The sequence below is a fragment of the Pinus tabuliformis genome, chromosome 1_2 (genome assembly GCF_031772625.1).
Source record: "Pinus tabuliformis cultivar Carrire ecotype Pingquan chromosome 1_2, CPIR1, whole genome shotgun sequence".
Lineage (NCBI taxonomy): Eukaryota > Viridiplantae > Streptophyta > Pinopsida > Pinales > Pinaceae > Pinus > Pinus tabuliformis.
Genome location: NC_142298.1, coordinates 18,822,171 through 18,966,349, shown reverse-complemented (window position 1 = coordinate 18,966,349; position 144,179 = coordinate 18,822,171). Strand labels below are relative to the sequence as shown.

At 39.5% G+C, this 144,179-nt stretch overlaps 1 protein-coding gene across 1 annotated transcript; it reads right to left on the bottom strand.

Annotated features, from left to right (window-relative positions):
- Positions 1-66,367: 66,367 nt before the first annotated feature.
- On the bottom strand, positions 66,368-139,842 carry LOC149204106 (monothiol glutaredoxin-S10-like). The gene is made up of 3 exons (XM_089397043.1): positions 139,166-139,842; positions 139,009-139,082; positions 66,368-66,468 (listed from the first exon to the last, which is right to left on the bottom strand). The coding sequence occupies exons 1-3, from the start codon at positions 139,423-139,425 to the stop codon at positions 66,368-66,370; spliced, it is 435 nt and encodes a 144-aa protein (XP_089253169.1). The 5' UTR covers positions 139,426-139,842.
- Between the last annotated feature and the right edge of the window lie 4,337 nt (positions 139,843-144,179).

The window sequence follows — 144,179 nt, the reverse complement described above, 5'->3', positions numbered from 1 at the left end:
TTGAGGAACGAAGTGTGGTAGGGTAGCAGCACTATACCTTCTTTTGTAGGGCCCGGGCTTAACCCATAGATTCTTTATTTCTATTTTTACAGCACCTTATTTGATTTGCACAACCCCAGCTTTTAGAAGAAGTGCAGAATCCAACTACTTTCACACATGCCCAGATTGCCTTTTAGGGAGGACCTGCTTATTCCTATTTGATCAATTTGAGTTTGACAGACGCTACTAACTGTTGTGGATTGGATCCTCACAACTGCCTGAAGAGAGAGATAAGAGGGAGGTAGACACTTAGACGACCATTTGCTTTCGCACCTTTATAAGCCTACATAATGAATGAATTAATGAATTGTTACTCACAACCTGTTGTGTTCACCATCCTTTCTATACCGGCTCAAAGACCTCAACTTAGAGCTTTGCTATTCACCGCTACGCCCCAGCTGCCTCACGAAACTTAGTTATTGAACCGAACGAACCGGCTGGGCTGCTTGCTTAGGCACTTTGAAAAGTCTTATTTACTTGATCAGCCTACCTTACCCTTTGACTTATGAGCATGCTCCTGTTCTGTTTACCAGACTCACCACGGATACCTACTTAGAAAATGGAGGGAGGAACAGACTTGTCTGAATAAACCTTCTTTAGACATAATTTGTCCCCCACTAAACGCTCATATGGGATCTTCTTGAGAAACTTACCGCTCCGCCTCTTCGATCCTCACCGCTGCGCGCTTCTTCTCTTATGTTGCCCCCTTAGTTTTTGGAATACTCTACCAACAGATGTGCCTTCCTATCAGTCGATATCTCCATGAGTGAGCATGCTGCGGGCTTTCTCGAAAGGGCATCGGCGGGTTATCAAATAACTTGAGTAATCCATATGCAGCAAGATGACCACGGACCGCCCCACCTCAAACTATGTTATCAATCGATGAATCAAATCCTTCTCTGTCGTCCGTTGGACCGCCTCACCCCCAATATGTGGGCTTTCATCCGTCCGTTGGACCGCCTCACCTCAAACTATGTGTTCTATCAATCTCATCAATGAATGAGTATCAAGCCGATCAATGAGTATCAAGCATCATCACAAAGCCTTCGAACCATTCCACTATCATACTGGCACGTAATCGAAGCTAAGTAAACTAGGTGCATCGTAAGTCAAGCATCAGTAATGCAAGTGTAAGACGAGAATGAGCCGTATCGTTAAGTGACTACGAAGTTTAGACTTAGGAAATATTTAAAAGTCGGTTAGTAATCTAATTGAGACACTTCTAGGCGGAATTTCCAGAAACGATTTTTGGGTTTTGGAGATCTCATGTATTCTAGCCTCTCCACCAAATTTCGTGGCTAGAACAAATCCAATGCTACAAAAACTAGCACTCCCTCTTAGCAAGGAATGTGTTCTAGTGTTACTACACACCCTGTCTCTACATCATCTTCTGTCGTGTTGTTGATGTATGGCCAAACTACCCGCCAACCACTGTGCAACTCTAATATACTCTGCATTTGTGCTGCTGCTAACCCTGCTGAACTGCTGCCAACACTGCATCAGCACTGCAACTCCCTTTCATCTGTTGTTATTGCAACTGCAACATCTGCAACTGAAAAACATCCAAATAGTTTGTCCCTGCTACTAAACGAGTTCTCCACCATACCCTTATATTCTCAAAAATAGACAAACTTAGCTCTCCCTAGAGCTTTCGTGAGTATATCTGCAACCTACTCTTCTGTGGGAACATATTGTAGCTGGACTGCTCCATGATGTACACAATCTCTGATGAAGTGACACTGAATATCGATGTACTTCAACCTGTCATGAAACATCGAATTATCATAGAGCTTTATGCAACTCTGATTATCACAATAGACATTGGTCACCTCCATCCTCTACCTGAACAAGCTTACCAGCATCTTCCAAAGCCATATAGCTTTGCACGTAGTTGTGTTGGTTGTCATATACTCTACTTTTGCAGAGCTCAGTGCTACTGACTTCTGCTTCCTACTACACCAAGAAACCATACCTGATCCAACACTAAAGCAGTACACGGAGGCACTTTTCATGTCCACTGAACTGCATGCCCAATCTGCATTTGTGTACCCACAAAGTCTGACATCATCCCCTCGAGTATATCTCCACCCATGCTCGACTGTGCCGCGAACATACCTTAGAATATGCCTCGCTGCTGCCCAATGTACCCTCTTCATTTCTACCATGAACTAACTAAGGGTATTGACGGCAAAGCAAATATCTAGCCTAGTGTTGACCAAATACATGAGAGACCCAATAAGTTGTCTATACAAGGTGGGGTCGACATCCTTGTCATCTGATGCATTTATCTTCTTCCAGTTGGTGATCATGGGCATAGACATGGGCTAGCAATCCTGCATTTTGAACCTCTTTAGAATATTTGTAACATATCTTCCTTGCCCAAGGAAGATCTCACCATCCTTCTACCACACTTCCAATCCTAGAAAATAGTGCATCAACCCCAAATCCTTCATGTCAAATTTTGCTGCCAGGTTCCTTTTGCAATCATCTATGAGCCCTGACAATCATGTCAAAAAAGAGATCATCCACAAACAAAACTAGAATGAGTGGCTCACCCTATACCATCAAGTAGTAAAGGTTGGGATCTGTGTCACTCTTGACGAATCCCGTCTGCTGCAAGTAACTGTCAATCCTACCATACCATGCCCTGGGAGCCTACTTGAGTCCGTATAGAGCTTTCTTCAATCTGCACACACGATTGTGCCTCTCATGAGCCTCAAAGTCCTTTGGCTATTCTATGTACACTTCTTCCTCTATCACCCCGTTCAAGAAGGTTGTCTTGACATCCATCTAGTGAATCTGTCATCCCATCTGAGCTGCTAGAGATATAATCAGTGTTGCGAAAATCGCGATTTAATCACGATTTTTTGACTCAATCGATATTATCGCCCAATTTTTACAAAGTTTTTTTTTGAAACAATCGCAACCCTCCGAGATAGCGCGTTTTATAAGAAAATTGATGAGTTTTATTTCTCATTTTTAGCAGACATCAGACTTGTTTGAGAGCTAAGGAGGAGAGGAAGGCGTCTACTAGGGCAGAGGAGGAGAAAAAAAGGAGATTTTAGCATCCCAAGCAAGAAAACTTCGTGTTTGGACCAAATTTCTTCGACAAACCGTGGTTTCCAAGTATGGGCACCAAATTTGGCCATTTTGTTTTGGTTTTTTTCTTGTTTTTGCTTGGGTTTCTATAACCCATTGATTATCAATGATTTTTTAGTGGATTTGAAAGTGTTTTTTTTTCCATTTTTGTTGCATAGAGTGGAGAGGGTTCATTTTGGTCAAAAATGCAAAAACTTGATTGTTAGATTTATTAGTTTAATTTTTTCTTGTGCTCTATTTTTTGCATCATTTTTTATTGGGTTTGAATGTGCATTTTTCTATTATTGTTGGATTGAGTTGAGGTTTTTTTTTTTTTTTGTCAAAAATTCAATGTGTTGTGTCACATATGTAATTTTTATTTTTGTTTTTTTAACTTGCAATTCTTATTGTGCCATAGGTTCAACTTCGAACTTCATCTTACAGTAAAACTCAAGAATTCAACCAAGTTACAAACATGCCAAGGAAATTGGGCCCTCTGTGGGAATTTGATGAACCTCATGGAGGGTTTGATAGAATAAACTTGTCTTGCAAGTTGTGTGGGCAACATATGTCAGGGGGAGTTTACAGATTGAATTATCACCTTGCACAAATCCTTGGACGTGAAGTAGGGCCTTGCACCAATACAAATGTGCAAATCATTCGAAGAGCCATGAGATCATTGGAAGAATTAGAGCAAGACAAAGTGACCAAAGCAGATCTGAAGAAACAACTAGCAGGGAGTGTGTTAGGATGTGAATATGGAAGTGGCATTGGTTCTACTTCAGCATCAATGTCTACAACCAACCCTGTAGCTACCTCATCATTTTTTGTTCCTAGAACCATGGCTGGTTCACAACCATCTATCACTTCAATGCTTTAAAAAAATGAGAAAGAACAAACTGACAAGTTGTTGGGCAAGTTTCTCCTTTGGAGTGATATTCCTTTCAGCGTTGCAAGGAATAATCCATTTTTCTAGCCTGTTGTTGATGTTATTGCAATTGTTGGCCCAGGGTACAAAATCCCTTCTTATGATGACTTTAGAGGCCGCATTCTTCAAGATGAAAAGGTTGACTGCACCAAAAGATTGGAGGAGTTTAGGGCATCATGGGCACAAACAGGATGCACTGTGATGCCAGATGGTTGGACCGACCAAAAGAAGAGAACCCTTATAAACTTCTTGGTTAATTGCTCCAATGGGACAATATTTATGAAATCTGTTGATGCATCTTCACATATCAAAGATGCATAATTATTATGGATTTGTTGGATGTGTTTATTTTGGATGTGGGTGCAGAACATGTTTTCCAAGTCATAACGGACAATGCTGCAAATTATGTTGTTGCTGGCAAAATGCTTATGGAAAGGCATGCTACTTTATTTTGAACACCTTGTGCTGCACATTGTATTGATTTGATGTTGGAGGACATAGGAAAAATTTCCTTTATCAAAGATATTGTTGACTCATCAAAAAGCATTACAAAATTTATATATAATCATGCATCTGTGCTTAGCTTGATGAGAAAATTCACCAACAACAAGAAGTTGGTGCGCCCTGCCATTACATGGCTTGCCACCAGTTTTATATCTTTTCAATCCCTCTTGAATTCTATTTGGGATGTGAAGAGAATGTTTTTTTTCAGATGAGTAGCGTGCTTTGACATTTAGCCGCAAACCAGAGGGAGAGGCCATATGCAGATTAGTTTCATATCAGGAAAACTTTTGGGCGGGAGTGCAGGAGGTGTGTAGCGTTACTGAACCTTTGGTAAAGATTCTTCGATTAGTTGATGATGAGAAGCCCACAATGGGCTATTTGTATGAGGCCATGGACAGGGCCAAAGAATCCATTCGGGCCTACTATGATGATAAGGGGGATGAGGGGTTTCAAAAACAACTCTTCCTATGGGAAGCGATTAATGAACGATGGAACAACACACTCCATCATCTCATTCATGCTGCATGGATCTATCTGAACCCCACATTTTCTTACCCATGTGGGTCCTTATTTTATGCTAAGATCATGGATGGATTCTTAACCTGTGTCAGAGGATGGTGCGATCTCCAGCAGAACGTGTAGAAATCTCCAAAGAAATGGAGATATACAAGATGGCAGGTGGCACATTTAGCTTTGAGATGGCTGTGGTTGATAGGAAGACTAAAATGGCAGGTATTTTTTTAGTTTGTTTCAAATTTCATTGTCTCTTCAAATTCATAACTTCATACTTTGCTTCAACTTTCAAATTTCATTTTTTTCTTATGTTTATCTTATTTGTAATTTTATTATAGATGCATGGTGAACTCGCTACAGTGTCAGAGTACCCCATCTGTGAAAGCTTGCCATTCGAATCCTCAGCCAAACATGTAGCTCCTCAAGATGTGAGCGCAATTGGAGTGTATTTGAAAAAATACACAACAAGAAGCACAATAGGTTAAACTTAAAACTTAAAATATTCCAAATTTCCAATTAATTTTTTGAATTCATTAAATAATATTTTTTTTATAATTATTATTTTATGATCTTTGTACAGGTTGGAGTCTCAGCGACTCAATGACATGGTCTACATCTACTACAATCTTCGATTGTGGGTGAGGCAAATTGAGAGGGTACCTGATGTGGAGGCCATCTCATTGGATGGGATTGACACCACTGCTGCATGGAGGGTTGAGGCCGAGAGGCCTCTCATGGAGTCTGTCGATGATTGGTTAGAGCAGGAGGTAGTGGAAGGCGTAGAGGGGGGGGGAGGAGGAGGAGGAGCAACAAGAAGAGGAGGTGACACCACCTACCCAGGCTACCCCTGCCACCAGTAGAGGATGTGGTCTACCTCTTGTAGCTCCTAGTTCTTCAGCTTCTAGAGCACAACAAAGTCCACTACCAACTCCATCGGCATCTCTACATCTAGAAGGAAAGAGAAAGCTATTGCATTTTCTTGCAAGAGGGGCAGAGGAAATTAGTAGTATTAGTTATTTGGTTCATTTCATTGTATATGACATTATGAATTATGATATGAGATACATCATTATATTAATTATTGATATTTTGAGGCTGAGTTGGGACTCAGGAGTCGGGACTTACTATTTAGGACATGATTCATTGTTATGTGTGATGTAGCACTAGAAATGATATTACACATCTTATATATTAGTTCTTTTATCATATTTATGTGTCAATGTATTTATTTTATGTTGTAGATGCTTTAGATATTACAAAAAATTGAAAAAAAAATGAATATTTTTGTATTTTATGATTTTTTCCCGATTTTTACAATTTTTTCCCTTCGCAGATTTAATCCCAATCATGATTTTCGCAACATTGGATATAATTGACCAGATAGAAATGTATTTGGAAACTAGGGCGAAGGTTTCCTCATAATCTATCATTTATTTTTGTGCATACCCCTTTGCTACGAACCTAGCCTTGTACTTTTCCACACTGTCGTCCGCTACATATTTGATCTTATAGATCAATCTAGAACTGACAATTGATCTGTCTTCCGACCTTGGCACTACCTCCCAAACATCATTCGTCATGATAGAGCTATACTCTTCTACCATGGCATCTACCCACCTCTGATGTTGTGCGGCCTCCTTAAAGCTGGAAGATTTTGTAACCTGAACCACCAATGCTTGGTACATGTCAAGTTGTCTTTGTTGTCTTTTTCTTGTCCTAGGAGTTCCAATAAACTCCTCTGCATCCCTCAATGTCTGATGAACCTCTCTGCTGGCTCAACCTAGTCGTGGGAGTTTCTGCCAGGTCCTCCTCATCCTGTCTCTGCTGCTCCATCTACTGAGAACTCCCTGGATTTCCTGCACCTAAGGAAATATTGGTACTGGTCACAGTACTTGATCCTTGTGACTGTCCTCATGCCTGTCCCACTGGCTTCCCTTGTGGCTGCCCCTATTGCTAGACCAAAGGAGCTTTTGTCAACTGATTCTGATCACCTGTAGGCATCTCACAAGATCCCCTGAAAGCTCGATCCTCCATGAACTTCACGTCTCACCTTACTACAATCTTCCTATTGCTAGGAATGTAGATTTTGTATGCCTTTGAGGTTTTGTTGTACCCAACGAAGAACCCCTTCTCTGCAATCTGATCCAGATTGGTCTGTTTATCATCTGGCACATGGCAATAAGCAATGCTGCTAAAAATTCTTAAGTGGCTAACTTCTAGCTTCTTCCCTATGAAGACTCCTGGCATTTTCTTCCCAAATGCTCTATGAGGAGTCCTGTTTAGAATGTATATTGTCGTGTTGCATGCTTTTGCCCATAGAAATCTAGGTAGATCCTGGTCATATAACATAGCCTTTGCAGCTCCAACAATAGTTCTGTTTTTCCGCTCCACTACACCATTTTGTTGTGGATTATATGGAGTTGTCCATTCTCTCTTAATGCCTTCCTTCGCATAGAAATTTGTGAAGTCCTTATCAATATATTCCCCACCATTATCTGAGCAAAGCACCTTGATCTTCTTCCTTGTTGCATTCTCTAATTTGTCTTACCTTTTTCTAGCTCGGGTGTTTGACATACACTTTCTTCCATACAAAGTGAATATCATACCCCTTATCCTATAATTGGGATAGTAAAATCAGGTTCATACCCAATCCTGGCACATGCAACACATTTGTAGCGTTGGTGCTTGCTCCTAACTCCCTTTGAAAATGTATGGTACCTCTCCCTACTGGAGTACATTTCATTATGTTTCCCATAGTAATCTTGAAGTCCATCTACTCCTCTTTGTAGCTAGAGAAATATTCTCTAACCCCTGTCATGTGAGTTGATGATCCACTGTCTATATACCAGACTCCCTATGAAGTTGATCATGCTAAACAAGCAAATTTGTCCTCCAATCTAGAAGACAAATCTGAAGTCTTTTGAATGTTACTTCTGTCCATGGCTATGTTGAAGAATTTATAGTGTTATTATTTTGAGGCTTCTGTGATTTGTATTTTAAGTAGAGTTATCTTCCAGAGTCATCGCATCCATAATTGTTTGAATCGACGTTTCGAACCATCCACCTATTCCGCTTTTCCACCCTGACATTGGCCCTGCTCTAGCGAAATGCTGCAAAAACCCTCTGCGTCTAGCTAGATCTGCTCAACAAGAAAATTTGAGTTGCTGAATTGAATTTTTCTGCCCCTCTTAGAAAAATCAGTCTTCCTCAAGCAATTCGGCCTCCTGGAAAAAAGACTGCGCTGCCCCTTGGGAATTTCAACCTGCTGCCCACACTGAGCAGCGAAATTCCTTCTTTTCTCTTCTAAGCTCTCCAACTGATCAATTGTGCTCTGATACCATGTGAAATTTTATCTATTGCAGCTACTAGAAATTATTCTTCTAACTGAAAATTTAATTATGCAATTTATTTGCTATGGCAAACAACAAATAAAATCACAGCTGCAATTTTCACCATGAAAATACTGCAGAAAATAAAATATTGGAAACTGAGAAATTTTAGCACACAAAACAATTTTGACACTGTTATTTTTGGACAATTGTCCCAGGAAAAACCCAACTTGGGAAAACCGGTGCAGCAAATGAGGGTTTTTATTATTAATCTTCAGCAGCATTTTTTAGTACAATAATTTAGATACCCAGTTGGTAATCAAATATGAGGAAAATACTCGCAAAATTATAATGAGAATTTTCTCACCCCACAACTATTTTCTGCCTCTGAAATTGCCTCCCTAGCCTCTGCGCTAAGCTCCCTATGTCACCTTCAATGTAGAGCTTACGTTGACCCTCTGCAACTTTTGGCCTTCCTTCCTTTGCCTCTTCTGGGGACTGGAAATCTTCCTCCCAGAATGTTGTTGCCCCCTCTTCCACCTACTACTCACCCTCTGGCTCTATCCTCTTTGCTGAGCTACTGCTACTGAGAAAATCAAACTCCCTGGGCAACTGAGTATCTGCACTGGATATCTTCTCCATCACCACATCGACTTCCTCCTATAATCCAATGTTGGAGCACCAACAACCAAGATTAAAACTTAATCAATGGCTAGGATCATCTCTAGATCGATCCATGTGAATTTCTATATGATTCTCACCTTATCTCAATTAATATTGATTAATTAACTATATTCCCTAAGTTTAGACTTAGGAAATATTTAAAAATCGGTTAATAATCTAATTGAGACACTTCTAGGCGAAATTTCCAAAAACAATTTACGGGTTTTGGAGATCTCACGTATTCTAGCCTCTCCACCAAATTTCGTGGCTAGAACACATCCGATGCTACAAACACTAACTTGGAATGTAGCTTTGGAGAGGGCCATAGCCCTAATTTCTTGTGCAAAGGGGGGCTAAAGGTCTGAAATAAGGCTGGAATTGGGGCAGAGTTACCTCAAAGTCTAGAACAGGACCTAGGCAAAGATATGGTGTCCACTAGCTTATTTATGGTATGAATTAGAGGTGGTCACAGGCTAAGTATAGGCCGAACCTGAGATGGTTGCAATGGGTTGGTTCAGGGCCGAGATTCCTGAGTGAAGTGTGCATAGGACCGAATTTCCTGAGGCCTGAGCAAAGGCCAGCAAGGGATGTATAGAGGCTATGTCTTGCGAAGATAATTGAAGAGGTATTTTGTTGATTCTCTGTCCTTGAATGTGGGATAGGATAGAGTGTTAGGGTTGATATATAGTGGTTTGAGGGTTGTCATACACGTGAGAAGTTTGAGGTAGAAAGGTTGGGTTGTACAATGAATTCAAGGGTAAATTCATGGTGTGAGCAAGCCTTGTTTGAAGCCAAGTGAACAGTAATTTGAAGAAGAAAATCCAATATGAGAAAGCAAATTGTTGAGGCTAAATTGTGCAAGTGTTTTTGGAGCAGCAGAACTCTTGTAAGCAGCTAGGCTTGCAGAGGTATTGGAGCAGCAGTAACTCTGTGAGTAGAGGTGGCAAAGGACCTACCAGATGTTCAAGACAAGTGGACTGAAATGGTTGTGGTCAAATGCTCCTTTAGCATGTAAGTCAAGTTTGTTCTTGTTCTTGGCCAGATTGAGAGTCAAACGTTGTTGACCTCAAGCCCTAGTTTTCCTTGTATCAGGGCTAATTGTAAGGTCATGATCCCTAGTACATGAGCCCTATGTTTGTCGTATTAAAGTTGTAATATAAACAAGCTTTAGATCTGCAAAATTATTGTGTACTTTGTTGATTCATTGTTTTTAGATTTCTGTTGTGCAAAGTTCTTAAATTTGTGTGTATTTCAATATGTTTGTGATCATGTTCTACATATAAACCTGATTCTGAAGTACAAGGAAAAATCAACAGTCTCATGTCTTATGAGAAAAATACTTGACCTTAGTCAAGTTCTTCTTCTACTACTATAAGGCTAACTCCTCATTCTTGCTCGAACCTTTTCCTTTGCTCTTCATTGTCTTACAAATAAGAGCTAGGTCCTTGTCACCTTCATGCTTGTTGGCCTTCGCTTTTACTGCACCCTCATCTCCTCCTGGATGCAGTTATCCCATAACCTATCAAATGAAGGATGGTTCTCCCGATCACAAATTTGTTTGACGAATAGATCCCAAGTCTCTAGGAAGTCGTTCAACACCATGTTCACTAACTCTGCATCGTCAAATATTTCCCCCATTGTTGCAAGCAAATCAAAAAATCTAAGTGATCTCCATCAGGTAACTCGTCACTAAGTCAAATCTAGTCATCTGCATAGACCAGAGTTGTTCCTCAACACCATTTTCCTGTTAACGGTCTTGCTCTGGTATAGACCCACCAAAGCATCAAACATTTCCTTGCCTGAATTCTTCTCAGACAAGTGAGGGATCAAATGGTTCTTTACAGGATCCAAGAGTATCTTCTATGCCTTTATCTCCCTCTTTGCTAGGGTGGCCTTCTCCTTGGCATCTATCGGCTCTGAGATAACTTTCTCAACAATCTCCTAGAGATCATTTTCCTTGAAAACCAAGGTGACCCTAGCCTTCCAAGGCAAGAAATTTGAGGCTCCATCCATCTTGTCTTCAAATCGAAGACCCACTATAGTCATCTCATCAAAACATGTCGAAGATGTTTTTTAAGTCCCATCAAGCATACTTAACTAAAAAAATTGTCTGGTCCTTTAGGTACCCAAATCTGCTCTCAATCCCCCAATTGGTACAGTCTCCCTCTCTCCCTCTAAGGGTTGACCTCTAACATCCTAGTGGCTGCACTAAGCTATTGTCTCTACAACACTTCTTCTAGCAGTGTCCTTCCCATGTCGCTGCGGCTACTGGTTGTGTTTTTACATCGTTTTTGATGCCTATATGTTGGCCTCGTCCAGCCAACCACCAATCCTTGTAACCAACCTACCAACATTGTGTCCCTGCATGCTTTTTTCTTTGCCAGCAACAGTGTCTCGTGTGGATGCAGCTTGCACCTGGTGTCTATGTCTCAGTCCAAACCCATAGCCCTGTCTTTTATGCGATCTCCCCATGCATTGCCATCCCATTCCTCCCAACAGTGAAAATTTTCTTGTCACTCAACTCAATCGATATGATATGGACCTTGCCTAAGGCCCTGGTGGCTACCTACATGCAATTTCTTGTAGATTGTGGCTCGAAACCTATCAAGCCTTGTCCCCTATCTACCTATTGTCTACGCCTCCCGTGCTACCTCACACCACTTAACGATTAGGGCTCTTGATCCAACATCCAACATTGAGCTCCACAAGTTGACAATTGCTGCTAAAACTTTTGTATGTTGTATGTGGTTGGCTCCTGCAGCTATGTATGGCATCTCCACTATCGACAACCATCACACCTGCCTTTACAACAGTCGTATGGCCAACTACTGGCCTTGTTCACCTATGCTCTGACCCTGTTGCATCCACCGTCATGAAGTTCCTTGATAGTTGTGGTGGTTCCTTTTGGCCCTGTTGCACACATTTTGTCAAAGTTCCAAGGAAGCAGTGGTACCATATTTTCTTCAAAGATCGAGATCATCGGCCATCAGCTTTGGAGTCATTGTAAACCCATTCTACAAATTTTGTAATGTAAATGATGCTAGTAAGACCGTGTATGTATGTAACAACCTAGGTAAGCTTATTATTTTGGTGATAAATTTCATTCTAGGAGGTTTTTCGTCTCATTGATTCATTTGTGTTTCTAAACACGGATGATCGGCAAAGTTTTTCCCTCCAACCTCACCCCAAAGCTAGGGTGGAATTTATCGTCAAAGTCTTAGGTGAGTCCTAGTGTTTTAGTCAAGTCTATTGTAAAAGTGATTTGGGAATAATTTAAGCTCATTGACTAAATTATTTTATTACAGATAACTTGGTCTACTAGATCATATTGTGTCACGAAATTGGGTAAGTATTTTGAGGGTCTATAACGAACGGGTATTCTTCCTTTGAGGGTTGAATTATGTAAAATCATATGTAAAAAATATTTTAGTGTATGGTCCCTCGCAATTAGACACCATGGCTAAAGTATATGAAGGTGGGAAAAATAATTAATCCCCTCAAGTGTCAATTAGTTAATTTTTCCGGCAAAAATAAAATTAATCCTAAGCCAAAAAACTAATTAATTAGTTAAAAATTAAATTCTCCAAGTAGAAAAATTCATGGGTCTCAAAGAAATTAATTTTTGGAAGTCCCCCACCAAGGGAATATTGGAATTTCAAGAAAAATTGGACCCTTCGGCTTTGATGATTAAGTCAAAGTCAAATTTTTTAGGAAATTAACTCAAAATAGTTATTTTTGAGCTAATAAAAAATGGGACTAATGATAAATTCGAAAATTCCTCAAAAAGAATTATTTCAACGACAGAGATTAAAAGATGATCAAGGATTTACCAATGGTTGAGATTGTTTTGACAGGGATCAAGCCAACTAGCCGTTATTTTCCACTTGGAGGATTTATTTAAAGATTAGAGGTCATTTGTGTCTCAAGCAATCTAATGTTTGGCTAATGTAATTCTGCAAAAAAAACTGATGTAAAGCTATTGTCTCACTGGGAACGTTTTGATTAATCATAATAAAGACTTTGGGGTGCAGTTCATGGTGTCTTTGTTCCACTAATTTGTGGTATGTGCTGGGTACGAATGTTTTTATCTTGTGTTTCAAATTTTTAAATTAAATCATTATTTCATTGTAAATGATAGGAACATTCTATTGATAAGTTTTGGGCTTATCTTAGGTGATCTGATTCATTGTTCTTCTAACGGTTTATGGTTGAGGAATTATATATTGTTTGCGGGTTCCCCAACCCTTGGGTGAAGCGAACAAACTTCCTTCTACAAATTAATTACTCCAGAAGACTTGGAATATGAAATTATCCATTGAGGATATAAATATTATATTAACTATGTGAATAATAATAAGAATGAGAATGAATTACAATGAGAATGAGAGGCTTGCTTATATACCAAGCAAGTGTCTCTTCATGAAGAGTCATGTCTCATTTAGACATGCCTCTTCAACCTAATTACTAGTTAACTAATCATTATTACAATTTATCTTTATTATTTATATTTATATTATTTATATATATTTTATTCGTTATTTTGCCTCCTTCCTCAAAGAGTTTTGTCCTCAAAGCTTGTCGATGAAAAAAGGCTTGATCTCTTTTTCGGCTTCGAACGTCTTTCTCTCTTGGAATAGTCATCCTCGTTGATACAAGTTGATATGATCTTCTTAGTGACAAACAAAATTGTCGCACTAAGAAGGGATCAGACCATCCCAGATTAATCTTCTGTATAGTATTCTGATCAGTGGAATTTTGTAACGACTTGTTAGCATAAGACTGGATTGAGTTTACATTACTCTTCTCTGAAACATCAGTTTGTTGTTTCTGGTCTGAATGGTTCAGATATGTAGCATGGTTGATTCGGATGCCAATATGGGACTTTACTTTCCCTTATTAAGTGTGTGGAAATTTTTTGATTTACTTCAAGGGATGATGTTGTTGAGTTCGTTACCACACCTTCATTTGGGGTGTTTATCATCTGAACTGCAACATCGAAGTGTGTCTTTTCTTAAACTTGCTTGTCTTCTTCCTGAGTTGTCACATTCACTGGATCAGTATTTGTTATTTTATCATCAACTTGAATTCCTACATTTGATGCTTCCTTCTTGATAAGTTGTTGTACCTGATTTTCTAATGACTTCTTATCCTTCTTAAGTTTCTTAATTTGCGTCAACAATTTTTCACTATGGTTTTTAAGTCGGGAAACTTCTTCATTTTTGTCAACAGTGATTTTGTCAATTTCTTTTTGCATATTTTGTAATACTTTTTTACCTTCTTGAGAAATTGCTTTTGAAATATCTGAGATATCTTCTAGTGTTACTGAATTTGGTTTTAGTGTAAAATCTTGGAGCGTTATTTTCTTCTTCTTGTAAGAAAATGTTAAAAACTTCTTCTTTGTATTTAGAATAAAGGAACCTAGAGTTTCCATCCAAGGTAAACCCAAAACAATGTCACTATCGTTAAACCATAAGGTTTTCACGGTGAATTGTGAGGTAAAAGTATAATCTCCAATATTTAGGTGTAGATTGCTTATGTCGTATTGTTTATCACATATGCCAGAACCATTTGTTTCAATTATATTTGATTCAGGAATCACCAATTGGTTAGCACATTTATGACTAACATAATTATTTTCTTCAGCAAGACTGATAGAGATTATGATATCTCTTCCTGCGAGCGATCCTTTGATTTTAAATAATGTATCAACACTTTTACTAAAGGTTTCAGGAAACCTTTCATTACTAGTCTCCATTTTTGCCTTGATGTTTTTACGTAAACAATATGTCAACTGGAGCTATTTTTATTATAAAATATCACTTATTTCTTCTATATATATTTTTCAAATATTCTCCTTTAATGTGGATTGTTAAAACTTGAATACCCTTTTTATTAAAAAAAAAATACTCCTTTATATTGTTGCCCTCTATATATGTATGCATTTCTTTATATTAAGACCCCTTTTCAAAATAACTTTATTATCTTATAATAATAATAGTTTCACTTCTTCTTTTTTAATAATAAATGGTCCCCTTTTTTATATACTTAATTACTCTCTTGATAACTTTTTAATGTCACCCCACTTAATAAAAAGTCACACTTAATATAAACTTTTATGATGTCACCACACTTAATAAATATAAAGGTCACGTCTTTTCATATGACACGGTCACGATGTTCACAATACTTTTTAAGTAAAAAGTAATATTTACCTTTCACGTAAGAGCTTTTGTATCCCTGTTTTTTCTTTAACTTTTAAAATACCATGGGCTATTACCATGGGTTGTTTTTAAAACCATGGGCTATTACCATGGGTTGTTTTTAAAACCATGGGCTTCTCCACGTAAAAGGTTTTAAATATACTTGGTATGAGATTTTGTATCCGTTTTGTTTTTTCTTTTACTTTTTTTTTTCTAGAAAAAAGGAGAACCCCAAATATTTAGCGAAACGCTTGAACTGCAACAGAAATAAATTTGACGAAGAGTCGATAGCCAAAGACTTGGATCGAAGAACGAGCTTTGTGCACTGGTTAAACAACCTAGAGGACTGAACTGCTCTGATACCAAATGAAGCGAAGAAAGTCCCTTCTACAAATTAATTACTCCAGAAGACTTGGAATATGAGATTATCCATTAAGGATATAAATATTATATTAAATATGTGAATAATAATAAGAATGAGAATAAATTACAATGAGAACGAGAGGCTTGCTTATATACCAAGCGTCTCTTCATGAAGAGTCATGTCTCATTTAGACATGCCTCTTCAACATAATTACTAGTTAACTAATCATTATTGCAATTTATCTTTGTTATTTATATTTATATTATTTATATATATTTTATTCGTTACATTGGGCTCCAAGTTCACAAACTGTGGGCATAGGCCTACCTTGTTTAGACTTTGAATATTTTTATGGTTTTTCTAACTTCACTAAGATTGTAATTTGCATTTATTTTTCAAAGTACATCTAGCCATTATCAAAAAATCTTCAAAAAAAAATTCTCAAAATTTCTCTAAGCATTGTATATTTGTACATTTTGTAAATAGAATTTGTATGATATATTTTGTAAATTACTTTTATTTTAACTCTTGTTTTGTAGCTAGGGTTTTAGGGGTTTTGAGATTTTTGAATTTTTTTATATATTATGGGGTTTTGGGTATTTGTAAATTCATTTGTGCAGGTGAGATCAAAGGCAAATAATTGGATTAGAGCTAGATCTAGGCCCTTGAGGGTAAGATCTAGCCTCTACAAATTCTTGCAGGGCCAACTATTGAAGATTTTGCAGTGAATCTAAAGATCTGAAGCAAAATAAAAAAAATTGGAGCAAGGGTTTCAAGTTTTAGGGCTCCTAAAGCCAGGATTTCCCCTCCAAACCCTTAGTGTCAGACTCTTAGGCCCCTGCGTCATCCTTTTCAGCCTCTTAGAGGTTTGCCGTAAGCCCTTAAGGGCCTCGACCTCCTCTCTAGCCCTTGACGTGGGCTCCTAGGTCCATTTAGGGCCTGAACGTAAGCCCTAGAGGCTTCAACCTTCCCTCCTCAGCCTAGATGGCAACCCTAGGGGTTTGTCGCGGGCCTTTCTAGGCCTTTTCCTAGCCTCAGCCCCCCTCTTCCTCCTCTGCAGTCCCTCGCTCTCCCTCTCGGCCTCTTCTTTGAGCCTTTAAGCCTTTCTTTTGGCCTTTTCCCGTAGCCGCTAGGCCTCTAAGGTCTTTCTCTCCTCAACGCAAGCCTTATTAGGCCTAGTTTTAGCCTTTTTTGGCCCTAGTTTGTCTCTCCTCCATCCCTGGTTGGTATGAACTTTTTGGACTGAATATTGGTGGGTTTTGTAGGAGAAATTGGCTCAAGTTTGGTGCTTTCAAGTGCCAAGTCCATTGGAAAAATTTTGGCAACTTGGGCAAGCAATCTTCAAGGCCTTGGGCCTAGGGTTTGATCTCTAAACCCTCCATTTTCCTCATTGTTTGCTACAGCTCTCTGAATCATTCATAACAGTGATAAAATTCATGTTTAAGTGCCCTAAAAATCACATCTAAGTGGCCTAAATACATTAATAAATTCATGGTAAAAATCTACTAGTCACTTGGTGAATTTTGAATTGTTTTTTGGGCATAAATCTAAGTAATTTCATGACTGATATCTCTGCATAAAAGTGTGATCAGATCTGATATAATCTGAATACTACATCTTAAGAGGGCTAAAAAACTCATAATTTCATATTGGCAAACTTGTTTTGGCATTTGGTAATTTTTGGGCACATTTTGGCACACACTATCACATTGATAGCTCATTGTTTAAATATTTTTCTTACTGCTGTCATAAGTGCTTTTGAATCTGATATACACCGAATATATTCCATCATAAGAAGGTGAGCTAGATCAAGTTTCCATTTGGCAAATTACTAAGTAATTCTTTGATCACATTTGGTTCTTGCATGTTTGTTATATCATAAGTTTTGAAGTGATTCACTTGTTGCTGTCCTAAATAAGTGCTGAACTTTCTAAATGCTATTATGAAGAGACTTGTCTAAACATTGGTTATTGGAAAGCTAACATTTGTTTGTTTCTTGTAAGCCTCTAAGAATCATTAATTTTGCACTAGATAACACTCACACTTCTAAGCTCTAATCTTGTTGAATGATTTATGTTACTGTGAGCATTGAAGTTTCAATGGAGTAGCTCTTTCCTTCTTAAATGTCTTGCAATCTAATTGGCATTATTGTGTTAAGCATCTAATTGAACATTGCCAAGGAATCATTGGATAATTGCTAAACACGTTGTATTGTCTATCTTAAGCATTAGCATCTTGAGAGTTATTGATTCTAAGTGAGCATCTCTCAATATTGGCATAAGATCATCATTGGCATTTACTTTGTTTGAAGAATTTTTTTATTAATGCAAGTAATTGTCATCATTGGATAAGTGTTCTAATCTTGTTATCATTGATTAAGCATCTTGTGGAAGATAGGTTCATTTTGGGATTGTTTAATATTGACACTTAATAATTGGCACATTCTTGGTAATAAGATTGTCTTTTCATTTATTGATAAGTACTCTTGTCATTGAAGATTAATCATAACTTAAAGTACTTAAACATTAAGCCAATCTTAAACTAAGAAGTCACTCATCTGCCTTGAATAAGCATTCTAAGTCTAGTTGCATTAATAACTTACCTCCAAGCATAAGCTTGGTTGATAGACTTCTAGAGCCACTCTTTCTCAAATTAACTTGAGGGATTCAACACCTTTCTAGTAGTTAACACGGTGACCTTGCAGTTGTTAGAGCCACAATCTCTACAGCGCCGGAGGCATTGGGTGGTTGGAACATGGGGGGAGGTATCGTTAATCAAGCCTTTGTTTGCTTCCCATTGGCTTCCATCCCACAACCTACTCTAAAGACTGGTTCCAAAACAGTTAAGAGGAAGGTCTTACTTAGAATAGACATATAACTAAAAGTAACCAAGATTCTTGCATCACACCTAAGTCTTAGGATTTGCATATCATATAGGTTAGTGAAGTAGCTAAGCAACGATTGTCCATCTGATTACTAGGTCTCTAATTAATAATAAGAAATAAGTTGACTCCATTAGGCACTAGCCTCACATTTGAATTAAATCTAATCCCTAAATCTTGCTAAAGTTAACCAAGTAGCTAGGCCACTCAATTGTGTCTCCCGGACTCGTTGGTTGCCAACTTGTCTTTCGTCTTCACATTTCCATAGGATCTACCCCCAATAGTGTGTTGTTGGGAGACAGCTAGAACGGAGAGGTCGGGGATCAAAGTGACAGCCCCTGACCTGAGTCGTTGTCGCAGTGCATGTACAATCTGAGTGACAACATTTTCTAGCGTCGTTTTCGGGGACCAATTTATTTTGTTTTTGGTGCTTCAACGACATTCTTCCTAATCTTCATAATCTTCTAATCCATTTATCTTAGCTAACAACGTTCTGGAACCTATCTTTCATCGTTCTTCACCATTTCATCACCTTACCCTTTTTCCTTTCACTAATCCTTTCATCTTGTTTATCTTCACCTTTAGCACCTGGGCATTTAGGTTGGTTTCTTGTTTGGGTGGCGGCTCCACTTATTTATCCATCTACAGAGCTTACTCTAGAAGGAATCTCAGTAGCTTGGTTAACCCTGCTCCCGATCCTGAAAAGGCTTTAACAGCTCGGTTAAACAAATTACATTCTAAGAATAATTTAATAATTCTCGGACAGGAAGCTCTCCCTGATCTCCATTTGTTTTTCATTAATCCTCCCAATCAAGACTTCATGGATGATTATTACAGGCCTTGCAACTTCACCAACATCCAAGGATATCCCCATGATCTGCCAGATGACTCAACTATGAACAAGATCCTAATCTTCCAAGGGAATAATGCCATCAATGTTGAAGCTCACATAAGAAGTTCAACACCTTTCTACAAAGATTTGCTCATGCAGCCGCATACAACCATGAAGATGTCAGAATGAGGTTGTTTGTCTTATCATTAAAAGATGGTGCATTAGAATGGTTTCATAATAAAGCAGATAATGCCTTTGATTCTTTAAGAGCCCTTACCGATGCATTCAAGGATAAATTTGGGGATAAAAGAGAAGTGAAAAGCTTGGTCAAAGAATTAAACACTATTAAGAAAAGAGAAAATGAGACGGTTGAAGAATTTAATCAAAGGTTTAATGGTCTTCTAAAAGACATGACTCAAGATTATAAGCCACCTGACAAGACAGTGTTAGAGTAATACTTGGAGGCATTTTGTGTTGATACTCAATATGAGATAAGACATGCCCACCCTGCCACTCTAGCTACTGCCCAAAGTACAGTTGAAGAATTGGAAAAGGATAAGAAAGCTTCAGGTAAGTCAGAAATTCCTGGTTTTGACAGAGGTTCGGTCAGGCTTAAAGGAAAAGAAGTTAAGAAAGAAGAAAGTGACTCGATTAAGGAATTAACTTGAATGATTAAGGAAATGAAAATTGAGCATGATAGGACGATAAGTGATATGCAAAAACAGCTAATTCGGAGGGAACGAAATCAAATGCAGCATATGCAAAACCCAAAAATAACAATAACAACAGAGAAAACAATAATCCATGGCCAAGAAGGAACCCTCGAAATGATCAAAGGCCTTCTACTCCACTTGAGTTTGCTAATGTTGTTGAGTGAAAGTTTCCATGAGGAATATTCATGTGCTTTTGCTAGAAAGATCTTAGAAGAGGGAAGAAATCAACAAATAAATAATCCAAGTCAAGATTCTTCCCAGTAAATTCATTGTGTAGACAAGATTTCTTCATCCTTTGCCATTAATAACTTCAGTGACGAGAAAGACCCCATCACGCAAGCATAGGGTGAGAAGCCATCACAAGAACAAATTCTGGAAATTGCTAGAAATAAGGGTTACACTTATTAGAGGAAGGGTAAAGAGCAGAATCAGAACAAACAAGTTGCCTCCGAAAGATATAAGTCAGGATTAAAGGTGGATTGTGCTGCATGGATTAATAGTATTAAGATGTCAGTCCTAGTTATAGAACTTTTGAAGATCCCATCACAAAGAGCTTCATTTTTCAAAGCTTTAGGCGTGGCTCAATAGGAAAAGATTGACACAGCCTAAAGATGAAGAAATCAAATTAAAAGATTTAAACTACTACATGACTAATGAGGATCATCAGCGTTTTTTCTTGACCTTAGATGTCAATGACCGCCTACTTCATAATTGCATGCTTGATTTCGGTGCCTCAACAAATATTATGACAAACGGTTATGGATCAGTTAAATCTTAGAATCTCAAGACCTTATCATAACATATGTTCTATTGATTCGAAGAGGATTGAAGTCCTTGGTGTGGTTAAAGATTTACAAGTATCATTAGCAAATTATCCATATAAAATCATCACCATGAATATAGCAATTATTGATGTGCCAGATGTGTGTGGAATGCTCTTATCCAAAAAGTTTGCAGTTGACTTAGGAAGATCTATCGAAATCAATTTGCCATATGCCACTATCCCTACAGCAACAAGTGGTATGGTCAAATTATACAGAGAAGTAGAAAGAAGATACCACATTGAAGTTCCAAAAAGGCTTGAAAATGGTGAACAGATTAAACTGCAGGAGCATTCGCCATAATATGAAACGAAGTTCATTCAACCAATTTATCACTTTTTTCTTTCCACCACCCATCGCCTCCTCCACGCAAAAAGAGAAGCAGATGTCAGTTTGCCAGAGATATGCAGCACAGTGATAAACAATTATGCCAACCAAAGACAGTCAAGTTTCAACAAGGGACATCTGATAAGCAACCGATTGATTTACCAATCAGCAAACAGATGTTCCAGATTGTGCCACACCGATGACATCTGATGCCATAGGGCATTCTTTGTATAGTGTCTCTAACCCTACTCCTTTTCATTCATGTCATTAAGTAGTTATATTTTATGCATTTATGTTTCGTATCTTTATATTTTAGTTTGTTAGACTTTTTCTATTCCAGTGAATTTACTATTTATGCATGATGATTTGAATTTTGAATGGATATCTATTTGATGGATTTTTGTTGGCTTGGATGCAGGATTCTGGGATTCTCACGTTACTTCATGGAAGCAACGTGTCCCCATATGGAACCAAATATTGCACACATTTTGTCAAAGTTCCAAGGAAGCAGGGGTACCATATTTTTCTTCAAAGATTAGGATCATCAGCCATCAGCTCGAGTCATTGTAAACCCATTCTGCAAATTTTGTAATGTAAATGCTGCTAGTAAGATGGTGTATGTGTGTAACAACCTAGGTAAGCATATTATTTTGGCGACGAATTTCATCCTAGGAGATTTTTTGTCTCACTGATTCATTTGTGTTTCTAAACACGGTTGATCAACAGAGTTTTTCCCTCCAACCTCACCCCAAAGCTAGGGTGGAATTTATCATCATAGTCTTAGGTGAGTTCTACTGTTTTAGTTGAGTCTATTGTAAAAGTGAGTTGGGAATAATTTAAGCTAATTGGCTAAATTATTTTATTACGGATCACTTGGTCTACTAGATCATATTGTGTCGCAGAATTGGGTAAATATTTTGAGGGCCTATAAAGAATGGGTATTACCCCTTTGAGGGTTGAATTATGTAAAATCTTGTGTAAAAAATATTTTAGTGCATGGTCCCTCGCAATCAAACACCATGGCTAAAGTATTTGAGGGTGGAAAAATAATTAATCCCCTCAAGTGTCAATTAATTAATTTTTCTGGCAAAAATAAAATTAATCCTAAGCCTATCCACATGGGGTAGCTCAAGCGGCAAGGGCCGTGGAAATGAAGTCTCACTGAACCGGAAGTCTTGGGTTCAAATCTTGGGCTACCCCTCCCCCGTAGAGGGGTACATAATGGACATGTAAATCGGAGAGTCCCGCCACAGCTTACAAAAATAAATAAAATTAATCCTAAGCCAAAAAATTAATTAATTAGAGTTAAAAATTAAATTGCTAGAGAAATTAAATTTTCCAAGTGGAAAATTTTGTGGGTCTCAAATAAATCAATTTTTGGAGGTCCCACACCAAGGGAATATTGGAAATTTCAAGAAAAATTGAACCGTTGGTGGTTAAGTCAAAGTCAATTTTTTGAGGAAATTGACTCAAAATAATTATTTTTGAGCTAATAAAAAATGGATTTAATGAGAAATTTGAAAAATCCTCAAAAATAATTATGTCGATGGCAGAGATTAAAAGATGATCAAGGATTTATCAACGACCGAGATTATTTTGATGGGGATCAAGCCAACTAGCCATTATTTTCCACTTGGAGGATTTTTTCTATGAATTAGAGATCATTTGTGTCTCAAGCCATCTGATGTTTGGCTAAATGTAATTCTGCAGAAAAGCTGATGTAAAGCTATTGTCTTGCTGGGAACGTTTTGTTTAATCATAATAATGACTTAAGGTGCAGTTCATGGTGTCTTTGTTCCACTGATTTGTGGTATGTGTTGGGTGCGACCATTCCTATATTGTGTTTTAAATTGTTAAATTAAATAGTTATTTCATTGTAGATGATAGGGACATTCTATTGGTAAGTTCTAGGCTTATCTTAGGTGATTTGATTCATTGTTGTTCTAACAATTTATGCTTCAGGAATTATATAGTGTTTGATGGTTCCCCAACTCTTGGGCTACAAGTTCACAAACTGTGGGCACAGGCTGACCTTGTTTGGACTTCAAATATTTTTATGGTTTTTCTAACTTCGCTAAGGTTGTAGTTTTCTTTTATTTTTCGAAGTACAACTAGCCATTATCAAAAAATCGTCAAAATTTATCTCTTACAATTTTTCTAAGCATTGTATATTTGTACATTTTGTAGATAGAATTTGTATAATATATTTTGTAAATTATTTTTATTCTAACTCTTGTTTTGCAGCTAGGGTTTTAGGGGTTTTGAGATTTTTGAATTTTTGGATATATTGGGGTTTCGGGTATTTGTAGATTCATTTGTGCAGGTGAGATCAAAGACAAATAGTTGGATTAGAGCTAGATCTAGGCCCTTGAGGGTAAGATCTAGCCTCTACAAATTCTTGCAGGGCCAGCTATTGAAGATTTTGCAGTGAAAATGAAGATCTGAAGCAAAATAAAAATAAAAATGGAGCAAGGGTTTCAAGTTCTAGGGCTCCTAAAGCTAGGATTTCCCCTCCAAACCCTCAGCGTCAGCCTCTTAGGCCCTGCGTCATCCTTTTCAACCTCTTAGAGGTTGGTTGTAAGCCCTTAAGGGCCTCGGCCTCCTCTCTAGCCCTTGTTGTGGGCCCCTAAGGCCATTTAGGGCTTGGTCGTAAGCCCTACAGGCTTCAACCTTCCCTCCTCAGCCTAGACGACAGCCCTAAGGTTTTGTCGCATGCCTCTCTAGGCCTTTTCCTAGCCTCGGCCCCCCTCTTCCTCTTCTGCAATCCCTCGCTCTCCCTCTCGGCCTCTTCTTTGAGCCTTTAAGCCTTTCTTTTGGCCTTTTCCCTCAACCGCTAGGCTTCTAAGGCCTTTATCTCCTCAACGCTAGCCTTACTAGGCCTAGCGTTAGCCTTTTTTGGCCCTAGTTTGTCTCTCCTCCATCCCTGTTTGGTCTCTGAATTTTTGGACTGAATATTGGTGGGTTTTGCAGGAGAAATTGGCTCAAGTTTGGTGTTTTCAGGTGCCAAGTCCATTGGAAAATTTTGGCAGCTTGGGCAAGCAATCTTCAAGGCCTTGGACCTGGGCTCCAAGTGACAGCGCTATAGTACCCGTGACAGTTCTGTCGGTGGCTAGGTTGTGGCCACCCTTTAAATTTATTTTTCTTAACTTTACACGGCCGTGATTTTACCTTTTTTTAATCTTCTTTTCTTCAACTCGTCCTATGCATATGGCCTGATGTATTGTCGTCGTACACCTCAACCAAAGATTAATTTGCTACAACTCTATAAAATAAAACTAATGCCTCATATGATCACTAGCCAAACCCAGTCTCTTGACGCCTATACAAATCTGGCACCATGATTCTGAGATCGATTTCAAAGTTTTAGCTCTAATACCATGTTAAATTCTGAACCCAACACCTGGCAATTAATTCCTAGCAGATTATCTCAAATCTACTGAATAAAACCACAACTAGGTTAACAAAATATTCAGTGGAAGCACAATTACACAACCAATCTCAATCACATCTGACACACAAATCAACAGATCTTCATTATATTAATAATATGAACCTACTTGGTCCATTGTCCTAGGATAATGGCACAATTGAGAAAAAAGCATATACAACATACCCTGGATTTGATTCAACTGATCAAGCTCTAGATCTATCCTTGATCTGCTTAGATGATTTGCATCTCTTATGTTGCAACCTTGCACCTTCTTCGGACTCGTCACGCTTAAGTATCTCGCTCCTCACTTGATAAAATATCTTTGACAATGTTTTGTGTCGTTGTATGGTGTCTTTCTCCTGCCATTAGCCTTGCTTTTATAACTTTTCATTGAGCTAAATCCCTAACCCTAATCTCCAAAGTGATGTATGGCCGAAATTAGATCTCACCTCACTTGAGATTAATGGTTGGGATTAAAACATAATCACTAAAGTAGATAGTGTACTTTTCCTTATTTTCTTTAGCTTAATAGTGAACATAATTAATTATGTGTTTTTCCTAAGTTAGACTTAGGCTAAGTTACAAAAGCAACTTACTCAATACTTGAGAAAGTATCCTAAAGGGACTTTTGGAAATTGTGGCACGCCTAGACACTTAGGCCTCTGCAGTACCAGCCCAAGCTACAAACATCAACAAAAAGAAAGGGGCCATGGATGTTGTTGAAATGACTTGACCTCTATGGAAGGCTTTGAGCTTGTTTTCAGACTTTATAATTGTTGAGAAATCTAGGGCATAACAATTAAGTGATTTCTCTTCTATTAGTAATTGCTTGTGAGTGCTTTTTACTTCTTCAAATTAGAATCTTCTTTTACTTAGGTTATTAGTGTTCTTCTTCATCAAATAACTACCAATGCATAAACCATAAAGAGACGAGACACAGAAATAGGCTATCAACCAGAGCCAAAACCTTTCGTGATTGAGACGAAAACCCAGACAACTTCTTCTTCTTATAGAGATTCCAATTGATGAATACCAAGACCAAGACCCTTGACCTATTTGCCACTCCAAGACCAAGGCACAAGTTTCCTTGATGAGATAATTAGACAATGATAGTCAACTTTTTGCTCCTTCTCTTTTCTCGACTCCTCTTCCACTTTGACTTCCTTCTGCTTCAAACCTTCAGCCTCCTTGAATTAGGTTTGTAATCCTAATTCAGAACCCTAGCTTATGCACAAGACCTTATCTTATGCCTTCACTTTCTTTGCTTTGTATAGGGTCTTCTTCTAGCTTGACTCAGCTCCCTTCTTGTCTTGAACTTCTTCCAACTCGGCTACCCAATGAGGATTGTTATTCTTCTCGGTTCTCTCTGCAGCAAGTGTCATCTTCCTTCTTAGCACGTGTGTCCTAAAACAGGCCCAAAACAGATCCAAATGATACCTAAGGAAACTTCGCTCTTTCTTCTTTCTTCACACTGGCTAGGAGGCTTCCTTTTGCTGACCTTCGCACCACTTTTCAACTGCAGACTCTTGACCAAAAATCTCTGAAATTATGTCACTGAAATAAGGTCAATCTACCCTATTTATAGTTGTTGCCCATGCTAATTAACCGACTTGACAGGAGGATAAGTCGACATGTCCTTTGAAGAGATATCATTATCCCTTTTGAAGACGACTTGAAGGGAGATACTTGTGCTTGGCTTGGAGGGCTATTTATACTTATCTAATGACTCATATAAAATGTAACATGCCCAAGAAGGGTCCTTCATACATGACATAGACTCAAATTGACTTTTATGACTAGTTGACAAATCCTAAAGGCTCACAATGGGAGCCGTCACTAAAAATAAAATTCCTTGCTCGTGAAACCCATGAGACAAGCATTACAATAATAATTTTATTTTTCTTTTTTATCAATTACATAAAATCACAATTACACGTCATTATGAAGACCGTGTTGAAAAATGTGTAACTAGGTTCAGTTTTCATAAGTATGAAATGTATTCTTGTAAATATAAAATGAAAAAGAAATTATTATTATTATTGGAGCATGGGTTTCATGCTCAAGTTCTTTTATTTTATAGGTCAAGCACCCATTGAGTGCTTCTAGGGTTTGTCCTAGATATGAGAGTTATTGTCATATATTGAAGACCATATGGGCACATTGTAAATTGTAAAGAAAAAATTATTTTATCTTTAAAGTGTTAAAATATCTCCAAGATCAAGTCGGCCTACATGAAGAGCCGCGCCCACCCTTGAAGAAGCCTATATATAGAGAGGAACTTGTCCTCCATTTAGATAATCTCACTCATCTCTTAATGCGAAGAAGCAGAAGAAGGAGAATTCGAAGAATGAAGTGCGAAGAAGAAGTCGAAGATGTTGAAGTGTTTTGGGTCTTATCTATCTCCCTGAGGAAGATCGAAGTTAGGATTTCTACGTTGGGATCTTCTATGGTTCGATCTTGGAAGCAGAAGAGAAGGGAAGGCAAGCGAAGGTCTCTTAGGGCATCTTACTAGCCCTGGGACTCAAGTCAAGGCAAGTGAAGTCAAGAGGAAGGCTATTAGAAGGAGATCGAAGTCTCCAAGAGAAGCAGCAACAGTTGCAGCAGTTACTGGGGAGCAGACGAAGATATTGCAGTAGAAGGTCATCGTAAACTTGATCTTGGAGGGTATTTGTTCTTGTCTCTAGGTCATGGTATTCGTCAATTGAAATATCTAAAAGATAAGAAGATATTTACGAGTTTTCCCCTCAAGAGGAGGGGTTTTGGCCCTGGCTTGCAGTGTATATACTATGTCACTGTTCTTATTGTTCTAGTAGTTGTTTGATGTATTGCACATTGGAATAATAACAAACAAAGATAATAAGTGAAAAGGTAAGACAAGCAATTATCAAGTTAAGAGAATTAACATATTCATTGCCCTATTGAATTCTCAACATGGTATCAGGAGTTTGGTTCTATAAGGGCATCATGAAGATCTCCTCTACAATGAAGAAGGTTATCAAGAAAATTGCAAACTATCTCAAGAAAGGTATCAAGGAAGCATGGAGTTTCTTATTCTCTTTAAAGAAGGCATCAATCAATAAAAGGGATGAAAATCCCTTCTTGGCTCTCTCTGGTACATTCCAAGACGAAGACATCTGGGTAATTGATAGTGGTGCATCAAGGCACATGACTGGCCACTCCAATTGATTAAAGACCTTATCAAAAGGAAAATCTGCTTACTCTGTGGAACTTGGAGACAACAAAAGCTATCATGTGAAAGGCATTGGATCAACTTCCATAAAACTCCAAGATGGAACCAACATCCACCTCAACAACATTCTATTTGTTCCAGGTTTGCACAAAAATTTACTTTCTATTTCAAGTTTAGAAGACAAAGGAGATAAAGTAGCCTTCATTTATGGAAAATTAGTTGTTTGGGAAAAAGACTCAAGCATAGATCAAGCTAAAGTTATTGGTATCCGAGAAGAAATGCTTTACAAATTAATATCTCCTTTAAACCAAACCCTAGTTCACTTTGAGATTAGTCCATGTGAACTTTGGCATCGAAGGTTTGGTCATCTACATTTCAAAATACTTCCAACTTTAAGTTCCATGGTAGATGGAATCCTAAATCTGAAGGAGGATCATGAAGGTGTCTGCAAGGGATGTGCATTGGGCAAGAATACCAAGAGACCATTTGGAAGCAGTGCTTCACGGTCGAAAGAAATCTTGGATCTCATTCAATCTGATGTGTGCGGCCCTATGACTCAAAAATCACTTGGAGGCCATCTATACTATGTCACATTCATAGATGATCATTCAAGAAAGGCCTAGGTTTACTTAATGAAAACCAAGGATGATGTATTTACAAAATTTCAAGAATTCAAGGTTGAAGTGGAGAACCTTATAGAAAGAAGAATCAAGATACTAAGATCTAATAATGGAGGAGAATATACATCCAAAGAGATTATAGCATTTTGTAAGGAGTCTGGGATTAAGAAAAAGTTGATAGTCCCATACAATCCTGAACAAAATGGAGTTGCAAAAAGAAAGAATAGATTCATTGAAGAAAGTGTAAAAGCAACGTTACACGATCAAGATCTACCTAAGTTTCTATGGGGAGAGGCAACAAAGATAGTGGTCTACATTCAAAATCGATGTCCTCATAGATCTCTAGATAACAAGACTCCAAAAGAAGTGTTCACTGAGAAAAAGCCATTTGTAGATCATCTCCAGATCTTTGGGTGTCCTGTGTATATTCATATACCAAAGGACAAAAGAAAGAAGTTGGATCCTTTCGATATGAAGGGTATATTTGTTGGGTATAGTAACTCATCAAAAGCTTATAGAATCTATATGAAAGATGGACATCACATTGAAGTTAGTCGTGATGTCATATTTGATGAGAGTATAGCACTCAAGAAGTCAAAAGAACTTTCTATAGATTTTAATGACGAAGAACTTCTGATATTTGAGGAAGTTGACAAGGAAGGAGAAGAATCACACCATGGAGAAGAAGGGCCTAGTGAACCTGTTCAACCTGTGGTCATTCCAGAAACAAGGAAAAGACCTAATTGGTTGAAGTCCACACTACTTGATGTAGAAGCGCATGGGGCAGCACAAGGATCATTTAGAGAAAGTAAGAGACCCAAGAAATATTCTGGGTATGCTGCATACATGATAAAATTAATAAAAGAAGAACCATTTACCTTTGAAGAAGTTGTAGAACATCGAGAATGGAAATATGCCATGAATGAAGAGTATCAATCTATAATGAAGAACGGAGTCTGGGAGATCGTACCTAGGCCCAAAGACAAATATGTGGTTACTTCCAAGTGGATCTATAAGATCAAGCATGCAGCTGATGAAAGTATAGATAAGTATAAAGCAATATTTGTGGCTAGAAGTTTCTCTCAACTTGAAGGCATCGACTATGAAGAGACATTTGCTCCAACAACAATATATACAACGATTTGATCATTAGTCTCTCTGGCAGCATTGATGGGATGGAACATCCACCAAATGGATGTCAAGATTGTGTTTCTGAATGGCACTATAGATGAAGAAATCTATATAGAACATCCCTTGGGATTTGAAGTCTAAGATAGGAAGGCATATGTTTGCAGACTAAAGAAAGCATTATATGGCCTCAAGCAAGCACCAAGGGCATGGTATTTTAGAATGGATGCATACCTACAGAGAATAGGCTTCACAAAAAGTTCTGTTGACTCGAACCTTTATATTAAGGTTGTAAATAATGAACCTGTAATTATTCTTCTGTATGTAGATGATCTTCTCTTGACAGGTGTAGAAGGTCGAATTGAAGAATGTAAGAAGCAACTAGCAGCAAAATTTGACATGAAGGATCTTGGGCTGATGCATTACTATTTGGGACTAGAAGTCTAGCAAGGACCAAATGAAGCCTATTTGGGTCAAGGAAAGTATGTGATCGAGATACTGAAGAGGTTTGACATGATGGACTGCAAACCTATGACCACTCCGATGATCACAAACTTGAAAGACTAAAGTTCTGAATCAAGCCCTGTGGATACTTTCAAGTATAGACAACTCGTTGGCTCATTGATGTACTTGGTGAATACTCGACCAGACATATGTTTTGCAGTAAATGTACTTATTCAATTCCAAGGGAAGCCAAAGCATGATCATTGGATGGCAGCAAAACATATTCTGAGATATCTACAAGGTACCATCAATTATTGTTTGAAATACAATAGAAGGAATAATGTCCAATAGATTAGATACACAGATTTCGACTGGGGAGGTAGCAAACAAGATGGTAGGAGCACTACGGGAGGATGTTTCAGTTTAGGATCCTCCATGGTCTCATGGATAAGCAGAAAGCAAGACATCGTTGCTTTGAGTGGTGTTGAGGCTGAATATGTTGCAGCATGTGAAGCAAGCGGAGAAGAAGTATGGTTAAGGAAGTTGTTATCTGACTTCTTTGAAGGATCAATGAACCCTACAGTGATACTTTGTGATAACACCAGTTGCATTTGTTTGTCTGAGGATCCAGTGTTTCATGGAAAGACAAAGCACATCAACAAATATCACTATATTCAAGAGCTAGTACAAAATAGTGTGTAGCAACTACGGTATATCTCCACTAATGAACATGTAGCTGACATATTGACGAAATCACTTCCGAACAAGAAGCTTGTATACTTGAGGGAAAAGCTTGGTTTGGTTGATTTGTCCTCCCTAATTGAGAGGGGGAGATAGACACTACATTCTTGTCTTCACCTAGGAAGAAAGAATGGAGGATTGGGTAACCATCTGGCATTCGATACTTTTTGGGAATGTGGTAGGGCATTCAAGATAAGAGTAGTCGTGGACCGACATTCTTTAAGGATTAGCTACCCAAGATAAGAATAGTCCAATGGAAGGTCATACTCTGTGAACACCCGGGTGGAGTATGTACCTTGGGAGACAATGATAATGGTGTCTATACATCATTTGTCTTGCCAACATTGTGCTATAATCTTGTGGAGAGATACAATTGTTAGTCAAGGCCTTGTAATGTGACAATGATGGTTAATATGATGCTACACAAATGGGTTACCAATCCGACTCTTCTTATGAGATCTCTTCAGATTGAGAATGACCATGTATTTCTTATGAATACCTCCCTAGTTAAGAGGGAGTGTTGAAAAATGTGTAACTAGGTTGGGTCTTCATAAGTATGAAATGTATTCTTGTAAATATAAAATGAAAAAGAAACTATTATTATTATTGGAGCATGGGTTGCATGCTCAAGTTCTTTTATTTTATAGGTCAAGCACCCATTGAGTGCTTCTAGGTTTGTCCTAGGTATGAGAGTCATTGTCATATATTGAAGACCCTATGGGCACATTGTAAATTGTAAAGAAAATTTTATTTTATCTTTAAAGTGTCAAAATACCTCAAGATCAAGTCTGCCTAAAGAGTTGTCAAGTCGACCTACATGAAGAGCCACACCCACCCTTGAAGAAGCTTATATATAGAGAGGAACTTGTCCTCCATTTGGATAATCTCACTCATCCCTTAATGCAAAGAAGGAGAAGTCAAAGAAGGAAGTGCGAAGAAGAGGAAGTCGAAGAAGTCGAAGTGTTTTGGGTCTTATCTATCTCTCTAGGGAAGATCGAAGTTAGAGTTTCTACACTGGGATCTTCTGTGGTTCGATTTTGGAAGCATAAGAGAAGGGAAGGCAAGCGAAGGTTTCTTCAGGCATCTTACTAGCCCTAGGACTCAAGTCAAGGCAAGCGGAGTCAAGAGGAAGGCTATTAGAAGGAGATCGAAGTCTCCAAGAGAAGCAGCAGTAGTTGTAGCAGTTACTGGGGAGCAGAATTTCGGATCTACTGGGAGGTCGAAGATATTACAACAGAAGGTCACAGTAAACTTGATCTTGGAGGGTATTTGTCTGAGTCTCTAGGTCATGGTATTCGTCAATTGAAAGATCTAAAATATAAGAAAAGATTTGCGAGTTTTCCCCTCAAGAGGATGGGTTTTGGCCTTGGCTTGCAGCCTATATACTGTGTCACTGTTCTTATTGTTCTGGTAGTTTTTTGATGTATTGCACATTGGAATAATAACAAGCAAAGCTAATAAGTGAAAAGGTAACACAAACAGTTATCAAGTTAAGAGAATTAACATATCCATTGCCCTATTGAATTCTCAACAGACCGAACCTAGTTACACTTTTCAACAATAATAGCAGTGAAAGCAGATAGTCCACTAAATCGTGGAAGTTGTGAGGAGTAGATAAATGGTAAATTCATCTAGGAGAATGTGTAAGAATGAAACAAATTCAATCCAAATGACAAAATATAAATTTCGGTTCAAAATAAAATGAAGCCACAAATAGCAAATATCACACAAAAGCCAGAATAAACACCCCTGTAATGAGGAACAGAATGCATCACTAGTATGAAATGGACAATGAAACCTCAACCAAGTATCCATGTTGAATCGATCAACTACAAGGTAGTCCTCCAAGGTCTTGGCCTAAAGTATCCCAAGGATGGTGATGGATGGTTGTGTAGGGACACCAAAATGGGATAAGCAGCAAAGGGTGTAGATGTGGTCGACCTCAGTGGAATGACATTACCATGCTTCAATTTATACCAACAAGGGACCCTCACATGAACATATCATTGATGGTTTTGAGAATCTCTCAAACCAGCCAAGGAAAATATACAGCCTAAAATATGCATATTCACTCTTCACTCTTTTTGTTGTCTTTGGTGGAAATTATGGAGCTCTCATTTATAAGGAGCAGAACCAAACATGCATGACTGCAAGCGAATGTGCATCAACGCACAGGGAACATAGGGCACTGCCAAAAGTGGCTTTCTAGAGTAGCAGTTATGATGTGGGAATGTAGAACAAAGGTCTTGTCAAACAGTTTGGAACCTCTAGGAGGCAAGAGATTGTCGAGAAGGTCAACAAGTTTATGGAAGATTCCTTCTCCAAAGGCATACGTGGGAACAATCTCAACATATGTAAGGTGGAAATCCTCCACGGGACTATAGAGATCTCGCTAATTTGGTGGTTTGGGATCCCTCATTAGTTGGACAATGGGAGAAGCTATGCAAGAGCATGATTCAGTCTCTAAAGACTCAATCAACTAGATATTTTGAGACCTAGAAAGCGTTATACAAGGACCGGTATATGTGAATATGTTCAATGGGTTAAGTATCCAAAATTCCAAATTAACCAGCTCTAAGGATTTCATGACCAAAGCTTACCAGGCAAGGCCTCAACCTAGTGCTTGTGGACAAAGAGTCAAGTGACTTAGCTTGTATGCTAAGGAATCTGTAGGACATCGTACCACTAAGAATATGTGTAAATCAACAGGGTAAAGGAGGTAATGCACCCTGTATAAATCATCTCTTATGAAAATGAGCACAAGTCCAAGGGAATGCACACTACAAAATTCAACCTTTTGGATGTGGACAAACATGTCCGATTACAAAGAGTTTGGATATTCAAAAACATTGTTGAACGCGTAATAATTCAATGTCCAACACCTTAATATGTCCCTATTGAACAATTTTAATGTGTAGGGTGCAAGTTCTGATTTTTTTGAATGGTAATAAAGAATGAGGAATGATACAAACCACCTTTTGCAAAATGAAGCTATGATAATTTCTTAAAATAAATGTTCAAGCGGAAACAAAATCCTCTTCTCATGGAAAAGATCTCTTAAAGGTGCAAACCGAAGTTACAGGCCATCTTCGAGCACGTGCGTTGGACAAAAGATAAAGAAACAATTTGGCTTTCAATTAGGGTGGCATTGTCTTTTCTAAATCCATTTTATTAAATTAACCAAAAAGAAACATTATTTAAATGTTTTAACTCTCTTTCCTGCATCCATCATGTAAGGGTCATATTCCATTCAAAATGAGTGGTTTCCATATCTGCACTAAATGAGGAAGTTATGGTCATTTGAAGCAGTCGGTCAATTGTCAAACAATTTCAATTATTAAAATTGGAAACACTCGAGCTGCATAAAATATTATCAATTTGGGAAACACGCAATCCCCCCTTTCAGATCATGTGGAAGCCTTGGTTAAATTTATGAAAAGAGCATGATTAGGAGAAAAAGTATATGAGGCCTCTTTAGCAACATATCAATTAACATTCACTATGCCCTTCATAAATCACATCAAAGTTCTCTCCTAATTATCACCAAGAAAAGATGTTATTAAGCTTGGAATAGTTTTCAACATCGTAGTCATCTTGAAGGGGATTTCTTGAGGATGAGATGACAGATCTACAAAATATCTAATGCTGCACTATATTATTTCTTTAGGGTTATTTAACATGAACTCATTTATATAAGTGGGCTCCAAATGGTTGTATTGTGCAGACCGTGTATGTAATTTATGTTAGGGTTTGATTCCCATAACTCTTGTTGAATTTATTTCATTGCAAAATATTTTTTTAGAATTAGTAGATTCCAAGGTGGAATATATTACAACCATTGAATAGATTCCATGTTGAATGATAGATGAAAAATTTCTTCTAGGATTGTTATATTGTCCTTAAGGTTAAAAATGATGTTATGGTGGCTTGCATGGTGTGTGTTCTTTGTGACTAAAAATAACACTACAGTGTGATATCATCTTGTATATGACTTTGACTAACAATTCTGTTACATTGTAAATAATTTAAATACTGCCTTCTTAAGATTTCCCTTTTAACATAACAAAGTACACGAATCTGTTAGAATTCCATGCACCACAGGTTTGGTCTATGTTTTGGCAGTTTCACAAAACAGAAAACATAAACACACTGAAATACCTAACTTTAAAAACAACTTGGAGGAAAACACACCAGCAATTAGATCATGCACAATATACATAATTTAATGCCCTAAACTGATATTCCTTTAACAAGAAATACAAGGGCTCCCATACCAGGTAAAATGACCCTTTACAATCCCCGTACAATACCAAAAATGTAAGAACAAACACACCTATGTTTTCCTGGGCTGAGGCTGAGTTCTTTCAGCCCTCAACTGCCCTACAAAATGCTTCCTTTTAGTTGTTGTCCTTCCTTGAATGGCCACCATAGGCCAGCGGTACCTTTTGTAGCTTGTTGCGGTCAACCTAGGACTTTCTTAGCCTCTCAAACCTTTGGTACACCTAGAATTATTATGCTCCCAAAATGATGTTCACGGCCCTTGGAAATAATACTAATTTTGGCTTCGTCCTTTACAAGGATGCCCTCGATCTTGTAGATTGGTTAGGCTCAAAAATTAAATCGACTTGCAACATCGTAATTCTTTTCCCAAAGGTTGGTCCTCGTAATATTTATGGCCTCCAAAGATAAAATCTCACAACTCCTCTTAATAATGATTTGGCTTTCACCAATAAAAGTCGGCTCCTCCCTTTAAAATTTTAAATACATTCGTTCCCTTCATAAAAAAAATGAAAACATACGGCTCCAAGGTGATATCAAACCCTTTTAATTAATTTGGTCCACACAGATTGTAGAACGATTATTAGACAGAGGACAAACCCACAAAAAAAATTTCTGGAATTTTGCAACAAAGATTTTGTAGAATAGCTAACGCCCAAGACAAGTTTCTCTAGCAAATAGAAGAATTCATTCTTGCTTTCTCCCGAAATAATTTTCTTTCGACACCTCCAAAATAAACCCTCGAACAATCCGCAATTAAAATCCTCAGGCTGGCAAGAAGACCAGCTATGATAACACTGTAATATCCCGAATGGGGAGATTAGGGGTATTTTCCTTAAATGCCTTTTTAAACAAAATCTTCACAACCTCATAAATTTAACAAAACATTGCCATGTAAAATAAGCAATCAACATGCAGCAAACAAGTACACAATAAATTGGAAAAAATCTCATCTTTATTATTATACGAAACAGGGTAACATGCAGATAAACTGAGAATAGTGAAACTTGAAGCTAGCCTCCAAGATAATCTGTTGCACTATACAGGCCCTCCAAACTAAGATGAACTGCATTGCTAAGCTCTCGTGTGAATTCTGGATGAATTCACCAAGGGGAGATGGGTACTCGTCCAATCTCACTGAATCACCCAAGGGTTTCCGTCCTGGGGCTACAAATGAAGTAGAGAAGTGGATTCGCAAACCTCTTATACAAGAAAAAAGATCAAATCCAAGATGTCCTGTGATGGCTTCTTCCTCCTCTTTTTAAAGATCGGATGGCCCCTCTAGAGCCTCCTATTTAATTATTATTTTAATCATTCAGCACATTTCCCTCTTTTTACTTCAATTAAATATCTTTTTAATGTGGGAAAATGTTAAATTGGCCACCATGCCTCCTCGAGCCACTGAAAATCACTTCTAACCATCCCACCCTGTAGATCTTCTCGTTCCGGTTCCAATGAGCTATTACGCTAAAGTGTCCCGTCAAGTATTCCTCTCGGAATGTGATGTAAAAGAGAAAATTGGGGGTTAACCAAAATCCCTTTCCTTTACAAAAATCGATCTTGAGGCCTGTGGGTTATGGCTCACAAAGCCTATCGGAAGCGTTCATAAGGCTTTAAGCCTTTAAAATCATGGACCACAACACTTATCAGGGTTCACAAGTCTATCGAAATTCCCTTTAGAAAACCCTGGTCTTCAAACTATTAGAATACATTGAAACAACGGGAAATACATATCCGAATCGTATGAGTCGGACTTCGAATTCCTTAAACCCACATTCATAACTATTGGCGGGTCCGCCTATCCTTTGCGCTATTCCTCCGTCCTCTGATCAGCCCGATCGCCGATTGGTACTTCGCGCAGTCGCATATTGGCTATCGGCATTCCATTGTGATATCCGCTCTAAAGCCCTTGACCTCCCCGAAATGCGATTAGCGATCCCATCGGGACCGTCGATCTCGCTTCTGATCCGACGGTTGCGATTAAATCGCATATCGCTATCGCTATATTTAAAAGGCCGATTCCGATATCGCCAAGGGACTTTAGCCGATGCGCTATAAAGTTTCTGCCCCATGCGACTTGATTTGGACCGTTGATCCATATGATCTAACGGTTCCTATGCACCCGCGCCGCTTTCTCCTTAACTCTGTTCTCGATTGATTTTGATGGATTTTCGTTAAAATCCACAGTTCTGCCACATTCTAAAAACACACGACATTCATATAATTGACATCGTTGGATCACCATCGATCCTACAGTGATCGATGGTCAATCAACACACTCTATAACACTAGATTAAGCCATTAACGCACATATACATCACAGAATTGAAAAGGCACAATGACATAACACAAAGGCACAATTACATAACACATAGGCGCACACTTAAACACACACTTTCCACTATACACGCATAATTACATTCTAAGGCATTTCAGCCTTAGTAACAGGTTCTCCTCTCGACTACATTGTGATCATTCTCTATTACACGATTTCTACCTATATCACTCTGTATCTCCCTATCTGTCTTATTACATATATTTATAGAACACGCAGGTTCATCAATCTCTAAGATACATTGGATCGGATCACTGAAAGGATCCGATCAATCTTCTAACAAAAGCCCTAAAGCTCGCTATATGCATACATATGTGGCAGATAAAGTCTTCTAGAAACTTATCGCTTCCATCAATTAAGCTCTGTTTTAAAACAGATTTTTCCCTGTTTTGCTCCCTGGTCCATGTCCTCCTCCTTCGCTTTGGATTCCTCCTTTTGAGTAAGGGTGTTGGATGCTCCTGCATCAGAATGCCACTTTAAGCATAATTAATTAAGTTATGCACAATAGTGACCTCGTTTTACATGAATTATCAAAATGCAATGGAACGAGATGCAAGTTGTGTGGAATCAATCCTGATGATGGAATATGGCAAGTGAACTCCTTCAGACCCCATAAAACATCTCCAAAATCCCCTGGGCCCGTTGATGAAGTAAACCTGCACCTGTGACCTGTCTGCCTCCAACCTTGAAAGCCCATCCTAACCATGCCATAAGGAACACCAGAAAAAAGAACATCACAAATCTTCCTGCCCCAAGATTGCTTTCCCTCAAGCAATCCAAACCTTTGGACCAGTTTGGTGACCCAATGCAACTGAGACCCAATGCCCAGATCCCATACAAATCATTGGGTGATGCTATGCCTCTGTGTCAACTTACCATGAATAGACCCCTCAATGCTCGGATGCACACCAATCTCTGACTGAACCTGTCATCAACAAATCCTCCTGCATCCCAATGCCACCAAGAACAAGCATCAATGCTCCATGGCTCTTGTTGTGCTATAGCTCCAACTATGAATGTTGCTCCATTAACCGTGTACCAACTCATTACCTCTCTCCAATCCAACCCTTGGCATAGGCTAAGGTCAGTCCCACTATGTAGATGCAAGCCTGAAGTGTTGGAAAGTTGTTGGCTTGCCTCCCACCGCCAACTAGAGCATGTCATACTCCTCATGTATAAGGGAACTTGCTGCACTATGCTCCCAACTGAGAATATCGTGCCACCAACAGAATACTAACTCATGATCTCCCACCAATCCATCCCGTGGGAAGGATCAGATGCATGTGCACCTGTATATGGTATGAGTCCATTGTGTTGCACATCAACCAAATATGTCTAGGAATCCCTGCGTCTCTCCCTATAAGTGGGAAACCCATGCTGCACGTCATGTCTATGTACTCCTGGAGTGGGTTGTTGCCTAGAAATATTGCAGCTTTGCTAGTTTCCACTACACCTACCTGCACATTGTCAATCGATAAACCCAAAGATGGATGCACCATTATTTCCAAAAGAGCCTCCCTCATCTGACCGGAAACTCCATGCTCCATCGATCCACTCGTCACCTACAAAATTGTCTTGTCGGGTCCCAACGCCTCCTAATGACCAATGTGTGCAAATACTACCTCCCTCCTGGCAGCCTACACATTGGTGTGCCCCTCATCAATGGTCAGCCCCAGGGATTGTTGCTCATCAAACCTATCCACCAGATAGTTATGCATATCACAGTTGTTGCCATCATCCCCACATGCCCGTTGATGCTCTTCAGAAGAATCCTCATTTGGAAGGTCAAAATGAGTCTCCCCCTGATCTACCTCTGTCATCCCCTCTGTGTCACTCAAGCATGAGTGGTCAAGTCCCCAAGGTTCCTTGCAGATGAAGCAAAGACCCTTTCTCCTTAACTCGTTCCTATTGCATGTCCCATCAACTCTCAGTTGCTCCTCCCTGGTCAACTACCTCCTAAGAAGATTTATGTTCTGCTCAACCAACCTTTCGGCTAGCTCATAAGCAGCAGGTGAGACCAATTGTTCTCTCCTCCAAATGGACAACAATCGAGACTGCAACTCCCAGCAAATGGCATCACGACCTCCCATACATGATGACAAGATGGATTGCATGTGTGTTTTGACTGAGTCAGGATGATGTCTCCTAATGCTAAAAAAGCATTGGAACATTTGCAGGATCAAGTCATCACACTCTAGATCAAACATGATTTCATAAGTCTTAGTCATGGCCATAATTTCCAAAACTTGAAGATTCTTCTCAAATGTAGGACCCACGGAGTTATCCAAGTCTCGCAAGGTTTCTACCACCAGCTTAAAGGCTCTCCTCATAACATCATTATTGTAAGGAGTTATAGGTGTGGTTAGTCTCATAATGTTACTAGGACAAGATGCAATTGGAAGTCTAACCCCTTCACAAGGTTTCTCCAAGAACTTATGTTGTATGAGAGCAAGCATAGTTGGTTTTAGAGCCCAAATTAGTTTCTTCCCTTCTAACGAGTTCACTTCGGAAAGGAGTGCATCCAGTTCATCTAATTTGAAAAGGACTTTCCCTGTGACCCTCATGTGTTTCAAATATGTCCCAAGTGCGAGGATTTTGCATCCAATCTCCAGCTCTTTCTACAGATCCTTTGGCAGTTCTTTTTGAAGAATGGCATAGACCCCTCTTGATAAAGGTCTGTTGTCTTCTTTTGATCTTTGGTCCAGAGAAGAACTAAATAATGTCTTAAACTGATGTTGCTCCCATCTTCTCTCTAAGTTATTAAGGGCATTTTTGAGGTCTTCTAGGGTCATTTCAATACCCATTCTTCCTGTAAATCTCCAATGACAAATGCTCTTGGCAACTCATGACTCACAGGCACTCAACAACAACTATGTAGTCTCAAAAAACTACAAGACTGATACTCAGCTTACAATGATTTTATATCAACAGAAGGCATGTTTATAAGTCTCTAGAGAAATCATGTTAGCAGCTCAACCCTTGCAACAAATATTGTTAGCTCACACATATTTTGTCACTGCTGCGGGTATAATTTGGGCATCAAATTACACTCTCCTCTCTATCATTTTCACTAGTAATTGTACGTTGGTTCTACCCTTAGCTCTATCTACAAACCCCCTACTATGACTATGCAACAACCCATACTTCAACTTCAATACATTTCATCAACACTGTAATTTAGCCATACAATCAGTGTCTTGACAAAAATTATGTCTCAAAATTTCTGAGTTTGGATAAGTTTTTCGGTGAGACCTTTCTTCAAACAGTTTGTGTGAACACTGTTGTAGGTGTTTTTTAACGAACTCCCTTCACAAGATATACACAGTGGAGGAATAGTGTCCAAGTGAAGCCTCTAAAGAGTCAATGTGATATATTCATTACTCAGAAAATTGCTTACAGTTGTTATATATAATTTTTTTGACCGCGATATCACAAGGAAAAAAGATTATGGAAGCACACAGTTCTTTTATAATTAATGGCAACAAGATATAGAAGGAAAGAACCTGATAATACGCTTAGTCTATCAATTTCCCTCGTTTCCCCTTGATATCAGTTTTTGCACACCAACAATATCGCTCGAGGTTGGCCTCTATAATAGCACGGAAACCCAGAGAAGAAGTTACAGCAGCATGAGTACGCACAGTGAGGGTTCTAACTTCTTATATGTCTCTCCTGCACTCGTGGTCAACACAGGAGCTAATCTAGGCACGTTCAATTCAGAAACCACCCTCTGCACCCCACAGTATACTTAGTTTTCCCCCAACTGTCACCATGATTTGAAACAGTGATACCAGACGCAACTCGTCCTTCTAGTAGCAAAAATACGACCCAGTGAAAGAGGCTCTTCCAGCAACAAACAAGTGATTCCATTCCCACTGTTCTCAAAGAATCTCGGCCCAGCTAAGAGACTGCCCAGCATAAGGAAAGGAACTCAAGCTACTTGAATACCTCAGAAATCTGACCACTGGCACCAAACAAATCATCCCACTGGCAACTAGAACTCGTCTCCAGCTCAATAATAAGCTACAACAAATAATGGAGTTGTCCCCACCGAAACAAGACTCCCATTGTGCCCACGCTCCACGTAATGAAATCCCGGCCAACAGGTAATATTGGCCTCCTGTAGAGAGACAATGCGCTCAGCTAGCAAATGATGAGATTACAGTGCCACTGGAGCAAGCTCTAGCAAAGAACTTGACTTGAAATACCCCCGCTACAGGCACAAATAATGTGTCTTCTAAGCAGAACTTCGATCTCAGACAACCAGTGATGGACTCGATCCCTTAAGAAACCAAGAGAAACAAACTGCTACAGTATTGAAGTGACAGGTTTGCTAAACACGGTATTGTGTCCCAATAAGTCTTTAATTCTGGGACAAATTACAAGCAAATGGCTCTTCAATCCTTGTGCTCCACCTTTCTCAACCCTTTTCAGAAATTCCTCCTTGGCTCAAGCATTTGCTTTGTTGAAGGATAATAACTTGACCAGAATTATTATGCTCCCAAAATGATGTTCACGGCTCTTGGAAATTATACTGATTTTGGCTTCAGCCTTTACAAGGATGCCCTCGATCTTTCCGATTGGTTAGGCTCGAAAATTAAATCGGCTTGCAACATAGTAATTCTTTGCCCAAAGGTTCATCCTCGTAATATTTATGGCCTTCAAAGATAATATCTCACAGATCCTCTTAATAATGATTTGGCTTTCATCAAATAAAAGTGGGCTTCTCCCTTTAAATACTTTATGCAATTTGACGAGGAAATAAATTGAGCCAAACAATACATTTGTTCCCTTCATAAAAGAAAATGAAAACATATGGCTCCAAGGTGATATTAGACCTGTTACCGCTCAAACTAGCAGGGGTCCTAAAAGGGGATCCTTGAAGGGCTACCACTAGGTCAAGGGAAACAATGGAGCAATAGCCCACTGTCACCTTGGTTAAGGCTCCCTACTCTTTACGGCCTTTCACCGATGGGAGGAGACCCATTATAATAAGGATCACAAAATTGAATGGATCAATGATAGGATGAGAGGTGATCCTAAAAGCCTATTCACAAGAGAGGCTCAAATATATGGCTTGCTTGCCTTGAAAGCAAGATGAAAGGCTCTCTAGGAAGGGCTTAGGGGAATTCTAAGAGCTAGGGTTTGAGTATATGACTTGTCAAGAAGATTCTTAGCTCCTAAAATCCTTGTGGAAACTTGGCTTCCAAGTGGTCTTTGTGAAATTGGCTTCAATAAGTTGTGGGACCACACAGGACCAAGTGGACCCAGGTTAGGTCAAGGGGGTAGGGTTTAGCAACCAATGATATACTTGACCTAATCAGGGGGGAGAAGGGGATCAAGGAAGGAATTTTCAATGAAAGATAATGCAATGATCCCAGTGAGGTTTCTAGCCTAAGGAAACCAGGGGCAAGAATCGTTCTTCAAGCTAGGGCTTGCAATATCTCAAGATCCCATCATTGGAAGCTCATGAAATTTGGGGGGCTTCCTGAGAACACACCAGCGCAGTTGTGGACCAAAAATTGAAGTGTTTGGATGGCTATATTGTGAGATAATTGATGCCCTAGGTGACCTATGTAGGCTAGGCCTAGAAAAGAGGGGAAGGTGAAAGAAATAAGCTTTGAGGTGATCACCTATGGAGGACCAGTGCCTAATCCTTTTGGGGAGATTGGAGTCAAGTAGAATTATGACTATGGACTTTGGATTTTCTATGTCAAGGAGGCCTCGAAGACAACGTCGCTTATCATTAGGGCAACAACAAAAATAGCTTCAAGATCTTTATACTTTGTTTTGCAAAATAGATGGCTTATCAAGATGAAAATCAATTATGAAGCATCTCTAGGAACATTCATTCACAATACATGGCTCATACATGAAGCATCACAATCTAGAAACAAAATTTCCACAACTTTGCATAAATGGATGCAGTAAATTAGCCCTAGTATAGCGAAATCCCAACAACAATGTATGTGACAAAATGGAAAGAACGAATAGCATTAAATTGCACTTACATGTATTAATAGTATATCCAACCATCAAAACTTTGCTAATCAATAAGCTCCAAGACAAGAGAAAAGGATCAAACATCAAAATTCATTCCATGCTTCAAAAATTCGTCCTCCAAGAAAGATAGTGAAAATCTCTAAAGAGATACAAGTCCAATCCAAGTGATGATGCTAAAATGAATTCACATCACTTGTATTTATACACTTCTAATGAGTACGAATTAGCTAATTAGGCCTACATTAGCCCCTATAATAAAATAACGTGCAAAATAACTAACTTTTGGTGACAAACCCACCAAACTAGCTCATAAACAAAATGATAAGCCTCTTAAGAGGTCGGATGATCAATAGTACATGTTTTTGGGCCTTATAAGAGCCTTGATGAATTCTATAGGTACCATGATGATGAATAGGTCTCCCAAAAGTAGTGGACAAGGGGTTGGCCCCTTGTTCTCCAAATAATAAACTGTGGTGCTCCCAATGGGTGTGGGGCAAACAAGTAACCTCATGGATATCCAAGTAGATCAAAGATGCCTGTAGACCGTTTGTAAGGGCTCAGATGATGGTGTAAGTGATGCCACATCAGCATACAAGTCTTGGGTCATCTGCCAAGTGCATGGTACAACTATGGGGCCAGCTGGGCATGGTGAACCAAGTGCATCTTTCTCGTCCAATAGGTGAATCTCGAGCAATCTCTGAACATCTTTGGGGATCCATGGAGTGTTGTCTACTACTGTGGAAGCCCATGGCTCTTTACACACACCCTACATGTGCCAATATAACCCTCTGGAGGGTTAGGACCCCGTATAGGGAGACCAAACCCAAAATGGAAACCATTTGCAATCTTGCATAAGATCCAATGTGTCCCCTAGCCTTCTAGTACAACAAGTCATTTAAGGAAATCAAGTTAAAGAGCTTACAAACCATGGAAAACAGGTGGGCACTTCATAATGGCATTCCCTTCCATAGTGGGCTTTGGCATGTGATAATGTCCCCAAGCTCCAAAGGAGTTTAACCAAGCACCCTATTAGGTGGTTTTTGCCTTTAAAGGAGGCAGTATATCCAAGGTACATCCTTCAAATGGTGGTGGCATGTGATAAAGAGATGAATAGAGTAGGGAATGAGAGGGGCAACCCTGGGCCACACGTTGAGGTACAAGGGTAGCTAGTAAAGGGAAGCCCACACTTGGGTATATAATGTATAGGAGGAAGCAATCATGGTGCATGAGGTGCCCCGACCTTGATTTTTCCACCATTCATTTATGCCTTTTGCCTTTTATGATTTTTCTTTGATTAAATGCTCGGGGCTCAAAGGATAAGAGTATGATGTGTAAGGTATAGCAGTGGATACCCCCTTTAAGGTAGGGCAGTTAATTGCCCACCAGGGGTTGGGATAATCATGGGTTTCTAAATGATAAAGGAGGCTCATCTAGGGCCTATAAGAACCAGGGTGATGGCCATGGGAATGGGGTAGAGCTCATGCATTTGCTTTTGCCCATGTGCTTAATATGTTTGTCTCGACCATCTTTTGCATCTTGTGGTACATTTTCCTGTTGAATGTGGCCAATTATGCTTTTACGTTTCTTTTCAGCGACATCAACCTTCGGGGCATTGTTCCAAGCCTGACCCAAGGTGTGGGAAAGGGGAAGGGGAGGCTAACCCTATGTGGACCCAGTGGAGAAATGTGGACCCAGGTGGGAAAGATGATGGATGGGGTTATAATAAATGGAAGGGGAGTGATATATGTGGATGGGGAAGTGGGACCACGCAACCAAAATCAGGGTTTCCTATGTAATACCTCCCTAAAACCCAATGGTCAGTAAAGGAAATCCCACAAGACTAAGATCCAAGGGTAACATCCAAAAGAGGTCTAGAGGACAAAAGCAAAGACCTAGCCCACTCTTTCTGCTAAATCCCCCCATTAATCCATGCCCAGAAGTATCCATGATAAACAAACTACAATACTCAATTACCAAGTGATAAGGCATACCTTTAGGTTCGAGAGGCCCACCTTCAAACATACGATCATGACAGATGAGTGAGGGACCACATGGCTAGCTCAGGTGGCAGAGAAATGGCACAAGGAGGTAGTTGGTGACTGCAAGGGGTTGTTGGCTACCAGCTGAGGACCATCTTGGAGAAAAAAATTCTCCTAGGGATATCACCGACAAAATGGTGGGTAACATCTCGCTCCAACTGGGATGTGATGTCTCAAAAAGTGGGCAAAGTTACTCAAACAAGAGGTCACGAGAACACCAACAATCTCTTGGTTACCGTAGACCCATTATCTGTTCATATCAAAGACTAAACCCATGGGGCAACATGTTTGTACGGTGTCTTATGATCACCCATGCTTAATGTTAGGCCATAAAATCAACAAATAATAAAACATGCAAATTTTAATCTAAGTGTAGCTAATCTATCATGAGAAATATCATATGACAATAGTTCTATTGCAAAAATCAGCGTGCAATGCATCCTATCCTAACATGCATATGGTACAATGCTTATACTAAGTGTAATCATAAAGCCAGTGCAACCCACATATCATCAAATCAATATGAATATGTCGACCTATATGACTACTCATGTAGCAAATACCAAAGCGAATGTAGACAGAATCAGACGGATGATAAGACTGGTGGGAGGCAGGAAAATAGAATGCCCACACATGGATGATCATGTGAGAAGAGGTAAGAAAAGGATGTAATCTAGTCCATGAGATCCTCTCTTCTAACCAAAATATAGAGATGTCAACGATTAGGCTTATAAACTTTTGATGGATGGCAACTTCAGACATATTATTTCCATGATGGTCCTCATCATTTATGTCATATTTTATGGCCTCTACAAGGCTATGATTCATAGGAAAGAGAAACTGATGAGAAGGAGAAACATAAGTAGGTTTCCCATGATGATCACACTGAAAAGGGGAGATTATAGATTGATCATGATCCTAAGGGGGTGCCCAAGGAGATAAATAATTCTCAATGAGGGGGTCTTCCTTGACCCTATACTCAGAAAGGGGAGAGGGATCAAGGTCACTTGAGATCATATGAGAACAGGCACAGGAAACACTCTCAAAATGATGACCAAGAGAAGAAGGCAAAGGGGAGGGCAAAGTGTTATATCCAATAGGTTTCTCCTCCCCAAAATCATAATTCGAAGGCTCAGGTGATTTGAATATAGACTCATAAGGAGGATAGGTCGGAGCCTTATCGATCTCCTTAGTATCGACGATTGGGTCTCTGCTAAAAGGAGAATCGATTACTTCCAACTTCCCCTCTTCATGCAAGGGAAAATAATAACTCTCCTTCCCAAGGGTATCGATGGATACATCATCACAAACAATGCTCGGGAGAAAGGGAAAGCCAATCTCAGTCTCATCCTCCTTGGTCAATATCATAAATGGGAGCACAAACAAATTGAGGACCAATTATTTCCCTCTTCTCCTTTTCAATGTGGAAGTAATCTCCAATGTCATCTTCCAAGGGGCTAATAGGATCAACTTCCTCAAGGTTCTTAAAATAAGATTCATCATGAGTAATATCCTTGAGAAAGGCAAGGTTTGTCTCAATTTCACTTTCCATAACCTCATCCTTCCCAACACGTGTTTTCACAATTACCTTGTTCATCATTTGGACCTAATGAGGACTCGTCTTCCTGCTCATCACTAAGATCCTCGGGGTTATCTCCAACTTCTTCATCTTGACTAATGAGACCTTCTCTTCGAAGGGCTTCCTCTAGGCTTTCACAAGAAACTTTATTAGATTGGAATTTGGGTCCCTTATACTCTACGAATTTGTTGAGCAACTTGATAAATGATGAAATGCTTTCAAGCTCACGCTAGTCGAGCCAACCTCGATGCTTGTATTCAATAGAACACCAATAAATAACCCCGTGAGGTTGTCTAGATAAATGACATTAACTTCAGAATTCTTTATAGGTTTTGCTATGTGGTCCATTGTTGTGGATGGATCACCCTTGAAATGTGGCATATTTTGCATAACCTTCCACACCAGGCCATTTGGGTATCCTGGAACCCATGTGATATCCAAAGCAAGAAACCACTCATGAAGCTTTTTAGAAGCCATTGATCTTTATATATTGATATCATGGGAGTCACCAGGGTGAACTAAAATTGCCCTTAATAAATGGTTCCTTCATCCTACAAGCATTGACTTTGAAGTTCAATGAAGAACCAGGGCTTCGTTCTTCCAATGGAGTGGCCAAAAATGATAGGTCAATATGTCATATGGGGAACAAAACACACATCTCGTGTCCTCGGCAACGGTGCCAAAATTGTTACTTCTCAAACTAGCAGGGGTCCTAAAAGGGGATCTTTGAAGGGCTACCACTAGGTCAAGGGAAACAATGGAGCAATAGCCCACTCTCACCTCGGCTAAGGCTCCCTACTCTTTACGACCTTTCACCGATGGGAGGAAACCCATTATAATAAGGATCACAAAATTGAATGGATCAATGATAGGATGAGAGGTGATCCTAAAAGCCTATTCACAAGAGAGGCTCAAATTGTTGATTTGTGGTAGCATCGGATGTGCTCTAGCCACGAAATTAGGTGGAGAGGTTGGGGCAGATGAGATCTCCAATACCCATAAAGGGTTTGGGCAGATTCTAAACAGTTTAGGAGATATTAAAATAATTAATATTTTTAATGGAATCCCTAAGTCTAAACTTAGGGAAATTAAAATATTAATGTGGATTAATATAAAACTGTGTTAGAATGGTCCAAAAGACATGGATCAAGCCAGATCTAATCTTAGCCATCGATTAGGGACTTAATCTCGGTCGTTGATATGTCAACGAGCAAAGTATAAGAGGAGGCTTGAGGGTCACTTGAGAACACACCAGATGATCAGTCATTCTATTCTCTAGAGCGAGGTTTTCTAAGAGAGATAGAATTAGTGATCGAAGTTGCAGCTGAGGGGCAGTGAGTATAGAGAGACAGAGAGGCAGAGATAGTGATGGGAGATCAGCGCAGGAGCCAAAGAGAGTGATGCAGAACTAGCCATGGCTCACGCAGGGCCACGCAGAGGAAGCCAGGAGTTGCGCAATGCTTCAGAGAGGCCAACGTTGCTGACGCAGAGAGCCAGAAGGCTGATGCAGGCCCATTCACGGTGACGCAAGGCCAACGTTGGGCAGAGAGAGGCTGACGCAGTCCAGAAAGGTAGATGTTGGGGTTTTTGGGGCAGATTGGAGCTGAGGAGCTGCTGGAGGGTTTATCCGGGGTTTTAGCCGGGACATTTGTCTCAGACTGAGAGGTACTACTGCCAAGGGCATTCTCTGTTGGGTAAGTCGGATTTGGCACCCAGATTGTACTCTGAAATTGCTTAATAAGAAAACCCTCAAATAGTTGCACTGGTTTTCCCGCATTGGGTTTTTCCGAGCACATTGGTCCAAAAACAACGGTGTCACTTGTGTGCTTGTTTTGTTTCCTTCAGTTGATGATTTGTAATCTGTTCAGCATATACTTGTATTTATTTCCAGCATTTACATGGTAAATAACTTGTTAAGTAACAAAACAAGTAGGTAGGAATAAATCAGTAAAGTGCATGGAGGGTTTCTAACTGGTAGACTTAGAAACTTCAACACAAATATATGGTTTGCTTGGCTTGAAATCAAGATGAAAGGCTCCCTAGGAAGGGCTTAGGGGAATTCTAAGAACTAGGGTTTGAGTATATGACTTGTCAAGAAGATTCTTAGCTCCTAAAATCCTTGTGGAAACTTGGCTTCCAAGTGGTCTTTGTGAAATTGACTTCAATAAGTTGTGGGACCACACGGGAATAAGTGGACCTGGGTTAGGTCAAGGGGGTAGGGTTTAGCAACCAATGATATCCTTGTCCTAATCAGGGAGGGGAAGGGGATCAAGGAAGGAATTTTCAGTGAAAAATAATGCAATGATCCCAGTGAGGTTTCTATCCTAAGAAAACCAGGTGCAAGAATCGATCTTCAAGCTAGGGCTTGCGATATCTCATGATCCCACTGTTGGAATCTCATGAAATTTGGACGGCTTCTTGAGGATGGACCAGCGCAGTTGTGGACCAAAAATCGAAGTGTTTGGATGGCTAGATTGTGAGATAATTGATGCTTTAGGTGATCTATGTAGGCTAGGTCTAGAAAAGACGGGAAGGTGAAAGAAATAAGCTTTGAGGTGATCACCTATGGAGGACCAGTGTCTAATCCTTTTGGGGGATTTGGAGTCCAGTAGAATTATGATTATAGACTTTGGATGTTTTATGTCAATGAGGACTCGACGACAACTTCGCTTATCATTAAGGCAGTAGCAAGAGCAACTTCAAGAGCTTTATACTTTGTTTTGCAAAATAGATGGCTTATCAAGATGATTTTCAATGATGGAGCATCTCTAGGAACATTCACCCATAATACATGGCCCACACATGAAGCATCACTATCTAGAAACAAAATTTCCACAACTTCGCATAAATGGATGCAATAAATTAGCCCTAGTATAGCGAAATCCTAGCAACAATGTATGTGATAAAATAGAAAGAAAGAATAGCATTAAATTGCACTTATATGTATTAAGAGTATATCCAACCATCAAAACTTTGCCAATCAAGAAGCTCCAAGACAAGAGAAAATGATCCAAACATCAAAATTCATTCCATGATCCAAAAATTTGTCCTCCAAGAAGGATAGCAAAAATATCTAAAGGAATACAAGTCCAATCCAAGTGATGATGCTAAAATGAATTCACATCACTTGTATTTATACACTTCTAATGAGTTCAATTTAGCTAATTAGGCCTACATTAGCCCCTATAATAAAATAATGTGCAAAATAACTAACTTTTGGTGACAAACCCACCAAACTAGCTCATAAACAAAATGATAAGCCTCTCAAGAGGTCGGATGATCAATAGTACATGTCGTTGAGCCTTATAAGAGGCTTGATGAAGTCTATAGGTGCCATGATGATGAATAGGTCTCCCAAAAGTAGTGGACAAGGGTTTGGCCCCTTGTTCTCCAAATAATAAACATGTGGTGCTCCCAATGGGTGTGGGGGAAAACAAGTAACCTCATGGGTCTCCAAGTAGATCGAAGATGCATGTAGACTGTCTGTAAGGGCCCAGATAATGGTGTACGTGATGCCACATCAGCATACAAGTCCTAGGTCATCTGCCAAGTGCATGGTACAACTGTGGGGTTGGCTGGGCATGGTGAACCAGGTGCATCTTCTTCATCCAATTAGTGAATCTCGAGCAATCTCTGAACATCCCTAGGGATCCATGGAATGTTGTCTACTGCTGTGGAGGCCCATGACTCTCTACACATACGCTACATGTGCCAAGGTAGCCCTCTGGAGGGTTAGGACCCTGTATAGGGAGACCAAACCCAAAATGGAGACCATCTGGAATCCTGCATAAGATCCAATGCGTCCCCTAGCCTTCCCGTACAAAAATCATTTAAGGAAATCGAGTTAAAGAGCTTACAAACCATGGACAATAGGTGGGCACTTGATAATGGCATGCCCTTCCATAGTAAGCTTTGGCATGTGATAATGTCCCCAAGCTCCAAAGGGGTTTAACCAAGCACCCTGTTGACCACTACGTGTCAACTTCCCATAGCAAGTACACCCCCTTTTCTTTGCAAAAGGGATAGCGTTTGATTGACATGTCCGTGCCATTCGATAGTCATCGTCGACTTGATCATATTATGTTGTAAACCCAGTCTGCATGTGTGAATTGTAAATAATCTTAGCAGATATGAGTCATGTATGTAAATTGCCTAGGTGGACCTAATTTTCTAGTGATAATCTACGTTCCGGAAGGTTTTTTGTCTCACCGATCCATGATCGGCAGAGTTTTCCTTCAGCCTAACCCCAAAGCCGAAACGAATTGTCAGTAGAATCTTAGGAGAATCCTAGTGCGTTGATCTGCTAGATTATGGTTGTGTCGCAGAACTGGGTGGTCTATGAGGGTCTATGTCAAATGGGTTCCCCCCCTTTAGATGTAAAATTGTAAAAGTCATGATGTAAAGTGTCTTGGAGGGTTAGAGTTTTAATCCCCTCATAAGTCCTAAGTCCTAGGTCCTAGGTGATTTTTCCAAAGGCTAAGTTCGAGGATCCATTTAAAAAATAATAATAATAATAATAATAAAATAAAATAAAAACTTAAAAATAATAAAATAATAATATTTTTGAGTAAGTAAATGCAGAATTTCAATTTTTTAATGCATTAAAAATTCGACGGATGAGATTAAGAGATATCTTGATCCTCATCGACGGTCGAGATCATTTTGACATGGATCACTCGAACTAGCCGTTGGGAATTTTTCCTTTAAATAGGGTGCTAGGGGTCATTTGAGATCATTCGATCTATGAGTCTTGTGCTGAAAAAAGCTCTCTTGTAAACTTTTTCTAGTGCTAATAAAGAAAGACTTTGGGGTTGAAATCTTGCTGGTGTTACTCTCCTGAAGTGCTATGAGCTGTTTTATTTTCTGCATATTTTTATTTTTCAGCCATTAGTAATAGCTTGATGTAGAGTATTGTTGAACACAGGTATCTTGTTCACTTACTAGGATTTGAATGGTAATAATATTTCTGAAATAATGGCAGGTATCTCCATTGTATCTGGAATCTAGTATTGTTTTTTCCCTCTTTATTGATGGTTGAAGTGAGCTGTGCGGGAAACCCTTATTGAGAAGATCAGTGGGCGTTTGGGGAAGTTCTCGGCTGAACTAGCCAACTCCTGCAAAGCACTCTCTTGTAGAGCCCAGCCAGTTTTGATTCTAGGTTTATCATTTAGAGTTTATTTTTGAGTTGCATGAGAGTTTTTTCTAAAGCATCTTATAGTAAATTTGAAATTCTGAAGTATTTTTGTGGATCATTGACAAATCTGGCTTTTGTAGAGTCACGAAGCTGTAAATAATTTAGCTGGTTCTTAGGGTTTATAGGGTTTCACTTATTTTTTACGCTTTCAGATGCTGGTTGCTTGTTTTCATTGATTTCAAGTTGCAGGTATAGGTTTTCAATCTATCTAAAGAGAGTCAGCTATCTGCCTACTGGGGTTTCATTATTTGCAGGAAGTTTATTTGAATTTTTTTTTTTGTGCTAACCTAGGCCTGCAACAGGCTCCCCATCAATTTCCAACGCAGCCTGTACGCTGCCAGCTGCCTGTACGCTACCATAGCTGCCAAAACAAGTTGTTGCCGTCCTTCAACATCGCCCTCAACTCCTTCCACGCTGTGTATTCACCTTCCCTTTGCCGTCAGCTCCCTGTCCGCAAGCCTTCCCTGCAGCAAATTTATCGCCCTTCAAACATTGTTTTCTATATATCTCCACGCTCGTCCAAAGCTGCAGCTGCAAAAAAAAAAGGGTACATATATATAAAACCTGCAACTAAGACGTGCCCCCTACTTGCAGCGCATCCATTTGGCCTCCATATCCATCATGTAGTCGCCAGTCACCTGCATATCCATCTCTCTGCCCACACATGCAGCCCTCTTTTTGTCTTCACACAGCGTAAAACCCGTGAGAATCTGCAAATAAAACGGGGAAATCACGCATTCTTTCAGTCGGCTCTCCTGCTGCAGCCATCAAACGCTTCGACATACATGCGCTAAACAAAGGTTTCGATTTTGGTTTACTGCGTCTTTTTTGTTTTGATTCACCTGCGTTTTAATGAAACTAGATTTCAAACAGACGTATTATAATTTCCATTTTATTTCTTTTGGCTAGCTTAGAGTTAGATTCATATTATTGAGTTTAGAATTTTATAATTTTTGTTAAATCAAGATTTAATTAGAGTTTGATTTTACTAAGTTAGACTTTAGCTTTTTAATTTTAGTATTTTAAAAAAATAAATAAATAAAAGGTCCGTTTTAGTTTTAGTTTAAGCTTAGATTAGGACTTTAATTTTGTTTTATTTCAAATTTAAATTAAAATATATATAGATATATATATATATATATATATATATATTAATTTTCATTTTCTTATATAGATTAGGTGTTAGATTAGAGTTAAGTTTTAGGATTTAGATTTAATTTATATTTTTTATAGTTTGATTAAGTTTTATTTTACTTAAAAAAAAAAATTATAAAAAGCATAAAGAGTTTCTTTTCTTTTAGTTTAGATTTTAATATTTAGATTTTTAATTTAAAGTTTCATTTAGTCTTTAGTTTTGTTTTATTTGAAAAATACAAAAATATTTTGGAAATTTTTTGCCAGTTTCAGTCTTGGCTCAGGGATTTATTATGTTTTATCTTTTCTGCTGAGGCTAAAAATTTTGATGTGGGAATAATATTTATCATCTCTTTATATGGTTAAACATGCTTAAATGTTCATTTACTACATGAATGTGATCTCTAGTTAGCATTTTACGTGGTTGTTTAAAGCACTTTATCTTTCGAAATTTTAACTGTTGGAGTATCATTAAGCCATTAAGCATTTATTGATTATCTCGCATTTGGTAAAAAGTTAAGCTTTGTTTGATGGTAAATGATTGTTAATGAGCTCATATTTCTGCAGCATTTGATAAATAATCGTTTCATCATTCATTTCATAAGGCACTGGTCTATTAACTCGGTAAAATCAATTTAGTGCTTGTTTCCCTTCGTGTCTCCCAACCCAACTGGCTCGCAATTGGTCATCCATTATCCTATAGGGTCTACCCCCCTTAGCCGCGGGAGACAGGCTTAAACGGAGAGATCGGGGATCAGGGTGACAGCCCCCGGTCTGAGCGTTGTCGTGACAATTTGTGCGACAACACACCCTATTAGGTGGTTTTTGCCTTTAAAAGGGGACACTATATCCAAGGTACATCCTTCAAATGGTGGTGGCATGTGATAAAGATATGAATGGAATAGGGAATGTGATGGACAACCCTGGGCCACATGTCGGGGTACAAGGGTAGCTAGTAAAGGGAATGTTAGGATATTCCGACACATAGGAAATAGTTAAATATAACTTGGTCTAGTGTAGAGTTAGGTAATGTGTGTTTCTTTACTATGTACTTTTGTAAATTACAATCCGACGATCATGATATGTTCTATACATTAAGTGATCCGACGGTTCATTCTCTCCTCGATATTACCGACACTTGATCTGTGACTTAACACCCAATTGGTCCACAATCTCTATTTAAAGAGCATGGAAGGTCATTTGTAGGGTGACCGTTCATGAGAGAAACTTATGTAAATTTTCTTTATTTTATTAATAAATTGTTTGAAGTGGCCGCGTTGGCTCAGGTCGTGGATTGTTTCCCTCTTTGAGGGTTTTAACCACATCAAGAATATTGGTGTATTGATCTATGATCTGTTTGTGAGCAGTGTCCTTTGGTGTTCTATCTGAGGAACTTACCCTGTAAATTCCTACATGGTATCAGAGCTATTTGAGGGTCGCATCCATTGGTGATCCAAATCTGAAGCCGATACAACTACATTCGACTGTTGTTTCCTAGATCTACTGTTTCTGACTGCTTTCGAGCCAAGAGGATTGCTCTATTGTGTTAGGAGCATTTGTTCCAGTGAGGAACCCCTTTCGTTTCACGCAAAAAGGTTTCTGGTAGCCCTAGCTACGTCATTTTTAAGATCTGGAGGTATACAATCTTTATTTGCAGTTTTAGTTATTCATCTCTCTGTTTATTTCGGTTTATTTAGCTCTCTGTTTTTTATTACCGGATCTATACCTTTCATTTTTACATATGCTCTTTTCCCTGCGACTCTATGTGATCTGGGCAAATCATAAACAGAAAATAAGGATTTTTCTCATGCGTATGCTCTTTTCTGTCGCACCTTAGTGTGATCTCGGAAAATCAGAAACATTGAGGAAAATATTTAGTTTCCGACGAAAGCTAACTTCAAGCCATAAGGTTTGGTTTTTTTGCATGTCCGTGTTGGGTTGTGTGGTTTTTTGTTTTGTAGGCAAAAAGAGATTTTTCAAGTAAGCACGCACCCCAAAGCTTCAGTGACTAAAAAAAAAACCCCTCTTCCTCTTTTCCAAAAATTACTAACCTTTTAAACTAGCTCACTTGGTCCAAAGTTAATTTATGAGAATAGAAGTCTTGGGTTCAGGTCTTTCTTTTTGTTGAGTTATTTTTTCAAAAAGCACATGTAAGTTATGTTTTAATGTTACTTTATGTAAAAGTGTTCTCACCCATTACAAAAAGTGAGTCACTTATAATTCTAAAGTCTATTTATCTTTTATTTAAGTTACAATTTAGTGAGTAGCTCATAAAGTACCATTGTAAAAGTGACTTTCACTTATTTATAAAAGTGGGTCACATAAAATCTTTTTTTAAAGTGAGCTAATTAGATTAAGTTTGGAAAGGGGGGTTTAAATATAACATTATCATTCACTTCCGCACATTCACGCACTTCGTTGGCATCTTCAACAACTTTTCTTCAAAAAGCCATAACTTCTTCATCCGGAAGCCGTTTTCAGAGCCGTTTTTTTTAATCAGCCTAATTTTTCGAGATCTTTCCATTGGAACACTTAGTTTTAACATCTACAGCTTCAGTTTCTGTTAAAATGGAAAGTCCATGCCAAGTTATTCTTGACAGCACCAACTACTTCCAATGGTGGTCCTACATTGTGGATTTACTTAGAAGTAAAGGTCTTTATAGAATAGCCTCAGGCCAAGAAACTAAACCTAAAGATGAAGATAAGGCAGCCAAATGGGAAAATAGGCAAGATCAAGCAAGTGGGTTAATAGGGATGTCTATTTCTCCAGACCTTAGATTCCATATCGCAAAACATGATACACCTAATGAAGCAATGAAACAACTCAGTAAAGTTTTTGGAATTAAAAATAAATTAAAGCCCATCAGCTCGAAAATGAGTTGCTTACGTTGGACCCCAATAATTTTTCTTCCATTGAAATTTTTTTGTCCAAGTTCAAGACCCTTAGACTTCTCTTGGAAGGTGTTAAGGTTAAGAAAGAAGATGGTAGTCTTATCTATTCCATCCTTACTAAGTTGGGACCAACCTACTCTATGTTTGTTTCCACCTTCCATTCTACTAGAGAAGCCTTCATTTCTCAAGGACAAGACTACAAGTACCCCTCTTTTGATGCCTTTTGTGATTCTTTAATAAGAGAACAAGAAAAACTCTTACATCTTGGTGTTTTTAATCTTGGAAACTCTGCTAAGAAAGCCTTAACTGCCCAGCGACAACCAAATTCAAAGAATCCTAAGAAGCAGTATCCTAAAAAGAATGGTCCTAACCAACCAAGGGTCCTAAGCAATTTCAATCTCAAAATGAAAAATCAATTCAACAAAATGATAAGGAAAATAAAAACAAAGAGAAGAAGACTGATAGACATTGCAACTTTTGTAATCGAGATGGCCACTTAGAATCCAAATGCTTTAAGAAGATGGAAGCCTTGGAAACAGCAATGAAGAAGCATAACATCCATTTGGAGCATTCTTCAACTTCAACTTCATCTTCAAGAATAGCACTTTCTGCCTGTGGTTGTCAAGCATCTCAGTCTAGTTATGCACTAAATCTATCTTCTTCTTCTCATTCTCATGAGTGGCTCATTGATTCTGGAGCTTCTTATCACATGGCCAAAAACAAAGCCATGTTTTCTTCTTTAAATGATTGTAACACCAAAAATATATATGTTGGTGATGATAGATCTCTTAGTGTTGTAGGGACTGGAACTATTCATCTAGACAATGGTCAATTTAATGATGTATTATGTGTTCCAACCTTATCCTGCAACCTTCTATCTGTATATCAAATAAGTCATTCAGGTGAAGGTAAAATCATTGAATTTTCACCTCATGGTGTTGTAATTAAGTACCTAAGAGATCCTAGACATATTTTAGCTACTGGCATTGCTGATGATTCTACAAGGTTGTATAAGTTTAACAACTTTGGGTCATCAACTCTTCCCTCGGTATTTGTTGCTCATAATGATGAAGTGAGCAAACTTTGGCATGAGTGATTTGGTCACTTAAACTATCGCTCCCTTCAAAATCTATGTAAAGAAAATATGGTGACAAGTCTTCCTATGGTATCTTGCAGAGATGGTGTTTGTTCCGGATGTATACTCGGAAAAAATCATCGTGATAGTTTTGAACATGCCTCTTGGCATGCCTCATCCCCTTCACAGCTTGTGCATAGTGATTTATGTGGTCCACTTCCAGTTGTTTCATTCTCTAGCTACAAGTATTTCTTAACTTTCATTGATGATTTCTCCAGACACACTTGGGTATACTTCTTAAAATTCAAGAGTGAAGTATTTAACATGTTCTTGGCCTTAAGGCCTTTGTTGAGAAACAATTTGGACATCAAATTCTTAAGCTAAGATCTGATAATGGCGGAGAATATGTTAACAACAAATTCATCAACTTTTGCACTAAGCATGGAATTCAAATGCAGCATATTGTTCCATATACTCCACAACAAAATGGTGTAGCTGAAAGGAAAAATCGTACCTTAAAGGAAATGGCCAATTGAATGCTTCAACCTAAAGGACTTAGTCTTAATTTTTGGGCATAAGCAATTAACTGTGAAAATTACGTAGTAAATCACACTCCTGCTAAGGTTTTGAAGAATATCACTCCAGAAGAAGCATGGAGCTCAATTAAACTAGATGTAAATCACTTTTGTGTTTTTGGAAGTGAAGCATGGGCCCATATTCCAGATGAGAAACATAACGCTTTAGAACCTAAGAGTGAAAAATGTATTTTTGTTGGATACTCTGAAGATGTCAAAGGATATAGACTTATTCCACTTAAGTCCAAAAATGTTATCATTAGAAGAGATGTAAAGTTTGTTGAAAATATATTGGCTTACGAGCCTAGTTCGGCGGATGTGCCACCTCTCCCTATCCCTTCTACTTCTGAAAAGATTTCTTCTTCAAATGATGACAGCGAGGATGACAATCCTCCCCCACATTCTCAGGATCCTCCTTCAGCTCCTTAGCTTCCAAAGTGGGTTCGTGCTACTCGGGATGCAGCAGGTGCTCTTGCAGGCGATCCTACAGATCAGCGACGAACACGTTCTCAATTCGATAGAGCCTCTTCTTTACTGGCTCAAGCTTCAGCGAATTATGATCCTAACACCTTTGCAGAAGCTTCAAGCCATCCAGATTGGGACGCAACTATGAATGAAAAATATCGTTCATTATTGGCAAATGATACATGGGATCTTGTTCCTCTTCCAAAGGGACAAAAACTTGTTAGATGCAAATGGGTTTACAGAACCAAGTTTGGACCAGATGGAAAAGTTGATAAACATAAAGCTCATCTTGTTGCTAAGGGTTTTTCACAAGTTGAAGGCACTGACTATACTGAAACCTTCTCCCCTGTTGCCAAAATGAACTCTATCCGCCTTGTTCTTTCCCTTGCTGCCTCTTTCAAATGGGAATTCCATCAGATGGATGTTAAATCCGCCTTCTTGCATGGGGACTTGCATGAAGAAATCTATATGGAACAACCTCTTGGATTTATACAAACAGAGTCCAGCCTTGTATGTCAGCTTAAGAAATCCCTTTATGGTCTCAAGCAAGCCCCTCAAGCTTGGTATGCCAAAATGGATAGCTTTCTTTTAGATACTGGCTTTTCTAGGTGTCATTCTGACAATATTGTCTACACTAAGAAAGTGGTTAAGTCTCTTATCATTCTTGTTCTTTATGTTGATGATCTTATCCTTACTGATAGTGATCCCAACCTTATAAACCATGTGAAGTCCAGCCTTAAAAAGTAGTTTGAAATGACAAACTTAGGACACTTGCATTATTTTCTTGGTCTTCAAGTCTTGCAATCCAAGGAATGTATTTACCATTCTCAGTCCAAGTATGCCTCTGATCTTCTACGCCACTTTCACATGAAAGACTGTAAACCAGCCCCTTCTCCCTTTCAGTTTGGAGTTAAACTTTCAGTCACTTGTACTTCCCCTGAAGCTGATGCTACCTTACACCGTCAACTTGTCGGAAAACTTTTGTATTTGACCCATACCCGTCCTGACCTTTTTTGTTGTTGGCCTTATTGCTCAGTTTATGCAAAACCCACATGAAAGTCATTGGAAATCAGCTAAAAGAATACTCGTTATCTTCGAAGTACAATTCAGTTTGGGATTCATTACAGTGCAGAAGCATCTCCTCTATTGGCTAGTTTCACTGGTTTTGATTGGGCTGGTGACCTTGATGATCGGAAGTCTACTGTAGGTTATGTGTTCACTCTTGGTTTTGGACCTATTACATGGGCTTGTAAGAAACAAAGTGCCATTTCTCTTTCTTCAGCAGAAGCAGAGTATCGTGGCCGCGTAGAAGCTAGTAAGGAAGCCTTATGGCTTCGTCAAATCTTGTAAGGGTTTGGCTTTCAGCAGCAGCATCCGACTACACTTTGGTGTGATAATCAAAGTGTCATTCAACTATGCAAAGATCCAGTCCAACATCGATGCAGCAAACACATTGAACTACACATGCACTTCATCAGAAAGCTCATTCATGACCATGTTCTTGAAGTGCAATATTGTTCAACCAATGATCAAGTTGCAGACATCTTTACAAAGGCTCTCAGAGAGGTGAAGTTTACTAAACTTCGATTTATGGTTGGAGTTCAGGAAGTTGTCACTAAGGGGGGATTGGCTCTAATGCCTCCTTCCTTCTCCTATTGTGTCATATTTGTACATCCTTCAATCCTATCCCAAGTTGTCCTTAAGGGGGGATGTTAGGATATTCCAACACATAGGAAATAGTTAAGTATAACTTGGTCTAGTGTAGAGTTAGGTAAAGTGTGTTTCTTTACTATGTACTTTTGTAACTTACAATCCAACGGTCACGATATGTTCTAGACATTAAGTGATCCGACGGTTCATTCTCCCCTCAGTATTACCGACACTTGATCCATGGCTTAAGGCCCAATTAGTCCATGATCTCTATTTAAAGAGCATGGAGAGTCATTTGTAGGGTGACCGTTGATGAGAGAAGCTTATGTAAATTTTCTTTCTTTTATTAATAAATTGCCTAAAGTGGCCACGTTGGCTCAGACTGTGGACTGTTTCCCTCTTTGAGGGTTTTAACCACGTCAAGAATACTGGTGTATTGATCTGTGATCTGTTTGTGAGCGGTGTCCTTTGGTGTTCTATCTGAGGAACTTACCCTGTAAATTCCTACAGGGAAGCCCACACTTGGGTATATAATATATAGGAGGGGAAATTATGGTGCATGAGGTGCCCCGGCCTTGATTTTTCCACCCTTCTTTTATGCCTTTTGTCTTCTATGATTTTTCTTTAATTAACTGCTACGGGCTCAAAGGATAAGAGCATGATGTGTAAGGTATAACAGTGGATACCCCCTTAAGGTAGGGCGGTTCATTACCCACCAGGGGTTGGGATAATCATGGGTTCCTAAATGATAAAGGAGTCTCATTAAGGGCATATAGGAACCAGGGTGATGGCTATGGGAATGGGGTAGAGCTCATGCATTTGTTTTTGCCCATGTGCTAAATATGTTTGTCCCGACTATCTTTTGCATCTTGTGGTACATTTTCCTATTGAAGGTGGCCAATTATGCTTTTACTTTTCTTTTCAGCTACATCAACCTCCGAGGCATCGTTCCAAACCTGACCCAAGGTGTGGGAAAGGGGAAGGGGAGGCTAACCCTATGCGGACCCAGTGGAGAAATGTGGACCAAGATGGGAAAGATGATGGATGAGCTTATAATAAATGGAAGGGGAGTGATATATGCGGATGGGGAAACGAGACCACACAACCAAAATCGGGGTTTCCCATGTAGTACCACCCTAAAACCCAAATGTTAGTAAAGGAGATCCCACGAGACTAAGATCCAAGGGTAACATCCAAAAGAGGTCTAAGGGACAAAAGCATAAACCTAGCCCACTCTTTCTGTCGAATCCCCCCATTAATCCATGCCCAGAAGTGTCCATGATAAACAAACCACAATACTCAATTACCAAATGACAAGGCATACCTTTAAGTTCGGGAGGCCCACCTTCAAACATACGATCATGAAAGATGGGTGAGGGACCACATGGTTGGCTCAAGTGGCAGAGAAATGGCACAATGTGCTAGTTGGTGGTTGCAAGGGGCTGCTAGCTGTGAGGACCATCTTGGAGAAAAAAATTCTCTTAGGGATATCACCCACAAAATGATGGGTAACAAGACCATTTCAATTAATTTGGTTTGCACAGATTGTAGAACGATTATTAAACAGACGACAAACCCACAGAAAATTTGTTGTCCATTTTGCAACAGAGATTTTTTAAAATAGTTAACACCTAAGTCACATGACACGAGGACACGAGACACGTAGGACACGTAAATACGAGTATTCAATACGAAACACAGCAACCTGGAAACAGGACACGGGGGACACGTTTTATATATATTTAATATATATATATATATATATATATATATACATACATACTGAAATATAGTTTTTTATCCATATTAAATTGCAGGTTGCAGCTTATCTAATCAAATTAAAATATGTAAGAAGACTGCAACACTGATAGACTGCAACACTGATCCCCTAGAAGACAAATAAGAGCACTAGTGGCAACTCTGCATGATATTTTAAGATTGATTTTGAGACAGACCTTTGGGGATACATTTTGATGGTAGCTATGGTGATATTTGTTAGGATACCTCTACCCTCACACAAACGAATGATGGATCTGTTGCTCCAGGGGCAGACTTGTGCATACAAATTGAGCAAAACAACTCAAATTGCCCCAGAGATGAAGCTGTTGATGTCAAACATGCAGATGAGGGCATTTCAGAAGTGAAACAACAGCTCCCTATCCTTGCTAAAAATTGCCTACAAGGAGCAGACTGCAGTCAATATTTTGAGAGACCATTTGGAAACCCTTGGTGATGAAAGCACATAAGGAAGTGCACGCTGATAACAATGTAGATATTAATGAAGGAGCAGGTCAGTTTAATGACAAACATAATAAAAACATCCTTAACCTACAGAATGGATCAAACAAGGGGATATTTACGGCACATGGACATGGCTGCAAAGCTGGTAGACATACTAGCATTTCCATCTTAGATCCCCAATTACGACCTGCTAATTATTTGGAACTGCAAATAATTTCGCTCCTCTTCCATTAATCACAACCAACTGAGTAATTCCAACCAGATGGTTTTAGCCTAACAAAGCAATATGTTTTTCTGTATACAACGAGTGCCCAACATAAAATATGTTTTTCTGTATGCAACGAGTGCCTAACAGAGAAATATGCTGGACATTTCTACAAAAAGTTAAATACTCCCATTTGTATTTGTTTGAAGGCCTATACTAGCAGTATCAAAATCTGTCAATAAGTCTCATAAAGTCTGACAAAGGCAGGAATACAAATTAGTCATTAAACTGCACAGAAGGTCCTGACTGACCAAGTTTCCAATAGAGTGAAATGCCAGAAATCTCTTCACATTGCACGATAATGAAAAAAATTATAACTTAGAATTTAGAAACAGTAAATGGAAACCCCATCTGGCATCAATCATATATAAATTATATAATGATTAATCAAATAATTTACAAAACGGTAAACGTGAAGTTTGAACACGGGTTTAGGGGTTTACAGGTTTACGGGCCGGTTTTCTTGAACGCTGAAGCGGAAGCCTGAACGCTGCACAGCACAATCGGCACGGGCACCACACTCTGCTCCAAACTCAGTTCAAACTTCAAACACGATGCTCCACATGACAACTCCACACACACAACAGCTCCACACGACAGCACACGACGAAAAGAACCGGGAAAAATCCATTGCGTGGGCAACTGGGCTTTAAACTACACTTTTTAGTGGGGTACATATTCAACCGGACGAAAAACGTTAGGGCAACGTTTTCGATCAACGGAATACGCATTTTCCAGATGCAGGACACGACGAAAACCGGCGAATACGTTTTACATTTTACAGGACACGATGAAAAACGTTTTCGACACGTTTTAAGGTCGTTTTCGTGTCCAACACGTAAAATACGGGACACAGGACCTTGGTGGACATGTCTTGTGACTTAGGTTAACACCCAGAACAAATTTCTCCAGCAAATAGAAGAATTTGTTCTTGCTTTCTCCCAAAATAATTTTCTTTCGACACCTCCAAAATAAACCCTCGAACAATCTGCAATTAAAACCCTCAGCCTTTAGGCTGGCAGGAAGACTAGCTCTAATACCACTGTAATATCCTGAATGGGGAAATTATGGGTATTTTCCTGAAATGCCTTTTTAAACAAAATCTTCACAACCAAATCCTCATAAATTTAGCAGAACATTGCCATGTAAAATAAGCAATCAGCATGCAGCAAACAAGTACGCAATAAACTGGAAACAATCTCAGCTTTATTATTTTACGAAACAGGGTTACATGCAGATAAACTGAGAATAGTGAAACTAGAAGCTGGCCTCCAAGTTACTTTGTTGCACTGCACAACCCCTCCAAACTAACATGAACTGAACTACAAGCTTTCCTATGAATTATGGATGAATTCACCAAGGGGAGATGGGTACTTGCCCAATCTCACTTAATCACCCGAGGGTTTTTATCCTGGGGCTACAAATGAAATAGAGAACCGGGTTCTCAACGTCTTATACAAGAAGAAAGATCAAATCCCAGATGTCTTGTAATGGCTTCCTCCTCCTTTTATAGATCTGATGGACCCCTCTACAACCTCCTATTTTATTATTATTTTAATCATTGAGCACATTTCCCTGTTTTTATTTCAATTAAAATATCTTTTTAATGTGAGAAAATGGTAAATTGGCCACCATGCCTCCTCAGGCCACTGAAAATCACTTCTAACCATCCCATCTTGTAGATCTTCTCGTTCTGGTTCCAACGTGTTGTTACACTAAGGTGTTTCGTCAAGTATTCCTCTTGGAATGCGACCTTAAGCGTAATTAATTGAGTTGGGCATAATAATAACCCCATTTTACGGGAATTATCAGAATGCAATGGAACAAGAAACAAGTTGTGCGGAATCAATCTTGATGATGGAATATGGCAAGTGAACTCTTCCAGACACCATAAAACATCTCCAAAAGCCCCTGGGCCCACTGATGAAGTAAACCTGCACCTGTGACCTGTCTGCCTCCAACCTTGAAAGTCCATTGTAACCATGCCATAAGGAACACCAGAAAAAAGAACATCACGGATATGTAGTTATTGGTTGTAGCGTGATGTTTTTTGGACTCTAGAGGGTATTTAGACCCTTGATGTCTAAGTATTTTGTTTCAGATATGTATCGTGTTTTTCACTCAGCAACATTTTGCTATATTCAGCCTTAGTACTTGCTATTAACATGATCAAACTTTGCATAATGGTTGTAACAGGCTAGTTCCGTTTTGATAACTTTGCTCACAATGATGAATCATGAGATGCATTTATTATTCTTTTGACGTGTTTTTAACTTTTTGCATCACACTACCAAGACTTAGGATGGATATCAGAATTCAGAATCAATGTGTGATGAATCACTTCACATCTTATATATCAATTTTATTTTCATATTTATTCGTTTGGTGTGGTTGTTGCTTTAGATGTTTAAAAATAACGAAAAAATACATAATTTTGTATTTTTAAAGTTTCCCAATATTTTTGTTGATATTTTCCAATATCTTCCTTGATATTGCCAATAAGTTAAATTTTCCAAACCCTCAACGATTATTCAACAACACAATAAGAGTAGCACTGGTATAAAATTATAAATACACACAAATCTTTTGTATTATCATCTTGAACTCATTAACGATTGACTCTTGCCCAAAGGCACCATATCACTTGTTCTCTTGTTCACGAGTCCACTTCTGTTTATGGAATATTTATGTTCAAGGTTGATGCCAGATTATGATTTGCTGAAGCACTCACCATAGATCCATGATCTCCTGATCATTCCAACATCCCCTAGCTAGTGAATGTAAGGCCCTGCATAATAATGGCATGGACATTTACTACAACAATCCATTTACTTATTAATATGGCATAACCATTACTCACGGAGATATTGTACATACATGCATGGATGGTTTATTAGTGGACTCTTAGATGTATTATGTATGATTGAGGGAGTCCCAAGGATTTGTACAGGTAGTTGTAAAATTCCAAGTAGGGGCAAGGGAAGGGCCCTAAAATAAGAGGATCACAGATTCACTATGGTTAGTCATCAAGCACCTATGGAATTATGATGTGATCTATGGGGTCACAGGAAACTTACTGATGGCTGTGAAGTAGTCATGACCATTACTAGCATTGGCCATAGGAATGAGGTCTCTTACAAGAGGATTGGCATGATCCTAAATACTTCTCTAATGGTTGAGGTCTATGGAGTCCCAAGTTCCAACTAGAGCTTAATCATTAGATACCCATAGTGCTTGAGTAGTAGGGCATGCTTGTTAACTTTCTCTATAATGATTTGCTTTCTTCTTCTATCTTCCACAGGTTTAGAAGCTGACCCTTGACATCAGTCTTGATCAACAAGGGGTGCAATGTTTCTTAACATAGCTTGATTTCTGAGTTTCAAACCTGTCATTTATATTTTGAACATCTTTGCCTGTCTTTTCCTATTCATATTCCAACATTTTGAATGTGTGATAATGGGATTACCACTCAAATTACAACGGACAATTTTCCAAATTTCAGTAACAGTAGCCAAAATATGCTAACAACAAGTTCCATGTTTCTATGAATAACATGGAATCAACATAGCATGCCTATGTGCAGTCCTCAGAGGATGTGGATTATCAGAGCACCACTATTCTACCAACAGAAAAGAAAAAGATAACAATCAATCACATTGATAAAGTAAATACAGTGGTTACAATCAGACATTTATAAAATCTCCAATGTATTTAATTGGTATTAACGATTATGATGAACTCCAATGAAAATGTTGTTTAATGTGTCCCTTTGCCCCTTAGAAAAGAATCTCATGTTGCCTTCACATACTTTCTCATTCAAATGCATGTAGCACCTATCAAATGAAGACACCAAAGTTCAAAAATACAGCACTTCTAGAAAGCTTACTCTGCTTATGACTAAAGGCATAAGAGATAGTCCTTACCGATGAAGATATTAGGTACTGTTGATTGTCCAGTTAGTCTCTTCAATGCATTCTTTAACTGATATTGCGCAGGTCCTAGAAATAGACAAGTGTTAAACAAAGTTAATTTTTCAAAATTTAGAAGAAGATGCACTTTCTCCCATTTAAAAAGTGCATTTTGTGGAAGTGAGAAACATTGATACGTGTGGTGGTCCAGGTTTAGAACTCTTGTTTCCAGTTAGCCTTATGGTTTGGATTCTGGAATAACATAACATATTGGACACATAAGATGGTAGAAAGGCTTCCAAAAATACTCAAAAAATATTCTAAAAGTTCTTTAATCAATATATAAAACGGTAATAAACAGTTTACAATAACTTCAAAACCTGAAGTTTTTATCAGATATAACATTTATGAGCATAAAATGATTTTTTTTCCTTACTAAGCCGTGCCTAGGCCAGGGCCAGCCTACATTTTGGATGGAATAACAATCTTCCCAACTGCAGGATGCTGTCACCAGGATTGTGCGAGACTCGTTGAGCCCAGATGCCCGTTGGGACAGTGTAACCCCCATAATTGGCTCCCACCCTCAACCCCTTCCCATGAGATTTGAACCTGAAACCTGATGGGGACTAAACCGCACACAAACCAACTGGTCACCTCATGGGTATGTGCATAAAAGATACTAAAGAAACATGTATCAACAGGATTCAGAAAGAGAGAGAAATCATTGACCCCAACAAGAAATTAGTACACTGGTGAGGTTGATAGAGTTTTAAAGCTATCCATCAGGATTCCATCTCACTGATGTCTACCCCACCTGCATTGCATGAGTTCCAAAGGGATGAGGCTGGGTGCAAGTCTTAGGCTGTTTTTGGCAAAATAGAAATCCCTCAAACCTAGCAACTAAATTAAAGGAAGTCCACTCTTTGTGGTGTAGCAGCTTGAGGCATGTTTCTCCTCTCAAAAATAAAAGGCAGAAACTGTACATTATTTTCTACGTGCAGGGATTGAATGTCTGGCTAATCATTATTATAGTCACGGGAGTTCGTAGTTGTTAAGACAATGACATCTTATGTTACCTCACAAGATGAAAGAGGACAATCAGTTTAACTGACAGAGTTGTCACCAAACACCTATACTCATCCTCCTTAAAAAGATACATTAAATTTGGGAAGGCACTAGGAACCAGGTTCTCAAATACCAGGTAATTCAAATCAAAATCACTGTACCACCAAAACAAAATCAAGATGCTATCCATGGCAAATCCATGAATGATCTTCAATCTATGAGTCACTCAAATGTTTTATATTTACTTTTTATGTTTGTCTTGTTGTCATGTGTTGCCATGCCCATGCACTGGGAAACCCAATTTCTAAATGTAACCATGCAACTATGATCTCTACATTATTTATTAGATAAATAACTAAATGTTAAGCATGTGAGTATGAAAAAGAAAAATCCTTACGAAAGCTTTGATCTTGTACATCTCACATTAAAGAGATCCCATTTGGAGTCAGTGAATCACTGCATTATGGTACCTTAACAAAGAGATTTCTATCAAAGATTCAACTCGCCACGATGCACTTTCAAGTTGTAAATTTTGTAAATAGCATGACTACATTAGCACAACATACATCATGTAAAAGTTAAAACATATAAGATGCCCCTTCCTATAGGTCCTATGGATTTATAAGGAATTGGTTGGGCCATATAAGTTGATGTATTCATTAATGGAACAATAAGGTCATTTTATGTGGTCAGCCATGGCATTATGCTATGTAATAACACAATACAATGTGTATAGGCATATTTGCCATGATCTAAGGTTAGGATGAGAATTGATTGGTTTACTACTATAAATAGAAGAATTTTCTCTCATTCAAGGCAACAATGGGCAATCAACTCTCATATTTTATGGGTTTTCAAGTTTAACATGTTTTACATCTATTTTGGTCACAGAGTGCCCTGTCTATCTTTCTAGGGTAAATTGTGTGTAGGCTATTGCTTTGGAAACAGTGCATGTCCCCTTATGTTTTGTATCTTGTGAATACTTGATGATATTTGGGTTATTTTCTAAATATTGTGGTTATTTTCAATATAATTTTATTTTGGGCATGTTACCACTCAAACTAGTAGGGGACTTAAAGGGCAAATGCTAGACCAAGGGCGACAGATGGAGACTTAGCCCATTGTCACATCAGCTAAGGCTCCCTACTATTTACGAACTTTCACCAATGGGAGGAGACCTGGTATATTATGGAATCACCAATGAAGGATAAATCATTATGTGGATATGGTGTGACCCAAATGATCCCTTTCCCGAAGAGGTTGAAGGATAGAGCTTGCTTGCTTTCTAAGCAAGTTACAATGTCTTCTAGGAGAAGGATGAGAGGATTTGAGGGTTAGGTTTGGGGAGTATGACTTGTGAAAGAGTTTCCCAATCCCTAAAATCCTTATTGAAATTGGTATCCCGGATGATTCTTGAAGAATTGCCCTTTCAAAGGAACGGGACCAAGTGGACCCAGTCTAGGTTAGGAGGAAATATTTTAGCAACCAATGGTGTTCTTAGCCTAGATAAGGTAGGGGAAAGGATCAAAGAAAGAATATTCACTTAAAGGTGTTGAATTGATCCTATAAGGTACTAGCCTTGGGGATGTTAGGGCAAAGTTTGATCTCGGAGCTAGGGCTTGGATTTTCTCACAACTCCACCGTCGGAATGGCCTCAAATTTGGAGGAGGTCTTGAGGAAACACCAGCACAGGAGAGGCTAGGAGATCGAACTTTTTGGAGGGCTAGTTCACCGGAAAAATGATGCCCTATGTGACCCAATTTGGCTAGACCTAGGAAAAGGTGAAAGAAGTTGATTTTAGGTGACCACCTTGTTGATTTGGGGTAGCATCGGATGTGCTCTAAGCCTCAAATTTTGCAGGGAGGCTTGGGCACATGCATTACAAAAAACCCATACATTGTTTTGGGAAATTCCTCCCAGAGACAATTATATTAAAATAATTAATATTTTTAATGGATTTCCTAAGTCTAAACATAGGAAAATTAAAATATTAATGGGTATTAATCTAATTGTGGGTGAATATTCTAGATAAAGACGGAGATCAAGTCAAAATGATCTGCACCTTTGATTAGGAGTTAATCTCGATCGTTGGTTGTCCAACAGGAAGATATAAGAAGGGTCTTGAGGGTCATTTGGAAAATACACTGAAAGATCAAGAGATTGAATTTCTGAAGTGAGAAGTTCTTAGGAGGAAATTCTGATCGAAAAGATCTTTTGCAGTAGAGGGGCAGGGACAGTGATCCGGAGGAAGATTTCCAGATCCGGAGAGGTAGTAGCAAGAGGCTGAGTTATTCCTAGTGCAGGAACGCGTGAGTGCAGGAACTCGCGAGTGCAAGAACTCGTGAGTGCAGGAACACACAAGTGCAGGAACGCGGGTGCAAGAACTCGCGAGTGCAGGAACGCGCGAGTGCAGGTACGCGCGAGTGTAGGAATACGCGAGTGCAAGAACGTGCAAGTGCAGGAACGCGCGAGTGCAGGAACATGCAAGTGCAGGAACGCACAAGTGCAGGAACGCGAGTGCAGGCAACACGAGTGTCGGGGTTGCTTAGGGAATATCTCTGCCAGATTTTCTTGTTGTTTGGATTGCCAGTTGGGCATCCATAGATGTACTCAGATTTCACTGTTGCATAATAAAATAAAACCCTCACTGCTGCACCAGTTTTCCCAAGTTGGGTTTTTCCGGGGACATTTGTCCAAAAATAACGGTGTCCTATGTGTTTGTATTTCCTTGCTCAGTTTCTATGTTTCAGAATCATATTTAATTTGGTGTAGGTTGCTTTAGTAATTTACTTCAATGTTTCAAGAAGAAATCTGAAATAAGTTTGTAATATAATTTACGATCTAGGTGAAGTAAATTCAGTTGGTTGCAGTAGGATTCCTGAGATTGTTAGATCTAGGAATTTTCACATGGTATCGGAGTTGTTGATGTGAAACAGGAAGAGAAGATCTAGCACTGAAGCAAGGGCCAACTTGCTGCAGCAAGCAGCAATTTGAATCCCCTAAGGGATTGTGTAGTTCTAGCCAGGAGGGCTATATTTTCGTGGGTGTCTCTCTTTGAGTGAGCCGACAGAGAGGTAAGACTGTCGGATCAATAATTTGCAAAGGCAGAGGGAACCACACAAAGCATCAGCACAGAGCTAGGGGAACGCAGTTTTCTGCAAGCTGAGTGTTGGTTAGAAAAGTCGTCGAAAGAAGGAAGCAGATTGCATAGTGAGGGAATACTTCCTCAGTGATTTCTTGCTGAGGAAATCAATATTTCTCATTTGCTGAGCAGCAGAGGAGCAACAAACTTACCAGCTCCATCAGGGAGTGCATAAGCTAGCCTAGAAGCTACGCAGTAAGGAGAAAGAGGGAGTTGTTCAACAGTTTTCGAAGGATATGGCAACCAGTGGCTTGAGGGATCAGGACAGGTTGGACAGAGCTTCCAACTATGTCATCTGGAAGGCTAGAATGTCCTTCCTTCTAGATGAGCATGCCCTCAAGATGTATGTTGATAGTGTGGTAGTTGTCCCTGCGGATGCAGATCTGCTGAAGAAGTACAGAGCTGAAATGGCAAAGGCCAAGAGGATGATCCTGGATGGAGTCAAGGATCACGTGGTGTGCCACGTTGCTAGCAGAGCAACTGCTAAGGAGATGTGGGATGCTTTGGCCACATTGTATCAGGGATCTTCTGAGCAACGGAAGATGTACTTGGAACAGAAGTTGAGATCTGTGCAGATGTAGAAGGGAGAACGTGTGGATCCATTCCTCACGAAGCTGAAGGAGACCCGTGATGAGTTATCGGCTGTGGGGCATACACCTCAGGATTCGGAGTTAGTGAGACTAGCCCTAAATTCTGTCTCGGATGAGTGGCAAGTCTTTGTCCAGAGTATCCTAGGCAGAGCAACATTGCCTAATTGGGATGAGATGTGGGCAACTCTAAAACAAGAAGAGCTGAGGAGAGACCTGGTCAAGGTCAAACTTGACGGAAGCAGCAGCAGCAGTGGGTCGAAGCCCAAAGTAGAGGAGGAGGATAATGCAGCCCTTGCATTGAAGGGGCAGCAGGGGCAACAAAGACGAAAGAAGGACGTCTCCAAGGTGAAGTGTTTTAGATGTGGCAAGATGGGCCACTATGCATCCCAATGTCCCTTGAAGAAAAGTGACAAGGATGAGAAGCACAATCCTAAGGTTGCAGCGGCAAAGATCAAACAGGAGGAGTTCGCCATGTTAGCCAAGATACCTCCAGGAGGGAGGTGGGTTGATATAGAACTGTAGTTCGACAGAGCTACAAATAGGCAAGATCCTTGAGGAGCCCACCTCTTGGATCATCACCTTGCTACGGAAGCCCATGATCAGTAGTAGCGGGATGGAGGAGTTCTCAGTTGGTGCCATGGAGTGTTGATTCGACAAATGCAGTAGTTAGTAGTGCCAGAACGTGAGCAGCGCAGAGTAGAGAGGCAGCAGTGCGTGGAGGCAGAGTGCAGAGCTTCAACAGTGCAGTGGCTTAAGAAGATAGCGTGGGTCTAGCAGTAGTCAGACTTTCAGCACCAAGGTGTATCCATGGGATACTTATCCAGTTTTGGGTGTTTTCAGTTGCTTCTCTCAGCAACTGAGTTGCAGTATGGATGCAGTGTTAGCAGTGGCAATGCTAGTAGCAGTAGCAGTGCAGTCATTGGTGGACAGCATGTCAGACATCAGCAGTGCAGAGGATAATGCTTCAGAGTCAGGGCAATATGTAGCAACATATATTGTTAGAGCACATTCCTCACTAAGAGGGAGTGTTGATTAGGGGTAGCATCTGATGTGCTCGAAGCCTCAAATTTTACAGGGAGGCTTGGGCACATGCATTTCAAAGAACCCAGAAACTGTTTTGGGAAATTCCACCCAGAGACAATTATATTAAAATAATTAATATTTTTAATGGAGTTCCTAAGTCTAAACTTAGGAAAATTAAAATATTAATGGGTATTAATCTAATTATGGGTGAATCTTCTACATAAAGACGGAGATCAAGTAAAAAAGATATGAGCCTTTGATTAGGAGTTAATCTAGGTCGTTGGTTGTCCAACAGGAAGATATAAGAAGGGGCTTGAGGGTCATTTGGAAAATACACCAAGAGATCAAGAGATCGAATTTCTGAAGTGAGAAGTTCTCAGGAGGAAATTCTGATCGAAGAGATCTTTTGCAGTAGAGGGGCAGGGACAATGATCCAGAGGAAGATTTCCAGATCCGGAGAGGCAATAACAAGAGGCTGAGTTATTCCCAGTGCAAGAACTCGCGAATGCAGGAACACGCAAGTGCAGAAACTCGCGAATGCAGGAACACGAGTGCAGGAACGTGCAAGTGCAGGAACACACAAGTGCAAGAACACGAGTACATGCAACATGAGTGTCGGAGTTGCTTAGGGAATATCTCTGCTAGATTTTCTTGTTGTTTGGATTGCCAGTTGGGCATCCATAGATGTACTCAAATTTCATTGTTGCATAATAAAATAAAACCCTCACTGCTGCACCTATTTTCCCAAGTTGGGTTTTTCCGGGGACATTTGTCCAAAAATAACAGTGTCCTATGTGTTTGTATTGCCTTGCTCAGTTTCTATGTTTCAGAATCATATTTAATTTGGTGTAGGTTGCTTCAATAATTTACTTCAATGTTCCAAGAAGAAATCTGAAATAAGTTTGTAATGTAATTTACGATCTAGGTGAAGTAAATTCAGTTGGTTACAGTAGGATTTTTGATATTGTTAGATCTAGGAATTTTCACACACCTCTTGGTAGATCAGTGCCTTAGTCTTGGGAGAATGGAGTCTATGATGAATATGAGTGAGGACCTTTGGTTCTTAGTCATGGAGGCCTCAAGACTACTTCGCTAGCCTTCTAGGTCAAAGAGAAGCAATCTTGCAACATTTATACTTCAATGTGCAAAAGGTGATGGCTTATCAATATAAATTCGTTAATAGAATTAGCCCTAGGATATTTCATTCCCATTACATAGCCCATACATTGAGAGATGCTATATAGAGACAAAATTTAAGCAGTAAATGCATGCAACAATTAGCCCTAAAAATAGCGAAAATCTCAATCCAATGTATATGACGAAGTAAAACAAGAATAACATTAAAAGCATGTACTTACATATAATAGAACATATCCAACCATCCACAATTTGACAATAGAGAAGCTCTAAGATAAGATAGACCAAATCCACACATCAAAATTCATCCATAAAGCTCCAATTCATCCTCTAAGAGAATAGTGTGAAATTCTCAAGAGAGGGAAGAGATCCAATCCAAAGTGATGATGAGAAAATGAACTTATTTCACTTGTATTACTATTTATACACTAATGAGGAGTTCGAATTAGCCTCCTTGGCCTACATAAGCCCCAAAAATAAAATAATGTTCTAATAATCTAACTTTTGATAACAAGCCCACCAAAACTAGCTCACAAATGAAAGAGTAAGCCTCTCAAGAGGTCAAATAATAATCTATGCATGTCGTAGGGCCCTCTAAGAGGCATGATGAGGTCCACAGGTGCCATCATGAAGAGTAGGACCCTTAAAAGTGATGGACAAGGGGTTGGCCCCTTATTCTCCAAACAATAAACCTGTGGTGCTCCAAATGGGTGTGGGGGCACAACAATAACCTCATGGATCTCCAAATGAGTCGAAGATATCTGTAGATCGTCTACAAGGTCTCTGATGATGGTGTAGGGGATGCCACATCATCCTACAAATCTTGGGTCCACTTCCAAGTGCATGGTACATTTGTGGGGCCAGTTGGACAAAGATGAACCAGGTGCATCTTCCTCGTCCAATGGGAGTATCTCGAGCATCTTTGACCATCCTTGGGGATCCATGGAGTGTTGTCTACTGTTGTGGAGGCCCATGGCTCTCAACACACACCCTACATGTGCCAATGTAGCCCTCTAGAGGATTAGGAACCCATATAGGGAGACCAAACCCAAGATGGAGACCAGTTGTCATCCTACATAAGATCCAATGTGTCCCCTAGCCTTCCAGTACAACAAGTCATTAGGGAAATCGAGTAAATGAGCTTACCAACCATGGACCACAGGTGGGGGCTTCATAATGGCCTGCCCTTCCATAATTGGCTTCGAGATGTGCCAATGTCTCCTAAACTCCAAATGGGGTTAACCAAGTATCCTATTAGGTGGTTTCTACTGCTAAAGGGAATAATATGTTCAAGGTACATCCTTCAAAAAGTGGTGGCATGTGACAAATAAATGAATGAAGTAGGCTATGAGAAGGGGCAACCTTGGGCCACATGCTGGGGTACAAGGGTAGTTAATAAAAGGGAAGCCCACACTTGGGTTTATAATGTATAGGAGGGAGCAATCGTGGTACATGAAGTGCCCCGGCCTTGATTTTCCACCCTTCTTTATATGCCTTTTTTCTTTTTATGATTTTCTTTGTCTAACTGCTCAGGGCTCAAGGGGTAAGAGCATGATGCATAAGATGTAGCAGTGAATACCCTCTTTTGAGGTAGGGTTGTTCATTGCGCACCAGGGGTTGGGACAATCATGGGTTCCTGTATGATGAAGGAGGCTCATAGAACCTACAGGAACCAGGGTGATGGCCATGAAGATGAGTTAGAGCTCATGTGTTGGCTTTTTCCCACATTCTAAATGTGTTTGTCCCGGCCATTTTTTGCATTTTGTGGTACATTTTCCTGTTGAATGTGGCCAAATATGATTTTGTCTTTCTTTTTAGCTGCATCAAACTCCAGGGCATCATTCCAGGCTAACCCAAGAGGTGGGTGAGGGGAAGAGGCAAGCTAACCCTATGTGGACATAGGGGAGGAATGTGGACCCAGGTGGGAGTAATGATGAATGAGGTAATAATGAGTGGCAAGAGGGTAATATAAGCGGATAAGGGAGCGAGAACACGCAACCAAAATCGAGGTTTCCTGTGAAATACCATCCCTAAAACCAAATGGTTAGTAAAAGAGATCTCACGAGACTAGAATGCAAGGTTAATATCCAAAAGGGGTCTAGGGGACAAGGGCACAGACCTAACCTATTCTTTCTGTTGGCATTATGATGCATGTGTTGTACTTGATGGCAACCCTCTCATAGAAGAATATCTCACTTATGTATAATCTTCAGAAGAGATATCAGGAGGACAGCTCAAAGGAATCAGATGAGGAATCTTCAGAAGAGATATCAGATGTGACTGATGGAGGACAGCTCAAAGGAATCAGATGATAGTTCTAAGTGTGACAAGTTAGCTTTGCCATCAAGTCCAAAGGGGGAGATTGTTGGCATTATGAGATAAGTGTTGTCCTTGATGGCAAACCTCACTGATGACAAATCATAGTACAGAAGGTCACAGCAGCAAGGAATTCATAGTACAGAAGGTCAGCAGCAAGGAATTGATGATCAGACTATAAGAAGAAGAGAAAGTTTGTACACGCTAGTTGGCTTCATCAAAAGCGCGTGTATGCGGAAACGTACTTTTGGTCCATGGCAGTTAGTCCTTGGAAGTTGTGCCGATGGTTTTCGGACCATTGTGTCTCGACGGGCGTGTCGATCCCTAGTTTTTGAAGTTGATGGTATTGAGTTACTATGGTTTTGGCTCTTGGTATTGAACAAGGCCTAAGGCTATATAAGGAGAAGGAATTCATTAGGCAAAAGCATCTGAAATGTCTTGAATATCTGATGAAGCATTAGATCCAGCATGCAGGGTTATGGGTTGATGATGCATTGCTTTATCTGAGCTAAGGAGAGATCTCACCGGTTGATGGAGAACTAGATCTAAGGAGAGATCGGGATCAAATGGTTTGAAATGAACTATCTTTATGATGCGTATTCTAGATCTACATACTGACGCATGTATAGTTCTATAAGTGTTATGAGTATGACTGATGTCTGGTACAGCTGCAAGTTGATAGAAATTATTTTTAGATCTGTACGCGGGTTGGCTTTGATAAGAGCGCGTATACACGCGGGTTTGATTCATCGAAGTAGCGTATACATTGTAAATCTTAATATTTGAAGTTGCAGATGGATCTGATGGTTATTACAGAGTTCTGTGTCTGCTCTGTGTTCTGGTGACTGTTGTTAACAGGGTTTCAGTGATTCAGAGTTTGATGATTGTTTTGAGCTTCAATGATAGTTATGGGTCCAGTATGAAAATTGGATGAAAAGTGGCCTTGCAGATTATGTGTTGTGCTTCAGTGTATCCAGTCTGAAAATTGATGAAACGTGGTACCTGGAGGTGAGAAGATTGTAGGCAAGCACCTACGTACTAGTATCTAAGCTAGTACAAAAGCTAAAGGAGATCTTTGGAGCATTGTAGCAGGTAGCAGCCTGCGTACTAGTAAATGGATCGGCTAGTACAAGAGCAAAGGGGGTTGTAGCTCCCGTACTGGTATAAGACTGCACCAGTACAAATATTGTAAAAGGATTTTCTTATTAAAAAGAAGATTGAGATGACTTGCAGCAGGTGGTTTTCACCCACATTGGGTTTCCACCTTATATCTTTGTGTTCATGTGTGTGGCTCTTGTGTGATGTTCTGTTCTGTTATTCTGCACCTGTTTACTGTTAATATGCTTAATAATGATCTGATGCATTTACTGAAGATTAAGCTAACTGAATTATAAGATCTCTGGATATACGCGAGTTTCATTAAACACAGTAGTGTGTACACGCTGGTTCACTTAATTGAAGTAGCGTATATGTTTCTGACTATGAAATTGAAAAGTTTGATTGATCTGATAATACTGATTCACCCCCCCCTCTCAGTATTATTTCCAACAATTGGTATCAGAGCAGGTCCTTTGGTAGAAGCTTGATCGCTTGAAGGAGATCCGTGGAACAATGGGAAAGAAGCTTAAGAAGAAAGCTCATAGGAAGAAGAAGACATCTCAAAAGATCTATGACAGTGGGAGAGTTGATTGGGGATTAGGTATAAGAAGTTCTTCAGATTCGGATTCAGATTCAGAATCGGATTCAGAATCATTATCAGGTATGAATGTGTTATCCTCTGATGTTCCTGCTATATTTCCTTGTGAAAGTGATGGAAGTGATAGTGAATCTACTGAACATGCTTTTATGGGTGAGCAAGAAAAGTGTCAAATAGAGGCAGTGTTTAGAAGACTTGCAGACAAAGTTAAAGATCAACAAGATCTATTGAACAAAAGGGAATGTGCTTTCAAAGAAGAAGTTACCAAACTAAAGGCCCAAATAGAAGAAGGAAACAAGGTAAGAAAGCTACTCAAGGACAAGGAAGACCAATGTCAAAAATTGCAGCATGAAGTGACATCATTAAGAAAAGAAGTCAACGAAAGAAGCACAACCATCAAGAAACTCAAAGATAGATCCAGCTACTATGAAAATCTTGAAGCTACAATCCCCTCACTAAAAGGAGATCTTGAAGAATCAAAGAAGCAGAATACAGATCTACTCCAAGCTATTGCAAAACAAGAAAATGAAGTCACCAGCTTAAAATCTCAACTAGAATGTGCCTTCCGAGTTCGTCAAATGCAGCAGGATCTGAATGAAGAACAAGAAAAGGAGATTCTCAAACTAAGGCATCAGTTGGAAGAAGGAAGAAAAGATGGAGAAGACATGAAGAAGCAATGTCTAGAAAAGGAGGAACAACTTCAAGTTGAGGTAAATATCTTGAAAGGTAAATTAGAAGAAAAGGATAAACTTTTGAGATTTCAAGATAGTACTAAAGCATTGGATGATATTCTTAATAGTCAAAGGTCTCCTGCTATCAAGACCGGTCTTGGTTTCCATGAATCTGTTGAAGATGAATCTAGTTCACAAGGTGAGGCAAGGAACTCTAAAGAGAAATCTAAAGTGATCAGTGAAGAAATGAAAGATCCATCTCATCATCAACCAAGGAAAGAGATTCTTCAAAGAAAATCTTTTACTCCTCCTATGAATAATGTTGAATGTTATGTATGTCATAATCTTGGACATGTTGCAGCTAGATGTAGAAGAAGAAGAGTTCAAGACTATTATGCGGACAGGTCATCTCAATCAAGGTACTTTAATGGATATTGCTTTACTTGCAATATGTATGGTCACAAAGCTACTGATTGCTACAGAAGGAACATGAAACATGTTAGATGTTATGCATGTAACAAGCTTGGACATATAGCAAAGGAATGCAGGAACAAAGGATGGACATCACACCGAAAGGAGAAAACCTCATCACACTTGAAGATATGGAGGAAGAAGGAAGTACAGTCAGCACAATGTACTGAGACACAGCACAGCACAGACATATCAGACTCAGGGGGAGCTGAAAGTGTAAACCTTCAGTGTCCTGAATCTCATACGCAAGTTCCTTAAAGGGAAGTCGCGTATATACGCGAGTTCGACACTGCAAAGTCGCGTATATGTCAGTCTGAGGAAAAGCAGTGGGAACAGGATCAGAAAAAGGATCTGATATGATTCAGTCTGTTATTTGCTCCATTGGTTATAGTCTGCTGAGGATGTATGGAAATGTTTTGTTACTTGTATGATGTCTAGAAGTGTCTTTGATCCTAACTTGAGGATGATGAAGTCTTGATGCTTATTGCTGATATATGCATGATCAGATCTAACAGATGGCACTGGTTGAGGGGGAGCATATGCCTTTAGTAATTCATTGTTGGCATTATGATTAATAATCCTTGGTGATGATTCTTATTGGCTAAATGATATATCTTGCTATGATGTGGTTGTGAGTTGTCTATGATAAAATCTCATATGATTCTTGGGGTTACATAGTTGATGTTCAGATCAGATTTATGGATGATTCTTTGATGATGCATATATGGTGCTTACATGGTGATCTTCATAAGGACAAGAAGAAGTACAAAGCTTGAATATACATCTTCCTCACTTGATGATGGGTCACTTATATACTGCTGTTGTCATATGCATAAAAATCATACAGTTATGATGCAGGCACTCTTGTGGATAAGGATTGTTGCTGTTGATAATATCAAGAAGTTTTGTCAAATGAGCTTGAGCTCAAGATACATAATGCTGATACATGGATGACTACTCAAAGTTGCTTTATTGGAGACATGGTGATGAGTTCTTATCTATATGATGATAGGATTATTCTTACATATGTTAATTGATGCAGATGTTCCCAAGTAATGATACTTGGATCATGTAGAGCTTGATGAAATGACTATGGTGGTTTCACACATGATACAATGTGAATGACTCTGAATTCTGTTCAAAGGGATGAATTGATGCAAGACATACCTTGTTATAGGTTGATGACCTATTCTCTACAGGACATTTACAGGTTGCTGATAGGGAAATTTGTGTACGCGTGTTGTTTAAAGTATATCTACGTGCATACGCCGTTTTACAAGGGGATAGTCGCGTATATGGTGTACGCGTGTTTCGTAAGGGATATCTGCGTATATACGCTTGTTTATGTGTATACAGACGCGTATATGGAGATTTGAAGGAAATCAGCAGGGACAGATGTTGGTTGCAGAAAGTCTGATATAGGTCTGACAGAGATCATCTGGCACAGGTTCAGGGGGAGCAGATAATCTTCCAATGATGCATTGTTGGCATTATCTTAAAGCTTTTGGTTCTAGTTCACATTTGGTGTTGATTTCAGGAGGAACAAAGGCGAAAGGAGAACAGAAGGATCTCTTGGTTGCTGATCTGAATGGTGATTATCAGATGATTGTTGGTGACTTTCATAAGTCTTGGTCTAGCTATTTCGTCTCTATGTCATATATCTCTTTTGTGGTATCTCTTTCATGATGTCAAGGCCATGTAACGGCCTATTTTGGTTTCCCCACTATGCCTGGGATGATTGATGCAACGTGATTCGTTGTCATATGTAAATTTTGATGTATTCCCACTTGGTTGGGTGGATGAGTCATTTTTGTATATCCTCACTTAGTTGAGAGATGGATGTATGTATGAGTCCTAAGTGATAGGAAGGTCCTTTATGATGCATAGAGTCATGTTCTTCTTGAAGAACATCTTTTGCAGATCTTGCCTACAGTCAGGAAGAGCATGAACAACACACTTCAGCGGTACAGAGATTCAACATGTACTCAGGGGGAGCATGGACAGATTGGTACACCTTGGCATATACAAAGGGGGAGTCTATTCAGACATTTCAGCAGGTACTCAGGGGGAGTATGGACAGTGGAATGATTCAGCAAAAGAAGAGAATATCTTGGTCCACCCTTTGCCCTTGATGTCAAAGGGGGAGAGTGATTGGGTGTTGTTGCCATCAAGTCCAAAGGGGGAGATTGTTGGCATTATGATGCATGTGTTGTACTTGATGGCAACCCTCTCATAGAAGAATATCTCACTTATGTATAATCTTCAGAAGAGATATCAGGAGGACAGCTCAAAGGAATCAGATGAGGAATCTTCAGAAGAGATATCAGATGTGACTGATGGAGGACAGCTCAAAGGAATCAGATGATAGTTCTAAGTGTGACAAGTTAGCTTTGCCATCAAGTCCAAAGGGGGAGATTGTTGGCATTATGAGATAAGTGTTGTCCTTGATGGCAAACCTCACTGATGACAAATCATAGTACAGAAGGTCACAGCAGCAAGGAATTCATAGTACAGAAGGTCAGCAGCAAGGAATTGATGATCAGACTATAAGAAGAAGAGAAAGTTTGTACACGCTAGTTGGCTTCATCAAAAGCGCGTGTACACGCTAGTTGGCTTCATCAAAAGCGCGTGTATGCGGAAACGTACTTTTGGTCCATGGCAGTTAGTCCTTGGAAGTTGTGCCGATGGTTTTCGGACCATTGTGTCTCGACGGGCGTGTCGATCCCTAGTTTTTGAAGTTGATGGTATTGAGTTACTATGGTTTTGGCTCTTGGTATTGAACAAGGCCTAAGGCTATATAAGGAGAAGGAATTCATTAGGCAAAAGCATCTGAAATGTCTTGAATATCTGATGAAGCATTAGATCCAGCATGCAGGGTTATGGGTTGATGATGCATTGCTTGATCTGAGCTAAGGAGAGATCTCACCGGTTGATGGAGAACTAGATCTAAGGAGAGATCGGGATCAAATGGTTTGAAATGAACTATCTTTATGATGCGTATTCTAGATCTACATACTGACGCATGTATAGTTCTATAAGTGTTATGAGTATGACTGATGTCTGGTACAGCTGCAAGTTGATAGAAATTATTTTTAGATCTGTACGCGGGTTGGCTTTGATAAGAGCGCGTATACACGCGGGTTTGATTCATCGAAGTAGCGTATACATTGTAAATCTTAATATTTGAAGTTGCAGATGGATCTGATGGTTATTACAGAGTTCTGTGTCTGCTCTGTGTTCTGGTGACTGTTGTTAACAGGGTTTCAGTGATTCAGAGTTTGATGATTGTTTTGAGCTTCAATGATAGTTATGGGTCCAGTATGAAAATTGGATGAAAAGTGGCCTTGCAGATTATGTGTTGTGCTTCAGTGTATCCAGTCTGAAAATTGATGAAACGTGGTACCTGGAGGTGAGAAGATTGTAGGCAAGCACCTACGTACTAGTATCTAAGCTAGTACAAAAGCTAAAGGAGATCTTTGGAGCATTGTAGCAGGTAGCAGCCTGCGTACTAGTAAATGGATCGGCTAGTACAAGAGCAAAGGGGGTTGTAGCTCCCGTACTGGTATAAGACTGCACCAGTACAAATATTGTAAAAGGATTTTCTTATTAAAAAGAAGATTGAGATGACTTGCAGCAGGTGGTTTTCACCCACATTGGGTTTCCACCTTATATCTTTGTGTTCATGTGTGTGGCTCTTGTGTGATGTTCTGTTCTGTTATTCTGCACCTGTTTACTGTTAATATGCTTAATAATGATCTGATGCATTTACTGAAGATTAAGCTAACTGAATTATAAGATCTCTGGATATACGCGAGTTTCATTAAACACAGTAGCGTGTACACGCTGGTTCACTTAATTGAAGTAGCGTATATGTTTCTGACTATGAAATTGAAAAGTTTGATTGATCTGATAATACTGATTCACCCCCCCCTCTCAGTATTATTTCCAACACTTTCTGCTGAATCCCCTCATTAATCCATGCCCAGAAGTGTCCATGATAAGAAAACTACAACAATGTTGTGAAAATTGCGATCGGGATTAAATTGGCGCGGGGAACAAATCGGAAAAAAATCGGAAAAATCGGGAAAAAATCGTTTGGTACAAATATATTCATTTTTTTTTCATTTTTTTTCAATTTTTTTAATATCTAAACCATCTACAACATAAAATAAATACATTGACACATAAATATGATAAAAAAGCTAATATATAAGATGTTTAATATCATTTCTAGCGCTAAAATCACACATAACACTGAATCATGTCCTGAATAGTAAGCCCTGACTCCTGAGTCCCAACTCAGCCTCAAAATATCAACAAAAAATATGATAATGTATCTCATCATGTCATAATGTCATATACAATAAAATGAAAGTCTAATCCTATTGATTTCCTCTGCCCCTCTTGCGAGAAAATGTCACAGCTTTCCCTTTCCCTCTAGATGTAGATGCTGGTGCCTGTGCTGGTGGAGATGGCAGTGGAGTTTGATGTGCTCTAGAAGCTGAAGAACTAGAAGTAGGAGCTATAGGAGGTAGACCACGTCCTCTACTGGTGGCAGGGGTAGCCCGGGCAGGTGGTGTCACCTGGAAATATTACAATCTCCCAATCCTGAAATCCTGAAAAACTGATAAGTCTGCTGGATTTTAAATGAAATCTAAAATTCTACTTTCTCCATATGAAATCCAATGAGGCTGGAACCACTCTCAAACATCCTGAATCATTTCATCCTTTTACTTTAAGAATTTAACACTACCATGAATAGCATATCCATACTAGGGCCTAGACTTGATCATTAAGCTGCCCCACTCAAAAATTATTTGTTTCTTTCAAAAAAAATTGCATGAAAAAACCCAAAAAAACGTTATAAAACTATGTTGTCGCGACCCCCGGCGATTTTTTAAGTTTTTATCGCGATTTTTTCATTTTTATCGCGATTTTTTCATAAAATCGCGATTTTTTCAGTAAAAATCGGCAAAAAAAAATACCGGCGATTTTTTCATATAAAAATCGCGATTTGATCGGCAGAAGGAAAAAATCGTGATTTTTTCATTAAATCGCGATTTTCACAACACTGAACTACAATACTCAATTATCAAATGACAAGGCATACCTTTAGGTTCAGGAGACCCACCTACAAACATACAATCATGGCAGATGGGCGAGGGACCACATGGTTGGCTCAGGTGGCGGAGAAATGGCACAATGAACTAGCTAGTGGCTGCAAGGGGTTGTTCGCTGTCAGCTAAAGACCATCGTGGAGAAAAAAAAAATCTCCTAGGGATATCACCCACAAAATGGTGGGTAACATCTGGCTCCAACTAGGACGTGATCTCTCGAAGAAGTGGGCAAAGCTACTCGAACGAGAGGTCATGAGAACTCCAGCAATCTCTTTGTTATCGTATAGTCTAGACTTGTCACTTGCACATACAATAGATGGGAAAACACGGGGCAACATGCTTTCACGTCGTCTCATGATCACACATGCGATATGTCAAGCCATAAAATCAACAAAAAATAAAATATGCAAATATGCATCTATCTACCATGAGAAATATCATATGACGTTATTTCTAATGCGGAAATCAGCATGCAATGCATCCTACTCTACCATGCATATGATATAATGTCAAGTCTCAAGGAAGGAGGTGATACGACTTAATTTGACTGGCTCAGGCCAAAGTTCGTTGTTAAGTTTGGCAATGTAGTAATAATCATCCCCAACCTTTCCATGAATCCTGACAAGTATGGGATCTTTATCAACCAAGACTAAATCCCCAACCTTATATTCTTTCTTAGGCTTCCACTTTTTGCTTGTTTGAGAGATTGGTCGCTTGAGGATACAGACTTCTTGAGTAGGGAGAATAGGGGAAGGTTTCTCGATCTCGCATGTCTCATAGTATGGTCCAGGCTTGATCACGTGAGGTAAGTAAGTAGGTTCCCTATAAAGGATAAAAGGGGTGCCATCGGATTGCGGGATGGTTGCATATGATAGGTCCATTTGAACATGCCCCCCAATGGTAGCTCCCCATTTCCTAGATAATAGCATCCCCCACACATCAGGAATATCAATAACAATAACATCCATGAGGAGGGATATATCAGGATTCCTAGCTAAAGAAACCTTAAGGTCTTTGATGATACCTTCCACTTCCACAAGTTTGGAATTAAAACCACACACCTTTTTGTATGGTCGAGTGATGTTGAGACCCAATTGCTTCATAACAGTCAAAGGCATGATATTCATGGAAGCCCTTGAGTCTAACATACAATTGTGTAAGAAGAGGTCATTGATAGTCAAAGTAAGCAAGAAAGATTCATGCCCAAGGCTTTGGTCAGGAATATGAATGTTTTGCATTTCTTCAAGTAGTTCTTCTTCTTGAATCCCCAGGGACTTCTTAATTTGTTGTTGTTGCTTGGGAAGCTTAGCAATCTCCTTTAGAGGAACAGGTATAGTCATCTTTCCTACAGCAACCCCTATGTCGATGTCAAGTTTAATTTCTTTCCCCTTTTCCTTCTTCTTGATGTATTCTTTCCTTGGAGGATCCTTTTTCGAATTGGCTTTTGTTGGGGGATCCTTCTTGGGAGGAATTTTGGGGATGGATTCTTTGAGAGGGGCTTGCTTAGGTGATGGATCTTCCTTAGGTGGTTCCTTAGGAGGTGAGGGGTCTTTGTCCTTTCCTTTCGTGAATATTGGACCCCTTTGAATCTTCCTTGGCTATCAGAGTTAAGAATGGATTCTTCCTTTTTCTCTTTAAGGGTGACCTCACTAATGGGAGGATGTGTGTATGATACCCCCAACAAAATGTTGAAGATGTCAAATTCCACAAGGTTGGCTTGCTCATCAGTTTGTTCATCCTCACTCTCTTCCCCCTCACTTTCCTCATCCTCAAATGAAGAGTCTAGCTCAATGGCATTAGTTGGAGCCAAAGTGTTTGGGATTTGAGAAGAGTTTGACCTATCTTCTTCACTTTGCTTTTTGGGAAAAGGCTTTCCTTTAGGGATATAACTAGATTTTTGGGCCCTTTCCAAGGCGGTGATTTTGTTCATGATAACCTTGTCACGTGCATTGGCTTCTTCAGTGAACTTTTCCATCCTTTTGAGAATGGCAAGGAGAGTTTCCTCATGTTGATCCTTAGACTTCTTCTTCTTGGTCTCAGCTTTAGCTCTAGGATGGTCATTGATATCAACCTTCGAGATTCATATGTTTTCTTCAACTTCCATTCCCATTTCTTTAGCTTCGGCCAAAGTGGAAGGTTTCTTATCCCTTAACACATAGGTGAGGTGGCCACCCACTGCCTTTATGAATTTATCAAGGATGTTGGCTTCAGATGGCTTCAAATGATTAGGTATATCTTTGACTACCCTATCAAACTTTTGAATGAACTCTCGCACATCCTCCCTTCCCTTGGTTATTTGGTAGAATTTTTCGATGTTGAAGGTCCCTTGGGCATTGCATGACCACCTCTTCATGAATAGGTCTTCAAATTCATCGGAGTCTTGTATGCATGTAGGGGGAAGGCTAAGGTACCAATCTCTTGCTTGTCCCTCAAGTGATAAGGCAAAAAGCATCATGAGCCTATCTTCATCAAAGATCATTCTGGGGGACATTTGCCAATAAAATTCTTCAATAAAACCATGGGCAGTCCAAGTAGCATCCCCTTTGAATTTGGGTAACCATCGGTTATATTTTTCAGGTAGTGGCTTGGGATCATCACTCAATTTCAAAGGGGCAAAGACACTAACCAAGTGTCTTTCACTCTTGGTCATCTTGGGTTGATCTTGTTTGGGGTCAGTGTTTGAACTAGATGGCATCTTTGGAGATGGATCACTGACCTTCTCAAATTCAGGGAAAAGAGCAGTTCCAACAGGTGATGGAGTTCGCTCTCCCCTTTTTGCAACAACCCTAGTTAAAGGAGGAATGTTGTCACCTTCAAGTAAACTAGTGGATTGGATAATGAGTGGAGTCACCAGAGGAATGCTTTATAGATGTCATCAATGAATCAATTCCTCAATGATTCACTAGGGAGGTAGACCTACTTCCGACAACGGTGCCAAAATGTTACCACTCAAACTAGCAGGAAACCTAAAGGGCAAATGCTAGATCAAGGGCAACAAATGGAGACTTAGCCCACTGTCACCTCAGCTAAGGCTCCCTACTATTTACAGACTTTCACCAATGGGAGGAGACCTGGTATATTATGGAGTCATCAATTGAGGATAAATCAATAAGTGGATATGGTGAGACCCAAATGATCCCTTTCCCGAAGAGGTTGAAGGATAGAGCTTGTTTGCTTTCTAAGCAAGATACAATGTCTTCTAGGAGAAGGATGGGAGGATTTGACGGTTAGGTTTGGGAAGTATGACTTGTGAAACATTTCCCAATCCCTAAAATCCTTATTGAAAATGGTATCTCGGATGATTCTTGAAGAATTTCCCTTTCAAAGGAACAAGACCACACGGGACCCAATCTAGGTTAGGAGGAAAGATTTTAGCAACCAATGATGTTCTTAGCCTAGACAAGGTAGGGGAAAGGATCAAAGAAAGAATATTCACTTAAAGGTGTTGAATTGATCCTATAAGGTACTAGCCTTGGGGATGTTAGGGCAAAGTTTGATCTCGAAGCTAGGTCTTGGCTTTTCTCACAACTCCACTATCGGAATGGCCTCAAATTTGGAGGAGGTCTTGAGAAAACACCAGCGTAGGAGAGGCTAGGAGATCGAACTTTTTGGAGGACTAGTTCACGGGGAAAATGATGCCCTAGGTGACCCAACTTGACTATACCTAGGAAAAGGTGAAAGAAGTTGATTTTAGGTGACCACCTCTTGGTAGATCAATGCCTTAATCTTAGGAGAATGGAGTCTATGGAATATGAGTGAGGACCTTTGGTTCTTAGTCAAGGAGACATCAAGACTACTTCGCTAGCCTTCTAGCACAAAAAAAAGCAATCTTGTAGGTTTTATACTTCGATGTGCAAATGGTGATGGCTTATCAAGATAAATTTGTTGATAAAATTACCCCTAGGAGATTTCATTCACATTACATGGCCCATACATTGAGAGATGCTATATAGAGACAAAATTCCACAATTTAAGCAATAAATGCATGCAACAATTAGCCCTAAAAATAGCTAAAATCCCAGTCCAATGTATATGACAGTAAAACAAGAATAGCATTAAAAGCATGTACGTACATGTAAGAGAACATATCCAACCATCCACAATTTGACAATAGAGAAGCTCCAAGATAAGATAGACCAAATCCACACATCAAAATTCATCCATAAAGCTCCAATTCCTCCTCTAAGAAAAAGTGTGAAATTCTCAAGAGAGAGAAAAGATCCTATCCAAAGTAATGATGAGCAAATGAACTCATCTCACTTGTATTTATACACTAATGAGGAGTTCAAATTAGCCTCCTTGGCATACATAAGCCCCAAAAATAAAATAATGTTCTAATAATCTAACTATTGGTGACAAGCTCACAAATGAAAGAATATGCCTCTTAAGAGGTCAAATAATAATCTATGCATGTCGTAGGGCCCTTTAAGAGGTCTAATGAGGTCCACAGGTGCCTTAATGAAGAGTAGGACCCTCAAAAGTGATGGACAAACGGTTGGCCCCTTGTTCTCCAAAAAATAAACATGTGGTGCTCCCAACGGGTGTGGGAGCACAACAATAACCTCATGGGTTTCCAAAGGAGTCGAAGATGCCTGTAGATCATCTGCAAAGGATAAGAAGGGGCAGCGCTGGCCACACACTGGGGTACAAGGGTAGCTAATAAAAGGGAAGCCCACACTTGGGTTTATAATGTATAGGAGGGAGGAGTCGTGGTACATGAGGTGCCCCGGCCTTGATTTTTCCACCCTTCTTTATATTCCTTTAGCCTTTTTATGATTTTCTTTGTCTAACTGCTCGGAGCTCAAGGGGTAAGAGCATGATGCATAAGATGTAGCATTGAATACCCCTTTTAAGGTAGGGCAGTTCATTGCCCACCAGAGGTTGGGACAATCATTGGTTCCTATATGATGAAGGAAGCTCATAGAACCTGTAAGAACCAGGGTGATGGCCATGAAGATGGGGTAGAGCTCATGTGTTGGCTTTTTCCCACGTGCTAAATGTGTTTGTCTCGACCATCTTTTGCATTTTGTGGTACATTTTCCTGTTGAATTTGGCCAAATATGCTTTTGTCTTTCTTTTTAGCTACATCAACCTCTGGGGTATCATTTCAGGCCTGAACCAAGGTGTGGGTGAGGAGAAGGGGCGAGTTAAACCTATGTGGACACAGTGGAGGAATGTGGACCCAAGTGAGAGAAATGATGAATGGGGTAATAATGAGTGGAAATAGGGTAATATAAGTGGATAAGGGAGCAAGACCATGCAACCAAAATCGGGATTTCCCGTGAAATACGATACCTAAAACCAAATGGTCAGTAAAAGATATCCCACGGGACTATAATGCAAGGTTAATATCCAAAAGGGGTATAGGGGACAAGGGCATAGACCGAACCCATTCTTTCCGCCGAATTACCCCATTAATCCACGCCCAGAAGTGTCCATGATAAGCAAACTACAATACTCAATTATCAAATGACAAGGCATACCTTTAGGTTCGGGAGGCCCACCTTCAAACATACGATCATGGCAGATGGGTGAGGGACCACACAGATGGCTCAGGTGGCAGAGAAATGGAACAATGAGCTAGCTAGTGGCTGCAATGGGTTGTTGGCTGCCAGCTGAGAACCATCTTGGAGAAAAAAAATCTCCTAGGGATATCACCCACAAAATGGTGGGTAACAGGGCATATTTTGTTGTAATCTCAAAAAGGCAATTGTTGAAAAATGTAACTAGGTTCGGTCTTCTTAATTGTCATTGTACTTGTATCATTATGTATTTTATGTAAAAAGCAAAAAGAAAAAAAGAAGAAAAAGAATTTTATTATTATTATTTTATTAGATAAGCATGTCCTTCATGCTTCTAAGATTTGTTGAGTCAAAGAGTCAAAGTCTTATTGGACCTATTGTAAAGAAAAAGGAAAGAGTTTTTTTCAAATTGTAGTTTGGGTCAAGATTGCCTCTAGATGCCAAGTTGGCCCTACCTATCAAGTCAACCCTACCCCAAAATACATGTCTATTACAATCCCTCTAGACAGTATAAATAAAGGAAGAGTGAGCTCACTTGGACACACATTTGCATGATTTGTTCTGAAATTCCGCACAAGGAAGGAAGGTTGAAGTCTGAAGTTGACAAGAAGAAGAAGGGATTGGATTTGTCGAAGTTTTGCCTTGACACATCTCTTATTGAAGGATTATTTTTTGATGTTGTATATGTTGTTGGCTTCTCGCTATTGATGGATTTGTTGTGCAGAAGGAGAGTTTGACTTGACATCTAGAGGGTTGGAGTCTTTTCATGGTCATGGGTCTTGGACATCTCACTTTGATCTGATTCTATAAGAAGAGAATTTTTTTGGGTTTTCTCCTTGGAGGGGTTTTTCCCTAGCTTGGAGCCTATATCTTGTGTTCAATATTTTCTTGTGATCTTCATATTTATGTTTTGGTAATTGCTTGATGAAAATAACATAATAAAGATTAATAAGAAGCCAACAAACTTCACAAACAATTATCAAAGAAGAGAAATCTAATCTAATTTGCAAGCCTCCCGATTTCTCAACATGGTATCAGCGCTAAGGTTTGAAGAACGAGGCTTGAAGATCACTTTGGTGGAATTTGGATCGAAGTATCATGCATTCTATGGTTTCACTCGAATTTGATCTTTGGCATGGTTTATGTTCCTGGGCTCACATTACAATAATCTATCGCAATATATTCTTCTGAGTGGTGGTTCGATGATTATCTTCGTTGTGCTCTATCTCTAACAATGGCACCACATGACTATACTATGGTGGCTCACACGTAACTACAAGAAGCTTGCTTTTATCTCTGAGACACGAGTTCTCCATTGACTAAATTTTCTAAGGTTCGTTGGCTCGCTCAAATGTACAGTTGCTCATATATATTTCTAACTATATTATTGAGGCATGCATTTCTTTGCTCATTAACTGAGTGGCATTGCAACCTATATTATGAACGCACCGCATTTGTATGATTCGTATGGCATCGCATCTGTGGTCTTTTGTATGGCTCGAACTTTTTCTCCAAGGATCGCATAAATTTCTAAGGTTCAATTTTGTGGCACGCTATACAAAGAATCGTATTATAATGTGGCATGTTTTGAGGTTACAGTGGCCCGCACTAATTCCTTTATGAATTTTTGTGGCTCGCATTTGGCACGTAATCATTCATGTGACTTGTGTATCTACTATCTATGGCTTACTATATATTCCAGTGGCTCACTTATGCGTTCGAGTGCATCGCTTTCTTTGTTTCTTATTGTTTTGATGTGGATCTTTTATCTCTGTGGCACTGGCTCGCTACTTTTGTGGTGCACTATTGCAGTATAGTGCAATCATTACCCTGTGGCATGACGACTTTACACAATGGCTCACTTGACATTACATAGTACATTACACAATGCCTCGTTATATTGCTGCAAAGACTCACTCTGTGGTTTCAATGACTTATGCACAATAATATTGAAGCTCGCTATATATAATCTGGGGAGTGGACTACGCCTCTGATATAAGCGACATATGTATAGAGGTGTTTATGTGCTCTGTGTATAAGAATTGCCCAATTGGTATCTCTGAAGCCATATGAGATATATGAGAATACGGGCTTTGTTATACATCTCATTACAATGTCTAACATTTGTTTGATGGACCATTCAATGGTTCACAGTTCCGAGGCACAACATTTACAACGGTTCGAATTGATTATCTCTATGTCTCTATGGGATCATATCAGATAGTGGCATCGCTATATTCAGTGGCATCGAATAATACTATGGTATAGTCGCAAATCTTTGTGGTATCAAAATGATGGCATTGTTATATGGTTTCGCTTCATGGTATGAGGCATCGTTATATGGTCTCACTCTATGCTCTAAGGCATCTATGTAAAAGCGGTAATAGTGATACAGTGACCTAAGGAACAATGAGACGGTGACATTGATCTAATTTGACAATAATTTAAGGACAACAGTGACAGTGAAGTGACTAAGAAAGATGGTGTTGATTTCAACATGCCAATTAATCTTGGCATATCAATGACTGAGTAAGACAGCAACTATAATAAATGACAGTGATAGTGACAGAAGCCATGAGACCTCTCATCTATATATATATATATATAAGGAGGAAGAATTTTCATATGAAGCTGACCTTAAGTTTGGATTTGTATAAAGATTACCCTGTCATGGCATACAGCTTGTGAAAGCGAAAAGAATAACTACATAGATCATCTAAAGACCGAGATTGTGTTAGTTGTGGTAGTACTATATCTGAAGATCAATGAAGCTCATCTCTATGCCACAAAAATTAAGTTGGCTTTTTAAATGAATTTGATAATGTCAGAGACCAGGTCTCTGCCAAAGGGGACATGTACAATCTACGAGGTACGTATAATTCCTGCAAACCTATGTCAATTGCTTATAATGTTTTAGGCCATGGTGATGATCATAGAAATGGTCTGCCTAAATTAGAGTCAGTAACATGTAAGAGATTGTGTTGCATATAAAGACTAGGTCTTGTAATCAATCGATATGGATAAAAGGTATATCAAGCAACATCATTAGGGTTTTGCAATATGCTAGTAGTGTGCAATGCTTGGATAACAAGTCTTAATGATAATGAAGTTTCAAGGGTTTGCATAACACTTGATATTCTTATCAAGTTAGATATTGAAGACCTTAAAAAATCTAGGGTTTTGCAACTAACTCTCTTGTGTGATAATAGAACTCTACAGTTTGTAAATGAAGGTCTTGCTATCTAGGGTTTGTAAACCCTAGCCAAGTATGGAATTGTTGTCGCTCAGATTGTATAGGCACTGCGACAACAACTCAGGTCGGGGGCTATCACCCTAATCTCCTACCTCTTCGTTCTAGCTGTCACCCAACAACAGGCTGTGAAGGTTACTCCCTATTATGGAAATGTGAAGGTGAAGGACAAGTTGGCAACCAACAAGCTCAAGAAACATGATTGAGTGGCCTAGCTACTTGGTTAATTTTAGCAAGACTTAAGGATTAGATTTGATTAAATGTGAGATCAGTTCCTTATGGAGTCAATTTCTTGCTTATTATTAATTCAAGACCAAGTAACCAGATGGACAACCATTGCTTAGATACTTCACTAACCTATATGTTATGCAAATCCTAAGACCTAGGTGTGATGCAAGAGTCTTGGTTATTTTTAATTATATGTTTATTCTAAATAAAACCTTCCTCTTAACTGTTTTGGAACCAGTCTTTAGAGTAGGTTGTGGGATGGAAGCCAACGAAAAGCAAGCAAAGGCTTGATTAACGATACCTCCTCCTATGTTCCAACCACCCGATGCCTCTGGTGCTACAGAGACTGTGGCTTTGACGACTGCAAAATCAACGTGTTAACCACTAGAAATGTGTTGAATCCCTCAAGCCAAATTGTGAAAGGGTGGCCCTAGAAGTCTATCAACCAAGCTTATGCTTGGAAGTAAGTTATACTTGGGATGCTTAGGCAAGGAGTGTGAGTGATCTCTTATGTTAAGATTTCTTAATGATTTAAGTACCTTAGTTATGATTAGCTTATAGCAAGAGTACTTAGTGATGAATTATGAAACAATCTTACAACCAAGAATGTGCCAATTTATTTCGTGTCAATCTTAACCAATGATGGTAATTAAAGGAACTTGGAGCACTTATCCACTTAACAATTAGCCAATGATTATCAACACAAGATGCCAATCACGATTACTCAAGATATTCCAATGATGATTCTACAACAATATTATCAATGATCTTATGCTAATGTTACTAAATGCTAATCAAGAAAGATAACCAAATCAAGATGCCCAAGGAAGCTTAAATTATTCAACACAAAGTGATTTGAGATTGGAATGCTTTAGTGAGTGTTATTATTAGATGTGAACTTATGAACAACCAACTCACAGTAACAACTGTGTTAGTGCACTTGAAACAATTACAAACCAACTTGCGACAAAACCATGAAACATGAATAACTATGATCTATAGAGCATCGCAAGGAAAGATCTTAGGTTACTTATATTCCAATCACATTCAAATGGACAATTGTTAAACTTTTAGGACAACGGCAAATAAATCACTCTAGATCTGGAAAATGACAAGCATGTATGAACCAAATATAAGCAATAAAACACCCAATGACTTGTGAAGTGAAAATACAAGCTAACCAACCTTATTATGATGTATTATTCAATGTTATATCAGACCTGAAAGTACTTATGATAGCAGTAAGAGAAAAGTGAAAACAGTGAGCCACCAATGTAAGAGTGTGTGCCAAAATGTGCTAAAGAATTCTCAAATGCCAAAGCAAGCCTATCATATTAAAATTCAAGATTCTTTAGCCTTTTATGATGTGATCTTCAGATCTGATCCACAGATTATGCAGAGATTATTCAGTCAACAAAATGGCTAGATCTATGCTCAATAAAAAAATCCCAGTTCACCCAATGACTAGCAAAATTATACTATGAATTTATTAATGTATTTAAGCCACTTAGGTGTAATTTTTAGGGCACTGACTTGAATTTTATCTCTGTTATGAATATATTCAGAGAGTTGTAACAAACAATGAGGAAAATGGAGGGTTTAGAGTTCAAACCCTAGGCCCAAGGCCTTGAAGATTGCTTGCCCAAGCTGCCAAAAATTTTCCAATGGACGTGGCACCTGAAAACACCAAACTTGAGCAAATTTCACTTGCAAAACCCACCAATATTCAGTCCAAAAATCCAAGTAACCAACCAGAGATGGAGAGGCAAACTAGGACCAAGGAAGACCAACGCTAGGCCTAATAGGGCTAGCGTTGGGGTGAAAGGGGCCTAAAAGGCCTAGCTTCTAGGGAAAAAAGGCCAAATCGGCCCTCGGTCAAGGAAATGGAGGCCTAATAGGCCTGCGGCAAGAGGAAAAGGGCCCACAAGGGGTTGTCGTAGGCCCTACAAGGGCTATGACCTAGGACCAAAAGGTCGTGGAGGCTTGCCGCTTGGGGAAGAGGGAGAGAATAGGGGTTGCGGCTTGGGGGAAGAGGGAGAATAGGGGGGAGGAGAAGGGAGAGAATGGAGGACGAAGGGAGCTGAGAGGAGGAGGCTAGCAGAGGAGGGATAAGGGGTCGAAAGGGGAGAAGAAGGCCCTTTAGGCCCTGCGGCAAGGCCTAGAGGGGAGGACAAGAGACCTAGGGCTTACAACCAGCCTTAGGAAGGCCGAAAAGGATGATGCAGAGGCCTCAAAGGGTGACTTTGAGGGTTTGGAGGAGAAAATTAGGCCTAGGAGCCCTAAAAACTTGAAACCCTTGCTCCAAAAAAAAAATTGCTTCAACTCTTCAATTTCCTTTAAATTCTTATATAGTTGATCCTGCCAAAAAAAATTAGAGACTAGATCTTACCCTCAAGGGCCTAGATCTAGCTCTAATCCAACTATTTGCCTTTGATCTCACCTACACAAATGAATTTACAAATACCCAAAACCCCAATATATACAAAATTTCAAAAATCTCAAAACCCCAGCTGCAAAAAAAGAGTTAGAAAATAATTTACAAAATTATACTTTACAAATTCTATTTACAAAATGTACAAATATACAGTGCTTAAAGAAATTTTTAGAGATAAAATTTTGTGGGATTTTTCATAATGGCTAGATGTATTTCGAAAAATGAATGCAAACTACAGCCTTAACGAAGTTAGAAAACCATAAAAATATTTAAGATCCAAACAAGGTCAAGATGTGCCCACTGTTTGTGAACTTGGAGGCCAAGGGTTGGAGAACCTGCAAACACTGTATAATTTCTCAAGCATAAACCATTAGAACAACAATGAATCAGATCATGTAAGATAATCCGAAACCTTATCAATAGAATGTTCATATCATCTACAACGAAATAACGATTTAATTTAAAATTTTAAAACACAATATAAGAATGCTTGTACCCAACATATATCACAAATCAGTAGAACAAAGACACCATGAACTGCACCACAAAGTATTTACTGATTATTTAAAATGTTCCCAATGGGACAGTAGCTTTACATCAGCTTTTCTACAGAATTACATTAGCCAAACATCAGATGGTTTGAGACACAAATGACCTCTAATTTATATATAAATCCTCCAAGTGGAAAATAACGGCTAGTTGGCTTGATCCCCATCAAAATAATCTCGGTCGTTGATAAATCCTTGATCATCTTTTAATCTTTGCCGTCGAAATAATTATTTTTGAGGAATTTTCGAATTTCTCATTAAACCCATTTTTTATTAGCTCAAAAATAATTAATTTGAGCTAATTTCCTCAAATTTGACTTTGACTTAACCATCAAGGCCCAAGGTTCCAGTTTTTCTTGAAATTTTCAATATTCCCTTGGTGGGGGACCTCCAAAAATTGAATTCTTTGAGACCCACGAATTTTTCCATTTGGAGAATCTAATTTCTTTGGCAATTTAATTTTTGACCTTAATTAATTAATTTTCTAGATTACGATTAATTTTATTTTTGCCAAAAAAGTTAATTAATTAAACACTTGAGAGGATTAATTATTTTTCCACACTCAAATACTTTAGCCATGGTGTATGATTGTAAGGGACCATGCACTAAAACATTTTTTACATAGGATTTTACATAATTCAACCCTCAAAGGGGGAATACTCGTTCATTATAAACCCTCAAAATACATACCCAATTTTGTGACACAATATGATCTAGTAGACCAAGTGACTTGTAATAAAATAATTTAGCCAATTAGTTTAAATTATTTCCAAATCACTTTTACATAAGACTCGACTAAAACACTAGGACTCACCTAAGACTTTGACGATAAATTCCACCCTAGCTTTGGGGTGAGGCTGAAGGGAAAAACTTTGTCGATCAATCGTGTTTAGAAACACAGATGAATTAGTGAGATGAAAAACCTCCTAGGATGAAATTCGTCGCCAAAATAATAGGCTTACCTAGGTTGTTACATACATCATAGCATCATTTACATTACAGATTTTGTAGAATGGGTTTACAATGACTCAAGAGTTGATGGTTGATGATCTCGATCTTTGAAGAAAAATATGGTATCACTACTTCCTTGGAACTTTGACAAAATGTGTGCAACATCTGGCTCCATATGGGGACACGTTGCTTCCATGAAGTAACGTGAGAATCTCAGAATCATGTATCCAAGAAAACAAAAGTCCATCAAATAGATATCCATTCAAAAACAAAATCATCATGCATATATAGTAAATCTGCTGGAATGGAAAAAAACTACTCTAACAAACTAACATATAAAGATACGAAATATAAATGCATAAAATAAAACTACTTAATGACATAAATGAAAAGGAGTAGGGTTAGAGATACTATACAAAGGATGCCTTATGGCATCAAATGTCATTGGTGTGGCACAATCTGGAACATCTGCTTGCTGACTAGCAGATCAATCAGCTACTTATCAGATGTTCCTTGTTGAAACTTGACCACTTTCGATCGATGTAACTGTTCATCACTGTGTTGCATATCTCTGTCAAACTGAAAGTTGTTTCTCTTTCTGCTCGAATGATGGAATGGGTAGTGGAACGAAGAAAAGTAATAAACTAGTTAAATGAACTCCATTTCATACTGTGGCGGATGTTCCTGCAGTTCAATCTGCTCATCATTTTCAAGCCCCTTTGGAACTTCAACGTGGTATCTTCTTTCTACTTCTTTGTATAATCTGACCATACCACCCGCTGTTGCGGGGATAGCGGCATATGACAAATCGATCTAGATAGATCCCCCTAAGTTGGTTGCAAACCTTATGGACAAGAGCATTCCCCACACATCTGGCACATCAATAATTGTTATATCCATGGTGATGATTTTATATCCTCTTCGAATCCATAGAACAGATATTATGATAAGGTCTTGAGATTCTAAGATTTAATTGATCCATAACCTTTTTAGTCATAACATTTGTTGAGGCACCGAAATCAAGCATGCAATTATGAAGTAAGCGGTAATTGACATCTAAGGCCAAGAAAAAGGGTTGATGATCCTCATTAGTCATGTAGTAGTTTAAATCTTTTAACTTGATTTCTTCATCTTTAGGATGTGTATTAATCTTTTCCTGTTGAGCCATGCCTAAAGCTTTGAAAAATGAAGCTCTTTGTGATGGGATCTTCAAAAGCTCTATAACTGGGACTAACATCTTAATATTATTAATTCACGCAGCCCAATCCACCTTTAATCCTAACTTATATTTCTCGAAAGAAACCTATTTATTCTGATTTTTCTCTTTACCCTTCCTGTGATAAGTGTAACCCTTACTTCTAGCAATTTCCAGAATTTGTTCTTGCGATAGTTTCTGACCGTATGCTTATGTGATTGGGTCCTTCTCGTCACCGAAGTTATTAATGGAAAAGGATGCAGAAATCATGTTTGCACAGCGACTTTCCTAGGAAGAGTCTTGATTTAGATTATTTATTTGTTGTTTTCTACCCTCTTATAAGGTTTTTCTAGCAAAAGCACATGAACTTTCCTCATGGAAACTTTCACGAGGTCTGTAAAAAGGGATAGGCTCATTAACAACATTAGCAGACTCAAGTGGAATAGGAACGCTTTGATCATTTGGAGGGTTCCTTCTAGGCCATGGATTGTTGTTTCCCCTGTTCTTATTGTTATTTCTAGGTTGCATATGCTGCATTTGGTTTTTTCCATCTGAATTAGTTTTTTCTATATATCACTTATTGTCCTAGCATGCTCAATTTTCATTTCCTTAATTATTCGAGTTAATTCCTTAATCTAGTCACTTTCTTCTTCCTTAACTTCTTTTCCTTTAGACCTGACCAAACCAGGAATCTCTAACTTACCTGAAGCTTTCTTATCGTTTTCTAATTCTTCGGTTGTACTTTGGGCAGCAACTAAAGTGGCATGGTCGGCACGTCTTATCTCATATTGAGTATCAATACAAAACGCCTCAAGGTATTGTTCTAACACCGTCTTGTCAAGGGGCTTGTAAAATTGAGTCATGTCTTTTAGAAGACCATTAAATCTTTGATTAAATTCTTCAACCGTCTCATTTTCTCTTTTCTTAATAGTGTTGAATTCTTTGACTAAGTACTTTCCTTCTCTTTATCCCCAAATTTATCCCTGAATGCATTGGAAAGGGCTCTTAAAGAATCAAAAGCATTTTCTGCTTTGTCATGAAACCATTTTAATGCACCATATTCTAATGATAGGACGAACAACCTCATTCTGAGATCTTCATGGTTATATGCGGCTGCATGAGCAAATCTTTGTAGAAAGGTGTTGAACTTCTTTATATGAGCTTCAAACCTGATGGCATTATTCCCTTGGAAGATCGGGATCTTCTTCATAATAGAGTCATCTGGCAGATCATGCGGATATCCTTGGATGTTGGTGAAGTTGCAAGGCTTGTAATAATCGGCCATGAAGTCTTGATTAGGATGATTGACGAAAAACAAATGGAGATCAAGGAGAGATTCCTATACGAGAAAGATTAAATGCTTTCTAGAATGTAATTTGTTTAACCGAACTCTTAAAGCCTTTTCAGGATCAGGAGTAGAGTTAACCAGGCCAATGTGGAAAAGGTCGAAGTCGGGATTAATTCAGCAAGGGTCCAAAAGTTGAAAAACTCATTAAAGTCAGGAGTTTTTGAAAAAGTCGGCAAAATTAAAAAAAAAACACAAAAGTATTCATTTTTTTAAATTTTTTTTAACATCTAGAGTCGAAGTCATAGTTTAGAGGTTTTTTTAGTGTTTTACTACAACGTCATTCTTTACATGTGAATTCGATCACTAAAAGGATGTTACACTCTTGCAGTCTGCATTCTAATTGCATTTTATCACCAATGTTTTTCAACATTATCCACAAAAAATATGATCATAACAGTGTTGATTCTTGGGAATGTTCATCAGCTATTTACACTTCCTTGCTTGTTAGTTGTATACTCCTTGTCCTTTTTCTCTTATGTCTCACAATCATGCTCGTTGAGGTAGGTATGCACTTCTTTTTCATAGTCTTCTCAGTTTCTTATAGCAGCCTTCTGACAGCTTAGCCTTTGGCTAATGTCTCTTCTCTGTATTTTTTTGCACATCTCATATAGATCCCTATTGTTTTGCAGACATAACATCCAACAAGAGCAAACCAATAATAGCCGTATATGTTTCAACATTCAACAAAATATAGCAACCAAGCAATTAATTTTCTCAGTAACACCAACCAACTATAATGCTCAAAATTAAGATTCAACAACAAAACAAATTGCACAGCACAACGTTATCACCAAATTTCTAGGGCTATGTTTGAAAGATTCCACTCTCTGCCTTAAGATTAAACAGGAGAAAATTATATCATTTTCGCCTTTGCGGCCTCTTTATCCGCGGCCTAGGAGGGAGGCAGACTTTTTGGGTTGACTCCCGATTAAATCAGGAGTATAATGATTAAATTGCGATTTTTTCCTTTCTGAAAAAGTCGCCAAAAAGTCGGGGGATTAAATCGTTTAGTTTAAAAAATCACATTTTTAGGATTAAATCGGGATTTTTTGCAGACATTTTCCACACTGAACCAAGCTACTAGGATTCCTTCTAGAGTAAGCTCTTGTAAATGGATGAATATGTAGAGTCGCCACCCAAATAGGAAACCAACATAAATGTCCAAGTGCTAAAGGTGAAGATAAACAAGATGAAAGGATTAGTCAAAGGAAAAAGGATAAGGTGATGAAAATATGAAGAATGATGAAAGATGGGTGCCAGAAAATGTTCTGGTGTTGCCGGCTAAGATGAATGGATTATAAGATTATAAATATTAGGAAGAATGTCGTTGAAGCGTCGAGAACAAAATAAAATGGTCCCCATTAACAACGCTAAAAAAAATTGTCGCTCAGATTGTATAGGCACTACGACAACGACTCAGGTCGGGGGTTGTCACCCTGATCCCCAACCTCTCCGTTCTAGCTGTCTCCCAACAATAGGCTATGGGGGGTAGTACTTATGGAAATGTGAAGGCGAAGGGCAAGTTGGCAACCAACAAGCCTAGGAGACACGATTGAGTGGCCTAGCTACTTGGTTAATTTTAGCAAGACTTAAGGATTAGATTTGATTAAATGTGAAACCAGTTCCTTATGGAGTCAAATTCTTGGTTATTATTAATCCAAGACCAAGTAACCGGATGGACAACCATTGCTTAGATGCTTCACTAACCTATATGTTATGCAAATCCTAAGACCTAGGTGTGATGCAAGAGTCTTGGTTATTTTTAATTATATGCTTATTCTAAATAAGACCTTCCTCTTAACTGTTTTGGAACCAGTCTTTAGAGTAGGTTGTGGGATGGAAGCCAATGGGAAGCAAGCAAAGGTGTGATTAACGATACATCCCCATGTGTTCCAACCACTCGATACCTCCGACACTACAAAGATTGTGGCTCTGACAACTGCAAGGTCACCGTGTTAACCACTAGAAAGGTGTTGAATCTCACAAGCCAAATTGAGAAAGGGTGGCCCTAGAAGTCTATCAACCAAGCTTATGATTGGAGGTAAGTTATACTTAGGATGCTTATGCAAAGAGTATGAGTGATCTCTTATGTTAAGATAGCTTAATGATTTAAGTACCTTAGTTATGATTAGCTTATAGCAAGAGTACTTAGTGATGAATTATGAAACAATCTTACAACCAAGAATGTGCCAATTTGTTTAGTTCCAACCTTAACCAATTATAGTAATTAAAAGAACTTAGAGCACTCATCCACTTAACAATTAGTCAATGATTATCAACACAAAATGCCAATCACGATTACTCAAAGATATTCCAATGATGATTCTAGAACAAGATTATCAATGATCTTATGCCACTATTACTAAATGTTAATCAAGAAAGATAACCAGATCAAGATGCCCAAGGAAGCTTGAATTATTAAACACAATGATTTGAGATTGGAGTGTTTTAGTGAGTGTTATTATAAGATGTGAACTTATGAATAGCCAACTCACAATAAAAAATGTGTTAGTGCACTTGAAACAATTAGAAACCAACTTGCTATAAAACCATGAAACATTAATAATTATGATCTATAGAGCATGGCAAGGAAAGATCTTAGGTTACTTATATCCCAATCACATTCAAAGGGGCAATTGTTAAATTTTTAGGACAGCAGAAAGTAAATCACTCTAGATCTGAAAAATGACAAGCATGTATGAACCAAACATAAGCAATAAAACACCCAATGACTTGCCAAGTGAAAATACAAGCTAACCAACCTTCTTATGATGTATTATTCAGTGTTATATCAGATATGAAAGTACTTATGACAGCAGTAAGAGAAAAGTGAAAAGAGTGAGCCACCAATGTGAGAGTGTGTGCCAAAATGTGCCAAAGAATTCTCAAATGCCAACGCAAGCCTATCAAATTAAAATTCAGGATTCTTTAGCCTTTTATTATGTGATCTGATCTATTGATTATGCGGAGATTATTCAGTCAACAAAATGGCTAGATCTATGCTCAATTCACCCAATGACTAGCAAGATTATACTATGAATTTATTAATGTATTTAAGCCACTTAGATGTGATTTTTAGGGCACTTAAGCTTGAATTTTATCACTGTTATGAATATATTCAGAAAGTTGTAACAAACAATGAGGAAAATGGATGGTTTAGAGATCAAACTCTAGGCCCAAGACCTTGAAGATTGCTTGCCCAAGCTGCCAAAATGTTCCAATGGACTTGGCACCTGAAAAAGCCAGACTTGAGTGAATTTCTCCTGCAAAACCCATCAATATTCAGTCCAAAAATCCAAGTGACCAACTAGAGATGGAGGATAGGAAAACTAGGGCCAAGGAAGACCAACACTAGGCTTAATAGAGCTAGCATTGGGGTGAAAGAGGCCTAGAAGGCCTAGCGGCTAGGGAAAAAAGGCCAAATAGGCCCTCGGTCAGGGGCATGGAGGCCTAATAGGCCTGCCACAAGAGGAAAAGGGCCCACAAGGGGTTGTAGTAGGCCCTACAAGGGCTACAGCCTAGGGCCAAGAGGTCGTAAAGGCCTGCTGCAAGCCCTTAGGGGTTGCGGCTTGGGGCAATAGGGAGAATGGAGGAAGGAGAAGGGAGAGAATGGAGAAAGAGGGAGCTGAGAGGAGGAGGAGGCTAGCAAAGGAGGGATAAGGGGCGGGAAGGGGAGAGGAAGGCCCTCTAGGGCTTGCGGCAAGGCCTAGAGGGGAGGTCCAAAGCCCTAGGGCTTACAGCCAGCCTTAGGAAGGATGAAGCAGAGGCCTCAAAGGATGACGATGAGGGTTTGGAGGAGAAAACTAGGCCTAAGAGCCATAAAAACGTGAAACACTTGCTCCAAAAAATTATTTTTGCTTCAACTATTGAATTTCCTTTAAATTCTTCTTTAGCTGACCCTGCCAAAAAAAAAAATTAGATGTTAGATCTTACCCTCAAGGGCCTAGATCTAGCTCTAATCCAACTATTTGCCTTTGATCTCACTTGCACAAATGAATTTACAAATACCCAAAACTCTAATATATACAAAAATCTCAAAACTCCAGTTGCAAAACAAGAGTTAGAAAATAATTTACAAAATGTGCAAATATACAATGCTTGGAGAAATTTTGAGAAATAAAATTTTGTGGGTGTTTTGATAATGGCTAGATGTATTTCAAAAAATAAATGCAAACAACAACCTTAGCAAAGTTAGAAAACCATAAAAATATTTAGGATCCAAACAAGGTCAGCGTGTGCCCACAGTTTGTGAACTTGGAGCCCAAGGGTTGGAGAACCTGCAAACACTATATAATTTCTCAAGCATAAACCCTTAGAACAACAATGAATTGGATCACCTAAGGAAAGCCCAAATCTTATCAATAGAATGTTCCTTTCATCTACAATGAAATAACAATTTAATTTAAAAATTTAAAACACAATATAGGAATGTTTGTACCTAGCACATACCACAAATCAGTAGAATAGAGACACTATGAACTACACCCCAAAGTCTTTATTATGATTATTCAAAACTTTCCCAGCGGGACAGTAGCTTTACATCAGCTTTTCTGCAGAATTACATTAACCAAACATTAGATGGCTTGAGACACAAATGACTTCTAATTTATAGATAAATCCTCTAAGTGGAAAATAACGACTAGTTGGCTTAATCCCCATCAAAATAATCTCGGTTGTTGATAAATCTTTGATCATCTTTTAATCCCTGTTGTCGAAATAATTATTTTTGAGAAATTTTCGATTTTCTCATTAAAATCATTTTTTATTAGCTCAAAAATAATTATTTTGAGTTAATTTCCTCAAAAATTTGACTTTGACTTAACCACCAAAGCCCAAGGGTCCAATTTTTCTTGAAATTTCCAATAGTCCCTTGTTGAAAAACCTCCAAAAATTAATTTCTTTGAGACCCACGAATTTTTCCACTTTGAGAATTTAATTTTTCTAGCAATTTAATTTTTGACCCTAATTAATTAAATTATTGGCTTAATTTTATTTTTGCCAGAAAAATTAAATAATTAACACTTGAAGGGATTAATTATTTTTCCACCCTCAAATACTTTAGCCATGGTGTATGATTGTGTGGGACCATGCACTACAATATTTTTTAAATAAGCTTTTACACAATTCAACCTTCAAAGAGGGAATACATGTTCGTTCTAGACCCTCAAAATACATACCCGATTTTGCGACACAATATGATCTAGTAGCCCAAGTGACTTTTAATAAAATTATTTAGCCAATTAGGTTAAATTATTCCCAAATAACTTCTACATAAGACTCGACTAAAACACTAGGACTCACCTAAGACTTTAACGATAAATTCCACCCTAGCTTTGGGGTGAGGCTGGAGGGAAAAACTTTGTCGATCAACTGTGTTTAGAAATACAAATGAATCAGTGAGACAAAAAACCTCCGAGGATGAAATTCGTTGCCAAAATAAGGCTTACCTAGGTTTGTTACACATACATAACATCATTTACATTACAAATCTTGCAGAATGGGTTTACAATGACTCAAGCTTTGATGGTCGATGATCTCGATCTTTGAAGAAAAATATGGTACCACTGCTTCCTTGGAACTTTGACAAAATTTGTGCAATGGGAATAAAAGGAGAAACCCTAGAAATAGAAACCCTAATTGATTATTTCTGTTGTGAAAGGAAAAGGAACCTAGTCCTTGTTACCCACCACCTGTGTGTGACACCCACAAGAGAACTTTTTTTCCTAGATTGTCTTCAGCCGGCAGCCGGCAACCCCTTGCAGCCCCCAGATAGCTCGATGTACCATCATCTCCACCACTTGAGCCAACCATTATGCACCCTCACCCATCTATCATGATCGTATGTTTGAAGGTGGGCCTTCCAACCCTTAAGGTATGGCTTCATTATGTAGTTGGGTATTTTTTCTTACTTATTATGGACACTTCTAGGCATAGATTAAAATGTATTAATTAAACTGGGGGTGAAACTTCTAGAAAAATACGAGTACCAAGCCAAAATGATCTGAGCCATTGATTAGAATCTAATTTGGGTTGTTGATTGATCAACGAGAGGATTATAAGAAGAGGCTTGATGGGCATTTGAAAAATATATCAGGTGAGAGATTAGAGATCGATTTTCTCAAGAGAGCAGCGCAGCAGTTGTGGGAGAAGTGATCGAGGTGATTTCTTGCAGTGAGGGGCAGGGATAGTTTTTGGAGGAAGTTTTCTTGATTTGGAGAGTACAAGGCAAAGAGGGTAGAAAGACGTCCAGAGAGGCTGACATAGGGCCACGCAGAGCTACGTTGTGGCAGCATAGAGCTTCAGAGGGAGTCCGAAATTCTGCTAAGGAACAATCAGGATCTAGTATCGGCGCTGAGGTGTGAGACCAAGAGGCCAGAGGGCTGAATTTTCAAGCTAGTAGAGGATCGAGAGGAGGTGCAGTGCAATCCCAGCAGCAATGACGCAGTGATTACGTGGGTGTGACGCAGTACTACGCAAAGGCTCATCTCCAGCGCAGATCAGTGCGAGATCTTTCAGTGACAGGGTGAGATCATCTTTCTTGCCCAGTTCTTGTTTCTGCATATAATTTAATTAGTGAAGACTGCAGTGTATTGGTTTCGATATTTACCGTAGAACACAGTAAATAATTTGTTCAGTTATTTAACAAATGGAAGAAACTTAATCAGTTGTTGCAGTAGAAATTTGGGTCTCCAAATTTTCACATGGTATCAGAGCACAGGTGAAGCAAGAGAGGAGACCGACAGAGCCTAGCGTTGAAGAGGAGGAGGGAGATCGAAGTGTTGCGTAGACAGCGAATTGAATCCCCAGAGGGATTACGCAGTCCAAGTTAGGAGTGCAAGATTCTCGAGGAAAATCTCTCTCTAAGTGAGTTGACAGAGAGGTAAGATTTCCAGATCAAGATTTGTCAGCGGCAGAGGGTGCAGTGCAGCAAAAGCTTCAACGCAGAGTAGTCTTCAGGTGAGACGCAATTTCTACAGCAATTGTTGGGGCAGAAAAATGTCAGAAGAAGGAAGGAGACACTTTTTGAGGGAATTTCTTCCTTAGAGAATTCCTAGCCAGGGAATTCAATTTCTCAAATACTGACCAGCAGTAGAAAGGAGTTTATCTACTTACTCCAGCAGGGAGTGCATAGGTTAGCATAGTAGCAGCGCAGAGGAGAGAGGAGGCAATTCGACATTTCGCTGGCAGAGATAGCAACCAATGGACTGAGAAATCAAGATCGATTGGACGAAGCATCCAACGATGTGATCTGGAAGGCTAGGATCTCCTACCTTCTGGATGAGCATAATCTCAAAGCCTATGTCGATAGTGTGGTAGTTGAACCTGCAGATGCGGATCTACTCAAGAAGTACAAGGTTGAAATGGCGAAGGCCAAGTGGTTGATCCTCGATGGAGTGAGGGATCATGTTGTATGTCACATTATTGACAAAGGGACTACTAAGGAGATGTGGGATGCCTTGGCTACATTGTATCAGGGATCTTCCGAGCAGCGAAAGATGTACTTGGAGGAGAAAATGAGATCCACGAGGATGCAGAAGGGGGAATGCATTGATTCGTTCCTATTGAAGCTTCAGGAGGTCCGAGACTCGTTGGCAGCTGTAGGATCAGCGCCTCAACCCACTGAGATGGTGAGGTTGGCCCTAAATTCAGTCTCAGAAGAATGGCAAGTGTTTGTCCAGAGTATCCTGGGCAGAGAGAGATTGTCGAATTGGAAGGGATGTGGGCCTCTCTTCAACAGGAAGAGATGAGGCGAGACTTAGTCAAGTGCAAACTTGATAACAGCAACAGCAGTGGGACGAAGCCCAAGGAGGAGGAGAATGCAGCCCTTGCATCTAAGGGGCAGTAGAGGCAGAATAAGGGCGTCTCGAAGATCAAATGTTTCGAGTGTGGTGAATTCGATCACTACGCTACACAATGTCCTCTCAAGAAGGACAAGGATGAGAAACACGATCCACAGGTTGCAACCGCAAAGATCGAGGAGGAGTTTGCCATGATTTCCCAGATACCTCCAAGGGAGAGGTGGGGTGATCTAGTACTATAGTTCGAAAGAACTGCATATGAGCAGGATCCTTGAGGAGTCCACCTCTTTGATCAATACCTTGCTATGGGAGCCCATATTAGAAGTAGCAGGATGGACCAGTGTCGGTGCAAAGGAGTGTCGGAGTGACAATTGCAGTGGCTAGGAGCGCCAGAGACTGAGCAGCGCAAAGCAGAGTTGGCAGCAGTGCAGTTGGCATAGTGCAGAGTCAGCAGCAACGCAAAGGCTTCAGAGGGTCAGTGCAGAGACTAGCAGCAGTCAGAACTCCAGCAACAAATGCATCATGTTGAACACTTGTTCAGTATTTTGGATGTTTTTTTGTTGCAGTTGTTGCAGAAGGCAGCAACAGCAGTTGGAGCAGAGTTGCAGTGCAAATGCAGTTGGCAGCAGCATGCAGAGTCAGCAGCAGCACAAATGCAGCATTTGCGCAATAGTTGGTGGGCAGTGATGTCAAACATCAGTAGCGCAGAGGGAGATGTTACAGAGTTTGGGTGACGCTTCAGCAGGTTGCATTACTAGAGCACATTCCTTGTTAAGAGGGAGTGTTGATTTCTGGTAACATCGGATGTGCTCTAAGCCTCAAACTTTTCAGGGAGGCTAGGACACATGTATTCCAAAATACCCAGAAATCATTTTGGGAAATTCCACCCGAAGACAGTTTTATTAAAATAATTAATTATTTTTAATGGATTCCTTAGTCTAAACTTAGGAAATTAAAATAATTAAAGGGTATTAATTAAACTGGGGGTGAAACTTCTAGAAGAAGACAAGGATCAAGCCAAAATGATCTGAGCCATTGATTAGAATCTAATTTGGGTCGTTGATTGATCAATGAGAGGATTATAAGAAGAGGTTTGATGGGCATTTGGAAAATACATCGGGTGAAGGATCAGAGATCAATTTTCTCAAGAGAGCAGCGCAGCAGTTGTCGGAGAAAAGATTAAGGTGTTTCTTGCAGTGAGGGGCAGGGATAGTTTCTCGAGGAAGTTTCCCTGATTCGGAGAGTACAAGGCAAAGAGGGCAGAAAGACGTCCAGAGAGGATGACGAAGGACCACGCAGAGCTACGTTGTGGCAACGCAGATCTTCAGATGGAGTTCAAAATTCTGCTAAGGAATAGTCGGGATCTAGTGTCGAAGCCGGGGTGTGAGACCGGGAGGCCAAAGGGCTGAAGTTTCCAGCTAACAGAGGATCGAGAGGAGGTGCAGAGCAGTCCCAACAGCAGTGACTGCGTGGGTGTGATGTAGTACTATGTAGAAGCTACGTAGAGGCAACGCATAGGCTCATCTCCAGCGCAGATCAGTGTCGGATCTTCCAGTGACAGGGTGAGATCATCTCACTACCTTTTTGCCCAGTTAGATCTTTGTATAGGATTGTCAGTTTGGGCATTCGAAGAATTGTATTCAGAAAACTACTGCTTAATAATACAAACCCTCAGTTGTTGCACCGGTTTTCCAGCATTGGGTTTTTCCGGGGCATTTGTCCAAAAACAACGGTGTTACTTGTGTGTGCTATTTCTTTCTTGCTCAGTTCTTGTTTCTGCATATAATTTAATTAGTGAAGGCAACAGTGTATTGGTTTCGATATTAATTGTAGAACACAGTAAATAATTTGTTCAGATATTTAACAAATAGAAGAAACTTAATCAGTTGCTGCAGTAGAAATTTAGGTCTCCAAATTTTCACACCTTAAGGGGGTGCTCACTATTATATCATTCACATCATGCTCTTATCCACCGAAGCCCCAAGCAATTATAAAAGAAAAAAATCAATGAAAGGCAAAAGGCGTATGAAAAAGGGTGGAAAAACAAAGGTCGAGGCAACTCATGTACCACAATTGCTCCCTCCTACATCTATACACCCAAGTGTGGACTTCTCTCATCATAGTTACCCTTCTACCATGGCATGTGGCTTGGAGCCTTCCCCGATGCCCCACTCCATTCCATCATTATATCACATGACACCTACCATATGACGAATGTGCAATGGACCTATCACTCCCTTAGAGGTTGAAAACACTTAATAGGGTCCTCAATTAACCTCTTTCTTAAACTTGGAGACACTTGTACACTCTACAACCCATTATGGAAGGGCATGCCACTATGAAGTGCCCACTTGGTTCCATGACTTGTAAGCTCATTTGCTCAATTACACTAATGATTTGTTGTACTAGAAGGTGAGGAGATGCATTGGATCTTATGCAAGATTGCAGGTGGGTCTTCATCTTGGGGTTTGGTCTCCCTATACGGGGTCCAAGCCCTCCAGAGGGTCATATTGGCATTTATAGGGTGTGCGTTGAGAGCCATGGGCCTCCACTATAGCAGAGAGTAGATAGCCATGCCATGGGATCCCTCAGCACCATTCATTGCTCGCTCATGTCCCACTTATTTGATGATGATGATGCACCTAAACCACCTTGCCCAGCCGGCTACACTCTTGCACCACACACTTGGCAGTTGATCCAAGGCCCAAATGGGGTTGTGTCTCACCATGGGAGACAAAGTGAGGGTTTTCATCATTGTTCCAGCCCTTGCAGATGGGATACATGCTTGTTCGATTCAGTTGGAGACCCATGAGGATGATTTTGTGCCCCCACAGCCACTTGGGGCCACCACAGGTCATTTGCTTGGAGATCAAGGGGCCACGCCCTTTATCACTATTTTTGGAGCCCTTTTATTCATTTTAGCACATGTTTCATTTGGCCTCCCAACGGCCCTCCTAGGCTGTCTATCATTTTGACCTTCTTGAGAGGATTACTTTTCGTATTATGGAGCTATTTGGTGGGCTTGTCACCAAAAGGATGTTGTTTTGCACGTAATTTTATTGTAGGGGCATTATTAGGCCTAATTTAGCCATTCAAACTCCTTAGAGGAATGTATAAATGTGAGAGAGGATCATTTCACCTCTAAGGGAGTGATAGGTCCATGGTACACTATTGCCACTTGATCTAGTAGTAGTCCCTTTGGAACCCCTCCTAGGACCTGGATGGGAAATATGTGAAAAGGGGTTATAATGAGCGGAGAAGAGTGATCTATGTGATGTGTTAATTTTAGGTATGTTCTATGCTTAGAGCAATTTATTTCAATTTTCATAGTTAGCTCAATATCTTTTCTAGATTGGCAATCACATCAGCATTAAAGTAAACTGCAAATAGAACATAAACATAAATCGCAGAAGACAAGCCAAGACAAGAGGACACAAGATGTGGAGCTAGCCAGGGACAAACCCCAATGTGGGGAAACCCTTGATCAATTCTTCTTATATGTTCTTCAATAGTTTAGCAGAGAGAGAGAGAGATAGTACGTTTACAACAAAAGTCAACACTTTGACTTATCTAGATAAGAGCATAGATCATCTCTAAGAAGATGATACATGAGATCAGTTGAAGACATGATGCTTCAACTGATTCTCCAAGGTGACTCCTTCACTTATCGTTGTGCTGCATTTCGTCATCATGCTGCACCTCACCATGCTGCACCATGTTGCACCCATCATCACTATGTTGCATCTCATCATGCTTTATTAATCATGATTGTACCCATCACTGTACTGCATTATGTGCCATTACTGCACCATGTTGCCATACTGACCTATGTGTTCGTTGCATCTTGCTTGCTTGTTGTCCCTAGCATGTTTGTTGTCCTTTGCATGCTTGGTGTATTTGCTTCTAAGTACCATACAACCGTCCCAATGTTAGTTAGTTGTCCCTTGCATGTTGCTCTTCTTCGGAGACGGATGCTCTGGTTGTTCCAACAGTTTCGGCAATTTTGGTTGTTCCCAGCAGTTCCAGCAATTCCGGCTATTCCTGGCAATTCCAGCAGTTCTGGCTTTTCCCGATAGTTCCGGCAATTTCGGCTTCTGCCCTCTGCGTCAGCTTTCCCGGCTATTCCGGCAATTCCAGCTGTTCCTAGTAATTCCGACTATTCCCGACAATTCTGGCAGTTCCGGCAATTCCGGCTATTCCGGCAGTTCCTGACAGTTCCAGCAATTCCGGCTATTCCAGCTATTCCCAATAGTTCCCGCAGTTCCACAATTCCCGGCAATTCCGGCTGTTCCGACTATTCCCAGCAGTTCCGGCTTTCCCCTTTAGTTTCGGCTTTTCCTGACAGTTCCCGGCAGTTCTGACAATTCCGACTATTCCCGGCAGTTCCGGCTTCTGCCCTCTGGATTAGGGCAGCGTTATCCCTTAGGATCTCTCCTCCTACTAAAACCCAAAGACAAGTAGAGAGGAAGAGATCCCAAGTGTGTTGAAATGACTTGAAGGCCGCCTCTATTTATACTAAAACGTTGAGCACAAGTGGGGTTTATTTGGTCGCTGGCCGACCTTGACGAATTGTCCCATAACACAAATAAATTCATATCTCCATGAATACTTATCGGAATCGGATGATCTTTAGATCAATCCTACACCTCTCGATGAGAGGGATCCAAGAAAAATATCAGCTTCCATTAATAAGATGACCCACATGGAGTTTGGCCCTAGTTGCCAATTTTAACACTCCCTCTCAACTAGGGAAAACTCCATCCGCTGATCCATATGTCCGATTGTACTATCTCTGCCATTAGTGCCTTGCACTGCTCTACTCTGCTCTGCTGAACCATGAAGAAGAAGAATTGATCGAGAATGTCTCATACCATTCTCTACTGCCCTGAAGTCAGTTTCATGTGAAGAGAGTGTGTCACATCACTCTTACTGGCTCGAATCAGTTTTATTGATCCTAGATCAATATCACAAGAGAGTGTCTCAAACCACTCATACTAATCCCAGATCAGTTTCATTGATCCCAGATCAATGGAGGTCATCCTAGCATAGGGAGTACGGAAGATACATCGATGCGTCCATCGATAGTACTACTATGGTCCCTAACCCCATTTCCCTTCTCATTGATCAGATGAGAGATACTTCCCATGAGTCCCAGACTGCATGGGTAGGATGCCTCGACAGGAGAACTAATCATCTTGTCCACAGGAGAATGAATCATCCTGCCCCACAGTCGCCATGGGAGAACTAATCATCCCGGCCCACGGGAGAACTAATCATCATGTTTCACAGTTGCCACGAGAGAACTAACCATCCCGGGCCACAGGAGAACTAATCATCCTGTTCCACTGTTGCCACGAGAGAACTAATCATCCTGTTCCATTGTTGCCACGAGAGAACTAATCATCTCGGCCCACAGGAGAACTAATCATCCTGTTCCACACTTGCCACGGCAGAACTAATCATACCGGCCCACAAGAGAACTAATCATCCTGTTACATAGTTGTCACGGGGAAACTAATCATCCTGGCCCACAGGAGAACTAATCATCCTATTCCACAGTCGCCACGAGGTATCACAGGGGAAGGTTCAACCTGTCATCTTGTACATAGCGGACCACCAAGGGAGGGTGAGTCGCCCTGTGGTCGTATGTTGCTCCAATAAGTACCCCAAGCCCCAGAGCTCCCAGAGCTCAATGCATGCAACATGCAGGACGCTTATAAGAAGGTCTCTCAACGACTCCAAGTCATTTGGTAAAGTCACAGATTTGACCTTTCCTTGGGGCTTTGACAAAATGTCTGCAATCTGTACATCAATCTTAATGCGATGGAGCCTCCTCGCTCATTGACTTACAATATCCCAGATAAGGCAGTATCTGATGTCTATCTGCCGGAGCAATCATCAAATACGAGATTCCTCAATAATCGAATCCCCCCGCTGGTTGTCACAGAGAATCGCAGTGATATTCATCATGTATAGAAAAAGCTCACTTAAGAGCTTTTGCAACCATGCAGCTTCACACGAGATCATACTCGTAGCTATGTATTCGGTCTCGGTGGTGCTTATAGCAACCGACTTCTGCTTCCTGCTCATCCATGATATCGAAGCAGAATCCAAAGAGAACCAACACTGAGAAGTGCTCTAGTGATCCTCCACACTGCCTGCCCAGTTAGCATTCGAATAATCATGCAGTTTCATATTTCCGGCAGTGTATCTCAATCCATGAGAGATTGTGCCCCGAAGATATCTCAAAAGATTCTTAGCACCAATCCAATGAGGCTCAACCAAATATGAGCTCACCATGCTAATTGCAAAGCATATGTCCGAACGGAAGTTCACCAAGAATATCAACGCGAATGAGTTTATGAAACTCAGAGGCATTTCCCAAATCTGGTCCGACATCACTACCATATAACTTCTGAAAGTTAAGATCCTTGAGGTAGTCACAAGCTTGCAGTTGATCATTCCACATATGGAATCCAACTCCCTCTTACTTCTGCAAATGAGAGGGTCTGCCCCTGTCAAAAATAGGTCGTCCTCATAAGGTGTTGGTATGAGAGGTCTATCATCCACAACCTTCAAACAGTGGTTTGGATCGGCTTCACTCTTAGTGAATCTCAGCTTCATCTGACAGCTATCAATCCTCTCATACTACGCCCGGGGAGTTTTGCTTCAAGCCATAGAGGGCTTTCTTCCACCTGCATACGTGAGATTCCTGATCATCAATCTCAAACCCCTCGGGTTGTTCCAAACCTGTGGACCTGCTACATGAGGGGAATGGTTCCCTTGTAAGATTTTCCTTCAGTACATATCAAACATGTACTTTCATGCTCTTTTTGAATTCAGGCATCCCTGTCACCATCTGACTCACAGACCTTCGGTGCTATGTGTCAATGGACATGGTCCCCAGTGGACTTCCTACAACTTGATACAACCCTGAACTCAAAAACATCTTTGAAAATTCTATTTTCAAACACGTACCTTTCCATCGATGAGTGCCACCTCGTAACCTTTGACTTCCATTGCTGAAATGGACACCAGGTTCTTCTTGCGATCAGGTACATAAAAGAGATTCTGTAAATGAATCGAGTTACCCTCATTCAATGGAGGGGTAAAATTCCCTACATCCTTTCTGAGATAGGTGGCATCGACTCCAAGTATAATCCCACGGTTGTTTCCGTCTCTACCAAATTCAAGAGAGCACCCTTCTATCCGATGAGGTGCCTTGAAGCACTACGATCAATAAGTCAGATTCCCAAAGAATCTGAAGGAGAGAGCCAATACAAGATAACGCTTCTTTATCTTATCATAAACAACATTTGATTTTTCATACCTGGGATTCCTTGCTTTCTCTGAAGATTCGATCGTTTCCTTGATGACCTGCATTACCTATCATTCCTCTGATCATTGAATATGTCCCTGGAATGATTGTTATCATCATCGAGTGATGTGTCCCTACCTCAGACACTCCTTCGCATAATGGCCAAACTTATTACAACCAAGGCATCTACCTTTCCTTCCACCCTTAGATCTGGACTTTCCATTGAAGTGATCTTTAGGTAGGCCATCAGAAACTTTTGTTGCACCATTCTAATAATATTCTCTACTTCGACTTCACCCTTGGTGAATTTGAAGACGGATGAGGAATCCATTGATCCTTTTTTTTCCTTTCCCAACTGTCTTTGGTGATTGCTCTTTCACTCTTGCTTGGGCATGGTCTTCACCTCAACTCCAATACCATGTTAATTTTAGGTATGTTATATGCTTAGAGCAATTTATTTCAATTTTCACAGTTAGCTCAATATCTTTTCTAGATTGGCAATCACATCAGCATTAAAGTAAACTGCAAATAGAACATAAACATTAATCGCAGAAGACAAGCCAAGACAAGAGGAAACAAGATGTGGCGCTATCCAGGGACAAACCCCAATGTGGAGAACCCTTGATCAATTCTTCTTATATGTTCTTCAATAGTTCAGCAGAGAGAGAGAGATAATACGTTTAAAACAGAAGCCAACACTTTGACTTATCTAGATAAGAGCATAGATCATCTCTAAGAAGATGATACATGAAATCAGTTGAACACATGCTGCTTCAACTGATTCTCCAAGGTGACTCCTTCACCTATCGTTGTGCTGCATTTCGCCATCATGCTGCACCTCACCGTGCTGCACCCATCATCACTATACTGCATTATGTGCCATTGTTGCACCATGTTGCCATACTGACCTATGTGTTGGCTGCATCTTGCTTGCTTGTTGTCCCTAGCTTGCTTGTTGTCCCTAGCATGCTTGTTGTCCCTAGCATGCTTGTTGTCCCTTTCATGGTTGTTGTTGCATGCTAGTTGTCCCTTGCATGCTAGCTGTAACATTGCATGCTTGGTGTATTTGCTGCTAAGTACCATACAACTGTCCCAATGTTAGTTAGTTGTCCCTTGCATGTTGCTCTCCTTCGGAGATAGATGCTCTCGCTGTTTCGGCAGTTTCGGCAATTTCGGTTGTTCCCGGCAGTTCTGGCAATTCTGGCTATTTCCGACAGTTCCAGCTATTCTCGGTAGTTCCGACTTTTCCCGGCAATTCCCGACAATTTCAGCTTCTACCCTCTACATCAGCTTTCCCGACTGTTCTGGCAGTTCCGGCTGTTCCCAGCAATTCCGGCTATTCCCGACAGTTCTAGCAATTCCAGCTATTCCCGGCAGTTCCCGACAGTTACGGCAATTCCAGATATTCTGGCTATTCCGGGCTATTCTGGCAGTTCCGGCTTTTCCCGGCAATTCCGGCTATTCCCGGCAATTCCGGCTATTCCCAACAGTTCCGGCTTTTCCTAGCAGTTCCGACAGTTCCAGCTTTTTCTGGCAGTTCTGGCAATTCCAACTATTCCCGGCAGTTCCGGCTTCTGCACTCTCGATTAGGGTAGCGTTATCCCATAGGATCACTCCTCCTACTAAAACCCAAAGACAAGTAGAGAGGAAGAGATCCCAAGTGTGTTGAAATCACTTGAAGGCCACCTCTATTTATACTAAAACGTTGAGCACAAGTGGGATTTATTTGGTTGCTAGTCGACCTTGACGAATTGTCCCATAATACAAATAAATTCATATCTCCATGAATACTTATCGGAATCGGATGATCTTTAGATCAATCCTACACCTCTCGATGAGAGGGATCCAAGAAAAATATCAGCTTCCATTAATAAGATGACCCACAAGGAGTTTGGCCCTAGTTGCCACTTTTAACATGATGTCAGGAAGCGGGACCACGCAACCAAAATCGGGGTTTCACATGTAGTGCCACTCCTAAAGCTAATAGCCAAAATCCCACGGGATTAGGACACAAGGTTAACCACCAAGTTGGATAAGGGGATAAGAGTACAGACCAAGCCCATTCTTTCTGCAAGACTTCATTTGGCCTCCCAACAGCCCTCCTAGCTACTTTTCTATCATTTTGGCCCCCTTTAGAGACTTATTTTTCATATTATGGAGCTATTTGGTCGACTTGTCACCAAAAGGATGTTGTTTTGCACATTATTTTTATTGTAGGGGCATTATTAGGCCTAATTTAGCAATTTGAACTCCTTAGAGTGTATAAATATGAGAGATGATCATTGCACCTGGACCACCTTGCCCAGTCGGCTACACTCTTACACCACACACTTGGCAGTTGATCCAAGGCTCGGATGGGGTTGTGTCTCTCCATGGGAGACAAAGGGAGGGTTTGCATCGTTGTTCCAGCCCTTGCAGATGGGATACATGCTTGTTCGATTCAGTTGGAGACCCATGAGGATGCTTTTATGCCCCCATAGCCACTTTGGGGCACCACATGTCATTTGCTTGGAGATTAAGGGGCCACCCCCTTCATCACTATTGTTGGATCCCTTCTTCTCATTTTGGTACATGAGGGACTTCATTTGGCCTTCCAAGGGCCCTCCTAGCTACTTATCTATCATTTTGGCCCTCTTAAGAGGCTAATCATTCATATTATGAAGCTATTTGGTGGGTTTATCAACAAAAAGTATTGTTATTTGCACATTATTTTATTGTTAGGGGCATCATTAGGCTTAATTTAGCCATTCAAATTTCAAATCCCTTGGAGGATCATATAAATGTAAGAGAGGATTATTTGATCTCTCATCATCACTTGAACTCGGATTAGATCTCTTGAAGAGAATTTCACACTTTTTCTTGGTTGTCTATTGGAGATCTCTTGATGCATTTCAATATTTTTGGAGCTGAAATTTTCGTTCTCTCTTGGAGCCATATTCTTGATCTTGGATTTGGATATATCTCTTGTTATCTTGTAAGTAAATTTTGTTAAGGAATTTTTGCTTATGAAATAATGTCTAATGTGTGGAAATTATGCAACTAGCTCTTGTTCTTTCATGCCCTAATTGTTGAATATCATTGCAAAAGAATGTTAGAATGCAAATTTGTGCATGTTACTCATTGATAACAAGTAGATGAATGTTCCTAGTGGAGTAGAACTTGTTTTCTTTCCATGAAAGTCCATAAATCTTGGGTGGGTAAATGCTAGAGAGTGCTTGCTAGGGCATCATTTTCTAGCCTCCTTGAAGACGATTTTGGCCAAATTTCAAAGCACATAGACTCCATAGCCCAAGGACAAGGCACTGATCTGAGTGAATTTGGTGATCACCCCTTCTTCCCTTCTCTTTTTCCCCTCCAAAGTTTTCAGCCTCCAAACCTAGACGGCCTAACTAGGGCTTCCTGCAAAATTCATTAGAGGGATCATTTTTCGAATCCGCTTGGATAGGCTTCTGCGTTGGTGTCTCCTCTAGTGATCCTCCAGGTTTCATGCAATTCCCACAATTCAATTTTGAGAAATCTCAAGCCCTAGCTCCAACTTTGAAGCTTATCTTGAACGTTTAGGTGTGTTGGCTTTCTTGAGGGTTTTGGCACATAGTATTCAGTGGAATAAATCATTCAAACCCTTTCTTTCATCCCACCTTGACCTAGAGAGCACTTTGGAGAGTCTTCTCCCATGATTACACATAAACCCTAGGTCTCGTGTGGTCCCACTCTAGGCTTCTCAAGAATAGCGAAGGTCTATTTTAAGGCATAAAAGCATCATTCAAAAACTTCTTGAGTAATCTCAATCATCTTTAAGCCTCGACCTTAGGTTTCCTTGTCATAATTGGATATCATAAACCCTAAGTCTAGATCTCCATTTAAGCCTTTCTTGGAGAGTCATTAGCTTCTTTTTAAAGCAATCTTGCTATTATTTGTGTAACACCCCTATGGCTCTTACTTTTAAACATTTACTACTTTTAGATATTGAACTATTATTGGAATTAATGGCAATGTAAGCCATGATGAGACCTATGTCATGATGTAATTATTTTATTATTATTTGAGTTAATTAATAAATTGCTTGGAAATATTCAGGGAAGAGCACTAGAGTTTATAAGACTTCTTGCCAGCTTAGAAAAAAACTGTTGGTGGTCAAGTCCACGTGCTGGACCTTACCTAAAAGTCTCCTAAAAATTCCTAGGAGAAAATAAGAAAAAAATAAATTAAATTAACATAATGGGAGAGAAAGATTATGTTAATGACTTAGTTGGAGAGAAATACTAAGTGGGGTGAAATAAAGCATTGCAGAAGAAAAAAACGTGCTTGATATAAAAATAAAAAAATCTTTTTTCGAAAAAAAAAAACTAAAACAAAAAGGCCTAAGCAAAAAGTTGGCAGACCTTAAAGCAGGACATTGCTAAATATCTATTGGAAAGAAAATCTATAAAAAAACCACCTAGGAATCAAAGTGGTTGTTGATTCTTGAGGGCAAAAAGATCTTAGCTCAGGGGGAACTGGTAGAGGCAATTCATGGTTGGGAGTAACGTGCTCGGTTCCTGAATATTCCCCAAGTATTTAATTACGGGTATATGTATCTTTATTTTCTACTTTTTAAATTTAAGTTGTAATAGTTACAGTGAGAATTGTAGATCAATTGTGAAATTTAAATAGTCAATTGTATGCGTTATCAGTTTTGCATGCATAGCTATATTAATTTATTAATTTCTATATAATGTATTCGAAGAGATATATGATAGCAGTAAGTTTTGTAATAGAAAAATAAGTAGATATAGAAGGAAGAAATAAGTTATACGTAGATTAAAGAATGTATGCATATGTAGAAAAATAGTACTACCATCTTTGTTCATGATTAACCCAATGATATTATCTTTGGATTCGCTCATGATTAACCCAGTGATATTATTTTGTGGATTACTGCACAAACATGAGGATGAAATAGTTTGCACATGCAAATTAAAATGCTTTCTTCTTAAATAAAGATGAGGTAATGGCTGCAAACTGGAAACTGTGTGTGGGAAAAATAGTTAACCGAATTTTGTCAAAATTCTAGTTCCATAAAGTTTTCAAGAACATAAATTATAAATAATCAATTATATAGCATGATATATTATATAGTAGTTGACAGTAAAACAAAACAATTACATATGTATGTGTCAAAAGGTGTTTTACCTTTTGACTTATTATTGGAAATTATTATTGGAAATTATATAGCATGATATATTATATAGTAGTTGACAGTAAAACAAAACAATTACATATGTATGTGTCAAAAGGTGTTTTACCTTTTGACTTATTATTGGAAATTATTATTGGAAGGTAACATAGAAATTTGTACAAAACTCTCTGTCTACGCACCTATACTTGTATAAGGATAGGTACAATTTTGTAAAGTATATTATAGACAGGAAGGAATTAAAATTAATGCATGTACTCTTATGCTAAGTTGCTCAAATCTTACATAATTCCTTTGAATATTTATGAATAGAATTTCGGTATAATGAAAGAAAAAAATTTATTTAAATAAATCACCTTGTTGGGTAAAGAAGCAAAGGAATATTTAATGTATTCTTAGGCATTAATCAACTTTTGTATTCTGCTCAACGGAATGGGGAAATTTATTTGGTAGTGGAATGGTACGCCAATAATTAACACTAAAATGAGGGAAGATTCCTAATTTACTCTACAGGCCAGGAATAAGTAAAGAAAAAAGATTATATAGATTCATAAATTACCTTATAGGAAAGAAGTAAATATTCACTATTACGTTGAGAGGCAATCCCTTGAATATTATTATATGAAATTCGTGTTTGGGTGGAATGAGTAAATCCTCTAGATTACTTTGGTAAATTTTAAGTTCCACGCATAAGGAACTAAAATCATGGAGAAGTTTATGATCAGTGTTTTTCGATTGTATCTTAAAAATACAATTGCACTCATAAAAGAATAATACTATATTGAAATAGTAAAAGCCGAAAAATTCTAATGAATACTAAGGGAAGCCAACATTCAACTCCAAGTAAACAAGAAATTCAAAACTGTAACAAAGATTTCACCCAATACAGTGAATACACAAATTAAACCAACACGCAACTATATATATATGGTTAATGCCAAGTCAAAAAAGACTACTCTAGCCTATATACCACGTGAGTACAGTATTCAACGTTGGACGGTAAACGGGTACATTAGAAAACAAGAGAAGTAAATGTTGTGATATACCTATAGCATCTGGTTGTAACTCTAGCAATTCATTCTATTATAGAGTCCAAAACCAAATTAATTTAAATAATGGGATATGATGATGATTAATTCTCTTTTATGAGAACATTTTGGCAATTAACTATACATTACAGTAGAAAAGGAATTAAACCCAAAGCTAGAGTTGATTTATGATTGGAGAATATAAATCCTAGATGCCTAGAAAGAAATTCTGAAAGGAAAGCCTCAATGTTCTATAAAGCCCATAACAGCGATAAAGCTCTAATTTAATATTCTTACAGAATTGAACCTTTATATTTATTCGTACAGAATTAAACCTTTAAATTTGTGAGACAAGCAGACATTCTTTGAAATTTGACAAATCATCAATAAATACTTACTTGTAAACTTTGTTTGGAGTGTTCCAGAAGTCGAACTTTTGTCTGATGATGTTTCTGGCCGCCGTTGTTCCCGCTTTCGTTATCAAAATGACCAAAACCTCTGAGCCAAACTGGGCAGGACCTCAGTACCCAGTTTCAAAGTACTTCACAAATGAAGTACTTTGCCCCCGTGCCCAAAAACTCGAGAATAATTGAGACCCAATGAGATTCCATGATAAGATGTTGACCCTGGTCCCACTAGGACGGGTGGAGATATTACCCACCGTTTATCCTCCAAAAACTAGAGTCATGGGAGGACTGTGCAAGTCACGCTCCCCTAGACGTGTGATGATGACTGTCAGATGCCTACTAGGAAAGTAGGTCGATATAGTCGATGTTGTTGATGAACCTATGTATTGCAACAAGAATACTGCAACTCCCAGGGCTACCAACTTTACTTATCAACCCGGGGTTCGTACAAACTTGGAGGTGACAGTGTTATATGCACAAGTAAAAGTAAAGGTACTACCTGTTGTCACTGCTCCTCTAGCAAGAGACCCCAGGGGTTCCAAGCAAGACTTCTATAGGGTCAAAAGAAACTTAACTCTTTGATGGAATAAAAGCAAATCTATCCTAAGGGAGAGCTATTTATACTGCAGTATTGAAGAAAACAGCATGAAATGCTAAACCATGCCATAACATAACTAACCATCCAAACAGCTATGCTAAGTAGAATTGCTAAATTAACACTCATCTAATGCTACTACCTAAGTTGCAGAGGTAAAGAGCATCAAAACCAGACTAAGGTGTAAGCAAAGGAAACTAAGCTAAATCGGTTTTCAAGCGGAAAAAACAGTAGAAGATCGAAATTGGTGAAAGGTGGACGTAGGGATGCAACAGTGCATAAGAACCGTTGGATCAGTCGGGTGAAAGGCAAATGAACGGCAGATATCAGATCGCAAGAGGTTACGTAGATAGACGGGCGAACATGGTTAACTAACACGATAAAAGGTGGAGATCTTACCGCGAAGGCTTAAGCGAATAAATGGATGAACGGGGTTAATGACAGGATGAATGGCCGAGATCTAATAGAGGAGATTAAGTGAATGGATGGACGAACGAGGTTAACAAAGCAGATGAACGGCGGAGATTGTATCGCAACGAGGTAACAAAGCGATGAACGGCTAAGATCTTATCGCGCAGATGAAGTCAAGAGATGGATGGTGGAGATCGTATCGCGGGAAAAAGAAACATGCAGAAATGGAGTGGGTTTCTAAGGCGGTAAGTAGTTTATCGCGTGCCCTCAAAGTCTTAAGTTGTATTCTGAAATTTTATGCCTAACTGAGCGACACGTAGCACAAGAAAACCACTTTTCTCGCATGCTCTTGGGCGGATAAAGGTCATGCAACAATCCGCGCGAGATTGCGGGATAGCCGTTGGATTAGGCAGGGCTAATCAACGGTGGAGATCAGTCAAGCTAGTTGGCGATCGGGTGAAGCGATAGCCTTCAGATCAGGCGAGGCAAATCGATGGTGGGGGTTTAAAGTGCCTAAAGTGATCGAGTGACGTGACCTCCGTCGGATTAGGCGAGGCAAATCGACGGTGGGGACTTAAAGTGCATAAAGTAAGTGGTGGACTCCACGCAAGGCAGCAGTTGGAGAAAATAGTGAATCAGAGGGTGATTGTGAAGGTTTGTTGGTGATCGGACGGTGAGGAAGCGATGTATGAGGAACGTGTTGAAGGCGATTTTAAACGAAAACGACAGAGAAAACCAGTGTGGGTGAACAAATAACTGCATCAAATAGCGAACTCCATAGCTCATGCGAGAACCAGAAACCTGTGTTTTTTTGGCTGCTGAAGGGTCCCTTCCTCAAATCATGGTCCCAGAGGGAGGAGATGAGGCCGAGACACCTGCGCACAACTTGATAGTGATCTTTTTCTCCTAACTAACCTGTGAACTGAAAGAAGGCATAAATGGAAGTAAACTACAGCAAATGCAGCTACTGAAGCAAGTGAACAAGAAAACCATGAATAATCTACGCTATATTGATGTAATGAAAGTGCAACTACTTAAGCAAATAAACAGCGAAAACCATAAGGCTACTTAAGCAAATGAACAGAAAATCATGAAACTACTTAACCAAATAAACAAAACAGAACTCTATGCTAGCATACATGAACAGTAAAGAGGAGCTTTGGTTGCTCAGGTCAGGCCCTAACCCAAGAGCTTCAGCCCTCGGAGCTAACTCAGAGCTGGCTTAAAACAGAACACATTCTTATTATAAAAACCCTGGATTACAGAGCAAACTGTCACAAGTCTTTGCAGCTCAGAAATAAAACAGAGTTTTACAATAGAAGTCTGAATCCTACTAAGGTCCTAAGCCTCTCTATTTATATATTTGAAGTCTCTAACGACTTCCTTCAAATTAGGGAGGCTTGGCCTCTAACTCAAGAAAAAGTGTCCCTTTCACTTGCTCGGCTGTCTTTTAGTCTTCAAAGTGATGGTTGTTTGCACTCCAAGCTGATGGAGGAATATTCGAATGGAGGGGTAGTAAATGAGGAGGATTTACCTCCTATAATTACTCTCCCTTGTCCCATTCGAGTTTTGACCAAGGTCTTTGCCATAGTTCCTTGCTTTTATCCTTTATGTCTGCATTTTTCTTGCTTTTATCCTTTATTCCTGCATTATATGCACATTAGACCACAAAGCAAAATATCCAACTCTAACTCATCTCATAAACAAAATATAATCAAAAGTATGCAATAAGTTGTGAGAATAGTTGGTTTGACTAAGCTAGGAGGTGAATTAAGGACAATTAAGGCCCATATAATTACTCAATGATGAGGCTCATCATCACCCCCTACTGAAAGTGTTGCTCATCCTCTGAGCAACTTAATCAATGTCCATGTCCTTCATGGCTCTAGTAGCCTCTCTGACATCCCATGCTTCTGTTGTGGTCTCTTCTTCTTGTTTATAGACACCTGCTTTCCTTTCTACTTCTTCCCACTGCCTCTTTTCCTTTTCTTCTTTTCTCCCTTCTAGCATCCCTAGGAGTAGTGGTGGACTGAGTTTTAGGCCTTTCCAATTGATCGTCAACCTTTGCATTGATTGCTTATACATAGGTGTCCTATTGAGTGCCTCTCTCAACCATTGAGGGGAGTGATATTCTCTGGTCTTCAAGCTATGTGGCAGTGTTTTATATCTCCTTTAGCAAGCAGGTATATTATCATCTCTTAGCAGCCTAAACATATCCTCAAAATGTGAAATTGCTTGCTCTTGGGTAGCAAGATATCTAGGTGCCAGCTGAGGATCATTTGCAATTAGATTATGGGTGTTGATTAGGGCCATGGGATTTGATTGTTCAACTCTGATGAAAAGAGGTTCATTTTGCTCTCTGGCCAATATTATTTTCATCTCTGTAGCCCTTGACTTCTCATGGTTCATCGATGATGCCAAAGCCATTAATTGTAGATCTCCTAGCTCTGCATTAGGATCCCAAATATTCATGTCTGTGAGGGCCATGTTGTGCAAGTAAAACTCAGCCATTTTGGCCCTATCTTCTAGTGCACTTTGATCACAAAGATCAATAAACTGTCTGCAGTCCTGAAATGGCATGGTGCCCCTTTGTGCTAGTGTTTTAATCTAAAATTGCAACCATCATTCTCTGAGGTAAAGAGCATAGGATTTCGCTGGCATTCTACACTGGATGGCCTCCAAGGAGAGGCTGACCATATATGCTAGTTGGTCTTTCTTTTCTTGCAGTTGTCCTCTCTGTTTTCTTATCTTCTTCCTTTTTATGTTCTTTCGCATCTCCATCAGTTTCTTCCTTCGTTTCCTCCTTTGTTTCAACATCCTCCTCCTTGTTTTCTCTTTCATCATGTTCCTCTGTATCAGTCTCTTCTTCATCCATCTCATCCGCATCTAGCTCTGTATCTTCTTCTTCTTGTTTTGCCTCCTCCTCTCTGACAGAAGGACTAACATCATAAATGAGGGTTTTGATGTCATCCTCTGCTAGTAAGTCTCTGAACACTGACCATATATAGGGATCCTAAGGTTTTGAAGGGCATCCTCAATGAGGATTCTGATCAAACCATGTTGAGCCAACAGTTGGGAATTTCCTTCCTTTACTTTGCTACTGGAGTCTATGAGTGATTGTATCAAGAAATAGGGTATGCCGAGTCTTTGGTGAACTGGTGTTTCTACCCCAAGTCTTAATTCTTAAAGCATTCCCAAATGGTTGCCATAACAATTCTGTATCTATGGACTCTTGTATTCTCCTTTGACTTATTAAAGAATTTCCTTTTTGCCACCCTTTCACTTATAAAACAACCACCTCTTAACCTTTACAACTTTTGATCAAATGATGCATATGAGTGAGCAAGTGGGATACTTACCTGTGATCTTGATGCCATGTTGCAGTTGTCAAAGATCAGAGGTGTTGCTAATGGTCATTCTTTTTCCTCCTCTGTTGTCTGTTGATGGTTTACTAGCTTTTGCAGGTGTCTATGACTGAAGATCTGATGTTGTTGTTGCTGCTGTGGAGCTCTTGGAAAGTTGGATCTGATGTTGTTGCTACTGCTGTGGAGCTCTTGGATCTGATGCTGCTACTGTTGTGGAGCTCTTGGATCACCACTTGGCAATGTTTGGTGTCTCCCTTAGAATTTCTTGATCATGTTGTTGGATGGTGCTGTGAGGATGCTGCAATGAACGGACAGAGGGAGTAGGAGTGTATGTGGATGTAGGGATGATGGTAATGGTTGAGGTGATTCTATAGAAAACACAATCTTCACCTGAATTGAAGCAATGAAGTGAAAAACAATGGAATTGATGGAGGGATGCATGGTAAGGAGTGGAGGAGATGAAATATATGTGAGGCAGGGTTCCCTTTGGATCTTCTCTTTGCTCCTTAGTTGTCTTTCTCACCCACCTGCACATAACAATTATGTTTTTTTCTTTTATTATTATTATTATTATTATTATATTTTAAAACACCTAGGCTGCCTCAGAGAGGTTTTCACCCTAGATATCTGCCATGGGCGCCTTAAAGAAGGTTTTCACCAAGGGATCTTCTTATCCTTTTCATTTTTCTAATCCTTGGGCCGCCTCATGAGGTTTTCAACCCAAAGATGGGACTCAAGCGCCTCATGGAGGTTTTCACCTGAATCCTTATTCTTTTTTCCTTTTTCAGTGACCTGATGAGGGAGGAGCCAAAACTTGCTCCACCATCATCACTATCTTATCGATATTGTCAATGAACTCTTGTTTTGATACAGGCCTCTTGTACATTTTCAATTGGTGTCCATTAACTAGCAATGGAATGGCTTCTTCTTCAATAGTTCTGATTTGCATTGAACCATTGTCATAGCATCTTTCCACCACATAAGGTCCGAGCCATCTTGTCCTTAGCTTGCCCTTGAAGTCTTTATACCTGGAATCATATAACAATGCCCAGTCTCCCTCTTGAAATTGCTTTTCCTTAATTTGTTTGTCATGCCATATCTTCCTCTGAAGCTGAACTATCTTTGTATGTAGGAGGGCCTGCATTCTGAATTCATCCAAGCCATTTAAATGTAACAACCTTTCTTTCTGTGCATGGCTGAGATCCAAATCTAATTGGGTTGCCATCATCAATATGTTATATTCAAACTCAATGAATAGCAAAGCCTTTTTCCCATAAACCAGCTCATAGAGTGTAAATCCAGTGGTGATCTTCCATGTGGTATTATAGGCCCAGGTGGCCTCAACTAGTCTCTTTGCCCAGTCCTTTCTGTTGTTGCTCACTACCTTAGTTAAGATGTTCTCCAGTGCCCTATTGGTCACCTCCACTTGCCCATTAGCTTGTGGATGATAGGGAGTGGAGGTCCTATGCTTGATTTTGTGATGGCTGAGCAATTCTTCAATCATGTTGGAGGTAAACTGGCTGCCTTGGTCTGTGACTAGCTCTCTAGGGTACCCAAATTTGTAGAATATATTCTCCCTTAGGAACTCAGCCACCTTCTCTTCTATTGCTGCCTTAATTGCCTTGGTTTCAGCCCACTTAGTCAAATAATCAGTGCACACAATGATGTGTTGTTTTTGCTTTGAAGGAGGGTTAATAGGCCCAATGAAGTCCATGCCCCACTTGTCAAATGGCTCAAAAGTCACTTGAGGTTGTAGGGGCATTTCATCTCTTGGAGTAGGCTTTCCCATCCTCTGGCACCGATCACACTGACTAATATACTTTTTCACATCTTGATGAAGAGTAGGCCAATAATAGCCTGCTTGCAACACTTTGAATGTTGTCCTCTTTGCTGCAAAGTGACCTCCACAAGGCCCATCATGACAGGTCAGAAGGATGTCAAAGACTTCCTCTTCCCTTACACACCTTCTTAAGATTTGATCTGGGCCAAGTTTGAACAGATTGCCCCCAATCCAGGTGAAGGGGGCACTCTTTCTGACTATCTTGCTCTTTTCTTTGGAGGGCAAGTTTGGTGGGAACTATGATGATACCAGATAGTTTGCTATATCAGCAAACCATGGGGAGAGAACTGAAATAGCAAACAAATGCTCATCTGGTAACTGGTCATCCACCATTCCTTCTTCACCTGCAGGCAGATTCATCCTAGATAGAAAGTCAGCAACAACATTTTCCTTACCAGGCTTATCAACAATAGTTAGATCAAACTGTTGTAATAAAAGCAACCATCTTATGATTCTAGCATTCACATCTGGTTTATTCATTAAATATTTGATTGCAGCATGATCAGTATGCACAAATGTTTGATAGCCTGTAATGTAATGCCTAAATTTGTTTAATGAATGCACAACAGCCAGGAGTTCCTTTTCGGTCACAGTATAGTTTAGCTCAGCCTTTGATAGGTTCTTACTAATAAAATAGATGGCATAGGGCAATTTCTCCTCTTCCTAACCTAAGGTTGCTCCTATGGCTTTGTGTGAGGCATCAGCATGAATATGAAAAGGGAGGGCCCAGTTTGGGCCTCTAAGGATTGGTGCAATGGTTAACTTATCCTTTAGAATGTCTACGGCCTCTTGACAGCGCTTTGACCATATAAACTCAGAATCTTTGGCCAACAACCCAAACAAAGGAGAGGCCAACTTGTTGAAGTCCTTTATGAACCTTCCGTAGTATCCGGCTAACCCTAAGAAACTCCTAACATCTCTCTACTTTTGTGGAGGTGGGACCCTTTGGATGATTGTTATTTTATTTGGGTCCACCTGCAGTCCTTGCTAAGATATTGAATGACCTAGCACGGTCCCTTCAATCATTAAGAATTCACATTTTTCTGGACTGAGAGACAGGTTCATTTCAATGCATTTGTGTAATATTTTGCCTAGGTTAGTCAGGGCTTCTTGGAAATCACAGCCATAAGGTGTAAAATCATCCATATAGATTTCCACAGCATCATGTACTAATTCAGCAAAAATACTCAAGACTACTCTCTGGAAAGTGGCAAGAGCATTGCATAGGCCAAAAGGAAGGACCCTATAGACCAAAGTACCCCAAGGACAGGTGAATGTGGTCTTATCCTGGTCTTCTAGGCAGATTTGAATTTGGTTGTACCCACTGAATCCATCTAGGAAAGAAAAGAACTTCTTCCCTACCAGGCCATCTAGCACTTGGTCAATGAAAGGTAGGGGAAAATTATCCTTCTTTGCGCTTTGTTCAACTCCCTATAATCTACACAAATCTTCCATTTACCATTTTTCTTTGGAACTAACACTAAAGGAGAGACCCACTCACTGTCTGAGATAGGGTAAATGAATCCTGCATCTAGCAATTTTTGCAATTCTTCTTTGACTATGTCTTTAAGAGCTGGATTCATCCTCCTTTGTGGTTGCCTAACTGGCTTGCAACCTTCTTTGATGTATATGTGGTGAGTACACACTCAGGGGTGTACTCCCTTCATTTTCTTATAACTCCAAGCAAAGGCTTCTAGGTTTTTTCTCAACATGTTGCATAACTCTCCCTCTTCAAGAGAAGACAGAGATGGATTAATTCTCAGTTTTCTTTGAGCCAAATTCTATGGTTTTAACACGGAGTGGGTTGGAATTGGCTAAGCATAAGTCAGTTGGATAATTGTTCTGGGTTTCCCTTACTTCTTCTTCTAATAGTAATGAACTAGGAGTTGGATTTTGGAGCAGGTGTTCAATTAAGTCATCCTCATCTTGTATGGTTGCTTCCAAAAACATAAAGTTGGGCAGAATAAACCTCATCTTCTTCCTCCACCTCCAACCATAAAGGTAAATCATGCTCTAGGGAAGGTTGAGTAGGAGGGTATAGGACTAACTGTTTAGACATATGCCCATTCTTGATGGTCATATTCCCAGCTCTGCAGCTAATGTAAGCATCAGCTATGGCCAACCATGGCCTTCCAAGGATGAGAGGGTAACCAGTAAGCTTAGCCTTAGGCTGGAGAACTAGGAAATCTGTTGGGTATTCCCAGGAGTCAATGGAGACCATCACATCCTCCACAATTCCCTCAGGGGTGACTGTGAAACGGTCTGCAAGTTGCAGAACTGTTGCGGTCTTCCTCAATGACCCTTGGAGGTTGAGCTTGAGCATGGTGTCCTTAGTCATCACATTAATGGCAGCCCCAAGATCAATCAGAATGTGTGGGATAATGGTGCCATTGATGTGCACATCTACTATAGGGCTTCCAGGGTCCAAATATTTTGGACAGATTACCTACCCCAACATTAAGTCAGACAACTGGCCAATGACACTACTGGTAGGGGCATCCCTTTTTCTTATTCTTGGATGCTTGAAGCACTTCTCCTTAATCAACTTACTGTAAATAGGAATATCTTTGATTGCCTGGAGAAGGGGGATCTTTACATAGATTTTTCAATTCTCCCAGAAGTTCAATTTCTTCTGGGGTGGGCTGGAGTGGTTGGGCTAATCTCTCAGGAAAGGGTGGATTTACTTTAAGGTTGCTTTCCTCTCTTTCTTCCTCAACCTCCCCATGTGGAGAGGGAGGTTGGTTATCAGGGAGAATTCTCCCGGATCTTAGGTTGATCTCCTAGATTTCTACAGCATAAGTTGGGTATGATGTCTCTCCACTATATACTTGTTGAGCCTGCCTATTGTTTGGGTTTGGATTTGGCTGGGCAGGCATCTGGGGTTGCTTAGGTGGAGCAAAGTGCAGGAGTTGTGGTTGGGTAGGTGGTGGAGGCAATAGGGCTGGAACATTGTTGAATTGGGGCCTCCACCCCTGGTGTGGGGTATTCCACCGAGGTTGTCGTTGAACATAAGGTTGAAATGACTGGCTAGTTGGCTGGGAATGATACTGAGATGCATAGGACCAAGGAGGGGGTGTAGACCAGGAAGGATGAGCAGGGGGTCCCCAAGAAGGTATAGTTGTGGTTTGGTTGGGGTTGTAATATGCATGGGATGACCCTTGCATACCCTGCTGGTATGGTCTAGGCCCAGGAGGTCTCCTTTGGTTGACGTAGCAAAGCTACTCAATGACCCCTTCAGCTCCTTGATATATAGTTTTGAGTCCAAGTAAAGAAGGGCATTTGTCTGTGGAGTGGTTTTCTTCATAGACTAAGCAAATCTTAATACAGTTCAATGGACATTCATTCCTAGGATGCCTCTTGGTGCATCTAGGACAAAAGATGGCCAAGGCTCTCTCTGCTTCCTCTTGCTTCCTTTTGATGTTCATGGTGTCCAATTGCAAGGCAAGGGTTTGCAGCATATCACTTTTGAAATCTTCCAGCATATTTCCAATTTCACCCTTCATTGATGAGTTGGAGGATGATGTACTGGCCATAGGTTGACTACCGCTACCCTTTTTCTTGGCTGACCTAGAGTGGTTTCTAAAGATAGTCTTGATATCCTCATAGGGTAATTGGTAGACATCTCCTCCTGCTATCATGTGTAAGGTATCCAAAAGATCTTCCTTTACTCCTCTAAGTAGGACCAACTTTAGTGACTCAGGGTCAAGTGTGCACCTAACCCTTTTGTAACTGAGCTGGAATCTTTCTTCATAGTCTTCTAAGGATTCATCCTAGCCTATGGTCATCCTGAAAATCTCTTCTTTAGTATCGTTTGACCTACAGTAGTCCCTATGTTTGTTGTTGAAAGTCTGTTGCATCTGAGCCCAAGTTGTGATGCTATCTCCAGGTAAACCCATGAACCAACGTAATGATGCATCCATGAGGGTAGATGGAAATAGTTTTAACTTTTGTTCATCATCTATAAAGTCATAGGTTCGGCATATAACAACAAATTCAAATAGGAAAGTGTCAGGGTCCTCTGTGGTCAGGCCATGGAAATGAGGTAGAGCAGAGGGGCTTATATTCTTCATCTTAGTGTCCCCATTGGTCTCCCTGATGGGGAAGGCACTCTCAATTCTCTCTCTATCTCCCCTGTCATTTTGGTTTCCAGCCATTGGTTTAGTAGGAATGGGTTGTTCCTCTTCTTCTTCCCTTGTAGGTTCTTCAAATATGTAAGGTTGCTCACCTAAAGGTTCTTCCACTTCACAGTCACCGAAGAAGAGAGAAGGTTGATTGTTGGATGCAGTGGGGGTATTTGTCAAGAATTTACCTGAATTGTCCCTATTCCTACGAGGCATGAAAGGAAATGTTTTTGGGTTGGTTTTTGTAAGATTTTGTTAAAGCTAGAAAGTGCTTGCAGAATGGAAAGGAAAGCAGATAATGACAACTGAAAGAAAGAAAGAAACTAGATTACTTTTGCAGAAATAAACTAATGGAAGAAAACTGAGGATAAGAAGTAGAAGAAAAGAAAGTTGAAGACTAGAAGTAGAAGAAAAGCAGTAATTACTTCTACTTAGACACCTCCCCGGCAACGGCGCCAAAAAGTGATGAGCCTAGGTATTGCAACAAGAATGCTGCAACTCCCAGGGCTACCAGCTTTACTTATCAACCCGGGGTTCATACAAACTTGGAGGTGACAATGCTATATGCACAAGTAAAAGTGAAGGTACTGCCTGTTGTCACTGCTCATCTGGCAAGAGACCCCAGGGGTTCCAAGCCAGACTTCTATAGGGTCAGAAGAAGCTTAACTCTTTGATGGAAGAAGAGAAAATCTATCCTAAGGGAGAGCTACTTCTACTGCAGTATTGAAGAAAACAGCATGAAATGCTAAACCATACCATAACCTAACTAACCATCCAAACAGCTATGCTAAGCAGAATTGCTAAATTAACACTAATCTAATGCTGCTACCTAAGTTGCAGAGGTAAAGAGCATCAAAACCAGACTAAGGTGTAAGCAAAGGAAACTAAGCTAAATCGGTTTTCAAGCGGAAAAAGCAGTCGGATATCGAGATTGGTGAAAGGAGGACGTAGGGATACAAAAGTGCATAAAAACTGTTGGATCAGTGGGGTGAAAGGCAAATGAACAGCAGAGATCGGAATGCAAGAGGTTACGTAGATAGATGGGCGAACATGGTTAACTAACAGGATGAACGATGGAGATTTTACCGCGAAGGCTTAAGCGAATAAATGGATGAACGAGGTTAATGAACAGGTTGAATGGCCGAGATCTAATCGCAGAGATTAAGTGAATGGATGGACAAACGAGGTTAACAAAGCAGATGAACGACGGAGTATCGTGAGGGATTAAGTGAAGAGATGGACGAACGAGGTAACGAAGCGATGAACAGCTGAGATCTTATCGCGCGAATGAAGTCAAGAGATGGACGGCGGAGATCGTATCGCAAGAAAAAGAAACGTGCAGAAATGATGGAGCAGGTTTCTAAGGCGGTAAGTAGTTTATCGCGTGCCCTCAAAGTCGTAAGTTGTATTCTGAAATTTTACGCGATTAGCCTAACTGAGCAACACGTAGCACGAGAAAACCACTTTTCTCGTGTGCTCTTGAGTGGATAAGGGTCGTGCAACAATCCGCGCGAGATTGTGCGACAGCCGTGGGATCAGGCGGGGCTGATCGACGGCAGAGATCGGCCAAGCTAGTTGGCGATCGAGTGAAGCGATAGCCGTTGGATCAGGCGAGGCAGATCGACGGTGGGGGTTTAAAGCGCCTAAAGTGATCGGGTGACGCGACAGTTGTCGGATCAGGTGAGGCAGATCGACGATGGAGACTTAAAGTGCATAAAGTAAGTGGTGGACTCCACGCGAAGCAGCAGTTGGAGAAAATAGTAAATCGGGTGGTGATTGTGAAGGTTTGTTGGTGATCGGACGGCGAGGAAGCGATGTATGAGGAACGTGTTGAAGGCGGTTTTAAACAAAAAAGACAGAGAAAACCAGTGTGGGTGACCAAATAACTGCATCAAACAGCGAACTCCATAGCTCATGCGAGAACCAGAAACCTGTGTTTTTTGGGCTACTTAAGGTTTCCTTCCTCAAATCATGGTCCCAGAGGGAGGAGATGAGGCCTAGACACCTGCGCACAACCTGATAGTGATCCTTTTCTCCTAACTAACCTGTGAACTGAAAGAAGGCATAAATGGAAGTAAACTACAACTACTGAAGCAAGTGAACAGGAAAACCATGAATAATCTACGCTATATTGCTGTACTGAAAGTGCAACTACTTAAGCAAATAAACAATGAAAACCATAAGGCTACTTAAGCAAATGAACAGAAAACCATGAAACTACTTAACCAAATAAACAGAATAGAACTCTATGCTAACATACATGTATAGTAAAGAGGAGCATTGGCTGCTCGGGTCGGGCCCTAACCCAAGAGCTTCAACCCTCGGAGTTAACTCAGCGCTGGCTTAAAACAGAACTCATTCTTATTATAAAAACCTTGGATTACAGAGCAAATTGTCACAAGTCTTTGCAGCTCAGAAATAAAACAGAGTTTTACAGTAGAAGTCTGAATCCTACTGAGGTCTAAGCCTCTCTATTTATACATCTGAAGTCTCTAACGACTTCCTTGAAATCAGGGAGGCTTGGCCTCTAACTCAAGAAAAACTGGTTCATGTCCCTTTCACTTGCTCGATTGTCCTTTAGTCTTCAAGGTGATGGTTGTTTGCACTCCGAGCTGATGGAGGAATATTCGAATGGAGGGATAGTAAATGAGGAGGATTTACCTCCCATAATTACTCTCCCTTGTCCCATTCGAGTTTTGACCAAGGTCTTTGCCATAGTTCCTTGCTTTTATCCTTTATGCCTGCATTTTCCTTACTTTTATCCTTTATTCTTGCATTATATGCACATTAGACCACAAAGCAAAATATCCAACTCTAACTCATCTCATAAATAAAATATAACCAAAAGCATGCAATAAGTTGCGAGAATAGTTGGTTTGACTAAGCTAGGAGGTGAATTAAGGACAATTAAAGCCCATATAATTACTCAATGATGAGGCTCATCAGTTGTCATCCTTAGAGTTTATGAATGGTTAGATCAATATAGCTGACGCCATGGCATACTCCAGTAGAGGACAGATAGGATGAAAGCGGAAGAGATTAGGAAGGATGAGATGATTCTAGAATAGCTTGGGAACCTAACAGAGGCAAGACATGAATATTATACTTGTAAAATTTTAAAATATTCAAGAACACAAATTTTAAAATGCCCCATGTCAAACAAATTCAATTCTGAAATACAATTCTTACATGATTATACTAATCACTAAATAATTATCAATATACTATATAAATCCTAACTTCGGGACGAAGTTTTTTTTGAGGGGTGTATGTAATGGCCCACCTACAATTACAAACAGAATGTGAATATTAGCATACATACGGGACATCCATATGATAGCTACATATGCATGACCCGCATGTATTGCAATAGTATACATACCAACTAATATGGAAAAATATCTAAACTTAAGTTAATAAATCAATCATCGAAGTAAATTCTAACTTATCAAAATATAATGAAAATATATTAAGTTGGGTATTTAGTAGGTATACCACCCTTACATATACAAATGATAAATCCTTAATCAAAAGAAAATATAAATTATGTTACAAACTACAATTGTTTAAATAAATAAAATAATAAAACAATTTAATTAAAATTATAAATTAAATTAATATTTGAATAAAGTTAATATTAATAAAAAAATCAAATACTACATATATAAATCTATCCTCTAAAAAGATGAACCGACTCAATTAAAATTATAAAAGGCTAAATCACAAAATCAAATATGGATAAAAAGATTTGATCAAATCTATAGCATGCAAGGCTTCACGTAACAAGGAGGAAGAAAAGCGGTGAACCGGGGAAATAAAAGGAAGGGAGTACTACTGAGACAAGGGAATTTTTTTGAGGGAGGAAATGAAGTACAGGTAGTGCAGGAAGGAGGAAATGAAGTACTACTGAGAAAGCTACAAATTGAGAGAAGCCTCAATTATTCTTGAGTTTTTGGGCACGGGGGCAAAGCATCTCATTTGTGAAGTACTTTGAAACTGGGTACCGAGGTCGTGCCCAGTTTGACTGGGAGGTTTTGGTCATTTTGATAACGAAAGCAGGAACAACGACGACCAGAAACATCATCAAACAAATCTATCCTCTAAAAGGATGAACCGACTCAGTTAAAATTATAAAACACTGAATCAGAAAATCAAATATGGATAAAAAGATTTGATCAAATATATAGCATGCAAGGCTCCACGTAACAAGGAGGAAGAAAAGCAGTGAAACAAGGAAATAAAAGGAAGGGAGTACTATTGAGACAAGGGAATTTTTTTTACGTAGGAAACGAAGTGCAGGTAGTGCAGGAAGGAAGAAATTACTGAGAAAGCTACAGATTGAGAGAAGCCTAAATTATTCTTGAGTTTTTGGGCACGAGGGCAGAGTATCTCATTTATGAAGTACTTTGAAACTGGGTACCGAGGTTGTGCCCAGTTTGACTAGGAGGTTTTGGTCATTTTCATAACAAAAGCGGGAACAACTGCCACCAGAAACATCATCAGACAGAAGTTTGACTGTAGGAACACTCCAAACAAAATTTACAAGTATTTATTGATGATTTGTCATATTTCAAAGAATGTTTGCTTGTCTCATAAATTTAAAGGTTCAATTCTGTAAGAATAAATTTAAAGGTTCAATTCTGTAAGAATTTTAAATTAGGGCTTTATCGTTGTTATGGGCTTTACATTTTCTGTAAAATGACCGAGAGTATTCGACATCAATTAAATACTAACTGATTCTAAAACAAAAATAGAATTTCATATATCTTAGTAGTGAAATATGCAAAGTTTCTAAAGATTAAAAATCTTTGCTAAATAAATAAATTCGCCCTCTTAAAAACTTAGAGAACTGAAAGAGATAACGAAATTCAAAGTAAATATTACCCTAATGGCCTTCATGTTGCTCGAACTGGCTTCGATCCATACAAAGTTATATTACTCAAACCAATGCAACTAAGAGGTAAGTTAAATACCCTGCGATTACATTTGGAACTTTGAAAAAAAATATTACAAGATAAGAAGGAGAGAATTTTAGAGAGATAAGTTATAAATAGCAAGAGAAATACCAAGTTTTATCACTTGTTGACTAAAAAAAAAACTCTAAATGTCTAGCATTAGGCATGAAATTTGAACACCCACTTGGAGGTGTCATGGAGCTAAGCCGCACTCTGGCAGCAACAAACAAAAGTTGCAAGCGAGAAATGAATCCAGGGGTATGGTTTCATCCCTCGAAAAACTCCAGCTTGCATTCCATAGGGACTAAATCATGACCATTGAAAATGTGTTAGGTAAGGTAGCCATGTGAAGTCACATGGGTTGCCTATTGTGGCTCACATCAGATTTTCCATATGGATAGAATTGAGGCAATCGTGGTACGAAACTCCCGTACACCTAAAAGGAAAACATATGGCCATAATTAAATGAGCATAAATTCGATATTATTTTATGATTAAGATATGGGAGATTACAGTTGGAATATATATATATATATATATATACACATACTTCATTCTATTGCATGGGATGATACTATAGCACTTTAAATTAAAATACCAAATCAAAGTCAACCATGTTTTAACCATGGTATATTTAATATAAAATATGTAACAAAATACAATTGTACCGAGATACACTCTATATATGTTGCACTTTGCTATGTATGAGTATTTTAACAATTGGTCTTAATGTTATTTGAATAAAAATTATATGTCTCAAATAGTGTGGATATAGAGGTTATACGGTTATACCTAAATGTTAAGAATGGGTACTTATTGAAAAGAAAATTGTCGAGCTTCCTAAGACAAAATAGGTTCTTTTTAGACCTTATAATTCCTGTGATTTCCTTCATGTTGGGACTCCTCCCATCCGTGAAAATCTGTAAAGAGTAGGGGACATCGACTGAGGTGATAGTGGGTCCTTGTCCCGTTGTTGCCATTTGGTCTAGTAGTTATCCCTTAGGAACCCCTCCTAGGACCCCTGCCACATTGAGCGGTAACAAGCCCTTTCTTTCCATTGTCTAATAGGGGCACAAATAGGAGGAATTGATCAATGTGGCATGTCTATGATAATCCATACTTGAAACTTGTCACATATCCCTTGTATTCACATCCCATATTCAGGTTGATTGTGTGAAATTTTTAAATATTGTTGCAATTACTACTTATTATTCTCCTATGTGAAAATATTATTTGCCTTTTTCAATTTATATGCGACAAATATTGAATAAAATACTACTGCAACTTCACAGAAAATTAAATAAACCACAGGAACTGAGAAATATTGCACACACCCACAAATAATGAACATTGATATTTAGGAAAAATTTCCCTGGAAAAACCCTGAAGGGAAAACTAGTGCAGCAGATGACGATTTTTATTATTCTTCAGCGAAATCTGTGATTGGAATTTTACAACTACTTGTCATAATCTTGCAAATCTCCAATAATTTATTTTCTCTAGGTACCAACCATGAAAATATCTAGAAGGAACTCAGCCTCCCTCTGCAAGAGCATACGCCTCACACATGCGGCCCTAGTTGAAGGAAATTCGGCCCTAACGGCCTATAGCAAACTCGACCTCCTCCAACAACAAACTCGACTTGACCTCTCGGCCCTCCTTGGAAGAAATCAACCTCAGAAACTGGCTCTTTCTCCCACACATGTGAATGTAGACTCGGCCTCCAGAAACCCTTGCACACCAAAATAATCTCGACCTCCTACAGAGAAATCAAACTGGGGAATTTTCTCCCTCTGGATCTCAAAAGCTGGAAGAAACTGATGAATAAATTATCTTCGGAAATATTTTATTCAATCATTGTTGATTCCTCGTTGTTTGGTGTCCTCCACGCTATCACTGCGCCCTTGCTATCACTACAAATTTGTGTCTCAGATGTGTTCTCCAAATGCCTATTGTTTTCGTCTTATAATCTCTCATGAGCAACCCAATGGCCACGATCTATTCTCAATCGATGGCTAAGATCCTCTTGACCCCATCACATGATTTTTCTAAAAGTCACTAGAGCAAAATCGATTTACCTCAATTAATCTCGATTAATGAAGCCATTTCCCTAAGTTTGACTTAGGAAAATTAATAGACTGGGTAAATAATTCTAATTAAGGTAATTTTCCTTAGAAACTCTTTCTGAGTATTGAAGAAAATTAATCCATTGTGTTCCTTAGTCTCATAGACACCATCTCACACTTGTCCGAGCTACACAAACTAACAAATTGCTATCGATCCCCAGTATTGGTTCACTATTTTCCTCATTCTTGAATAGAGGCCTGAAAACTTTGCCCTAAAAGGTTGATACAGCAGAAATATAAAAAAGAGCAAGAGCCCTAATTATAAAATGCAAAAAATTGGCTGGGATATAATAAAGTATGAGGACAAAATTTTACTTACATTTCTGAGTAACATGTACAAGTATACGTATAATTTTATATGTTTCGAATACTTCAAACATTTTTCAAAATCCCAAACTTTTGCAACATGTACTTTTAAGAGTTTCACATTTCTAAACATTTCAAGCATTTTTCAAGATCCCAAACTTTTCTAATAACCATGTTGTATAGACAGACAAGATGGGTTTTATTACTGGTTGTTTGTTATTTTGTTCAAGGTTTGGTGTACAGCACAATAAGCCATCCATCAGGGCTCCATTCTTGTTGTGATCTGCCCCACCCAGATTGCATATCTCAAAAAGGAATGAACCAGGCCTGGCACCTTAGCCAAAGGATGTACACGTTATGCTATGCAACCCCTGACCTTGGGCATGTTTCTCTGAACAACTTAAAAAACCGGACTCGGCATGTTTCTTTGAAGAACCGAAAACACCCGAACTCAATAAATAAGGTTTATATAGACTTACCGAGCTCATCCAATTCAACAACCATGGGCTTAACACCCAGACGGTTGAAAAGATCCTTCACCGCACGGCAATACCTGCAAATGCAGTACCAACATTACACACCTTCAACAATGGAAAAAGACTAGTAATAGCAGTAGGAGAGTGTAGTTATACTTACGGACACCGAGTTTTAGAGTAGATTATTAGTGGGTTCTCACTTATCTTTTCTTTAATGGAGAATTCTAGCTTAGAGCCTGCTGAGGCACACATGCTTCTAATGCCATACTCATGGCTTCTGCTCTGTGTCGCCGTTAGTGGATGATAAATTTTTTTAGCAGAGAGGGCCACAAATTCAGGGGTAAGGGGAGGAGCCACGGGACTTTCATTTGCTCTCCAATAGCTCAGCCCTTTGCAAGCACAGGGCTTCAGCGAAGCCATTTCTTATTTTCGTTTCTTCTCTCTTGCAATGCAGATTGTAGAAATGCGTTAGTTATTTTCTCTTCTTTTCTTTTGCGCTACTGAAACTAGTATGTACTGTCAGTGCTTAAGCATTATGTTATTGCTTCTCCTGTGTGATAATTTTTTCTATTGACTGAGAATTTAATCGGGTCATATGCGTCATAGACGACCCAGAGCTAATCCCCTCTTGGGCGATTATCTTTGGCTGGTTCAATTCTGAGTATAGTGCTTGTGTTCTGTCGTCTTCTCATTGGAGGAGTAACCGTTCTTGTTGGGTTGTCGTTGGGTTGTTGAATTCCGAGTACGGTGCTTGTGTTTTGTGATCCGCTCATTGGAGGAGCAAGCCCCTCTTGTGCGGTTGTGGTTAACACCCAGTACACTGCTCGTGTTCTGTGGGCTTGTGTCCTGTGGCATGCTCACTGAGTCAGCAGTGTGGTAATATTCTCCGAGTAGAATTATGTGAACCGGTTTTATAGAGAAAGGAGTCAGTGGTGTCATAATATTCTCATAAAATATAATTGGTTTTCATTGCTAATTAGGTGAACCGGTTTTCATTGTTAATTAGTCAAGCGGTTTTATAAAGTCTCCATCCAAGGAGTAGGGGAGAGATTCTTAATGTTGTGCAAGGAACAGTGATTGATATAGTAATGGTCCCACCAAACTACCATAAATTGAGACTTTTGAAATCAATATTTAAACAAAAATAAATAACATTAAGTATAAATAGGTATTAATTTATGTCCAAAATTTCCCCATACATTCATTGGGCCCACAACTATCCCTAAATAGTATTTTACTAGTTAAGAGTGCAAACCATATTGACCCAACTAGAAAACAGCCAAAACCATAAAGGCTTCCAAAATGGTCTATTCCAGAGGTAGAAAGCAGCGGTGACTTCAACCCCCACTCATCAAAACTACAGCTTTACATCCCAAATAAATATGCCTACCTGCACATAATAAAAGGGAATGTATGTCAGCCATAACTACTGTGTTGTTCAACAACTAAACACTGTGTTCAATAAATGACACCCAACCCAATAACATTTAAACCTACTTTGTGCAATAAATGACACCTAGGCCCAATAACTGCAATAAATGACACCTAACTCACTATATTTCTCATTAAAACATATCAAAGCACATGGATCAACAAATAACCAATTCCCAACCATTAGATCACATCAAATTAAATCCAGACCACACATTCAAAATGAAGCCATTGCAATCCATGTGCATCCATGTCCACCAATTAAATTCAAGTGCCCAAAACTATAAAAGAAGTCCACCCACTGTTGAAGTTGCATCTTATGCTTTCAAACCATTCAGCGAACTTGAAGACAACATCACAAAACAGTTGCCAATATATCCAGGTTAGTTATATGAATTACAACTCATTCTTCTTACAATTTTGTTTTCATTGTTTTCATTTATCAGAGTTCTTACATGATCTGTCTGGCCATAACTGCTAGAAGGATACCTGGATGGTTTCACAAACAGCCATTGAAAGTCATTGTTCTTACAGTTCTGTTTTCATTGTTTTCATTTATCAGAGTTCTTACATGATCTGTCTGGCCATACTAAATATTCAGAGTAACTAAATATTCTGAGGGAGGTTTTTCTTGGTTTTCTTGAACATAATAGGGACGCGGTTCAAAAGAGTTCCATGCTACTGTAGCAAAAATAAATTCAAAATTATATTTAATAACCATGCGGCAACAATGATGAGAACAAGAGCAAACAATCTTGATTATAATTTATCATAAACGAGAGACACATCAACAGGGCTCTTTAGTGCCTTCATTACATAGGTAAGCCTATGTTTTTGGTAGTCATTGCTTGACGCTGGAATACAATACAGTTTAGCGTCAAAAGAGACTTCACTAATTTGAATGAGTATGGTATCAAAAATCATTGTGGTATTGGCATGGACCATTATCTTTGTTGTGTTTTATAGTGAGATATGGGCTCAAAGGAATCATGCTTTGAGATGGTCAAAGGAGGAAAACAAAACATTGATAAACTACTTGACAGTTATCCTGGTTTTCATCACTTCTGAGATTTTGGCATTGCTTCTTTTTATTCTTCCTTGAGATTGTTGCTTGCAAATTTCCTCTTCAACTACTATTTCCAAATCAAACCTATGGTCTCTCCAATGAATGCAAAATTGAAGATTAAAAATATTCCATGCAAGTGGCATGTTTTACTTAATCAAAGTAACAAAATTTCTGTGGTGTGATCATGGGTCCTGGTTATTCATGTATTTCATGGACACCTTGATATGGTATTCCATTCTCACATCCTTCATTTTTTGTGGGAATATTCTCCCATCTTGGTGAGATAAGGAATATTAGACATTTGAGGTTGTGAGTGCTATTCAAAACCTAGAGAAAATATTAAAATGCAAATCCATCAATGTGAAAACTAATTTTTGCAGGTGGCCCTATGTTATAGACATTTTTGTGCCTCGCGACATGGAGCATGAAATGTCAATAATTACAGGGATCCTCAGTCCCTAAACATGTTGTTCTTACCCCTAAAAGAACAAGGTCATCAAACAACAGCACTTCCAATCAGTTCTCCACCTGAAAACACTTCAAAACAGGCTTATTTTGGATCATGTCAGCTGCTCCACTGAGCTTTTGCGCTGGAATGCAACTGTCCCTCCTTGTACCTGCGCTGGAAGTCAAGATTAATGAAGGCTACCTGCGCTGGGCGAGATTGGCCAAGTGGCACAGTCATCCTGCAAGGTGTCAACTGCCCAGGAAGCTTCCAAACTGACACTTGGTTCATGAGATTCGCCCTGTGATGAGTAAGAGGTACTTGATCACCATGTGTAAGCAAGGATCTCCAAGTGGACTCAAGGACTGAAGATTAACTGAAAAGGGAGAGGACACTAGTCAGCTCTATGCCAGCCTCAAGCTGACTCATCCTCTCTTCTTCTCTCCTATATATAGAGCTCTTCTATGAGGTCTAAGGAGGCTGGAATTTTGTGTAAAGTAAGGAGGTGTTGTTGGTTTACAGTTAGAGCTATTGGGTGATTGTTTTACTAGAGGTGAAGAGGAGAGTTCTTGCTGTTGGGGAGGTGCTGCTGGATTGGAGCCATCTATGGTTGTAACCTTCTCAGAACCCTGTTACTTCTATCAATAAAGTTTTGCATGTTCTCCTATATACTTGTATTGCATTGATGTATTGTATTTACATGTATATTTGATTCACCCTAATCCATGCTTCAGTTATGAGTACATGTATCTTGTAGTTTCCTCTCTTGTTTTGTGCAGGATCTGTGTGTAGCTGGACCGGCAAAGAGAGCAAGGAGCTGGGAACAAGAGACAAAGAGAGAGGATAAGGATCGACTAAGCGAAAGACACCAGGTTGGTTAATCTTTTCTTCCTTCTCTCTGTACTTTCATAAAGGAAAACATCAAAGCTTTTACTTTCAGTTGTTGCTAAAGACTGTCACCTTTAGAGTAGGGATAGGGTCATCCGCATCGGATACTTTTCCCCACAACAAACTGGCGACTCCACTGGGGAGCCTAGTATCTTGTTGGTGTTTGTAGTATTTTGCTATTCATTTCTTGAAGAAAAGAGTACCAAATCGAAAAGCTTTTGACTATATCAAAAGCGAAGTAGAGGGACTGCTACTCTTGCTCATTTGCTGAGCAAATTCAAGATTTGAAGAGCTTATCTACAGAAGACTCTTTACTCTTTGTGATAGCTTTTCATCCTCTTGATCATCCCTTAGCCTGTACTTGACCTATAGCTTTTTATTTCAGCAAAAACAGTGCATTTTTGAGCTTTTTATGACCCGGAATTCTTTGTAGACGAAACTCTCGTGAGTCAGTGCAGGCTGTCCACAGGTAGTCTGCATTACAGCGCAGGTACTCCCTTCGGGAACTGCGCTGGAAGTCAATTTGACAGACCAGAGCCTGCGCTGGACCTGTTAGGCAGTGTCTTCCAGAGGTTTCCCTTTGTGTCTTGGCTCTGTTTTCACTGATTTTTTGCTGATTGCTTGCTGGTCATTGTACTTGCTGTAGACCATTCTCCTTGACATTATTCTGCCTCCGTTGTGTGATGAAACTGTGAATGTTCTTTCAGTATTTCTTGTTTCAGTTACAGTTTCCCATTGTGAAAAGCGAACCAGTATAGCTGTGACCTCTTAGATCCTGAACTGTAAAAGTGTCTTTGTGATCTTATGAGCTAGTTTTATTATTGTTCATAGCTGTTTGAGTTTGTTTGTTTTTCATTTTATGGTTTGAATTCATATACTTTTAGTGTTGAAACAAGTACCTGTAAAGCGTCTTTTCATTTTAGACAATACTTGTTTGTTTACGCTTCAAATTGAATTCGAAAATTATACAACAATTTCCTTTTGTCTACATCAACATTAAGGGAAAAGAAAAGAAATACATGCATCTTGCATTTGCATTTTGATAAGTTTGTGTGTCTGATCTAGGAGAAAGTGCATTAGTTTGTGCTTTGTGCTCTGTGTGGAAAGATATTGTTTTTCTCTCCCCTCAGTAGTTAGGATTTTCAAAGCTAAAAAGATTGTGAAAGCTTGCTTATCATTTTAGCTGCATTTAGGAATTTGTACCAATACATCTCGTGGTGATCCTGAAAGACAAACTGATAAACAAGATCAACTTAAAATATATTGAATGAATCTAAAAACGCATTGTAACATAACGCTCACAATAGAGGTCTAGGTAGAGACGTGTTCCGGCGTCGTTAAACG

What these genes read in the sequence shown, in the direction of transcription:
- LOC149204106 (XM_089397043.1), bottom strand. Translation starts at nt 139,425, where the DNA reads ATGGCTTCGCTGAAGCCCTGTGCTTGCAAAGGGCTGAGCTATTGGAGA. An exon ending in TACTCTAAAACTCGGTGTCC is followed by an intron (nt 139,083 to 139,165) that starts GTAAGTATAACT and finishes CTGCATTTGCAG; the next exon opens with GTATTGCCGTGCGGTGAAGG. An exon ending in TGTTGAATTGGATGAGCTCG is followed by an intron (nt 66,469 to 139,008) that starts GTAAGTCTATAT and finishes GTCTATTTCTAG; the next exon opens with GACCTGCGCAATATCAGTTA.